The sequence below is a fragment of the Vidua chalybeata genome, chromosome 1 (genome assembly GCF_026979565.1).
Source record: "Vidua chalybeata isolate OUT-0048 chromosome 1, bVidCha1 merged haplotype, whole genome shotgun sequence".
Taxonomy (NCBI): Eukaryota; Metazoa; Chordata; class Aves; order Passeriformes; family Viduidae; genus Vidua; species Vidua chalybeata.
In genome coordinates, this window is record NC_071530.1 from 8,588,236 (window position 1) to 8,710,131 (window position 121,896).

The 121,896-nt window shown below is 38.2% G+C and overlaps 2 protein-coding genes across 4 annotated transcripts; one reads left to right on the forward strand and one right to left on the reverse strand.

Moving 5' to 3' along the window:
• The first annotated feature begins 36,762 nt into the window (after window positions 1-36,762).
• RNF32 (ring finger protein 32) lies at window positions 36,763-44,569 on the forward strand. Its single transcript, XM_053956171.1, is given in 10 exon segments — window positions 36,763-36,772; window positions 36,775-36,785; window positions 37,316-37,462; window positions 37,465-37,510; window positions 37,513-37,574; window positions 41,756-41,902; window positions 43,567-43,595; window positions 44,054-44,095; window positions 44,097-44,160; window positions 44,390-44,569. Coding segments are annotated over 10 exon segments (738 nt in total).
• Window positions 44,570-49,525: 4,956 nt separating this feature from the next.
• On the reverse strand, window positions 49,526-121,403 carry LMBR1 (limb development membrane protein 1). 3 transcript variants are annotated; one of them, XM_053955615.1, is made up of 17 exons: window positions 121,152-121,403; window positions 106,123-106,195; window positions 103,866-103,905; window positions 101,890-102,029; window positions 96,817-96,920; window positions 76,548-76,674; window positions 76,266-76,334; window positions 73,816-73,880; window positions 71,872-71,944; window positions 66,280-66,360; window positions 65,398-65,474; window positions 65,090-65,167; window positions 64,554-64,627; window positions 64,234-64,324; window positions 62,722-62,788; window positions 58,376-58,537; window positions 49,526-56,319 (listed from the first exon to the last, which is right to left on the reverse strand). In XM_053955615.1, exons 1-17 carry the CDS (start codon window positions 121,212-121,214, stop codon window positions 56,237-56,239), a joined length of 1,467 nt encoding a protein of 488 aa, XP_053811590.1. In that variant the 5' UTR covers window positions 121,215-121,403; the 3' UTR covers window positions 49,526-56,236. The 3 variants fall into 3 exon arrangements, with proteins under 3 accessions (XP_053811590.1, XP_053811669.1, XP_053811751.1); XM_053955694.1 differs by lacking the exons at window positions 101,890-102,029; window positions 103,866-103,905; XM_053955776.1 differs by lacking the exons at window positions 96,817-96,920; window positions 101,890-102,029; window positions 103,866-103,905; window positions 106,123-106,195.
• Between the last annotated feature and the right edge of the window lie 493 nt (window positions 121,404-121,896).

Here is a 121,896-nt window from a genome sequence, read left to right on the forward strand (position 1 = left end):
CACAGGACTCACGGCGTTTGTAGTGAATATCTTAATGTATTATTATTATATTAAACATCTCAGGCACTTACCTTTCAGAATTAAAGATTAATCAATTCCACGACTCTGGACATCTAAACAAAATGTATTGATCGCATTCATTTTTAAAAGCAAGACACTCTGTTGTATTTCAATATGTCATATTTTAAGGCAACCTTATTGATCACATTTTGAGAACTCTTGATATTCCATTGGAATTTAAGATACAGAGTAAGCGTAAGATTTTCATTATGATGATGTGCCCACGGAAACCACACTCTTTTGTATTGACATGCTTTTGTTTGCTTTGGGATCCACCCACTTCTCTTACTGTAAGCAGAGGCTCAACCATTATCCATTTTAGTGTTCCTGCTGTTTTCCCTGGGACCACACATACACGTTGAAAATACTCCTACATGCAAGGAGACAATCCTAAAGACTGGGAGTAGACTTGTATGAGTTTCACATCTCACACAGTCTTATATTACAAGCCTGCAGAAACCGGGTACATTTCTGGGAGCCATTTTACTAAATTCATTTACAACCTTTCACCTTTATAGCAGTTAAGTTCCTCAGAGCAAGACCAGAACCTTTGTTTCCCTCTTTGGTACTTAATGTTGATCTAGTTGGCTAATAGAGGATAAATTCCATGGAGCACCAACAGCTTATGTATTCTAGATATGACAGTGGGGGTCTCATAACACAGAAAGGTTAAGCAAGAAGGGGCACTGATCACATCTACCTGATCAAACCAGCAGCCTGGAGGCATCAAGCAATGAATCAACAATCATTGGTTTGATTTTCAGGATTTACAGCTCTAAATGCTCAGCCTTGGAATGTTTACAAAGCAGCAAACAGAAAGTGAGTCTGTTCACAAACACCAGACACACTCCTACATGGTTCCATTTTTTTGGGTGGGTATTTCTGGGTGCATGCACTGAAGTTGAGCCATAGTCCTATTGGTGTCCACAGAAGTCCAAACAAGGCATACACACAGAGAAGGCATGCTGGAAACATGCTATTCATGTTCCCACATGAAACATGTCCACTGAAACAGGAATACACTGGAAAAGAAGAAAGGAATGAATCATTTCTGGATGCCACTCAGAACTGCCAGCTTCACAAGAGGATCTCAAAGAAGATGGCACATACCTTAAAACTGCTTATCTCTGCATGCAATCCATGTGTTACTCTTCAGCATTACCACTAGAACCTCTTCCATAAGTAATAAATGTGTTATGTAAATAAAAACACAAATAAATTCTAGTGCTCCAGGCAAAAAAGAGCTTATATTATAATATCATAAATTCTGAAGACTGTAATTGCTACAGCCAATAACTTTTCAAAACAGAACTGTGCTGATAAATATGTGCGATAAGGCTGAGTAAGGCTTACTTAGTTTCAGAGTGGAGTAAATCAGTTAATTTAAGTCAATGTAATTATAGAAAGCAGGCAATACAGTGAAGTCCTCAAAAAGTCTTCAGCTTTCTCCCAACACTTTTTTTAATCCTTAGAAAAAAAAATGTAAATGAAACCTGTACAAGAGGCAAAAAAAAAAAAAAAAAAATTACTCTGTGAGTTAGAATCAAAGAATCATGGAATATACTGAGTTGGAAGAGACCCCTCAGGATCTTTGAGCCCAAATCCTGGCTGTGTACAGGACACCCCAAGAAAAAGATACCAAACACCAATCCTTCTTTAAGCATCTTTACTCTAGCTACTTTTAAGACATCAATACATTCTTTTCACAAGAAATCACTCATATTTATACAATCATTCATATTTATACAATACAGAGAAGAATAGAAATTATGGGCTTTACACTAGATCACTTCCTGAAATGTGGTGGTTTAAGAGACTAATTGAACATATCCACCACAAACAAACACACACACTTTGTAAAACAAAACAAAAAACAGCCCTGTCTGCCTAGCTATGAGAGTTTCTCAAAATGCATGCTGGTACAAAATAGAGTTGAGGCAAAATCAGAGGGTTTTTTTCCAAAATCCTAGAGTGTTGATAAAATGATATTAGGATTCAATTTATTTCTGTTTTAATGGAAGATGCAAACTAATAGAATCCATTTTTAAAAACAAAATGAAAACTGCAGATTATCACCCATTTTTCTCAAGCAATTTTGCTTGTTCTGAACACCAGTCTTTCTGTTCCTGTATCTGTGTTCCACCAGTAGCAACTGCTTGGTGCAATAAATGTCTTTTATAAATCTTTAGGAGAGGTAGAACTGATAAAAAACAGTGACATTTCTCAGGTTGCATTCTGAAGCTTTTAATTTGATTTTTCTCTCAGACAATTTCCTCCATTCTAATTACCTCTCTCAGTCTCTTAGGTGACCTCCTCTGCCATACCCTGAAAATTTGTCTCCCCACGTTCTACAGATCCTGTATTTTCTAAATTCTGATCCTAAAATGTCTATATTTTTATGATATCATTAATCCTCAAGATTATTCCATAGTGTACCTGCTAGGTAAACTCACTCTGGTGAAGTCCATTTAGCTCACAGATAATATGACCCAACATTAATATTATTTTTATAATATTTATTTTCCCTATTATTGTTTGATAACATCAGCCTTTTTATTGATGTAATCCCCATTGTTTTCCCTTGCAGAGCCCTCATACCCAGACCCTGAAGTTTCTCCACTTTCTACATCTCCATTTGTGTTCTCTGTTGTCATCCTCATTGCTATGACTCAATTTCCTATTTTCCATAGTGCATTCTCACTCTCCCTTCCAGCTCAGCTGCACTTGAAACTCATCTCTCTATAGCCCCTCTCTTTCAGTGTATCTCCTCCAAGCTCCCACATCCATGTTTCTTCCTTCTTTCAAAGCTTTCTTTCAAAGTCACATCTCTACTTTCATCTCCTCCTACACTCCTTAGCTCTGGCAAATCCATCCCCTTCACCACCTTTCATGTATATTCCTTACCTTGCGCCACCCAATTTGTTTGGACCAAACTCAATTATTTATCAAATTCTCTCACTCTCCTTCTTCATCTGTGGAATAAAAACTTCACCTTTACTAGACATATAAGCCACTCAGGTTGGCATGAATGCATAAATTAATGGACATCACATCTTATAACATGCAATTGATGTTTGGGAAAATATCCATGGCTGATGTGGCCTTAAAGAAGGTAAATCACAAAGTCCTGGTTCAAGAAATCTTGATTTTCATAATAAAGCCATATCTAAGAAGTAATCAATCCTACCTCTGAGCACATGAATGGAGTCACTCATAATCCCTGCAACATTTAAAACCAGATACATTTAAAATTTGTTTCCATAGATAATCCTTATCAGATAATCTTTATCAGAGCCAAGCATTTTACCAAGTCATATTTTTAAAAATGGACATCTAATTCTCCCCAGAAGTTTACTCCAGGGATCCAAAAAAAATGGTTTTGGCATGTCAAACTCATTGAACACACAATACTTGCTAGATTTCTTTAGCTTTCTGCAAGCATCCTGCTATGTGGTAATACCAAAGGTTGTCCTAAGGGTTTGACACTGGTTCAGATCTCAGGGCTTTGATTGCCATCCAGATTAAAAGCATTTTGTAAGTATGCCAAATTAATAAAAAAGCCTTCTGGCCTTGCATTACCTGTCTATACCCATCTACACCAGGAGAACAATGTAATTTCAATTCTGAGATTCCAGAGAAAGTTCAAAAGATCTTTCACTCCACTTAAGAAGACTTATTTATCTCTAGTACATAAACTCCATAAAATCATGGTAAGAAACAAGTCCTCTGCTGTAACCTAAGCCTGTCTATGCAGGCAGTGCTTTGTTTTCTACTAATCCTAATTGTAATCACATTGTAGGTTCAATCTCTCTGCAAAATATAGGTCCAAACTGGCTTTTCCTACTGTTATGCTTTAACATTTCATGATTACTCAGCCCAGACTAAACTGTGGATTTTACATAAGAGAACTTATATTTTTTTAATTAAATCAAGCATGTATTCTAGAAGGTAAGTACTTGAATTACAATCTTTGTCTCTTAAGACACATCCCAGTATTTATTCTAAGAAAGGAAAATGAGTATATGAAAGTGTAAATACATCAAAACACATTAGAATGCTCTAACTACAAAAGGAAACAAAGGAGACTGCAAGTTAAGGAATAATAGGGTAACACCACTCAATCCTAAAAGATATCTTCAGAGGAAATAAGTCTAAAGCCAATGTGGTTTATTGGTTTATTTTAAAGGGGGGAAGGAGGAGGGGAATGAAACAGATTTCAAAGGCACAGAAAATTCCACACCATAAAATCAGTCAAGATGAAAAGGTTAGCTGAATCTGGATGTGCCATGAAAAATCTAAATTATCTTTCATTTATGAGTGGATTAAATATATAGGTCACTAATGTAGACTGAGATTTGCAAAGCTGTAAACCCCGTAATTCTACAATGGCCTCACCCCTGAATCTCCACAGAATTAATTGAAGCAACAGTAAAGCATTGGCAGAACTGACAGCAAATCTCTTCCAAAAACAAAAGTTCTTATCTTATAGGGTACATCATCTGTATCTCAAACACATTCTTGAAATATCATAGGTAGACATCATCATGCCATCCAGTCAAATTCTTTCTCCTTTTCCAGGTGTAGCTTACAAATGGAATTACCTGAATTGTGGCCCCATAATTTCCACAGAAAATCTTATCTAGAATCAAGCAACTTCCTTCTATTCAGCAAAAATCCTCTTTAAAATATATAGCCAAAGATAATGCTAGCAACCTTGAGTGCTGGTATTCTGGTATAAATCTCAGTCCATATAATGGAGAAACAGTGGCATGTTATCAGGATACTGCTCACGATTGTAGATACAAATCTACTTCAACTTCCAGCTTATTCCAAACACTCATTACCATACGAAATTGCAAATGTTATGTAGCTCCATGTGCACAGCAGATAATCTAATAATATTGTTAATGTGTTGCTATTAATAATATTGGCGTATGGTCAGAAACACCTGGTGGAAGAAATCACATGCTTTCCTTCTGATGGCAGCAGATAAAAGTCTGCTTTTGAACGGGGAGTATGACAACTTGAATGGAATGCTGATCTCCTTTTGTAGAGTGCCAAACTTATCTACCATCAGCTCCAGAGTTTCACTAAATATTAGCCAGTCCCACTTCTAAGAGCACCTCTACCTCTCCTTGGAGAATTTGCTCTGGTTATGTTGCAGTCAACAGAAATCTATTAATTCTATTTTCATATGCATAGCTTTTTCTAAGTCTCAGCAAATCAATATAATATTAAACTGATTTTGTTCAATCAGTAGGCTGTAGAGTCACTCTATATTTTATTGACTTTTGGGCAAATTCACTGGTACCAAAGATCTAAAATAGGCTTATATCCTAAATAATTACTGTCACAAATGACATATAATGACATCTCAGGAAGTTGACACTTATAAGTTAGATTGAAGATGTCACTGTTTACTCATCAATTTAAAATGAGGGAGAACACTGGTTACTGAAGAAAGAGTCGCAGAAGACAAGGGAACAATACAGACTCCAGACAGTGATAAACATGTTTGTGTTGTGTAGAATCATCCATTGGCTGCTCCTAAATTATCCTCTACAGCATAGTTTGGTAGTCAGCAGCAATAGATATTTCTTTCATAACTCATAAACTATACTTCATATAGTTTTAATTCCTTCATTTCAAACGAGTTCATAAAAAATCCCTTAAACACATATCAAAGCTAATGATGGAGGAGCACAATACATCAGCATTATGTGCTCAAGTTTCACCAGCTCTACAAGCCAGAGCTCAGCACAGCTGAGCTTAACTTTCCCAACTTCTCCTCTATTGACTGTCAGGGCTTGACTCAGCTGCCCAGACACAAGGATCTAATGCCACTGGAGATCCTTCAGGGATGCTGCAGCATCAGATGTGACACAGGAGTGGCGCCTGAAGGACAGCCAGGACATCCTAAGGTATCTCAAAAGGCACTGGATATCTATGGCTGGGCAACTGAATGCCCCCTTGTGATTTTAGCAGTATGATGACTAGAAGAAAGCTCTTGGGTCACAGTGTGAGCTGGCACAATCTACATTGCAGTCTTTTATAGACTGAGCAAACTCCCCTCTTATTTCCTCACAGTTTCTAATGGGAGGTGGCTCCAGAACTTTACCTGTTCTTTCTGGTACAAATATTGTTCATGTTGCCAGCCTTACTCATGGAAGGTTAAGCCCATTTTTAATGCCAACATCTTCACCAGCACCTGTGTTTTTCCTCCCTCGCTGAGTGTACAGAGAAGATATATCCACTTACACTGCAGTGTTTGCTAGGCTAAACAACCCTAGGCTTTAACAGTGCTTTTTGGGATGACATTAATAGTCTATATCATTACTGGAAATACTGGGTCTGAGACTCTCTATTTGCCTTTTCTGCAGTCACTTGGGTGAATCACAGCCATCCTGTTGTTAGCTACCAGACTCCAGACTTTCTACCCTCTTTGTCATTTTGTGTGGGTGAGTTTCCAGATTACAGCAATTTTTTTTTGTTAACTGTTTTCATATCATAAAGTTTTATTTAATTTTTTTTCTCTTCCTTCTTATATACCCAGCTAAGATACCTATATCACAATCCAGTATATCCTTTCTTTTATAAGACATGAGCTTTCACCTTCACTCTTAATCACTTGAAACTCTCCATTCTTTGGCATAACTGAGGAAGTTCATTATTAGTTCAGAATTTACATCCTGGGCCAAAAATGAAACAGGATTTCTTGCTGCTGAAAGAGAGAAACAGGAAAAAGCATATGAAAAAGCTGATTATCTTCAGACAGACAACCTAATCCTTGTATCTAGAGAAAGCTACTGTGTACAGCATATTTATTGGGCAGGAAAGAATGCCCAAAGCAATGATAAGACTCAAAATTTACTGTGGCCTTGTATGTACTACTGCTGAGACAGTGTGCACAAGGCAGTTCCAGACTCTTCTCAGTGGTATCCAAGAAAACAGGGAACACAAGCAAGGAATTACATTTATACATAAGAAAAATCTTTTACCTTATAGGGGTGACTGAACACTCCAATAGGTTGCCCAGAGAGGGTGTGGAGCCTCCATCCTTGGATGGATTCAAAATTCAACTTGACATAGTCCTGACCCTACTTTGAGCAGGAGGGGCTGGACCAGACAAATTCCAGAGGTGCCTTCCAACCTCAATCATTCTCTGATTCTCTATAATTGGGAAAATAAATTGAAAGCTACACAGGACTAAATTTTTGGCCAAATTTTGCTACGCAATAGAAATTTCATGGCCAGAGTTCCTTGATCTAGTGAAATCCCTACTTCTCAAAAGTCTGCATCTTTCACTTCCCCATTCTGAAAAACCTGTCTTTGGAAGGATCAAACCCATCTTGTTCCTTAAGTGCCCTTTTATTCATATATCATAAACTCTGAAATGCAGATCCCAGGGACTATGACATGTAGCTGCAGCATGGACACATACAGCTCACTCCTGAGCTGGGATTAGCTCTCACTGTCAGCTTGGAGGTGACCCTTCCTCAGTGAATCCCCAATGATTTCCAGAGCTGCTCACTCCTGCCCTGTATAATGCCACTCTAAGCAGTGTTTGATCAAAGTCACCTTTCCTTCACAGGAAGCATTTAATTTCCTTCCTTTCCACAGGGCCCAGTCCAAAACCCACTGGAGAAGAGTCCAGATAAATCAAATGGCCACTTAAGTCTCTCACTCATTGCAATCAAGAGAAGAGACAAGTCACACCTATAGGAAAGCACCAATTTGGTATTCACCTCCTCTAGTTTCACATGAGGCTTCTAGTCCAAGATGGGGCTGTAGGCTCCATCTGTGGTAAATGGGGCAGAGCAGGACTTCACAAGAGCATCCAGTTCTCTAGGACAGGAGGCACAAGTCACCACCTAAAGAAGCTTCACCTTCCCCCTTCACTCCATTACATCTAAGCAAGAATTTCAGGCAGCAAGCCAGGTGTGCTGAACCCCGTGGCATTCCCTCCACACCACCCTTGTCCACTTCCACATTCACATAACCACTATTCCCCTCTCCTCAGTCAAATGCAAGTCCATTTGAATTTGCTTCCACTATGTCTCCCGACTTAGTAAATCAAACCCATTGTAAGGCACAAAAGCAAAGGCTTTCTTCAAATCCAAATAAATTATGTTCAATGTTTCAGGATTGCCTCCCAATCTGCTGGTGTATATAATGCATTTAAATGAAACGTATGCATATGAATGGTGATTGCTCCTTATTGAAACGCACATCTCTAAACACCCTGTAATCTTGTTTCTTACCAGTGTCTCCCAGAAATTATTCCAGCATAAAAGGCTTTCTTCTACGTCCTCACACCAGCTTTAAAGCCATAAAACATAAACTGTTACTCAAGCTTTTATATTGTCATTGTATTTATTATTTATTCCCTTTCCTCACACACACATTTATAAGTGTTTTGCAAATATATAAAGGAAATTCTCGTGACTGGAATTTGGACAAAGACTAGGAAAACAAGCAATATGTGAAAGACAGAAAAAAAAGTCTCTAATATTCTTGTCAAAAATTGGTAAATATTTAGAGACCTCATCTGATGCTTATTGCCAAGAGTAGGAGACTTTTTCTTTCTGCAGTAACATTTTTGCAGCCTGAATTCCTTTCCCATCAGTCAGTCCCCCAGAACCATCTGATCTCTTAAATGAGCAAAGTAAATGAGTTCTCTTTTCTCTGCCTGTGTCTTATGTGTTCTGAATGACTCAAAGAGGCATTAAAATCTGGACACATTGTCTCAAAAAATATATGTAAAATCTTCCCAAGAAGATTTCTAACATACCTGGGGATATATTTTTACTCATTCTCAACTACTGTCAAATTGCATTTCTTGCAATTTGCCTACTAAGAAGTAAATTTCACAATGAAAATTACTTTAAAAATCTAAACTTCATTTTCCAGATGACTGAGGTACTTCAGATTCAAATCACATTGAAAACCTCCTACCTGCCTAAATCCCTTCTGAAAACTGATTGCTTCAACTGATTGCCCTTTCCCAAAGAAACCTACACTCTCCCTGTTAATTTATAGATCTGACTATTTATTTTCTTTCAAGTAACAAGGTGACATTTTTTTCAGAAGACAGAGATTTCATCACCAGGAAAATAAAATCATTTTCTAGAATGACAATATTTAAAATACACCAGTTGCAGTATGATTCGTGCGTGAACGGGTGATGAAAGAAATGCATTTCTTCCTGCCAAAACTAACAGCTGTATTATTAAAAATATTGATAGGATGCTGCAAAAAATCCAGTCAGATTACTATTGTGAAAAAGTACCTCATCTGCTGCTTCTTTTTAATACAGTAGCAAATATACTGCCTGGTTGGCTTCATGCCAAGATTAATTTTAAATTGGACCTCATGAAATATTTATGAGGTCCAATTTAATGGGATTGCTTTCTCTGGCATTAAGCCTGTGTGGATAGCATCTTAAACACTGATGTTTTTAACAGAACCTCAAGACACCCAAACAAAAAAATCCTTGGGTATTAATAGGTTTATTAATAAATTGTTTAAGGCTGTGACAGTCTATGTTAGAAGTATTTTGACAGGCCCTTTGTAGTGAATCCCTACCTGCTTTTCTCTGAGCCCTCACTTTGCACTCTGTCAAACAAATGCTGCTTAGCATTTAGCTAAATGGTAAATCATCATTAGTTAGAAACAAGCTGAAGTAAGCCTGGGTAAAGAGCTAATCACCCTTAGGTAGGCTTCCTGGGGAACTGACAATGCTCAGAAAGCTACAGACACCACTCAGCTCCTCTGTGGCTTTCTTGACTCACTGAGACACCATTTACCTTTGGTTTCTAATTACATTTAATAGTTCAATAAAAACACTATATTGAGACACACATACTTACAAAAACCCTCAGTGTTTCGTACAAAGAAAACATGCTGAATAATTGATAAATCATTTTCCTTTCCTTTTTCAATTAAGAGCATGGGCCTAATCTCTAGAGCAAATTATTTCAACTGCATTTGAACCCATTTCTGAATAGCTGCTTCACTGCTTCTCCTCAGTGTTCACAGTGGACCTTCAGCAATCAAAGACCACGAATGGAGTGTAGTGGTAAAGCCAATACAGACCACAGCCAAATTTGACCTCAGCGTGCTACTACTACACAGCACCATGGATGTGTGACCCCTGTTAAATGTGAAAACAATGCTGCTGAAACCAAATGACCCCCTAAGTCTGTGGATCAGCTCTGCAAGCTGCAATATGGGTCCTTGAGTAGAGAACCAAGTGGGTAACAGAGCACAGAACCTCTCTCTTTCCTCCAGAGAGCTTTGAGAGGCCTGACCAAACAGGGGCTTGTCTGGAGTGGAGGGAAGTCGTGTTCTGCACCACAAAACAGAAAATCTATTCCTGTGTTTCCCAGGTTGACCCCTTTAGAAGGGCCACAGACAGCTCACATGTCTTGGGAAAAAAACAACTAACATGAGACAGTCAGAAAAAAAGATTGTCCATCTGACCTGCTTGGTTTAACAAACCTTTCCAAGAAAATAAAGGCTGCCCTCCAGAAAGGTAGAAAGTATCAGGTAAGCAGGAGTGAGTAGCACACAATTGGAAAATTAAAGACTGGGGGGAGAAATCACATCAAATTATGGGTTTGGGTAACTAGAGGTCAGTAGCTAAAAGATACTCCTTTCCATAAGGTGCCCTCTGATTTTAGAACAGCAATTGACAGCCACAGAGTGGGAGATGATATTGTAATACATGTCTCAGTTCCTTTGTACTGGAGCTAGATATATCCCCATTTAAATCCCTTATCCATACCACCAATACTGCTCTCAAGGAGCAGAAATTTGGCTTCACCATTTGCCTTCCCAGGACCCAATATGCTCAAGAGTGAGAGCCCTTTAACAAAAACAGAGCTGTGCTACCAGGAGTTTGGAACTAAATATAAAAAGATAATGATCTAAATAATGAAACTACAAGGGAGTTTTAGGAAGGCAGATTGTAATTAGCCAACTGGAATTTAGCCAGGACACCACAGCTAACACCTCTGTGACCTTCAATCAACACTCTTTTAATATGCATGAAGTTGAGTTTATTTATCATTAATAAACTGAATGAAAATCCAATTGGAGCAGATAGTCTGTTGGTTGATTTTCATCATTACAGAGCTGCTGGGATGATGAAATTCTTGGGGGGAATATTGGTGAATAGTCAGTTTTAAATGCATAGCAAGCTAGCATTCTGTCCCCTCTCCAATACTTCTGATGCTTGACAGCTGTTGGATGTGCACAGAAAATATTTTCACACTCATATCTGGGGTGTATAAGCAAAATACTTCAGGTGTCTTCCTAGCAGAAACCCAACCACTCAAATTCCCACTGAAGTCAGTGGGATGGAAGAAGAATCTGTAGAAGGATACTTTGAATTCTCTTGCACACTCCTGTGAGATCACCTTAGGACTTGGTATATTTTCTGCACCCTCCCACTTTATTAAGGCATAAAAGTGCCAGGTCAGAACAGCACAAAACCTGCTCATTTTGTTGTTCCTACACAGATCAACACCCCCAGCATTAAAGAAAAGCTAATCACAGAAAAGCCACGATTCACAGGCAGACCTTTCAAATGAAGGAATCCCACCCCACACAAAGCAGCTCTATGGAATAAAAACTTTGAACCAACTACCCCTGTTTAGAAGTGTTGATAGCAAGATTAATTATACTTCTGTTGAGAGGCAGAAGCTGCCACAATGATGTGTCACCAGCACTTACCGAGCAAGGATGTATTCATCACAAGTGACAAGACTGCAGAGAAGTGAAATTCTTGTTTAATATGTGTCTGTATGTTAATGCAGTTTGAAAACAAAGTTCTCAAAAGCTGGATGAGAAGAAAAAAGAGAAGAAAAAAGAAAAGGAAGAAAAAAAATGCTTTAGTCAAAGTAAATGACAGGAAGAAGTAAAGCAATTTAATTTTTTTACTCATTTTACAGACCTTTTGAGATTTAATCTGCACAGCCATTAGGGATTTAAAGAGGACTGATGTTTAACTTGTTTGCCCATTTGACTTAAGACAAATCCATCTGACAACAACAAAGCACTTTCTTTGTCTTCACCACCACTTAATTTAAAGGGGACATGTTTACTAACAGCTTAATCTGTTTAATACAAATAGTCTTTTACATTCTTTAATCTTGTCAAAAAAATAAGAAAAAAACCAAAACAAACTTTCAGAAACCATTTGGTCCCTTCCAAAGCCCAAAGCTGAGCATTGTGGAACGTGATGGTAATAAAATATCTTAGCTGTACAAACACACTGAACAATTTAAATCTTCTTTATAAAAGCAGGAAAAATATGTTATTTTAAAAGTGTCTGTTGAACACTATATGCTTTTTTTGTGAAAAATGCTGTTGATCTGTAGGAATTCTATGGCAAATGCACATATTTATTTCACAGAGCTGCATGCACAAAACTTTAGTTAGCATTCATGAGGATTAATGTCAAAAAGCATAATCACCACAACATCTCTCAATGTCACACTATTTCTAAAAACTACTCAGGAGAGTTCAATGGTCTTTTTTCAATGCACATATAGGTTTTTGAACTGCATATGGAATGCCTCTTTTTCTAGCATATTCTCTTCCATCACCACTGGTGTCACTTGGTTGTTTAATGCTAATAAAGATGGAAAATGTCTTATTCTGTAAAAGTGTTAACCACCTGCTGGTCAGGTTTATTCTTTTCTGATTGCATTTTCTCATCTTTGCTGTTGATGTTAATCACAACCCAGTGGAAAAAAAAAAAAAAAAAAAAAGAGTAATGAGAATCTACAGATGCCAATAGTCTCAGTTCTGGGGCTGTCTGCTGTACCACCTCAAATAAACAATTCAGCCCCAAGCCAGCATAACATGTGGGCATATATTTAAGAAAAATCACTCATTATAAAGATGCACTTTATTGTCTCATTGCATTGAAGCCTTGCCTTTCCTCTGCATTTCAATTTCTCCATCTGCAAAATGCACTAAGAGCAATTCCAGCAAAAAGGTATTGCAAACACAAAGTAATATTCTTGTCACTTTGCCTGGGAACTTTGTTCAGGTAGTGTGAAACTATCCTCTAAGGTGCCAAAGATTAAATTTTGTAGTTTGCATTTAAAATTATTAGTCCACAGGGTTCAGAGCCTTGCAGAACACTGTAGGTGTACTATGTACCACCAGCTCTCTTCGTATTTCAAAAATTCTAGCAGCATCTATCTTTCCTCTTCTATATATATGAAAGAGAAAATATATATTTGTAAAATGCATTCAGTGCTTAGCATTTTTTTAAAGGCAGTATAAAAATTGTGTACTGTCTTTTTAATACATCAGTGTTGCTTCAGGAATTAGACAGTTATTAAAATAAAGCCTTTTATCTTCAGATTCAAAAAGGAATGTAACATAAAGACACCTCTGTCAAAATACTCATAGTGACTACACTCATGAGTAAATGCAGCCATACAAAAGCTAAGTGATTATTAGTCCAGGTTAAACAAGGAGCTCATGCAAGAAATGGGAACAATCCAATAGTAAGCATTTACATAGGCCTTTTCACACAAGAATTTAAAATATTTTGAAAAGAAAACAAAAAAAAAAAAAAAAACAAAAAAAAAAAAAAAAGCAGCACTTGATTCCTGAATCTGTCTTCTGCTGTATCTACTACACATCAATCTTCTCCAGAAAATGCTGGGTTTAAAATTTGCTTTGTTACACATATTTTCACTCTGCCTTTGTATCAGGTATGCTGAGTAGACTGCAATTTTATTTTATTTTATAAATTTATGCATGCTTTTGAAATCAGACAAATATTTGAATTTCACTGTGGAGGCTTCTATAAAACCCAATACACCCCAACCTGTAAAAACAATCTTTGATAGCAATAATAAAATCATATGACAATAATTGTATTTTCACATTAATGGCAAAATAAAGAGCTGATAGAAGGTAGTCTTTATCAGCCTAACAATTATGCTATATTTTTAAAATACCATGGCCACAGAATAGGTTATATTTTCAGAGGTTTATCTGAAAATTTCCCCTTAAATTATTATTTAAGATTTTATGTGGTTTTGGAAGAAGGCTATCTTTTTATTTCATGTTTTTATAGCACTGTATGCCATCTGTCAAAATCCTAGAAATAATGAAAAAAAAAAGTCCTGGCAATATTTTCATTAATATTGTGCTCATTGATTGATGGACACCTCTAGCTTGGTCTCAGCAGTCTTACAATTTTAATCAGAGACATAACATCTTTAAAAAACAAACCAAAACCTGCTGCCTCAAGGCATTTGTGAGAGCAGAACTGAGGGATCCACTTGGCTATAGGTGTAAAATGTGCATCCCAGCTTTACAGACCTCTTTTTGAAAGCCTCACTGGGCTGTTTTTGAAAGCATGAAGATACTAACTGAGAGGTTGTCTTTCTCTTTAGCTGCAAAAGTATACACAGGGAGTAATTAAATTGCAATTAACTTCTAACCACCTTGTCTCTCAACAAAGTGATTCTCTCCTGTGGGAAAGGAGAAAGTAAACGGGATTTGGAGGTGTGGTGTGCTTCCCTCCCTGCTTTCCCAGAGCTGATGAATGCCTACTCCAGCTGGAAAAATATCAACAGCTCTGGTGAATCACAGAAGTTTGGACATCTTGCTTGGCTACTCGATGCCAGATATCTGATAATGCAGACACTCACTAATCCCCCACGTACATGGCATTTTTGGAGTAAGACAGAGTATGAATAGTCTGTTGGTGAAGACAGGGACTTTAATTAACCTTACTTTGTGGGGATTTACAGTTTTAGACTATGCAAGTGGTAGCATTTAAATTTGCTGCCTTATCTGTCTTCACACTTTCATGCATATAAACAGAAAGAAAATCCTTGAGTGTCCTTCTTTTTCAGAGGAAGGCAAAAAAAGTTCCTTGGATGCAAACTCAGTTAAGGAAAATAGATGTAATAAAATAAAGAAAAAAATGAGGTTAAACATGGAGAATTCTACAGTATGTAACTATCCCAAAGGCACAGGAGCAACCAGGCATTTTCCAAACATGACCTCTCCCAAAGACAGTGAAGTGCTGGACGTCACACTGAGAAATGGGACATGTTTTATTGGGTTTTAATTAAGAATAATCACTTCAGCTGTGCAGGCAAAAAAATATACCAGAAGCAAGTGCAGGTGAAATAAAACCCCTTTCTGCTACAAATTTTTAGTGCAAGAATCTTCTATGCCTGCATTCTCACTGTAATGTCTCACCATTACCCAAAATCAGTTGAAATTGGACAGGTTTCTGCATGGCAGGAATAAGGGTGGAATAATGGATAATAAGGAATAATGTCACCAGAAGGAAAATCCCCTTTACAGCCAGGGTCCCCAAATCTGTGATGCGTTTTGCTGTGTGCTCCTCCAGTTTCATTTGAAATGATACAACCTGCAAGACACCCAGTAAATTCATTGTGGGAATGAAAAACTCTGCTTCTTTGAGAACAGCTCATCTTCTTCAGCTGTTATAGCACCTGGAAGTTTTATGGATGCATTTTTCATTGCCTTTAAACTTTATATTATTTCTTTATTTATCATTGAGAGTGAATATGTACAATTTATGGATCAAAGACTCTCAATTTCTCTCTAATGTGTCCATGCAAGAAAAATTAACCAACCCAACCCTGTGACATGTAAAAAGGATTAGGCATTTGGTGGGATTGTCTGGGTTGGAATTTGAAAATTTCCACTTTCAGTGCATATCTTCTTGTGTCTAAATCCATTTCACATTCAAAATATCCTTACAAAATGTGTCTCACACATTCTTCTTATTTTTAAGAAGCTTTTCATTATTTTCAAAAGCCTTGTCAGTGTAGTCAGAAATTATCAGTATCAAAAGTTAGGGTAAAGATTATTCATTTATTCATGCCCTTTGCATCAAGAACCAGGTATCCCCTATGAGGCAAATGCTGTATGCTTAATTTACAGCAGCTGGCCTGAGCACCACAGTAGAACCAGGCAATGTAAGAACAAAATTTCTTCACTGAAAAACAATGGAAAGTCAAAAATGCAGCTTGTTATTAAAGCAAATAAAAGACAAATTACTTAAGACTTTTTCTTGTACACTTCTCTTTTTGCTAAAGGATTCTGTCAGGCCATAGGAGAGTATTTGCAAGTGCATTGAACAGAGATCATAAAAATGGGTGACAAAATAAACTTTGAATGCATCAGGGCTCACAGTCAGACATTCACCATGAATGTGGTGGGCAAGCCCAAAACAGCCACAAGGACACTGAGGCCTTTCAGCTCCTGATTCTGTCTCAAAGGGAATGGTTGGTTGAAGATGTGTGCAGGAGAACACTTTAGTTAATTGTGCTCACTGTAACTATCTATTGATGCCAGACAGAACTCCACTTTCACATGCCTATTGAAGAATGTGATGCTGAGGCATCCAGAATAAGGTATGGAATCCTTTTACAATTTTATAAGTAATTAAACATTGATTTATGGTAAGTTTTGTCCAATTGCAGTAAGAGCTGAGAAGGCATTGCAGAAAAGGTAAATTATTCATGTGAGTTCCTGGTTTTATTTTAAAAATGCAGAAGAGGATCTGTAGAATCTAGACATGCAGAATCTTATTTCATTATCTCATGATCTTTTATTCATGTGAGGAGCTAATCTTATTTTGATGCAACTCTGTAAATCTGGCACAGGAAAAAATCCATTCAACTGTTTTGGTTGCCACTTGTACCCTTCTTACTCTGTTTCATAGCTCAATTTCTCCATCCAGCATGGTTCCATCTTACCTTACCCTGGACAATTCATGGCTCAGGGAAGATTAACTGGAGAGTTGTTCTCACGGAGGAAACTGGGAGGAAGATATGCAAAGATTGCAATCACTAAAGGCTGCATAAGCATCTATTTACTTTTAAAAATCACAGTTCCTTCTAGCTGAGGAGAGAATTTTAATAGGTTATATTAGTGACAAAATATGAGTGTTTGATAAAATGCTGAAGTGAAATGCAAACACCTATAATCGAAAAGGTATTTCTTTTATCGAATGTGTACAGGATAACAACTGTCAGCAGATAACATTAGTAGCTAATATTTAATTAATGTCCAATTAAGCCAGGTCGTGGCACTCAATGTTTAGGGTCAAATAATGTTATAAATTATCAGAGGTGATGAAGAGATAGACACACATTAAAAGACAAAAATGGTAGGATATGAGGTACAAGAAGAATACTGAAAAGAGGCACAGACATTAGGAATATGAAAATACACCACTGGCCTGATTCTAATTTGTATTATGGAGTCTTTATGCCTCTCTATTCATTTAATGTGGCCTTGAATGAAAGAAAATTAAAAATCCATAACCCCACTGGACTTACTAGCATGACTTCATCTGCTTAGTGCTGACGAGAATTTAAATCTTATTATTCAATAAAATTAAATTTTTAACACTAGAACTGGTAAAACACAGAAAAGGGAAATAAAAAAGTAATATTCATATTCCAAAATCTATTCAGAATAACTAGATTTCTAATTTTTCATTCTTCATTCATGCATATTTACCTGAACTCATTTTCAGTTGCACAAATAGAGAATATTTCAAAGAGTCATTCTTGATGTGAACACCCTGGGATGTGCATCAACAATTCAATGTAGTCTATTCAGAGAGCAAAACCATCAGGTAACCAATCCTGTAGTACCAATATATACTACAAATATAATAAACTACTTGTTGGACAAGTTCAGGTCAGGTTTTAGTTTGAGCTGTTTCAAATTGGAGTGATTTCAATTTCTCCCAGAGAATTGCACTGGTTCTGTCAAAGGTGTGTTTCAAAACAGCTTTTAGAAACCTAAACCCAGTTGAAATAATAACCCTGTCACTTAATTGGAAATATCAGGTGCAGACAAACCAGACTCATATCTTGCAGCAATAAATCTGAATACCAGATGTGTTAATATCTAAGTCAGAGAGCAGAAGTTCCTTACACACTCTACCCTAACCAAGCCTCTCTCAGAAAGGAGGGAAATGGAAAACTGCTTTCATCCCAGCTTCCTCATACGAATCTCACTGTCAACAGAGTATCAACTGCTAATGAAAGGTCCCTTCAGACTGCCTTGTACTTTACTCTGAATCAAAGTATCATGACTGCTTTCACCTGCTCCTGCCAGGATAATCATCTGAAAGTTGATCAAACATATCTGAGCCCGTACAAGAGCACTAACGGACGGAGACGGATGCTGTCAGGTAGGAAGATGTCTTCACGGGCTGTTTGCTCAGCACTTGTCACCTCTGGATCACAGAACCTCTGGGTGCACCTTTCTTTCTTATTATGACAACACTGCAGTCCAGCAGCTTTCTTTCCTGAAAGCTTGATGAAAATATGTGATGATTTTTTGAAATATGAGAAGAAGCTGCCTATCTTTGGAAAGATGTTTTCTTTGATGCTGGTGTAAAAATGCGTGGAATGCATCTAAACTCAATTAAGGAATATTTGTAGTATCACTTAACCTCTTGCAAATGCTTCCTGGCCAATTGTAAAGAGAGCTGACGTTTTCTTTGAACAGAAGAAAAAAAGGATCAGGGAGATACATATTAAAACTTACTTCTTGTGGGAATATGGTCTGGGAAGTTTCTTCCCAGAACAGAAAAGTTTTAGGGCTGCCAATAAAATGTAATATTATGTAACATCATGTCATTGCTTAAAGGTTGGATATAGAAAATATTTATTACCCAAAAAAAAAAAAAAAATCTAAAGGTGCTGGGCAGGTTGCAAAAACTTTTTTTTTTTTATTTTGGTATTTCATTAAAGAATGTAACTACTGTACATGAAACACTGTACCCTAGTTCTTCTACTGCACAGATTTTTACCACTTCCTAGTGACAACATAAAAAAGCATTTTCCCATCCATGGAGTCTGAGATTTGGATACTCAAGGAAAATTGGTATGTTATTCAGAGGTGGCTTCCAGTTCATTCAATTCATTTGAGAGTTTCAAGACAGCAGATAAACAGGAACACAGTGGCACAAAGATCTGATAAAGAGCAGATTGTGTTAGCAGGATATACTTGTAACATCCCCAAGTCTGAAGGAGTACAGAGCTTTTCTTCTAAGGTGGCCATTCCAATCTAAAGTCACAAGATGATGTCAAGTGCTTTACTATCTTACTATTCAAGTATTTTAAATGCCTCAAGTTATTAACCAAAAAAAAAAAAAAAAAAAAAAAAAGAAAAAAAACAGCCTCTCTACTCCTGACTATTCATACCAACATCTCTAGGAAACACTCTGGTGGTCATTCTTCAGCTCCTAAGGTCCCATGGTCCAGATTCTTACAGCCTGAAGTCCATCTGAAGTTGAACTGCAACTCTTTGAGCTTTCAAGAAATCTAAAGCAACAGAAAGCATCAGATAAGTGGAGATTAGACTGTGTGAAACAAGGTTCTCCATGCCCAGATCCATACTATGCCTCTCCAGGGCTTTTTTAACATAAAGCTTTGGAGAAGAGGGAAGGGATAGTGCAGTGCAGCACACAGCATTTTCCTCCCCAACTCCTTCAGCTGAGACTGACACCCCCAGGAAAGTAATTCCCAACGGGTCTACAAACATAAATAAAAACTAACAGAAACTGAACTGGTTTGGGGTTTTAGATAAAGTAAGAACAAGGAAAAGTGAGCATAAAACCATTCCATACTTCTCAACATCAAATCTCAGCTGTGTTCTTTCACTTATGTGGATGATACCACCATGACATCAACAGGCTCTTTAAAGAATGATAGTGGGCAAATAAAAATGGGAAATGAGAAAATTCTTTGACTGCTCCAAAAATGCTTCCTAAGGGAGGGTGTGTATTTATTCTGCCAGCAGTAGGATAAGGCTGAAGGTGACAGATGAGGAATTAAGCAGCCACCTGATAACATCAGCATTATGAAATTCTATTCACAAAGAGAGGGTGTCAGCTGTCCTTGATTACCATTCAAGAATAGCGATGGAATTGCTAATGTACCATGGAAAATCTTCTCCACCACACTTCTGCACACTAGAGAAATGTGGTCAGTAACCAAAATGAGTGGAGTTTATGCTGGTGAACTAATGGAGTTTGCTGCTCAAAATAATGTGCATTGCCACAGTATCTACACACAGTCACTGCCATGCACAAAGCCATCCACAACCTGGTCTGAATGGAGTTTGCTGGGATGCTCTTCATGCCAAATACCCAAGTATTTGCCAGACCTCCTGGAAGGGATTTACAGCCCATACTCCCAGGACAATATCATTAGTATTGGCCATTATCTACTTTTTGCACAAAGGGTACAAGCTGTTGACCAAAGGCTATTGTACCATGAGATAAATGACTTCCTGGAATTCCCTGGATAAAGGCACTGAGAGATAATGCAATACAGAATGACCTCAGGTGGTCTTTAGACCAAGACTAAGCTTCCATAAGCAGGAGAAACTGGAATTTCCTAGACTATTTACTGAATGGGGCATATTTTAGTAGCTCCCAATCAGTCTGCCTTTAGCATCAAAGGAACAGCAAATCAGTGAAATTTGGAATTTTAAGTCCTGGTTCTTATGTAGGGCCTTATTGCAAATAAGGAACAATCACACTTGCATATGTCTCCTGGTTCCTCCTGACTGAACATGGCAAGGTAACTAATGAACACACTAAACCACACGAAGAAACACAAGATTTTCCAATTTGTTTTCTCCAAAATATTTTCCCATTGGTTTTGTTCTGTTTGCAAAGTGATTCTTCATAAAGATTTATCAGAAGGGGAACGCTCACTTTTGCACTGTTCCATTTCACCCTGTAGGTGCTCTGCCCTCTGAATACCCATGGCTTTTGATTTTCTTGTGTTATCTAAGTGACTCAGACTGAGAAGACTTGCCCTTCTTCAGGTTTTGGATCATCATCAACAAAATATTCTAGGTCACTTTGGTGATTAAGCCTGAATCCAAATGCATTGATACCAGATAAATAAATACTTCACAGGTATACTTTAGATATGGTACTCTGACCTGGAAAAACGGATATTACATTGCATTTACTATGTAATGAAGGACCAAAGACTCCTTCCACATGGAGCTTTAGTTATAAATCATATTTATGTGGGAAATCAATAAAATTTCTGCTTTCTCTTTTCTTCTTTCATTCCTCAGGTTCCTTCTCCCATGTAAGTCTTTCCTTCTGTAATGCCTCCTTTTTCATCCCTCTTGGAAAGAATGCTCAAATGCTTTTAACACAAGAATACCATATAAAAATAATGAAAATCCTTAAAAATAGGGGATCTTCTTTACTGGTGGGCTGAAGAAGAAACAAAATCAGTAGGATGCAATCAGAAATAATTGAGACACAGAATGGAAAAAATAGTATGGATGTGATAAACATCTATAAACATCTATAATAAACATACTTGCATGTAATTTGCCTGAGATTTAAAGTCTTTTGATAGCCAAATCAAAAAGTTAAACATCCCAGGAACTGGGAAGAGCTGTTGATTGAACAGGGAGGATATCAAAGAAAGAAGGCCCTTGCATATGGAGAAGTGTAGGCAAAGTGAAGTGATTGGCAGGTCACCAAAAGGATCAATTCAAGGGCAGTTTCACTCAAACTGGATGTAACATAAAATAAGAGCACACAGCATGGCAGAAGAGCTTAGCAGTAATTAAAATAAAAGTGGAGCCATATTAAGTTTGGCACCAATAATTTTACAAGTGATCTGAACAAACCAGGAAAGCATTTAACTTCCTTATTGTAACCAGCATAAAAGCAGGTTAAAGTGATTTTTACAACAGTAAAAACTAATAAAATAAAACACATTATGTGCTGGAAAACTTGGCAAGAAAGCTCCTCCTGATGAAGGAGGACAGTTTCATCTGTTTAGTCTCTCCTGGCTGCTTAGGTCTCAGTGCTCAGCAACACTCTCTTTAAGAGAGTCAGAGCAGTAGAAAAAACACACACACATCTTAATATTTACACACAAAGAAAAATCTCCAGCCACACTTAACCTTCTCAGTGAGCATAAGAAAAACTTTTTCTGAGCCTGTTTTGTTCTGGTACAGACCACTACTTAAAATACTCTTTCCATGACAGAATTAACAAATCAACAGCAAGTCAAACATTTTCCTTTAGCACTAGGTTTAGGAGTATTATATCACTTTACTTAAACAACCATCTAAATACAAGAATTTTTCTTTTTTTTTACTTAAGAGACATGCCACAGTAAAAATATCCTTAACAATAAAATCCTAATTCCTTAGCAGTTGGAGAGGAAGACCACCTTCTAGAGAACAGTAAGGAAGAACGACATTAATTTGACCTACAAGAAAATTCTATCACTGGAAGTGCTAAGAGCACAACTGTGAATATAAGCAAAATTTCCAGGTAAACACGTTTGGAAGTGAAGCACACTGGTTAGTTACAGTGTCAAACAAGAACAAGAAAAATGGGCAGTCTTCAATTTAGAAATTCAACTTTTGTTTCTATTATTACAACCATTTTCAGGGAACTCATTCTCTAGCAATAGCCTCACAATATAGGCATCACATTTGGATTTAAAACAAAAAAACAAACATAAAAATGCTTTTGATGATGCCAGAGGAAACAGAATTTATCTGTGCAAGGACTGGAGTTAATCAAAATAGGTGTTTCTAAGGTGGTTAGGAGGCACTACAAAAGCAATGAACAAAACTTTCTCACCAGCAGAAGGCTATGGTTTATGGCAGAGGAGATACTATCTACAGTGGGCACTGCTCTTAGACAAGGCTGTCTCAGACTTCCCACTAAAATATCATCTTTACAGGAGTTCACATCTTCCCCAAACTGTAATGATTTGGGCTGAGAGACTTGAAAAGTGCTAAGGCTGAAATCTTTGGGAAATGTTGACCTAGAAGTATTCTGCTCTTTCTCAAGGCTGGGAGGATAAATACATTTCTTTCCCCATTCCCTCCTCCCCCCACCTATTACATTTTAAGTAAAAAATACCTTTTACAGCTGCTTGGTGGAGATGCTACTCCATGAGTCAGATCAAGATTTGGAAACATGGCACAGCAGTTGCCATAGCATCAATATTCTGTTGTTCTTGTGAAAATGTCCACAAATTCAGCCAAGTGATGAGTCTCTGCACATCTGCCCACACAGACTGAGCGGAAAATTTGACTGTAGAGGAAATAAGAAGCACATCTGGACCCACTGAAACCTGTTGGGGCAGAGGGTGTGTGTACCTCATCCTCCTGAATCACAGGACCATCCCCTTGCAGGGCTTGGTGAGCCTTCTGTCTGTTGCACCCACCAGGCCCACTAGCAATGAAAGCTGTACATTTTGTCCTTCTTGTGCCTTTTATTGCTTCTGTCTGCTATCCCCCCTCTCCATGGTCATGGTTAGAAAGGAATACTACAAATTATCCCAGTAGAATGAGAATCAGGCAGGAAAGTTTAAGCATGATTGGATAAAGTTCAGTTACAAAGTTCAGAGTGGAAACTAGGCCATATAATGAAGAACAACAAATGACAGCAGATTGTCCAGTGCATCCAAGGATTTTGTCTTTGCCAGTGTCTCAAGCAATCAACATGTGCAGCTTTACAACCACTTTCCCAACAAATTTGCAGTCTCACTTCCTTCCAGAGGATGACATTATGAAAAACAAGGCTGGAAAAAACCCAACACTCTGGAATCCCTCCACAGCTTTGCCCCAGCACCTCAGTAGTTTTGGACCTTTAGACGTTCATCTACATTAAGCCATTTCATTCCTTGTACCAAGAGGCCAGCAGGCTGGGAACCCACCAAAGCTGGAAATGAGAATGCCATCTTTAGGACCCTCTCTCACTTACAACAGGAGTCGAAAGATGGGCAGTGCATGAGGAAAATTAAAAATGAGGTCATATAATTAAAGAATACAAGTATTGTAGTCATGCCAATTTTGGCCACAACCTATATGACACTGAAAAGATCGCCCCGAACTTTGCACTGTTGAATTCTGTCTGGCCCTAACTTTCTGAAAATCCAAATTGCCTGAAATCACAGGTCTGATTTATGAAAGAGCTGAGAATCCAGAACTGCAGAAGTTGGCCAGACCTGCTCTCCCTACAAGAAGTGTATTCTGAAATTTATGAGATTTAAGGCATCTCAAATTCATAAAATTGATCACTTCTGCCTTGCATTTCACCATTTTTTCTGTCCATGTGCATTAAATAGCAAAAAAATATTTAAACAGTGATTAACCAAAGGATTAATAAGCTACCCTCTTATAGCAGCACTATATAGCAAGATACTCGAGGAAGTTGATAATCCTGCATTCAATTCTGGACAGAATGGTGTGCAGCAAATAACTCAGTGGCATACACTGAGCAATTCAGATAAAAAGAAACATTTCATAAAGCTCCTATTCAGCCATCTCTTTTGTATATGCTAAAGACACAGATATCTCATAGAAAAAAAGTAGCTATGCAACCATGTAATTTAATATCCCTGTCAGGATGATGGTGAACGATTGAAAAATAACCCGGATGAAGATTGTCGAAGTATTTTCTGTTTCCTCTACACTTGACTTTACAACCTTAACACTCTTGTAACAAAGTGTATGATATACTGACTTACCAAAAAACATTTCCCCACTTTTGGGCACTTCCATATCAGAGAATTGTAAACACTGGGTTTTTTGTATTAAAGTCCTACTAACATTTAGAAAAATCAGGAACTTTAAAAAGTCACAGAAATATGAACTACATTCAAAAATATTACTTTATTATACATTTCTAGTAATTTGGAATATTGAACCTGCCTTTCAAAAACACATGCAAATGCTATCATTTATCAAGCAAAGGTGTAAGACCATGTTCAGTGACCCATTTAGGAGGGTATGGGGGTAGAGGCCAGGAATCTGAAAATATCCACTTTAAAATGTCTCCCTTCTTTAACTTGGATCAATTAGGGAAATGGTTTGCCATTAAACTATGGCTCTCCCACACACCATTTAAATACACACTTGACTCCCATTGAAATGGTCAGTTCAACTTAAATTAGATTGAACTGTGCATAAACAAAAGGCTACTGGAGAGCACAAAACTCCCATAGCACCCTCTGCTGATAAAGAGGGAATGGGATTAACATTCATACAGAGCAATTCCACAGAACAGGCAAAGTAACAGAGGAAAGTGAAAATGGGTTTTCATTGCAGTTCAGAATTTAAGCTGCTGCTTTATAAAGGGACCCTTTCAAGACATTACACTCAAAGGTCCAATCCTGCAGTCCTTACTCTGGCAAAATTCCAGCTGAAGTCAATGGGAATATTGCCTGTGTAAGGACTATTCAAAATTAGTCAAACTGTCTGAATATCATTCAATCAGCTCTAATCACTGCATTGAGAATAAAGGCCGTAATTTTAGCAGTTTTTGTCACTTTAAATTCTTCAACAAATACTTGCATTATTCTCTGTAAATCATCTCGCCAAGCAGTATTTGTCAAATAATTGGACAATTTTTTTCCATCAACCATTGAATAAATTATGAATAACAAGCACTGATTTAACCATGTGACTCCCATCAGTCAATTCTTAAGTTTCCTGTGAAGGGCTTAACTGGAGGTTTTATTGGTGGCTTAAACATTAGAGAAAATCTCATTCAACAAGAACTACTCAGCAACCTTTCCATCAGTATTGACAACACTCAACCTGAATGGCAATTTACCTTTTTAATTGTATGGACTACCATAAAAGTTTGCATATTTTTGACAGAATGTCTGATTTTACTCATTCTTCCAAATCTAAAGTATAATTTCAGAAAAAAATGTGCAAAGCTCTACTTAGGAGAGACGATGTATGTAAAGAGATTTAATAATATTTGTCAAGTTAACAGATATACTTGGAATAAATATTTATTTTCTGTCATGCACATAAGCCTCACACAGGCACAATAGCTACATCACATTAGCAACATCATTTGGGTCTCCTATTCAACAAACATTATGCAGGTTCTTTCACCTCTGAGATGAATTCTAATTAGAAATATGAGGGTTATTAGGAAATTTTACTCTCTGTTAATAAAAAATTAAACTAGAAAATACATACACATTTAAACAGGCATTTCACAGGCATTTAAATTAAAAAATGGGGAGAAAAATTCATTTTAAATGAGAAATACTGGGGCATCAACATGCACAAATAGCCCAGTGACCAGTATCTAAAATATTGACTTCTGGTTTAGAAGAAGAAACAGTCCCTTTAAAGATCTATCATTGTGCAATACAGTGTTAGGAAAAAACCTTGGGTTTATCTGAAGTTGGATGGAACTGTAGTCACTATGACACGGAACAAATAATTTTGGATATTAAAGATGTCACCCGAAATTTTTCTTCAGTAACACCTATCCCACAATTATAGAAGGTATTTCTGTTCCATGCAGTGGCTTGCCCTACAGAAGCAGCGGGGATTCCCTCTCTCTCTCCCCCATGTGGATGTAACTATTTGCACGGTTTTTTTGCCTCATTAACTCTCATTAACTTTGTGTTTCCCTCTCATTAATTCACCTTTTATTTCAGGTAGTATCAGGAAGTGCAATTAGCTGCATCAAGCACTTCTTCACTACACAAATTATTTAGCTGGTAACTGTGTTTATAATTAAGTGGTTTAACACCACTTTATTACATATTTTCAGTTGCTCACAACCTTGCCAAACATGAGTTGTTTTCCATGCCAGGTTTCTGTCTCGGGAAGAGACTTTGTTGGAAAATTTCTGTGAAAACCTTCTATGTGAGTGGAAAAACTGTTTTGTCTACATTCAAGACACTTAATCCTTTCTCAGATATTGCTGGTGTGGCAATTGCAGAAAAAGAGATAAAAGTGGGGCATGTCCTTCTACATGTTCTCAAGGGAGTCTTGTTGGAGTTTGCAGATTTAAAGCTTGTCTTTGGCTAATATGTTCCACCTTCCCAAAGCTCTGAGAATGGAATCACTTCAACAATATTTAACCCCAAAAGCTGACCAGCCTCTATTCTTGTCCTAGTAGTCTACACAGAATGTTTTCTGCACCTATGAAAACATAGGCACCGAGGTCAGAAAAACTGTGGCTTTTACACAGCCTGAGATCTGTGGATCCACAGCTTGGTGGTACAACGTGGGCAGTTTATCCACATCACCAAGCCTGCCTTGAGCTCAGTGTGGGCCACCCACACAAGTATCAACTTGGTTTTCCAAAAAGATTTTCTAGCTCCCATCTCTGTGATGCAGAGTTAAAGGCAGAAGGCAAGTCCCCCACCTTGAAGGTAATTTGGGCGGATGGCAGAGGAGCAGAAATGCCCTGACAGCTGTATGGACTTGTGAACTGCCTACTGCACTCTCAGTGCTCCCCTTTTGCTCAGTGGTGCCTACATAGCACAGTTAAAAATCCCTCCCTGATGCCAGAACTGGAACTGGGAAAAGGTAGGAGAAAGGACTAGACTGGAGCAGACAGAAACCTGCATCCTACAGCAAAAATTAGAGAGGAACTTTGCATTGACTGTAAAAACTGATCCTAACCAGCACTCAAAAAAACCCCACACCTCTAAATACACACCCTGTAGCCTTTGCACAGCCCTGCTTTCATAATTATGTCAGACCTTTGCTCTAGGTCTCTGCTATAATCACCTGGTTTTCATATTAAAAACATATTGGGGTAGGTTCTCTGCTGGTGTAAACTGGCAAAGTGCCCTGATTCTCGTGGAACTGTGCCAATTTTCATCAGCTGCAAATCTGGACCATTCTTGCTAATTTACTTGTAAAGAAGCTCCCCACATGCCTCTAATCATTTCCATTTTCCCCCTTGACCCTTCCTGTGTTTGAGGTTGGGTTTTTATCCTAGAAACATGGTGAGAAAATGCTTTATCTTGTTTCATCAGCAAATTGGGATGTCGTTAGTCACCACTTCTAGGCTCTCCTCCAAAATCAGATTCACAACAGGGTGCAGCACAGAAAGGTCTGTGACACCTCCATGGTTTGGGAAGGTGCAGGAATGGACACACACAGTGCAGCTCAGGGAGTTAGACCTGCTGTGTCAGAAAAAGAGGTGGCACATGCTCTGTCCCTGTGGCAGTTTAAACACATCTACAATGATCCTTGGATATCCCACTGATGTATTTTTCTAAGGAAATATTTTGTTTTCTATCATCAACCTAGTTTTCCCCCTCATTGGCTTTATTTTTCTCACCTTAACTATTAAGTTTTTATTTTTATGCTGAACTGTGCTACTAGCTTCTCTAGAAAAACTTTGTCTAGTATTTTTTGTGGAACTCATGTCTTTTTGATAAAACTATATATGTATTTGTAAACTTCTCCATTAAATTGCTAATCTTTGAAATATACTATAAGGCTGGACCAGCAAGATATACTGTTGCAACAATCAGGGTTATTTTTCCTTAGAATTATACTCCATCCAGGCTCTTTGTAGATTTGGGTCTTTTATCTTTAATGACTTTATCAATTAAGTTTCCTGACACCAAAAAAGTTCACCATTGTAATTCCTGGAAGCATTCTCAGAACCACTTATCCCAACAGGGTTTTGTATAAAGCTGGCTAACTCCAGTTTTCCTCTATTGTATCACATTTTCCTAATTAATTACCTAAGTTTTAATAGGAATTCAGTTAGCAATTCTTTAGCTCCTTCAGATTCCTTGGACAAATGCCACAAGTTCTGACTTTCACTGTCATTTAATTCCATGGGTTGTTGCAAACCCTGTATATACATCACTGCTTTTGGCAACACTTGCTCTTTGTAAATAGCAAATTCTAAGGCAAGTGGTTCCTTATGATCTGCTCTGCTGAAGTTCTAAGCCACCAAAACACTTTGTTTCTGCATAAGCTCTTTGTCTTTTCAGTTTGTTCCCTCTGTGCCTTGGTGACTCCTCATGTATTTTCAGCACGTTATCACTATAAACATTCTTCAAATTTCCTCTAAAGTATTTGAGGTTAACTATACTTGTATTACAAGCAAATGGCTCCAAAACAATAATAAACCCCTATTTTTTAACAATACACACCGATCTTGTCATCTTTGCTCATATTTGCCTTAAAAACCCACCAGAGAAGAAAATAGTCTTTGCTTTGTGCTCTTTACTGTCACTCATAACCTATTCAAGGTAGGATTTAGCCCATATATTTTCTCCGGGTGCTATGAACTCTTCAATTTTCTTGTCTAAAAAAAGCCTATGGGATTTATAGAAGAGCCTCCCACTTCCACATCCCAATCTCTTTCCTACACAGCATAGAGAAATGAATTATTGTACCTCATTGATTTTTTAACTTAGCACCATATTTCACAAGTGATAAATTACACCTACATTATCCTGATGCCAGACATTAAACCCTACTCAGAGTTTCCTTTAAGCTCCTTATATAAGTATTTGCAAGTTTTATTATTTTACTGAAATGTTCCTCTTTAGAGGTGTTTTTCCCCCTTGCTGCACCACAGATGCAGTTGTTTATCGTGTCTTCTGTTCTTGGGTGTATTTTGCAAAGATGAGAGGTCTGAGCAGCCTTTTAGAAATGGAACATTTTAATCTGCAAATGTAAGAAGAAAAAAGCAAAATCACAGGAAAATACCCTTTCTTGTAAAGATTGTTTTTGCTGCATACACTTTTGTTCTATGAGGAAATGTGTAACACTAAGCAAGAATAAGAAATATTTTTTCTTTGTATAAGCTGATGAAACAATAAGCTTATTATATTTTTCTAGTGTCTTATTTTTTTTAAGTTGAAAATTCATGTAATGCACAGGGTGAGAAAAAGACAGGAAAATATTCTAGGCCTAGGCAAATGTCTCAAGAGTGGTCTGACAAACCCAATCTATTCAGATTAACAACAGAAATTGAGGGATGACTTGATGACATCGTTAATGTATCTTTTCAAGGAGAAAATAATACCAGTTAATAAAGAGCTCTTCAGCCTCGATGAGAGAGGCATAAAAAGAGCAAATGGTGAGAAGCTGATGCCAGACAAATTCAAATGAGATATAATAAAGAGTAACAGTCAGGATGATTAATCACTTGAACAAACAACCTCCTTCACGTTATGAAATTTTTAGATGAAAACTGGATGGCTTTCTGAAATAAATGATTTAAACAAATGGTTTAAGTTCTAAACAACTGCATAAAATTATTTGCACAATCTTAGAAGGCCAAAATGGGTGATCAAACAGTGCCTCAAACCTGAAAGTTTTAATATGCAGCAGCTTCCAGAACCACACAACCATTCATAACTACTGCTGCTTTTTTATAATTTTCTTTTTTTTTTTTTTTAATTTTCTTAAAATGCTTAGTTTGTGAAAGAGTTTTCTAGCCCTTAGTCTTGTTACACAAAAGGTTAATTTCCCTTCAGACATATCAGGTAAAAAGCAGGTGAAAGTTGTATTTTAAAAAACACTCCTGTTTCAAATAGCATTTAACATAAAGAGAGAGAGGGGGAAGAGGGAGAAAAAGACACAAACACCAGCTCTGGAAGTATTAAAAGCATGCTCTGAAAACCTCTGCGATGACAGTTTGAAGAAAGCAGCTTTTATGTGCTACTGAGCCCATCTCCACAATGTCTTTTAAATGCAACTGTTTACCTAGAAAATATCAGCAAGGGCCAGAATCTGGACTAGATGAGGCACCTTTTGATTGCAGACACTGAACTGAATCCTTAACTAATAAATTGTTCCACACCTTTGTCTGAAACAAGAAAAGCAAAGGTCTTCATTTTCTCACAAGAATGCACAAGCCCCCTCAAAAGCAGTATGGTTTTCTACATCTAAGTCTCAGTATTTGTTGACTTAAAGAGTTTGTATGAATGACAATGCACATCACTGGTTTGTTACTTCTGTCATCTGTGCTACTGAGTGTACCTTGGCTCAGATCAAAGTTGAAAGCTTCTTAAAAGATACACAAACCACAATGTGACAAATAGCATGCTTTGTTTGACACAGCAAACAAGAAATTACTTTCATCAATCCAGGGAAAGAATCCTGTGTTTTCAGTGCTAATTCTGAAGGCTGCAGTGATGGAACCAGAGCTTTACTTCATCCCCAAGGAATGAGGACCTCTCCAAAGACAAACAGAAAGGAAGAAACAATATCAGTGCATTAAATGCTGACAATGGTATGAGTTTGAAGCTTGCACTCTACACATTTGCAGAAAATTCACCCTTTACACAATTAAATTGATATCCCACAAAGTGAAAAATGTCTCCATTAAGCAAATATTAATCTGACTGGAAATTACAGATTAGAACATTCTCAGCACTTCACAAACAGATCTAAAACTAAGCATTCCTATGTCTACCACATTACACAGCCTCCAACCACACATGGTTAATGCACAGGCATCAGAAATATTGCAGACAAGATTGTTTTGGTCTTCTAATAGCAACATTACCTAAGCAATTGCCAATGCATTCTTATAAAATATTTTAACGTTTTCAAAAATATAAAGCACATTAGATCTATTAAATGTGTACTATTGGAGTAAAAAAGATTTTCACTAAGACATATGGTCAATAAAAATCAATGGTCATATGTGAAATCACATTTTGGTTGGAATCTAATTTGATCCAATAATGTATATATACAAATTTACCCTTAAATTAAGCTTTTTCTCCCTGAGGAGGAAGTAATATTTACTTAACAGAGCAGATTTTTAATTCAGCTACAAACAAGTGACAACCTTTTCACTGGCTTGTAAGGGCTTTAAATGAGACCTAATAACATCTCTACTACCCTTACAAACTAAAATTGCTCAGCTTTCCTACTGAGTTGGAAGCACATGCCTGGAAGTTAACAGAAATTCACAGAAAATGCAAGCAGTAAGAAAATAACACAACAATGACAAATACATAGTATGCCCATGTACAAAGAAATATTTAATATATGTGAACAAAGAGCAAATGAGGTAAAACATTTTCAAACTCCTGAGAAGAAAGGGCAGACAGTGTATTTTTGTAATTAAGGATGTCTGACTCGGTTCTCTTAAAACAACCTTTAACAGGGCAACTACAAAGGTCTGTGACACAGTGTTCCTTGCTGAGTCAAAGGCAGGGCTCACATGTGCAGATTTGCCAAAACCTGCCCTCCTCAGCCAGCAGAAGTATTTCAAGCTGGAATTCCTCTTTAATGCGTTCAGACTCGGTTCTCATTGTTTATGACAGCAGTGCACTTGGTTCTCAGAAGAAATACTGGCTTGTAGGCTTTCAGTAGCATAAATGTCCTGATTTCCAGTGGGAGAAAAAAATCTGTATGTTTACACAGGCAAAGGTTTATCCATCCTACTCAATGTCTACACCCTGGAGCCTGTTGGGAGGCAGTGACACAGCCCAGCAACCCTGGGACCACCCCGGTACCATCCTACCTAACAAAACCCTTTGAGGGATAAGCTCAGGGCAGGTAGAGCCCTCACCATGCTCACTGCTTCACTTATTGTGTCAATACACACTTTTATAACACATCCTTGTAGAAACCACCATTCAGCTTGAACCAACCTGCACAATAGTACTGCTTTCCTTCCACTTATATTTTTATCACACCTTTTTTAACACAACTAAGCGTAAAAACACATTACAGGCAGCAAGTTTCATGATCTAAAGACACAATATCAGTGAAGCCCATTACAGTTGCTGTACCAAAAAGTTTGCTTCAGATCTTTGCCCCAGCACTGCTGTTTCTATATCAGATTTATTCAGCCCACACAATTTAATAGCTCTTCCTGAAAAGTTACTCTCCTGCCATTGATAACAGCAGGCCACCTGCCTCTGCTAATTAGCAGTACCATGCCCAGTTGCAGCTCTACAAGAAGAAAATAGATTGGCTCTTTGGCTGATGCATTTTGTTCTAGAAGACCAGAAGGTGGTGAATCTGTGTCTTATGCCTCCAAAAAGATTTTAAATTTACTGCAATGTACAGTACCTCAGCAGAGTGCAGCTAACCTGTGGCTAAAAATCCTCATTTTCCCTAAGTCTTCTTAAAAATGATTCTGTAAAAGTCAGTCATTCGAGACAGAGCTGAGATTTTAGCACTATTTAAACATACAATTAACATTTAAAAATTATACACATGGATAAAACCAGGTATCATTAGTCACTTATTAGTCACCTTCAAAACAGGCAGCGTGTTCATTATGTTAATGTCCTTGGAGTGTTTAAAGCAACCTTTTGCATTTGAAGTGGAGGCTCTTGGTAAAAGGTGGCACTTAATAAGAAATGGCAATTACTAAGGCATGTTACTCTCCAGAAGACTGCAATATGAATTTTAATTTCTTCCTGGCCATGTATCAGCTAAGGCTAACATAGGCATTTTAGTTTAGAAGCAGTAGGAAGTACAGTAAAAGTGAAAACCAAAATGAGAGAAGACACTAATCTTCTCTGAGTTTCAATTAAGGCCCAGCACCTCTGGATTAAAGGCTTATTTTAACGAAAAGCCTTAATTAAGCATACATGTGTATAGGATCACCTTAATGAGGTATGACAGAAATGGAAGAGATTGCAAGCGTTATTTGAAAAGAAGCTTATTAGCAACTTTAGGAAAGTCAGTCATGGATTCTAAAAAAAATTGGAACGCAACACTGAAAAGACACAAAAATGCTGAATCATGTTCAAGCATAAAACCGAAACTGAAATAGGCACAAGAGAGGTAATTTTCAGAATCTTTATATATATAATGATACATGTTAGTGATTTTTCTACACATCAGTAGGTTGGGTTTTGAAAATATTTCAGCATTTACCCTTTCGTTTAAATTTTAGACAGCACAACATCGAGTTTTCTACTTTATTTTCTAATTAAAATTTATTACTGAATATCTTTAAAAGTTTATACTGTAGAATATCCCTTCATCATATTTGGTGTCAGGATAACAGGCAAGTTCACTTTAAAAACCACTATTTTATCTTTTTATCCTGCCTTCAGAAACAATCAGTGATTTAATGTCATTTTAAAGATAGCCACTTCAGCTGCTTTTTACATCTTCCCTGCCGTAGAGAGAGGTATTCTCATTTGCAGATTTGACTTTAAAGTAATTACTTGTAATTACAGAGAAGTGCATCCAGTGGATTAATCACTCCATTTATATGCTGCTCAAAGGATTACTCTCAGGACAGCCTAACTGCTTTTGCTCAGAAAATGTCACTTCCACAGGAAAACAAATCTCTCAAGTCAGCAGCAGCTGAGAAGGACTCTGACAAGTATTTAAACCCAAAAAATCAAAGAAATTACACACCTGGATTTGAGGCACCATCTGTGCCTGTCCTCCTCGTGAAAAATAAAGGGCCACCAAGTGAGAATAACGAGGAAAATGGCCAGAGGAAGCCTACACTCCTATAGAAGGACTTCTGCACAATTCTGCATCTGAAAGAAACACATCAGTGCTAATCAAAGACATGGGCTGTGCTTCTGGCTCAGGAAGCCACACTTTAAAATGTGGGAAGGACCTGAAGGAGCTGATGCTGTACTAAACACATCCTTAGCATGCCCCTGAGCCATTTTCTTTCTTGCCCTGCACACAAATAGGATACTAAGGGGCAGGGATCTTTCTTTGATCCATATGGATACCGTTCTGTCCTCTTTACAAAGATTTCTTTTTTGTTTTTTTTTTTTTTTTTAGTGGTGACTCCATTATAGAGTTGCCAAAGTCACAGGTCACCCAAAATAGCAGTGAGGAAGCTGGTGAAGGCTCTGGAGCACAAGTCCTGTGAGGAGCAGCTGAGGATGGAGAGCCTGGAGAAGAGGAGGCTCAGGGGGCACCTTACTGCTCTCCACAAGTACCTGAAAGGAGGATGTAGCCAGGTGAGGGTCAATCCCCTCTTCCAGGTAACAAGCAGTGTGGATGAGATAAAATGGCCTCAAGCTGGGTCAAGGCAGGTTTGGATTGGAAATTAGGAGAAATGTCTTTACTGAAAGGGTTGTCTAGCACTGAACAGGCTGCCCAGGGAAGTGGTGGAATCACCATCCCTGGAAGTGTTTTTAAAAATGTGTAGGTGTGGCAGTTAGAGACACAGTTTGGTGGTGGATTGGCAGTGCTGGGTTAATGGCTGGACTTTTCAAGTCATTTCAAACCCAAATGATTCTATAAATCTGTGATAATCACAGGGCCTGCCTCCAATCTTACTACCTGCCAGGTTAGAAATGCACATTAACATTAAAAATCGAAAAACACAGCAAAAAAAGTCTTCAAATCCAAATGCACATGGAGGGAAACAAGTAATGCTCACTAACCTCCACATTACCACACAGACATAGAGCAAAAGGGGAAAACACTGCCTAGGGACAGTGGGATACAGGAAGTGGTAGGGAAAACCAGAAAGGAATTATTCCCTATGGACAGTGACTGGAATCAAGCCGGGAGAGGCTCTGTTCCATGCTCTGAAAAGAAGGGAGCAACACCTCCCACTGCCACCCTTCCCTCAGAGCCTGTGCAGGGCTGTGGGGCTGGGGCTGTGTGGGGGGAAAGGGACAAGAGGTTAAAAAGAATCCTCATGGCTGGAAGAGACCTGTAAGACCAATGAGTCCAACCATCAACCCATTAACCACTCTGGGTCCACCACAAAACCATGTCCCCAAGTGCCACATCTACAGCTTCTCTGCAGCACAGACACAGCCCCTCTGGTCATCCCATCCTGAGCTGTGAGTGGAGCAGCTCAGGGTTGCCTTAGCTGGGAAAGGAATAACCACACCCTGAAATGTCCAGATCTGGGGTCCCAAGTGCAGAAGGGACATGGAGCTGGAGGAGTGAGTCCAGAGGATGCCACAGATGATCAGAAGGTTGGAGCATCTCTGCTATGCAGACAGGCTAAGAGCTGGAACTGTTCAGCCTAGAGAAGGGAGACCTTAGAGCAGCTTCAAGTGCCATAAGGGACAGCAGGAGAGGGAATAGAGTGATAGGACAGGAAGGAAAGGCTTTAAACTGAAAAAGAGTAGATTTAGTTTAGATATTAGGAAGAAATTCTTTACTGAGAGGGTGGTGGGGCCCTGGCACAGGTTGCTCAGAAAAGCTGTGGATGCCCCATCCCTGGAAGTGTTCAAGGACAGGTTGGATGGGGCTCTGAGCAACCTGGGATAGTGGAAGGTGTCCCCAGCCACAGCAGGGCAGGTTGAACAAGGTGATCTTTAAGGCCCCTTCCAAACTAAACCTTGCTGTGAGTGTGAATCAAAGCAGCCCTGTGAGCAGTGGCTCCTGTTTGTCACAGCTAAGGGGTCTCACTTCATCCCCTGCTGCCTCCACTCTGGTACCAAGTCACGTCCCCCTGCTGTACCTGTGGGGATGTTGGGATCACAGCAGAGCAGCTCCAGCCCCACAGGGGCTGCCAGCATCATCCCTGCTCTGTGCATCACAGGCTTCCCTGCCTACAACAAGCCAATCCTGCAGAACAGTCCTGTGGGGTTTATTGCTGCAGTTTATTGCTGCAGCCACATCTTTTTGTCAATTCAGCCTGAAATTTGTGATTCCTGCCATTTGCTTTGAATCCATTCCCTGTACACTGCAGGCAGTCCACTGAGGGTGAAATGAGGTTGACAGGAGAGAAACAGACTTGGTGATTTATGGATCCAAAGTTAACTTCTGCGCCTGGAACAGATGTTAAGCTCTTTCCCATGGAATCCTGAGGAGAAAGCAACAGAAACTGTAGGTTTCTCATCTGCTATTGATGATGCTTCTTCTCCTGAGAAATATTACTGAAGTCTTTTAAAATGTCTTATTGTAACGGAACACTGTTCTTGTCAAAACAGCTAGAGATTATCAATGGAACATCATTATTCTACAGGGTACTATTTAACATCTCCTAAAATAAAGCACAAGTCTGGGGAGCAGTGGAGGAACAGGTAGATAAGCCCATTCCCTGTATAAAAAGAATACATTCTTGTTTATATTCAGTGCTCTGGAAGGCAAAATTAGCCTTTGGGATTGTTTTTAATTATATGAAATTAAAATGTGTTTGGGCATGCCAAAGTTTTATAGTTCATAATGAGTTTATTGAATATAATAATTATGAGCTCAGTAATTAAAACTTTAAAATTACTGTTATCTTATTTAATATAAATGATAAACCAAAGATTTCATTTGACTTTTTATAAGTTAAAACTAGGATGTGTCAGAAACATCAATCTTAAATTTCATATTACAGTAATTGCATGTTAGGCTTCAACGACTGGAGTTGTATGTGTATAAAAGCGTTTAACAATTCAAAAATATTGCCTAAGTGCAGAGTTTAATTTAATTTACTATAACATGTATGGTTTTAAATAATTTATAACAATAATTATTCAAGATTGGTTGGGGATTTTTTGCTTTTTAGGGCTGCTCCTCCAAACAAGAGACGAGAGCAGTTTCTGCAGTTGCTCTACAGGATCATATAATACACAGTCATCAGCTGCAGGATCTTTTAACATATTCTTCTGGGTCAAGGACAAGGAATACCAAGAACTTTTACAAATCCCATGAATAAAATAAATAGTCAGAATAATAGTAGATACTGAACGAAGAAAAAAGAGCACAAAAGCAAGGAAGATGCAGAAAACAAGGATCTTCTTGAACCCAGCGCTCCACAGCTGACTTAGGTAAACCATTCTGATTTGTAATTTTTGTTTTTATTTAAAATAAACTAAGATGTGGGAGCTAAACTTTCTGTTCAGAAGATGATTTAATGCAAACAGCATGGTATCTTGTTTTAAAATTTATCAAAATTCAGCAGTTTAAGTCATTAGGTAAAAAATGGGATTGCCATCAGTGGCTTAAATGTGTCTTTTCATATCTGAAATGCATTTAAAACATTATTCTTGTGACAACGAATGTAAAAAGGTGAAATTAGTGCATCTTGATGAAGACATATTCTTTATTAGAAGTAAGAAGTAATTTTAATATCTATTGAATGTCATAACTTTCTTTACATTTTATTTTAAGAAAACATCCATGATTTTCTTACTGTATTTAGTTGGGGAAAGGTTGTAGCATTAAGCTTTTTTTAAGTCTATTTGAAATGGTCTGGTTTATTCCTTATTCTGTAAAGAGACATTTAATAATGCTGCATGAAATGTATTCTTTGTTAATATATACCCAGCTTTGCTCAAAGTTAAAAAGGTTTGTTTTTACAATGGTCCTGGGGCTAAACCAGGGAAGAATTAACACCTGTAGCTAAATACCTTTTTCAAATTTAGAAGCAAACATGCAGCAAGATAAAAGTCACAGATGTGAGGGCTTGGAATGATGCCTGGTGAGAAAACTTTTAAATAGTGTTATAATAATACAGTTGTGGAGCAGCGACAGATGATATTGCTTAGAAAAACAAAGCCATGGAGCATCTCAACAGACCAGGAGATCAAATGTGCTTCTTGCCTCTCTGTATTTCCCTTTCCTAAAGATTTCAACACTATTTTTGCATGAACATCTTCTTGTGTCTGTGTTTTCTGTTGCCTTGATTAGGCACTACTTAAAGAACCTTCTGGCTCCAAAATTTGCAGTTTTGAGTATAACAAACTTTCATCATCATTAATATCTGTTTTATCCATTCTTTTTCATGTAAATGCCTTTTGGCCTCCCTGAAGATCAGGCTGGCTTTGTCACAGGAACTGTCACAGTAGTCCCAGCTCCAGAGGGAACCCATTAAACCAGGGATGCTCCATCCAAGCACATCTGCCTTTGGAATCAGCTGAAGATTCAGAGGGAAACTTCACATAGTGCACAACAAGGGAGTGTAACCAGTGACAGGACAAAGGTAATAAGATGAGGTAATTAGCACTACATTGACATGGTTATAGTTCTAAAGATGGCAGGGTTTTTTCTTTGGTTCATTCTAAAGAGAGGATAGCAGGGTGAAAAACAGAAAAGAGGTATTGGGGTTAAAATGAACATCAATAATGAGTGATTATGGAAGCTAAAGGCTGAGGTGAAAAAATGCAGCCCAGGTGTGAGCATGTTTTCTGCTGTTATTAGAAAGACTAAGTATTTTCTCTTTAAATCACAGCACTGACTGAATTTTCCCACACAAATATTTGTGAAAGGGATTCAAAAGACTGTGCTGAAATACTTTCTGAAATTTCAGTTGTTCCTGGGTTTTACTTTGTAGTATTTTCACCAATATTCTCATATTATTGCAAAATGCATCTGTCAAATTTTCTCTTCCTTAATAAGGATTGTGTGGTTTAAACATTAAAACTGCAAAACAACTTTGAAAATGTAATTTAATGGAACATTTTCTTCTTGAGTTTATGCGTAATCAAAGTTTCACAGGCCTGTGTCATTCATTTCTTTTCAATAGGAGTTTGATTCCTAAAATCCAGCAGTAATAGTTTAAAGGTTATTGCATGTAAACACTTAGATAAGGTTTATTTTAGGATAAATAACTTGGTTGTAAATGGATGTGTCAGTAAATGGGCTGGGATTTTAAACTTGATGCATAAGGATGAAAATTCTTGGATGTCCTGAGCTGTGATAAATGTAGGTTTTCATTGCTTGTATTTTTTCAAAGTGCTGCTTTGAGAATATCTCCACAGAGCCTTTTGCTTTGACCACACATCCCTCCTTGTGTATCCTGCCACCAGTTTTCCCTTAGAAACTCTGCTGTATAAAAGCTTTCCTTCAAAACACCTGTACCACCTGTCTCTCACAAGTATCCCATCTGGTTTGTATTATTTAGAAGTTCAGCTTTGCTGCCAATCTCTTCTTGTTGGCAGTTTAAATAATCCATTTGTGAAGGCTTTAAATAAGAATTTTCTCTTACCCTGGGGATATACAGAAGGCTTTCCATAAAGCCATCTCATTTTCTTCCTTAAAACAGTCTCTGACCACAGTGCTTGGAAAGAAGTCAAGATCAGGCATTTTTTAGGTTGTGATAGTGTCTTTCATGCTGTCACTGCTTTGCTTTCTTGTTCACTCCCCCTGTACCCAGATTTTCTGATCACAGAGGCCATCACTCAATAGACTGGGCTATCCAAATGGGACAACAAAAGTAACAAGGTGGGGTCTAGGTGAACCAAACCACATGCAGGGAAATCACTCCCCACATTGTTCCAAAAACTGACCCAGTTGAAACCTCAAAGCTGTTGCTCTAAAACATGGATTCAAATTGATTTATGTTTGAAGGATGTCATGACCTCACAAGGAAGTGGGTTAGGCAGATAGTTCAACTAAAGGGAAGACAGTATTCCTGATAGATCCTTTAGTACCTCTCAAAAGTTCTTTAAAAAGATCAAAGGCAGTTTGTGCAAATTTTAGATGATTAACGATATACATCTGTAGATGGATGAGCTCAGAAGGAGAATTTTAGCCTCAAAAATTAACAAATCCTGCCCTAGAATAATGAGATACTTGAGCAAGGGGATCACCAAAACCCCGTGACTTGCTAGGAGTCCTTTTTTCTTCATGAGAAATGGGTTTAGATGCATAAGCTGCCTGATGGGGGTTTTGAAAGCTTACACAGAACAAATATGTGCTGCATAGTACTGTCAGATTTATGCAGAGATTCTGGTATGAATGAAAGAGTTTACCCTTTCCTTCCCATCTAGGACTGAGTTCTCATCTAGGTGTCATCAGCTTGCATTGTAATTATTGTAATTATCATAATTATTGTAGTTATTGTATGTCACTCTTCCTTTCTTGTTTTGTCAAACACCATTAAGGCCTCACCATGGACTCAAGTTACTTATCTCCATGGATCCTGGTCAGTCAACACCAGCAGCTTCATCTGGCCTTCAAAGATGATAAGTATCTATGTTCTGCTAGCACATGGTTTTTACTGCTGAGGTACTGGACTTTATCTGGCACTTGTGGGGGCAGGCAGGAACACTGTAAGTATTTTCACTGATTCCTTCTTTAAGAAAGCAGAGAGATTTCACATGTACATGCAGCAAGGCACCTCACATTCATTGCTGGAGATGGACAAGCTCAGCTGTAACACTGACAGTATCACTGGCCTCTTGTGACCATCTCTTTGTCTCTTCATGCTCTTTATTCCTCTTTCTTATGAATGGCCTCATTAAACTTCACAATTTTGCAGCAGCAGCTACAGTTCTTTATTATACTACTTGATTATTTTTTAAGAGTGCATAAATGGAATGCTGAGGAAAACTTCACCATTATGAAATTTTATTTAAACTGATTATGTGAAATTATGTGTTGTTATATTCTTTAGTTAATCCCATTTTAAAGGCTCTGAAAAGTATCAATTTCAAATTACTCAGCAAATAAAAATATGCATTTTAAAAATCCTGTATAAATCCTGTATGTCAAAGAGGTTCTGATAATTACTGAATAGCTAATCCATTAATGGTTTAGGTTGGAAGGGACCTTAAAAATCATCCGGTTCCAACTACCTGAAGTGGGCAAGGACACCTTCCACTACCCCACATTGCCCAGAAACACATCCAGTCTGTTCTTGAACACTTCCAGGGATAGGGCAGCCACAGCTTCTCTGGGCAACCTGTGCCAGGGCCTCACCACCCTCCCAGGGAAGAATTTCTTCCCAATATCTAATCCAAACCTACCCTCTTAGAGTCTGAAGCCATTTCCCCCTTGTCCTATCTCTCCCTGCCCTTGTCAGAAGCCCCTCTCCAGCTCTCTTGTAGCCCCTTTAGCTACTTAAAAGTAAGAAATACCTTGCCTGATGTGCTTTGTCTGATGATAGATTTATATGAAGTATCTGTATAAACTATTTCTAAGCAAATGCATTATTAATGAATTTCATATGAAGAAAATCTATTGTCTGTAAAGGCCAATGGGGTTTATTCAGTGATTTGTTGTTATTGTTGCTCAGAAATCAGGAGTAGTTGAGCACCCTTCTTTGTCATTTCCTGCTGAAGAATGGGTAAAAAAAGAGAGATCCACACAACATGGAAAATCCATATAGTGCTGTCCAATACTCAGGAAGGAATTTGCAATTCAACCCAGGGTACAAAATATAACTGAATAATTGCGTGGACTCACCATTGGATTTACTTATTTTATTTTCCTGAGGTGCTGCTGAAAGTCATCAGCTGGAGGAAGAAATGAAGGAAAGATTCTACTTTTAGACACCATTTAGCTTTTAATAAGTGGAGCAGCTCAGTGGCCAACTCTGATACTATTTTGAACATGACATTGTAGAGGAAGATTGGTAATATTTGTGCACTTCTGACATTATGACAGTAGAGCAGCCTTTTTATCTGTTCTTGCAAAGCAGGTGTAGGCTATTTTCTGCTTCAAATAAACTCCTGTTAGATATGATTCTGGCCCTCATTCATCATGTAAACATTTGCTGTTTGTACAATTCAAGATATTTTTAGTCTTCTTAAAAGCTTTGTTAATTTCAGATGAGAGCAACAGCTATTTCTATTTGGAAAACAAAGTAGGTGTACACCAATGGCAGGCAGTCACTTCCTCAGGTTATTTGATGAAATGCCTGCATTTCACCTTGATGGCCTGCTCAATGTCCATGTGTAGCATGGGCATAAATACATCCTGCTTTATTACATTCTCTAATCTATCATCTTGAAAATATTAAGCAAAAGAGACAAGTGACTGATGGAACAGAGAGCTGCTTCGGAGAGGTGACAAGGGTAATTAGAAGAATTATCCCAATTGCTTAAAAGTTTCTTTCCATGGTGCATTTTAGGGTAGTTTTTCTGCCTGTTCCCCTTTTAAATTTTTTTAGAAAACTTTTCACAGCCAGGTCTGTGTTGTGAATCAAATCTTTGAATAACCTTATTAGATACACGTCTGTTGCTTCTTTTAACATCAACATTAGCTGGAGGTGAGCAACTGTCCACAGACAGGTGGGAGAGGTCTGGAAAAATCTGCCAATTTCTGGCTACCCTGAAAGTCTGAAACTTCACAAGAGGGAGCAAAAACCAGCATAACCTCATTAAAAAGGTTACTTTATATTTGGCACAAAAAGGCAAATGCCTCTGGAATTCTTTTTGTCCTCAGTGTTTCCTTAGCTTTCCTCCCTCAAGGGAAAAAGGCAGTGTATCTGAAAGCTTGCCCTCCAGCTGGCTGCTGGCCATTAATCCTCTTGTGTTTGCCAGCTCAAGGGTGCTCACTGCTTGTCCTGGGCTTCACTCCTTCCCCAGTTTCCCCTTCCTCTAAGAGCCAACTGCTTTTTTTTGTCCAACTCTGTATCTTTTGTCAGGACAGAGATCATCAGCATTTGGTGGGAATCTAGGTCAGATAAAGGTGAAGTTTTCTTGTAGCCTGTCAACTTAACTTTCTCTTTTTGTTTTATTGTATGTGAGAAACGCTGCATTTGATGTGCATCATCTCTTGAAATGTAATGTCTGTGTTGGGAAAGGGAAGAAAAATTAATCAGATTTCATTTTAAATGTTTGGTTTACAATTTTTTCCTCCAGCCAGTAGCAGTTGCCATTTCTTGCTTTCTGCCACCCCATGTGTTGTTAACACAAAATTCACAATTTCACAAACTAATTTTATTTTCACTCAAAAGATTGCAGTAATCACAGAAGGAAACTGATGACCTTTCAGAATTTTTCTTGTCAGCATTTTTTTCCTTTTCAGCTGTTAGAATGCTTTAAAGTCAGGTTTGGTTCTGGGGTTATTTTCTTTCCTTTGAAAAAACAGGTGCTGCATTCATGTTCCCATGTAGTCCATTAAGGGAGTACATTTTTATATAACTATTCAGGCACATAATACATGAGTCTTTTAATTAATCTACCTAAGTGAATATCTTAATGAATTAAATGTAATCATCTTGAAAAGCAATTTTGATTCCAGATTTTTATGGTAAGAAATATAATTTGAAGCTATTTTATGATGAAGCACTTTATTCTTTTTTACAACCTTTTTTAAAAGCATATGGAAAAACATAGTTTGCAACTGAGCTATACAGGAGTATACTAACCTGGAATAATTTAATCCATGAAATTTCATGTGAATATGTGAAGACTTACAAAATTCTCTTAACAATTTAATTTTAAAAATATGCACGTTGCAGAGTGTTCATGGATTGATTAATTAACTGTTTTTTACATTCTGTTAACCTAGCCTGTTTCATCTGTACCAACAAGATTAAATATATTGTATGTAATTGTAATTATAATTATTTTTTTCAGTCATGCCTGAAAACCTTTGAAAAATTTACACGTAAAAAGTTGTCCTATATGTAGAAAAGAGCAGTATCAGACCAGAGTAATACATGATGGGGCATGCTTAGTTAAATTGAATTAATTAGGTAAGCCTTACTTCTGCTACAGGTGTGTCACCAGGCAGTATTTATTTCTTAATAATGTTCCAAATGCATTACACTTTTAGCAAGAAACTACACAGATTGCATGCACTAGAAAAGTTTAAGTTAAAAAAAAAAATGTATTAAGTCATTGTTTCATATAAATAACTCAATTATAAAAATTTGAATTTCCTCTTCTTGAGCAAAATTGTGTCTTAGAGAATTCAAGCTTCCTGGAGGGGATATATTGTTAGAAAAGAGTCTAAAGACTTAAGGGAAGCAGTGCCTTCTAAGGATAGAAAATTAAGAAAGCAACTATTTGATAAAACATTTTGCTGTATTTGCTTCCTTGGTCTTTCTCCTTGGGGCGATTCAGCTTCCTTAAACCAGAACTCCTGATTATCAGCTCCCTCCCTTTTCACTTATCCCTTCTCATTCACACTAAACAGGCAGCACTGGAGCCTCTCAGTTGTTTTGTCAGTCAGTTTATTCCATCCTCTTTAGAACCAACGCAAAATCCTTCCCTGTAGTAGAGAAAAAGAATATGACTGAAAAAACGGTGATATTACACTCAAAAGTGCTCAAACTCTTAAGTTTGGAATGAATTAACCTCTCAGTGGATTGTGACTGTCCTCAAGGAGCATCACTGGAACAGACAGCACTTGGATTTTCCTGCTGTTTGCAAGTCTGGAGAAGCAGATGTAGGCTTCTTTCTCAAGAAGCCTGCCAGGTTCCCATGGGCCCAAGACACCACGCGAAGCCATGAAACAAGGTCTTGGCAACAGGAGGTTGGAGAAGGCTCCGAAATGTGCTGAAAGCTGCAGCTGAATGTCGTTGGTCAAAATTTCTCTGACTGAACTTCAGATGGCTACAGCAGCAACCCTCTAAGCTACCTGCCCTGGGCTAGCTTTAGGGTCCTTGCCTTCGGTACCTGGCTGCCCCCATTTCAAAAGCCACGGGAAGGTCTTCATCCAACAGTGTCCACAGAGAGGCCTCAGCAGTAGGAACTCGTTCTCACATGTAACACACTTCAGGATTTTACAGGGAACAAAATGGGCACTGCTTTTCCACCGTCTATTAAGAATAAATTTATAAAGTGTTCTCATAATGATTAGACAGGTTTGAATAAATTCAGTGCAAGCCATGATTAAAGGACCTGCACTTATTTTTCTTAGTGGCTTTCAAGTGGGAACTGTAGATGAGTTTTCCTGCTGTTCACTCTTACACTTTAAAGTGTTGGTTAATTAAAACATTAGAGAAAGTTTTCACAAGGAGCTATCCATTTCCAGACACTAAAAAGCTCTTCTAAAACAGAATTTGTTTCTCAAAATTGAACTGTGCTTCTAAAATGTCATTCCCTAAACATTAGCATAATCAAATGGCATCACAATAGCCAAAAAAAAACCCACAATTATTTTTTTAATAACCCTGCTGCCTTCTGGAAGGATCACAAAGGTTAAATGTCAAGTTTCATCTGCTTAAATAAATATCACAAAATAAAAAACAAGGTCTGAAATATTAGTACTAGAAAGGACACACACTGCTTGTTTCAGGGTGCTACAGTAGCCCTTATTACACCTGGCATTAAAATTTTTAATAATCTAGATCAAAGGAGATAAGAAAGGTCACTGAAACCAAAGTAGGCTACTTTTTAGCACTCCTATACACAGAGAGCAGGGTGTTGCTTCAGCATGTTAGGTAGTGAATTTCTTTGATCCTACCTATAAATGTCACTCTGTATGTCATTTAATTGTGGTATAGCCTTTTATTGGTGCAATTAAATCTTTTCTAATGCATTACATTATCTCCAGCTCTGCTAAAAATCCTGCCATTGTTTAGGAAGCGAGGTAAGTCATTGTGAAATGATGCAGTTGACTTTAGTTTCTTCCTTCTCCCCTCCACATGATTTCTCCCAACGATTTTAATTTAAATCTCACCAAACAGTATAATGGTCCTGGAATTTGTTTAGTCGTTTGACTTCCTTTATCACACAGAGATGGTAAACATTCTGTTGCTAACCTGAAGTGGCTCCAAGCAGCAAAACTAGGAGGATATTAAACCAGTAAAAGCTTATCAACTGATTCATTGATACGCTGTAAATTCCAGCCTTTTCATTTTACTTTTGAGGGCTGCCATAAGTCAACACATTAGTAAGCAATTTGCTGACATTGGATCACTTAAAAAGGCTTCCCCATGGACAAAGTTCACCTCAGTGCTTTGTTTCATGGTTTCATTTTATCATAGTCCTGTGCTGCTGTACAGATGACTGATGCAGCCTTGCATACCGATGGGGGATTGCAGAGTCACTTTATGCCACTGTCCAAGATTTAGGAAGTCTGAGACATAAAATGTACAGGGTATGGTGTTTTCAGAAATAAATTCACTTGCTCTGTTTCAGTTATTCTAGGATAAAAAAAAGTTATTACACATTAAAATTTCATTTTTACATCCTAGAACGTGACAATAACAAATTATTCAAAATGCTGATTTCCCTTCCCTTCACATTGATAGGTCACACTGATTTACCAGTTTGTGAAAATTCTGGGTTAAATGTCAGTTACACTTCTTTTTCTTCCCAACCTTAGACTTTATTTACTGACTGATGGATATGAGTAGGGTCAAGTCATACTACAGAAAATCCAGGAGCAGCTCAAAGAAGATAGTGTCTTAGCAACAGAGAAACTTCATAGATCCCTGTCTCGTGCAGGAAAAGTTTTCCTCTTTTGTTTATTACAGTTCCAGCTCAAGGATGCTCACTTGCTTACAACGCCAGGTCAGGTCTGGTCAAGTCTGATACCACTATAAATGAAGACCAAGCATAACTCAGGGCCAGAAGTGTTTTCAAATGGATCAGCCTTTACTTGATGGTGAACAGAAACCCCAAATTACATAAGAGTTGGGTGTAATCTCACCTTGTTCTTCCTGAAGACAGATTTTAATACGAAATCAGTAAGAGCAGTTAAAATTGCAATGCAGAGATTCAGTTCTAGAACCCAGCTAACAACAGTCAGGTACAACTTACCAGGGTTGTCATTGATTAAATACATAATCAATTAAAATATTAAAGATATAAGCAGCATTTCACAAGTCCTTCAGAGAGCACACGGTGTCACCAGTTGGGATTGTTCGGAGACCACAGAGTGTAAATATTGGAGGAGGCCTGTGATGGGACTGGTGTTTGTTTGTTTTTGGTTTTACACATACCACTGAAGGTCAGTGTGAATGTCTGCGTGGGAGAGACAGGGATGTTTCTTTCCTGACACTGAGCAGTCGTGAGGGGAAGCACCAGGTTTCCCACCTGCTCTTTGCTACACAGAATTCTCTCACAGAGTACAGGCTGCTGCTTTTCCCATCGCTTTGGGATTTAAATACATCCACAATACAAAGGCTCTCAGGGAACTTCTTTCTTTTATGTTACATTGCTATATCAGCATTTACTAACAAGGAAACGAATCCAATTTCTACTGACAAATGGATACATCCTTTCAATATCCTGTTGTGTTAGGGATCATTTAGGAACACAGTAAGTCATAACAGTTCTCAACAGTGAATCAGAACATAGAATAAAAAGAATACGAGATCATGTTAGCAGAAAATTTAGGAAATTCAAAGTTTATATAAATTCTTAGTGAGTTTTCCACATAATTTCTGAGGGATTTTTGTGAGATTTGGGGTCTTGATTTCTTTGGGTCTAGAAAAGTTAATTTTAAATACTCTGATATCTGCTATGAAGGGTCACTTTCACAGCTGGCAGGGAGCAGATGTGCTGGTAGAGAAAAGCTACCAAAAGAAAAAAAAGTAAAATAAAACAGTAAGAAAGTGTTCAGGTGCCATGAGGCTGTCTGACCTTGAGCTCAACCCTTCTGCCACCTCGCCTCCCACTTCCCAACCCACACTCCCTGAAAAAATGGCTCCTTCTCCTATCAGGTTTTCTCTCACAGGAAATACATGGAGAGAAAGGCTCACATTGCCTGGTCATGATACAGATGTCAAAATGTCCTTTAAAACTGCTGCACACATTTATGGGCAGACACACAGACAAGTCTAAGACTTGTGCGAGTCCCTGCAGAGCTTTCAGATACAGGGGTACATTGGGAGGAAGTGGCCACAGTGAGCTGGGATTGCACTCAAGATGATTAAATTCAAGGAAAGCAATCCTTTTAGGTATTTATTTTGTTGAGCCCCTGTGGGAGCATCTTCAGCTATGAAGATGAGATTGCCCAGGCCTACATGCAATATGCAAAAACATACTCAAGGCAGTAAAAAGGCATAAAAATCTATGCTGAGGACAACACCTGAGATGCCTCTTCTCCCACTGTCTGTCAAAAAAAACAAACCAACCAAGCCCAAAAAATACAAAGAAAGAAGTACTGAAGACATGATGTAGTGCCAGAGCTCAAGCTTGGAGGTTTCTGTGTCCACTTGAGCTCTGCATTTCCAAAAATACATAAGCATCCCCACAGACAGCAAAAAGGATAAGAGGTCTCCATAAAACCCTTGGGTGAATTGGGAGTCACTTCTCATATAGAAAATAAAGGGAAATGTAACCTTTCAGGTGTGGAAAATAAAGGGAAATGTAACCTTTCAGGTGTGGAAAATAAAGGTAAATGTAACCTTTCAGTGTGGAAAAAGCTGGTGCAAGCAAAAAGACTTGTTTTACTATGGATGTTTGAGAACAAAATTAAAGCTTAAAGCAGGGCAAGGACCCTTCACATTTGACATTTATGAAATCTTGGACAATTAAACACTGGAATATACTGCCTAGAGACAGCACAGCAATCCCATCACAGATAGCCCCTGCCAGGCTGGTTAAACACCAGCAATAACACAGCTATGTTTGATCCTGTGCAGCTGGATGGATCAAACATCTCCAGGTCCCTTCCACCACGTGATCCTTGAACTTTAAAAACAGCCTAAACTCTCCTGTGAAATGGAATTTAAAGTCTGAAGCTGTGTAAGTTACAGACAGTTTAGGAAGCATGGTGGTCAGGGGTTTAACATGGAAAAATTGCCCTTCAGTCAAACTATTAAGTGATTGCAAATTACTTACAAATTACATAATGAGCATACTTTGTTATAAACAATCCCCACTGGCCTAAAGCAGAGGGTTCCAATTAATTGCACACCTGTCTTAAAACAGAGGGCTCTGATGCCTCAGTGTAGAGGAATCTCCATCACATTCCCTACCTCAGCTATTTTAGAAATGCAACCATTTGAGAATCTCAAAAGCAGGTTAAACTGGGAGAAGGAAAAAGAGAGAGGAACACAACTATTCATACCAATTACAGACAGGATAATTTAGAATGACACAGATGCTTATTTTTTTTATTGCTTATAACAAAAAAGGCACAAAACTCTGCTATAAATCACACTTAACCTTTATTGAAAACACAGTAAAAAAAAAATCCTACAAAACAATCAGTGTAACATTTCAAACAAAGGAAAAAAACATGACCACTGCTTTCCACAGAAGAAAACAAAATCAGCCTAGCTAAGGCAGCAGATTTTTTTTTTTTTTTTTTTTTTTTTTTTTTTTTTTGGTAACACAATAAAATACCCACAACAGAGAACATTATAAATCATATTTCTGGACGACCTAAAATGAATCAGGAAGGGTTTGATGGGGAGAAGGTATCTACACCAAAAATTGTTGGGATTAAAGCAACACTCAAAGCACAATTTTTCAGCTGTGTTATACCTTGGTCAGATACAACCACGTGAAAGAAAAGTCAGCTGCTCAAGACTATGGAGTTTACAAAACCTAAAGCACAAATCAGACCAAGAGGAGACCACCAGTTCCATTCAGCACCTCTCAGCTTCACGCAGTTTAGAGATTGTGCGTGATTTATAATTTTTTTTGTAAACTGTGATATTAACCAGTAACACTGCAGTGAAAAACCTGAATGTGCACAGTGAAGATACCTGCTGCCATCATCACAGCCCAGCCAGCAGCACCAACAGCCATGGACAGGCCAGCTCAGAATTGTGTATTTATGGTCATGCCACCTAAGCACACAAGAAGCCAATTCCATGCAACAGGGATCGGGGTGCCAGCAGCACCCTGAGAACACCCTCAGTCTCCTCACTGGGAATTTTAAAGACAAAATTTACTGGAGACAAGAGCAACACATGATTTCTATTTAGGTAATGTGGGGTTGGGTCCCAAACCTCACAGGAAAGGAAATACACCCTTTTTTGTGTACACGTGTTTCATACACACACACCAAGATTTCAAATCCCATGACCTAAATAGATCATCTTTTTCTATCCACTTCTCTTTAAAGGAACATAAATCACACCACATAAGGCAAAAATACTTTGAAAGCTACCTTTAAAAAAGTAAAAGTGACTGAAATTTTTTGTTATATAAAGCCAAGGAGGAGAAAGTACTCACAGAGATTTTGTGACTCTTAAGAATTTTGGTCCAAACTGGAAAGAACTCATCCTTTAGGGGGAAATGGGAAATCATACACCAGCTAATTCTCTTCTTAAACATTTAAATACACCCACTAAATCCACTGCACAGGTATCACTATCATGCTACTTCTCTGAATGATCAATTCACATGGGGAGAGAAGGCCCAAAAGGTGCTCATACACGTGAAATACAAAAATCTAGAGAACAGAAGAGCCTCGCCTCAGCACCTCACACCGCCTGACCCTGCTGAGAGCTGACACAAAGTGTGTCCACCTCCCACTGAGGGAGGTCTCTCTGGACATCCCACAGCAGATGAGCTGCACAGCAGGTCCACAACAGGAGCCACCCTGCAGTGACAGCCACCCCAGGGGCTCCCAGTGGCCAAACCAGCTCGTTCCCCTCACTGAGAAATGGGGCTGTACCCTAATACCACTGGAAGCTAAAAGCACAAATATATGCAGTGACTAAACCCTCTCACTCATGATTCATGATTGAGCTCTTGGCAATTTGTTAGAGGAGGCTCTAGTGACAAGATTGCTTAAATGGAATCTAGTGGTAAAAAACAAATTAAGAAATGTGAACATTTTTGTAGTGGAAGAACAGTTCTAACTAGGGAATATCTCTCTACAGGCTATGTGGGAAAAGAAACACATTAAAATCAAAGCAGGTGCCCCAGTACTCCAATAGCTGGTATCTGTGGAAGCAGGGAAAAGAGGAGGAATGCAAAACAAAGCCCTGTTCAGGAAAGAAGCTTCATCCAGTGGTGCCGACTATAAAACTTAATGTAATGGGGGTAGGGAGAAAAGCAACAGCAGCACTTGGGGTTAGTGATCAACAAACATCTAGAAGCAGCATTCCAAAGTGCTCAAGTAGGTACACATCAACATTCAGATACCTAAAAGCCTTTAAGAATTAGGATTTCCTAATTTCTCTTTGATGTAAGGCCTTCACACAGATACAGTTTCTAAACAGCTTGGAATTCAGTATGTCAAGAATATCAGCATTTCCAGGATATTTCTCACACTATCTCTTTGATTGTTTGGAGTCACCTTCTGTATTTCTTCAAACATTTAATGCTATGTATATTTTTAAAAATTCATGAGCAATAAATGAAGCTAAAAAGTTACTGATAAAATATGGTAGTTAACACAAAATTAGCAAGCATCCTAAGGTTTCTCTTGTCAAGACAGAGATACTTTCAGAAGTTCACAGGCTTCTATAAAAGTCCAAGATACTGTTTCACTGTGAATCACAAAGAGATTTTAAGAAGTGATTAATTTTTTTTTTCAGTGTCAGTGAATTACTGGCTTATTTTAGAGAACATACAATTGACATTTGTATACTAATGATACATATTTCTTTCTCTTTGAAAGAAGAGTTCTAGGTGTTTCAATTGTGAAATATTTCAAAAGCCTTCCATTAAAGTTGCCTTCTGATATGTTTTTTTACAGTGCATAAATCAAATCTTTGTGGATTCTTCTGCTATTTCATGTTTTGTCTGTCTGAAGGGGGCAAGGCAGTAAAGGGGGTAGAAGTTGTATCACTGTGTGGTTGGTGGCTGTGGCTTTAGTTGGCTCTTGCTGAATGGGACAATTTCAAAAGTAGCGTTTTTGTAAAAGTTCAAATCTGACAATGTGACTGAAATAATCTGCCAGCTTACAAATAGCAAATTCAGTGTTCATGGGTTGGGGAGGGAAGTCACTGTAGGCAACATTGTCTCAACTCAGCACTAAATAACAACAAAAATCCTAATACTAGGACGTAGGGAATCTTATTTCATTAAAGCAATTAAAGCTTCACAGTTCACATCAACATTTTTTTAAACAAAACTAAGAGCATTTCTTTTTGAAGAGGTTATTTATGTGGCCTTAATGTCCTGTGTCTGTTTAGATTACTTCACCCTGATTTTAAAAAAATGTTATTTTCAAGATCAGAGAATATGTTAAACAGGACTTAGCTGTTTTCCTGTATTTGTTATTTCAAAATTTTAGACGCCAGTCCACTAAGGGTAAGGCTCAGCTGCTGTACATACACCACCACCCCACTTCTGGGAGGGGAAGAAGAGATGGGAAATAACCTAGAGCATGCTGCAAGAACTCAAGGAAAGCCACATGCAGGAAGAGGTCAACTGCTTTCTGTTTCTACTTCATTACTTTCTAATTTAGACTGTATATTCTTTAAGAAAAGGGCCATCATGTCTTCACAGCACTGGGCACATGTGAGCACCTCAAGTAGCATCAGCTGCTGCAGCCTCAGGGGTGAGTGCAGAGACATGGTGGGATGGACAAGGGCTGCAGTCCCTTGGCACTCATCCCTCCTGGTGACACAGGGGAGGATGTGCCACTCCTGGTGACATGTGTCCCCAGGATCTGCTCCCATGTCCCTCCTGCCAAGCAGGAGCTCCTTCCTGCCTGCATGGGCAGCCCAGCCCTCCCTCCACTGGTGCTCCAGGTGGTACTTGGGAACCAAACAAGGAAAACAACTTGTCAAATCTTTTAATTTCTATGACACTAAAACAGCCAACAGGGTCAAAGGTATCAGAGGAACAGGGCCAAAGATAAACAGCACATTACAGACAGTAAACAAAGAATGCAAAACTTACTTGCACAGTAACCAATACTACTATTTTTTAGCTTACAGTGATAAGCATGTGTGCTTTATGCTTAGAAACCCCACAAATATTACAGTTCTGCAATTGCATTTAATATTGTGCTACCAACACAGAAAAAAAGCCAAAAAACAGCTAACTTAAAACACTCCATTTACATCTATTTTTTGGTCTTGTGTGGTATCTAGTTGAAGATGGAAGCATTGATGTGCTTTTTGCCTCGTAAGAAGTGAGGCAGATGTTAATGTTACTAAGATCAGCTGTATATACCTTGAAGGTATAGACCACCTGACTCTACATGAGTCAAAATACTAGGAATGTATTGTCAATATCCATTAATGAATTACCAGTTGCTTGTAATTAAGTGACCATGTGATTCTGTGAATAGTATACAGTGACCTGTATCTTGCATGCAGTGACAAAGCTTTGCATAAGCACGTCATTTTCAAGGCCAAAGGCATATTTTAATGTAGACAGTGTCACAATGTCAGCAGTTGATTTTAAAACAAAACACTGTCAGTAGTTGCACAGGGTAGTTCTGAATTTCTCATCCATCCTGGAAACCACACAGCACCTCAACCATCCCAAAGAGTCCAGTGTAAAGTCTTCCCTAATGTAGCCTTAACCCACACATTTGCCTGCAGAATCCAGCACAAGGGGTGGGGACAGTCAAGGCCCTAACATCTGTTTTGAAAAAGAGTTTTGAAGTCTTGCCTGAAGCTTGGGTGCTTCTCAGCAGGAACTGCCCCTGCTCAGTTGAAGTAATTGCCTAACTCACTTGCAGAAGCCACACACACATTATAATCCACCTTTTCCTGTGTTCTTGGGTCACTGATGCCATGACAAAACATCTCTCCAAAGGCACGAAGAGCAAGACCTATGCTGGGTCATACTCCTAGGTTAATTCCTAATATTCATTTCTTCAGTGTATTAACTGTCTTAGCCCTGTAACAGAAGTACCACCATAAAGCTAACTGGCCTCACACCACAGTTCACCAGCCCCATTAAGACATGAGGACAATTTTGGTCATACAACTTGCATGAAAAAGTGGAACACATTTCACCAGGTTTTAACTATGATGCCAGTACAAAAGGCTACAAGCTCTGAGAATAACTGACTGATGCCCCTAATAATATATCTCCCAGTATTTTAAATATAAACTCATTTTAGAACAACTTGTAATTATAGCTTTCTGTTATTGGTTGCAGAACTTTGACTCAGATAAAGATTTCTCACTAAAGTGTCAGCACTAAACAAGAGAAAAGATGCTTGTAAATCTTAGTGAAATCAAGTAATTTTACTTTTTCTTCCAAGACTTGATACAACATATCAATAGTCAGTTCAATAAACCTTGAATTTATACTAATCACACACACAAAAAAAGTAATTCTCTAGCATCATATTTACTACAGAAATATTTACATTATGCCCCAGTTCAAGTCAGAGAAGGCAGCTGGAAAGAAGATAAATCCTCATGTGTACTGGAGCTTGATTTTTGAAGCACTTTAGGGAAAAAAAAAACAAGCAGACATTCACACACACAGCAATGAAGTCTACAGCCCAGAGCAGTCATCTCAAGAGAACAGCCAAAGAGTTTCTCACACAAGGTTTACCTTATTTTGGAACCACACTGGAAACCAAGTTGTCACCAATTAATATAAGACCTCAAGCTACAGACAGGCAGACTTGTTTGGAAAATGAGTAAGAAAATTTTCTGGCTCCCTACATGAAGGGGCACTCACTGAAGGCATCCCCATTCCAGTCTGTTGTGGCTGAGCAGGACAAAAGTGCAACCAGATTTTGAATACTTACTTGGTATTTTTCTTTACTATAAACTGCTTAAAGGATTCCTAAGGCTGCAAGGAAATGCTACAAGAAAGGACATTATCACCCACTGATGCCATCTTGAATCTAAGGCCTCTGAGCAGTTAAACTGTAACACTTCAGAAATTCAAACTACCAAGACTGAACACACGTGTTTTACTTACCAAACCACCTACTGTCATCTCTATAACCTTGGAATTTAATTTATGATATCTACACATACAGGCCTATATACATGCTCATGTGCACATTAAAAATCAGGCTAGTGACAGATAACTGGGTTATGCCACTGAACAGAAATCCTGGTAACTGAACTATAAATTCAGAGAAATTTACTTCAAATTAAAGATTGTAGAAAACTGCAACTGCAGCCTCCTAGGCCTGTGCTCCTTGCATTGATTCCAGGTACTGCTTACACACAGTAGTTCATCAAGAATTTCATAGGGGGTACTGGGTAGGGGAAGGGACCTCCAGGGCACAACAGCTCACAGAACTGTGAGAGCTGTAACAGTGGGTCTACACAGCTTTTTACAAAGCATACTAGGCTCAGATTTAACACTGAAGTTAATCTTCATCTTGGACTTCCGTAAGACATCGTTTGACCACCAGTAAAGCAAGCTGGCATTTGGAGCTAAGGACAGAGAGCTGAAAACACTGGCCTTCTGAGAAAGCACCGTGACACAGCCTACTGCATCCAGCACTGGGATCTCTCCTGTCCTTTTTTAACTCACTCTCAGTGGAGCTGTTTATCTCCTGTCACAGGTACCTACTCCAGCTACTTTACATTTTCAGTAAGGGTCATATTGGCCTTCAAGTGTATGTTTTCTTCTTTTTCTTTTTTTTTAAATCAAGTCCCAAAGTTATTCTTTATAGCTGTGTTTGTATAACACAGGAGGTACTGTGCATTCAAATGGTAGCAAGTCTAAAAATAAAGATGTGAAACTTTCAACAAATAAAAAGGAATGCATTTTTCTCTTCAGCTTCCAGTCTTCAAGGCACCTCCTGCATTAACTTCCTGGGAAATAAACAAGCAGACCAAAAGTTCACTGGAAAGAGAAGAATCTGACACATCTAACTTCCTCAGAAGCACACAGCATCAAAACGAGACAAGGCTCGACCCAAACTAACAACTAAAAGCAATATAAAAATGCTGATGAGATGACAGGAATGCCATGAGGTTGATGTTTTCAGCTCTGCTGATTGCAGGTGATTGTTATCACAGTGTTTTCTGATGGCCATTTGCAGAAGGCTTTGTCTCCGAGTCTCTTGGATTGTTTGATAGATGAAGTTTATCTAATCCTGCAAAACATTACAGAATAAGGAAAAACTTAGACTCCCCTTGTTTCATGTACACAGGTATTCAAAAGAATACAGACAACCCAAATCCTGCTTTGTGATTGCAGACTTCACATTTGCTGAAGACCAAAACTGATGTTCTACCTCCTGTAAGAATTGCTTCTGGGAAATTCCCTCAGTGTTGATTAAGTGAGAAAATCCATTACAGTGGACAAGCATGGAAGACAGAGAACCCTAACTTTCCACTGCTTAAATAACAGACTCAGATGTTAAGAACCATGAGAGACTTGCAATAATTTACCCTGTTGCCTACAAAGACCTAAATAATGGCCTAAATTTATTTATTAATTTGATAATTAATTATTAATTATTTCTTTTAAACTATAACATCTTTTTGTAAATCACCCACTGCTGATCTTAATGTCATTGGTGATGACCAGATCACTTCTCTAAACTATTTATATGTCTAATTACCTTTTTAGGCCTATACTACTACTGATTTATCTCTGTTTCCAGCCATTTGTTCTTATTGTACAATTCTCTATGGTGAGTGCTAATTCAAGTATCATGTCCTGCCCCAGGCAAGCAGTTAAATTACTCTTTTTGGGGGGTGGGGGAGGGAGATAAGGAAAGATGGCAAATTTAGCCGTATTTTATTCAAAAGAGGCATAATGTCAGTCCTTCCTTGCTTGCTACAGTTTCTCTCTGAAGTCTCCTATCAAGTCTCTAAAGTTAAGGATCAAACCTGGGAAGTTTTTCATTCATTTTGTGTAGACTACACTGAAGTGCCATGATGTACAAAGTTAAATTTCTTGCACTGTTGGAAATGGAATTCCAAAATTGACAGCACTACTAAAAAACCAAAATCTCTTTAATACTGCCTTATTTGTAGCCCTAATACGTGAATTTTTTGGTCATAGGCAAATTTTGGTTCTCTTTCTTTGAATTCCATGGAACAGTTTTTAACAGACACTGTTTGTGATGTACAGCACTGAAAACAAACCCAGTTTGTGCCAGGAACCTGCACATTTCAGGGTTTGTGACTCCCTACTTGTGTCAAATCCACTGACCATTACCCTACTATGCCTGCATTTTTATGTTTCTTAATCTGCCTTCAACATCTATATTTTTTTATTAAACACTTTATTTCTAATTATTTTACAACTATTTTAAGCTAATCTTCCACCAGTACTCTGGGAAGTGCTTGGATTTTGTTTCAGCATCACAACTCTGAAAGCAGTGAAAACTAACATGAGTAACTTCTAGATGATGCAAACTCAGTTACAAAGAAACACTAAAGTTTCACCACTAATCCTCTCAATTTAAGAAAATACTACTTTAGGGATCTAAAGAGAGAGGATCTTTGTTAATTAGTAAAGATAAGATGAGGCAACAACAATAAAAAATAAAAAACATTTTATCCTCTTAGTATCAAATGTGTTTCAATCCTTTCTTCTGTGGTCAAGAAATATCAATGCAAGATTTGATCAAATTTTTGATTATATCAAGTACAGGTTTTACTCAGCCAGTTAATAAGGTTCTGTACATGGTGTACAATTATTTTCAGAATAGATGTTCAAAAAAAAAAAGTATGACAACAAAGTTGAGATCTCTGCTGACTCCCTATAAATACAGGGAACTTATAGTCCTTACATATATAGGACTATAGTCCTATAGACCTATAGTCTTCCTATAAATATAGGGAACTAATAATTTGCTTTAAATGAGAAAGAAGACAATCCATACACAAGCTGAAGTTTTAATGTGGAATAATTGCTCATAGCAATGAGAATGTTTCTGTGCTCTCCAAAGACTGAAAATCCAGCTCAGACCATTAAGTACCACAGACATATCACTGAAATCAACTTTGTACCTTAGCTCTGGACTCTTCAAAACCAACATGTTATTCATCCTCACACCTTAGCTTAGATAAATTTCCACACAAAAAAAAAAAAGTGTTCTGTGAGCTGTGACAGAACTTTACCAGTAGCACATCAAGGTGTCAATGGTGGAGAAAGGGAGTGGTCAAGCACACAGAGGATTTTCAGGGCTGTGTTACCTAATGCCTTCAGGAGCTCTTCTCGCACAGCAGAAGTGAACTTTCTGACCAGACACAACGTTGTCATGATAGCAAAGAGCAAGTTGTAAGATAACACAATATAGAAGTTTCCCAGCCAGTTGAACCTTCCAAAGTCTCCAAGGAGATCGAATCTGGTGATTCCTGTTAAATTGCATGCAAGATTTAGATCAAAATACTCATAACAATTTTTTAGGAAATGCAAAAATGTCCTTCTATTACATTTGAATGCAAAATTCTTACAGAGCACACCAGAAGACACATGGTTAAACAAACAAGACAATGTTTATTGGTTACTATAAAACTGTTGGACACCTTTATTAAAATGTTTTTTAAATTTCATAGTAAAATGCTTGAATAATGGGAGTTGAAATGAATTGTCTATTCTAGGTAAGAACTCTTTTCATAACATTAGTAAATGTAACTAGGAAAAAATCAGCTTTAGTATGAAAACTGGTTGAAACCTCCGTTTCTATAAAATCCTTAATCATTTCAGAAAAGAATGAAATGTACCTTGAGCTTTTAAAAAAAAAAATAGAGGTAGCAAACAACCTTTCTATGAGAGCTACAACATTTTATGGTAAACACTAAGCCTAAAGTGTTCTTCCAGAGCACTGTTTTTGAAATCAAAGTTTAAAGACATCTTTCCAACTGCAGTTTTTCTCCTGGATGCACCCACCACTACAGCATGAAGCATTTGCACAGAAGGAAAGAGGCTGAAAGATGGTGCTGACAGGTTTTTTTCATAGGGCACCTCCAACCCTGACACTTGGGCTTTGTGCTGATCAAAGGCCTGTCAATCACTAATTAAGTGAACAACATTTTTCTGAAACATGGAAACATCTACAAGGTGTAGGGCCCATGGCAGAAGGCAGAAGAGGAAGAGCCACAGGTTGTTCCTTTGTCAGGTGTCATGGAATAGTGCACTGAACACATGGCAGAACATTGAGATGACAGCCACATGATCATTGTCTAGGATTCAAAAGCTGTTGTATTCCCAGAAAACCTTTGGCACAGATGATGTCAGAGGGAAGTGTGCCCTCAGAACAGTGCAAAAGCAGGAAGCTGACCCTGTCCCAGAACTAAAATGGCAGCAGCAAATAAGGCAATCACAAAGTAGCCCTGGCTCTGAAACTCCTGACAGCTCCTGATTTTCTATCATTTTATTTTGAAACTGTTTTGAAGCTTTTAAAAACTGACTTCAAAAGTGGTAATAAATGAAGAGACAGAATTAAGGCTCAGCTGCACTTCTTCCAAGAGTAAACCTGACACTTAGGAATCTCACTGTATCTGCATACCTAAGACTTGCAAGCCAGTTATCACAATGTTAAAAAATATACACACTACTTATACTCAGCATCAGTCATTTAAATTAAAACATGAGAATTGAATTTGATATCTAAGGAAAACATATTGAAATTAAAAGAAGTTTCAAAGGATGAAACAAAACAATCACTGATCAAAACAGCAAAAGAGGCAGGGAGAAATACTAAAAAAGCACAGAAGGTCTTAGCACAGAAAGCAAAAACCAACTGAATTAACTGGTAAAGAGATGAAGGACAACAAACACAGAGCTGCTTTCCCACTTAAGGCAAACAGTGTCCTTATCATTTCCAAAGAAGCAGTGTTTTAGCCAGATTGTGAAGCCACATGAAAATTAAGTAAGTCAGGTTTGAATGTACAGGCTCCCAAAACTTTAGAGGAAAAGGAACAAAACAGGCAGAGCACTGGAATTCTGCGGAAAGGGAATAACATTCCTTGGCACATAGAGGTCCAGGAGAACAATGAGCCATGGATTAGTGTTACAAGGGCAAAGAGAAATGAACCCTGACACTTCTGTTAGAGTAGGTGGGAAAATTATTGTCCATAAATTACAATCATTTTCTTCTTACAAACAGAAAAAGTCACTGCTCATCAGAAAAGTGACACAGTAACAGTATGTAAACTCATAGGAGAAAAAGGTTAAAAAGGTTTTGATGTCTTTCTTACAGAAGCAGTATCTACTCAGCCCACAAAGAAAAAAAACAAGACTTTTAATAACTCTTCAGTAATTGAACAAAAACTTGCATATCTAGTGGCACAAATATATACACACAAAAGCTGATGAAATTTTACCAAATAAACTATTAAACAAAAAACAAATAGTAGGTTTTAGCACACACAAATAAATTTTAAATCCCCATTTACTTGCACATAATACTCAAGTGTAGAATTCTAGGAAAGCTTCCATATACTAGAAAGTTCAATTTTCTCTGGAACTCTTTGTTTTTGTATTCTTGACTTTAAGTGCCTTGCTCCTAATTTGTTTCTCTGCAATTAGCAATATGGTGCTGGTGGGAAATATTTCTGAAGGGCTACTAAAAGGCTGAAAAGTTCTGGGAAAATAGGAGTTAACTTATTTTAGTTTAAAACTTTCCTGGAGTTCTAGAAGAATGACAGATTAGACACATCCACCACCTACATATCTAATTAGAATGCTATGAAACATGTAAGAAACTATTTCCATTTTGAAAAGTTGAAAAAGGTCAGTGCATGTATTAGATAACTTTTGCTTTTTCACCTTTCCCATAAGGATAAAGTCTAGTTTTTTCTGTATAGTCTAGAATCTCGCTTTTTTAATAAAGTGAAAAGACTATGAATCTGCTTAACATATTTATTTCTTTTCATCTATTCAGTACCACAGGGCAGTGGCATGTAGTGCAACACACATTGATATTTCTGCAAAAGCACCACATGACTCACTGTACTCTAATACACTCTATTAATCCTGTTTGGACAGCTGTGACTGTGCATTTGTTAGCTGTGTGTTAATTGTTCCATCTTTTTTCTTCTTTTATTTATCTCTATGGCAAACTATTCAGGAATTTCACTTGTTAGTCTGGTTTTTAAGTGAGTTTTACCATTAATCTGTTTCCTATGAGACAACAATAGACTCAGCGTGTACACTTACTGCCACAAAATCTGGTTATTATCAACTGGTAATCTCATGGTTCATTAACAATTAATTTTATTTTCTTTTAAACAAGCCTTGAATGCAGTAACTTAGTGGACACAAACTTATGTTACAATTCTATTCTAAAACAGTGATTTTTCTATGTAACATCTGGCTCCACATGCTAGAACCATTTCACTTCTTAGACCTTTATCATACTGGTTATATTTTAAAACTGCACTGCTTTAAGTACTTGAATTACTCTTTTGCATTTTTGTGGAGTTTTACTACAGATTTTTTTAAGTAAGTTCTAGAATGCTTATTTTAAGATTCAACACTCCAAAATGCATTACAGAGGGCTTTTCATTTAGAAATAGAAATTATTTATAATTTATTATAACATCCCCTCTGTAGATACACATAGCATGAGAATAAACAGTATAATACTGGAAAACCATGAACTACTCTTGACTCCAGAGTATTCTCCCTGAAAGGAAAACCAGCTAGAGAACTACTGAGCACACACTGCTGGTCTGTGGGCCTGAGCTCAAACTTCTAAGCTTGTACTTAAGACTTGTACAGCCCGAGGTGAAGATTTTTGTTTTGTTCTATTTAATGTTCCCAATGAAATTCACATTAGTTACAAGGATTCTGCACTACTTAAAACATGTAATAGCCTTGCAATTTAACTTCAAGAATTCAAGCTGAAGATTACCTAATTAAAGTGAAGGTACAACACGTCTTTCCAACTGGTTAAAACAGCTTAACTACTTCAAATGCTACTGCCAAGCCTCAGCAATAAAATCAGGAGTTCTTCAGTTCTGCTATGGCAGACTCAAATTGTTAAATTTGAAAAATGAAGTTAACAAAAATACAGGCATAATGAAAATGAAAGTAGCCTGGTAAAAAACTTAATAAATGAAGAGTCATTAACTGCGCTTAAAAAGCCATTTGCACTCAGTGTTACCTCTAATTTCAGACACCAACTCCCAAAAGTATTTCTTTACCGGAACTAAGCTCTAATTTCACAGTCAACATGAAACTATTTCAGACCACTTTGGACAATCAGTTTTCCTATCTTTCAATCTCACAATCCATCTCACAAGTTTTAAGAAGTCTCAAATCTGACCTTCTTAAAATAATATATTCTCTAAAAAAATGCTTAGCATCTTTTTCTTTTTAGAAAGTAAGTTCTGCAGTTCATGTACATAGATGTATGTTCAACAGTCCATGTTTGTGTAGAAATGAAGACCACAGATACATGCTCTTTCATCTGAAAGTGATGGCAAATTACATACTATGGAAAATACAGCTACAGGCTCTCCTTTTTTCTTGTTTTTTTTTTTTTAATTTAATTAAACACCCTTTATTATGATGTTACTTCCATTTCACTTACCCAGTGTCCTTGACATCACTGGCAAAGCAGAGCTCAGCACCAAGATTGAGACACAGTTTCCAATTATCTGTTTGAAAATGACAAACAGCATTTAAATGATAAATTAGATTGCTGAAGGGAACACAAAGAAAAACAGCAGTCAAGATGAAAAAGAATAATTCTTAAAAGGCACATTCTTCAAATTGAACCTAAAGCAATTTACAGTAACACATTGTTAGTCTTGCTGACTTCTCTAGTCACTCCTCTCCACATGGTGTTACATAAGACAAAGATGATCCCAGAAAAAAATCAAATATGTGTTCATATGCTTTTAATCAAAGTATTATGTATGCTCAGATTCAAAATTATTCAAAACAACTATGTTGCAAAGCATCAACTGTTTACTTACTTCCTGTGAATGTTTTATAAAAGAACAATTCCATGGGCTTAGAATGGATGACTGATACATCAGCTTAAGCCTTGGATGTAACTGCTTGCAGGATTAGCACTATTTAAAAATTACAACAAAGAGCTTCCTTTCAATTCAATGCCTGTTGTCTACTTTAAATAATACGAAAAAATTCACAGCTGTTAGATTTTACTCTTGTTCTTGTAAAGCCTTTAAAAAGAGTAATTGAAACTTTCTTTCACAAGGGATCATTTTCTTCAGGTCTAGTTCTAACAGAAGCCAAAAGGAAAAAAAAAAGTAAACTTGAAAGTAGGTAGACATTTGTATGTTCACTATTTATTTCCACACAATTCCTGGTGTACTGTAAACAATCAATAGGAAGTATTAAGAACATTCCAACTCTCTTCTACGTATTACTCGAATCATTCTGTGTGCATACCCACTTTCTCACTTCCAACAATTTGTAGTAAAAGTATCTGAATCCATTACTTAAAAAAAAAAAACCACAATGAAACATCTTGAAAAAAAAATTAAATTCAACATCTGTTCCTTGGTTACTGATCACTTCTCCATGTCAGCTGTGAGAATACTTGGCCAAAAACCTAGGCATGTTCCTCCCAATTAGGTAACATCGTTGGTTACTCTAAAGCCAGTGCTAAATTGTAGAAAGTCAAATTAGCTTCAGATTGCAAAATGTTGCTAAATAGCGGTCCTCAGTCTTCGTTTCATTATTCAAATTTGAATTACTTTGTATTACTTCTAGTAACCACGTTGTACAGATCTCAAACAAGCTACTGAAGTACAGTTAACACAATCAAAGTTACTCATTAGCAGTAAGTTCCCTTTGAAGGAAGTTCTTTCACTTGCTTTTCTATAGCCAGTTAACAAGCTCTGCCATTCCTGGCTTTTTACAAGTGAATGGATGCCATCCAAACTAAACAGAGCACATCCTTTTTCCCACTCATTCAGCATTTTGACAATCTTCCAGTTTGTGTTTACGCAGCTTACAAACAAATACTGATCACTGCAAATGAGCCATTCAGGGCAATTACTAAGAGAGTCAGTTTGTCTTGGGTGGCAAGAAAGACAGGAGGGGGCCATGCCCATCCCAGATTGTACCTTACCTTTGTCATAGTTGTGTCATCCTTCCTGGGAGTGAAATTCTCAAAAAAACGAAGACTGTAGAAGCCGACGACAGAAGATACCATAAGATAGCTGTGAGAATCAAGGAAAAAAGGAACCTCCAAGGAATGCAAGTTTCACTCAAGTTCTCAGCAGTCTCCTAAAAGTCTTAAGAACTAAAGAAAAAAGAAACAAAAACAAGTGTTTGAGAAGGACTGATCCATCTTTCTTCTTTCCAGGCTAGTGTCTTAGTGTATTACCAGTGTCCCAGAAAACTAGACAGAATACTTGTTAACAGACAGAATTCTTTCAGAAAGGATACAAAATCAAAATGATTTCAAGTGCTGCTCCCACGAAGCCAAAGGTGGATAAGGAGGCATTTCCTATTCCAGGTCCCTACAAGGAAAAAGATACTTTGCATAATTAAATAGGACAGATGCAACAGTTCATAAGGTTAACTTCTACCAAGAACAAAACATGTAACATCTTATATGCAATGCAGCCTTTTCTCAGTTCAGTGTTTCAGGGGCATTCTGATGTCCCACTCCATGCAATGGCACCAGCAGCTTTCAAACTGCAGTGAAATGCATTGCAAAGACACAACTGCAAACTCCAGATTACTGATCTGCTTTAGTGCAGCACTGTACTGTAAAGCTTCTGCACTATTTTAGTAAGAACTCACTACAACATGACATGTGATAAATGTTTGTATGGGCACAGGAATGAAACCTAGAAGTAAAGTCAATGTAAAGGCTCATCAGTTTCCACGCTATTAAAGCAAAAGCTCTCACTTGCACTTCTGCAAGGCCTCCAAAGCTTTACTAAAATTATAAAAATTGTAAGAGAAGATTACTTTACCCCTGATCCCTTTGGCATTGCAGTCTCGTCAACCAACAGGTAAAGAATGTTGAAAGCGACTAAAAGAACTGAAAAGGACTATAAAAAAGTAGAAACAGTCTTGTTATTGAAAAGTATTCCACATTTTTAAAATCTACACATTCATTCTCACCAGACTCCATAATGTCAAGTTTTTGCTAAATAGTCAAGAAAAGAATACCAAGATTGCTGCTTAAACAATCTTCACTCAAAAAATTTAAAACTATTCCCTGAAATAACCAAAGAGCTCTTCATACTTTTTGCTGGGGGAAAAAAAAGAAAATTCTTACTGTCTCAGTCAGGAGCAATATCATGACAGCTGGATAAACTAAATTCCTTTCCCAAGCAGAAGCTTTTTTCCTCCGTTCTGTTCAGAAGAGAAAAAACATAAGCCTAATACCATAGATCACCTTAGAATAAAACAAGTAAGAATCAGTCAGCTATCCATAAGCTCACTATAAATATAAGTAACAACAGTATCTTGATCTGGAACAAACATCATTCAGTTCACAAGAACATCCACCCTGTACAGATCTACAAAGTAATGGCAAAAATATGAAACCTCTATAGAGAAAGGCTGGGGAGACAGAGAGAGACAAGCAGGTTTTTCCAAGAGGCATGTTTCCCCTTAACCTTTTTCTTCCCCTAGCATACAGCAGTTCCACAAAGCTTAAAATCTGCTGAATTTACAAATACACTGTTTACATGTATATTTTAGCATGACCTAAAGGGATAGAACAGAATTTCAGATACTTAAATAGTATTTTCCTCTTGTAAGGCAAGAAAGACAGAACTAACTTCACTGGACATTATTCGCACGTGCAAGAAAAGAAAACACTGTTTGAATTTTACAGAAATAATTCAAACACAAAAAGGAAAGTAATGTCCTAAATTAGCCTAAATATTCATAAGCATATTATACATTAAAAGCTCCATGCAAGGAAGTGTTACAATTTTTCTAAAATAATGTTAAAAATAAGGTCCAAATCAGACTCTTTACTTAATTTTTTTTGTTGGAGGGGTGCAATAATTTGATGTATTGTTTTTTGCAAATGCACAAATTTAGTTAAGAACAAACTGGAATTAATCAAGCAACTGCTCCAAACTAAACACAGCACCTTAAGGTCATTTAGTAAACTACAATCTCCATGAAACACTAGAAAGTTCATTACCTAGATTTGTTTTCTTGCTTCTCACTTTTTCAAGCTCACGTTCCAACTCTACTGTCTGGTATTCCACTGTGGAAGATACACCTTTTAAAACAAAAGACATGATTTTGTTTTGGATGTGACTGCAAGGCACACAGTGACAATTTGGATTTACAAAGCATCACATTAAGTACTTGTGACTTTAAACAGCAGGTGTTTCTTTGAGACTCTTCAAATACTTTTCACAAACAGCAGAGTCTTCCCAGAAGGGTTCAGCACAGCAGTTTCAGCACCATCTCCTGTGATCCCAGCCTGTTTGCTGATGCTGAACTTTCATGCAAGTCCAATGACCAGCCATAGTGTGACAGACAGGATGTCTCAAATGCCTTGTTCTTAAATCTCTATATGATTCTTATACCAAGATGTACAGACTCCCCAGATGCCTTTCAGGAGCATTATTATTTAGCAAAAGTCGACCTTTGCCTTTAAAGTGGCCAGAGCTCCAGATCTGGCTTCTGCCCCTCCCTCCCTCCCTTTCCTCAGCAAGCTGTTTCCACACTGCTGACCTGCTTGCTGATGGATGTTCTGCTCATACCAGTTTGCCTGCTCAATCCCACAATCAGATATTCCCACAACCACCCATGAGACCAACCTCTTCCACTTTCCAGTTCACAACATACATGTGACACTGTTGTCACACTTTTTCCTGTACATCAGCTTAGCCCTAACAATCCTAATATTAATTCCCTTCTTCCTACTAATTTTCTGCCTAAATGTTGCTAATCAACTTTTCTTCCTATCCTTATGCAGTCTTAAGGAAACCCAGCCCACTTTCTCTCGCCATCCTTTTTCTCTTCCATTCTCTTCCAACCACTCCTCCTTCCCAGTGCAAGCACAATGGGGTTTCCCTCCTTGATGTCAGTTCCTCTACAAACCCTGCACAGTGTTCAGGCACTGACACAGCTCTGCAATGCTGACTAGACATCTGTTGTTTCAGTTCCCATCCCATTATTTCTGCTTTGGCTTTTACTCTCTGCAATCACAACCTGAATATAGTCTGCCTGGGATGAGTTAGAAGTAAAAGGGATGAAAGTGAAACTTATTTTCTCACCTGAAAATAAGGGCTCATCTTTTCCCTATCTATTCCAGGCCAATTTCACTCTGCAATAACACACCATGGCAGTGACAGTTCAAAGTCTTAAACCCAAAGTCCTCTCTGTTGTTGTTTTGCTGATTTACATGCACACCTTTCACTTGCTGGCCATTCCCTGCCCTCGGCCCCACCTTTGGCCATGGGCTAACCTGTAAGAGCACCATGCTCCATAGACTTTTTAAAACAGTGTCTAATAAATTTATATGAGATTAATATTCTTGTCCAGGCTTTTATCTCATATCTTGATCACTTGCCTACAAAATCTAAACAGCACTCGGGCAGCTGGCACAGCAATAGTCTTTGTCTCATCATTTCCTTATTTTCTGTTGTCTCCTCATCCATCCAGCAACCTCAATACAAGAAAATAGGTGGCTCTTTTTATTGCAGACTATTAAATACTGATTTGTTCAATGTAGTCAAATCATCAATGAAACATCCAACTTTAAAATTTTAAATTTTAATGAAATTAACTGAATGTTTATTTCACACACATTTTTGCATATAACATGTAACTTCTGTGCTTTGTCTAAACATTTATCTTGGATATCAGTGACATAATGAGTATGGGATAATATTTAGAAGGCTTCTAATATATAAATATCTCTAATCCCAGGACTATCCAGTAAGACCTACAGACACTGTTCCATTACAACATCTTACTGCTTGAAGTGCCTGAAATACAAATGTCAGTTTCATTTCTCAGTGTTTTTTTAAAAATTAATCATAATACACAAGTTTTCAGAAAAAGTTTTTTAAAAACCCAAGCTAATTATCACGATAAAAATAAGCTTTTGTGATGATGCTTTTCCCCCCAGAAAAGACTAAAACATCTGTTTTATGGAATGACTAATTACTCTTAGGTGGGAAAAAGGATAGCAATAGAGCTCAATGGGAAAAGAACTTTCATGGAAGCAGCTGAACAAGAAGGAAAACTCAAGTCAGCATCTGATGTTGTCTTCTTTTCTGTAAGTGATTTAGGAGTCTCTGAGGAAAAGCTCAGTTCAATATATATCTATGGTTTTTTCTCCCCTCAACATAAAAATCTAGAGCTCAAAACACTGATTTCATGGGAGCCTATCCAACAAATCAGCATCATCACAGAAGGTCCCTAAGACATAGGTCAGTAGAAATTCTGAATCATATCTAAGTGCTGTTGTAGTTCCTCCTTAAAAATAGTTGCAAACAACAGGTTGCTATACAAAAGGTTATTTTATGAGAGAGGCAAGATTTCAGATCAGTCAAAAGAGTATTTGGAAAGGATGCAGCTAAATTCTTAAAAGCTCTCTTACATTAGCTTTATTTCAAACACGCACAAAGTTCAATGTCAGCGCTGTCTAGCCAATAAATCAAATTGGTAGACGAGACTTGTTTGGACTAGCAATGAAAAGTTAGAAGGGATTCTCCAAGAAAGCCACAAAGCAGCTCATTTAAGGTCAATTTAACGGTATTATTCTGTTTTTCTTCCAGCCCCGACATAAGATTTCAGTACCTCAAAGGAAATTGTAAGAGTATCTATTTGCATTCCCCCAAGGTGATTGGCATTTCACCACCAATTAGTTCAAAATTACACTGTTACTAGTGTGCAATAAAAACAACACCTTTCATCTTTCTTACATAGGTAAGGATACCTTCAGAGCCAATAACTTTGATCAAGTAAGTATTTTTGATCCTACCCCACCCGTCTCTTTGGATTCAGGAAAACTAATAGCTGAAGGCAACTTTTTTCTTTTAATATAAAAAAGTCCCAGCTTTATTTTTCAACTGTAGGAGTGATGTGGGTACTGAAATATAATACACTGGAAACAAACATTTTCCCAAAGCCCAGTATCTCTTCAATAGATAAAAATACTAGTGTAGATAACACAATCAAACTTTCCCCTCCCTCCTCCTCCGATTTTCAGTTAGACACTGCAGACACCTGAGGAGGAAGAAAATTAGTTCCGACAAAGAAGATCTACAGTTTCACAAATAGATTTATTTTCAAATATGAAAAGCTTTACAATCATCAAGTATCACTTAAGCCTCTGCTCTGGTCTTCTTCATTTTAATCAAAATTCAACTCTTTAGTTATACATATAAATAAAGTACATATTTCAGAGCACTTTACTGGAAACCTGCCCAGCAGGGTTACTTGAGCACTATGGATTCCCACCACCAACATGGTGGAAGAGTTGCAACAGCCAAGGCAGAGGACATGTGTAGCTGAATATATCCACTGTGATATAGCCACAAAGTGACAATCTGTGTGCTAAAACACAGACTATGGCCTCTAACATCACAGCACGACACTTACTGATGTAATTAGCAACACCCCCATTTATATACACTTTTTAAAATGCAATAAACATGGTAAATATGACCCTTCATAGTTCTGGCAATAATGTCAATGCTTCTGGTGTAATTCGTATGTATTAGAAAGATTTCTGGAAGAGGAAATGGTTTCCATGCTCGCCTAATAAGAACTGAGCTTAAATTTACTGAAGTAACTACTACAAAAATCCTGCAAAGTATCTTCTTGCACATATAACATTTTGCCCCAACTACATGCTATATGCAAGTTCATATTTTCATTTACTTTTCAGCTCATGTCTATTACTTTTCCCTGTACACCAACCTAGGGGTTTTCAAGCATTCCTTTTGGGGTGTCAATGCCATTCCCTCAGCATTGGAAACAGTGGGAATCCAGTTCCTCTCCTGTCTCAGGACATTTAAGCCCCATGTCTTTCATTGCTCAAGAGCAGGCTGGTGAGTGCTCCATGGAATATGGCTGGGCTGCAGTTCCACCTTTCACTGAATACCAAGCCATGTGCTGAAAGCAAATCCAGTCTCTTGGCTGGTGTTAGGGGAGTTCCCAGAAAACATCCTAAATCCATACCCAGTTAGTAGGCACCTACAAACAGCCTAGGTTGATGTTTAGGGGTGCTCCCAGCACACATCCTAAACATATACCCAGTTAGGAGGCACCTACAAACAGCCTAGGTCCACTCCACAAGTGATATTAAACTGCATTATAAGCAACTGTTGAGAGACTTCTGCAAGAAAAAAGGGCAGCCAAGCATCACCTAAATAATCACATTCCCCAGCTGAACCCTACTTCCAGTAGATTCCTGAATAACTACTGGGTCATTGCTCTGTGTTGTACACAAGCAGAATCACCATGACAACATAAAATATTCAGTAACAAATATTTTACAGTTCCCAGCTAACATCAAACACACAGAATGATTATCATTACCCACCACAGCTTCAAAGACACTCACTGCTGCACCTTTTTGTGTGCCTGTGTGTAAATGCACATACATACAAACGTGTCACTATGAAGATCTGAAAAGGTGAATGTTACTTTTAAACTGAAGCGATGGCTGATTTCAGCACAAAGTCACTACTCCTCCACAAATTTTAAGCACTGGAATAAAGATGACCACCATGATCTCTGCTATCAAAGGTACTTCCCCTGACCAAGCAACTTTGAAAGGAGACTCAATGAGACCTCAGAGAAGGAAAGCTTAAGATATATGACAGAAGACTGAAAAGCAGGAGAGGAAAAAGATAAAATTTTTAAAATTAAGGCTAAAATAAGTCATCATGACACACACATTGTTGTGCTATCATACATGAAAATTCCTTGTTTTCAAAACTGCAGTAATTGCATAAATTATGGATGGATGGCTTATCCATGCAGTTAAAAGCAAGTCAGAAGATTTGTACAACATGATTTCCAGGTTTACAGAACCAATACATTTTCCATAACTGGTGCCTGCCTGTTGCAACACTTCTTTCTATTCTAAGTCAAAACTTCATACTTTACTTCATACTTCATGTTTTTTTAAACACTTCATAACAGAAACACCTTATCAAGAAATGCAAGATTTTAAGACTAAATACAGGAAGTCTAAAAACATTCTTGTAATTATTATTTTTCATTACTTATTAATAGAATGTTTTTATTTATTAAATTCACCAAATAACTCCTAGAATATAAAGGAGTGCTCTGATTTTTAATGGATTACTATTAAAGATTTTGAATAACAATCAACTGAAACACAAAAAATCCTCCAAATTAAGAACAAAAACTCATATTGCAGAAGTCAAGCCTCTTGCTAATATAAGTTAATTGTCCTTCAAACGAGGCTGAAATAGAGTAATTTACCAATCCAAGTTATTTTGCAGTAAGGCTTGTGGGTCTGGACAACTACTCAATTGCTCTCTCAGGCTCAGAACATTCCCACATTAGAGAGCTGATGAACAATTCAAAAACAAAACCAAAGCAAACCACACATACAAGAGCCAATCTTGGAAAACCTGGTGAGGAAACGTACACCTGTAACATTTGTTACAGGCTAAGATGTTGAAATTTTCTGTTTTGAGAGAAGAGGTTGACCAACAGTGAGACTCCTGACCAGAACCACTCTACTCTAAATACTGTATCTGAAGCAGTACCATTACAGGTATAGCATACATACCATTAAGCTTCCTCTGAATTGCTTCTTCCTCTAAAGTGATGATATACATCTGCTCATCTAGGTCTTCCAGGATCTGTATTTAGAACCAGAAACATGAACTGAGTATCAGGGACACTTGTCTTCCTGACTGAACTTACATAATTAGATTGACTTTGCTCCTGTTACCTGTACTGTAAATATACACTCTACAACTTTACAAAAGTGACACAAATAAGAACTTCACAGATTATACAGTTCTGTTACACAATTGTATCTTTACTGTAAGCAAAGTTTTTATTTCAAGTTAAGGCTTTTATGTTCAGTTTCAATCTAAAGAGACAGAACTGTGTGTCTGACCTACATTCAAATCATATCAACCTTCACACCCAATTTAAACAAAAATAACTAAAGATTTTGAAAAATTGTATTAAAAAGCAACTTTCCACATGACCCAGTATTTCATGAGAATATAAATTGCTATTGGAAGCTAAAACCAAATAAATGAAGTTGATCTACCTCAGCTACCAGGTGCTTTGAGACTAAAGATAAAAATAGTAGGTATTTTCTTTGTATTTTCAGGGTTGAACTGACTAATGAACAGGAAAACAAGATCTAACTGCACCCAAATATTAGTAAATACAAACCAGGACATGTGACACCCAAGTCACGAGAGCATTTGTATGTGGTACAAACTTCTCCCTTCCTTCACAGCATTCAGAACATGAACCAAGGAGCATCTGTGTGTAACAAGCTCTTAAAGATGACAACTACCCACATTTCACCCACCTGTGTGTACCCCAGGTACCCTTTTTGTTATTCAGACTTTGTTTGCTCTTGTGTTCTTTGCTACTGAACTCAGAATATGCCCACACTTTTCAGGCACTGATAAAACACACCAGGAAATATTGGTAATAAATAATATTAGTAGCATTGAGATAAATTGAAAAATCAGAGGAAGTCTGTATTATCATAAGAAAAACTTTGTAACGAAACATGTGGAGTTCTAACTTTTTTTTTTTGGTCAGGGTTGGGATTAAATGCATGAGACTGTATTTGTTTGGATTCAGATGTTTATTAGTTCTTATCTATATTACATTTCACAAACTTTGAGTTCTACAGTACTTCACTTTAACAAACTAGAAACGGAGTTGTATCTCTCTCTATAAGGTTTTTTATGGATAAATTGTCTAATTAAGAAATTACACAAATTATTTTTACTTTTAACTTAATAACTCGTGGCCTGCAATATGGATTTTTTTATCTAATTACACAATACTAGTTAAACTTATGAAGAAGAAGGACTAGCTTCTGTCTTAAAACTTTCATTTTCTTTTATATATATTACTATATTTTAAAAGTTTAAACTAAGTTTTCTATTATGTGATATTACACACTTTTATTCAAACTACACACTCAATCTTAGTTCTATCATTCAATTTTGGATGCCTTCTCTATGGTCTCAGGTCAAATGTAGTGCTCTCTTGGGGGTCAGTGCCTGTCAGCACAGAAAGTCTAAAATTCTCAGTAACCAGAGTCCCAACAGAAACAGGCTTTTGTGCCTGGAACGTGAAATAAGTACATAAATATTGGTTATAGAAACTCTGATGAACTGAAGAGTTCTGTCGACATGTAAGCATTCTAGAAGAAAGTACCCAAATACCATTCCACCTTCTCACAGGTAGCACAGGAGGACAAAACTGGGCAGCACAGGAGGACAAAACCGGGCAGCACAGGAGGACAAAACCGGGCAGCACAGGAGGACAGAACCGGGCAGCACAGGAGGACAAAACCGGGCAGCACAGGAGGACAGAACCGGGCAGCACAGGAGGACAGAACCGGGCAGCACAGGAGGACAGAACCGGGCAGCACAGGAGGACAAAACCGGGCAGCACAGGAGGACAAAACCGGGCAGCACAGGAGGACAAAACCGGGCAGCACAGGAGGACAAAACCAGGCAGCACTTACTGTCGGCTTCACCAGCAACTGACCCATTACTGTAAACATCCGCGAGAGCCCCACTGGTGTGCACACTGCAGGGGAAGGAAGAGCATGCAAAACAGTCATTAGTAAGTCAAAGACTAGGTATTTTTATTTGGATGCTAAGTGTGCTATTCCACATATAAGCAATTTTTGGTTTTGAAAAGAACTGCAAGAGCTTAAAGCTTCGACGTGAACGTTTAAGCACATTTCAATCATACAGATTTTGAACAAGACAAGCATCTCTCCCCTCCCAAGACCTTAACTGTGGCTTTTTTTGTCAACAAGGACCACCATATGATCAGAGATCTTGAACTTGCTCAACTAATTATTTATTTATTCAAAGCATGTGGCACCAGAGGCTATGTCTTCACTAGTAAACTCAGAAGTGCCAGGATGCATTCCTGGGCTTTAAGATTGGATTGCCTATACCAGTAAATTGTTAGAACTATTCCTGGCATTACTTGCCCTGGGCCAGTTAACACTTCCCCAAATGATTCTCAGTGTAGCTCTGGAATTGAGGCAGCCCAGGGACCATGACCACGAGCCACAGCTGCACAGACACCTGCCAACTGCAATATCCTGGATGGAGTGACACTGGTTGGCCACAGCACTAGAGAACATCCTGGGCATGGTTCATCTTTTAGCACAGGTGTAGCTGCAAGGCCAAGAGATCTGAAGCTGCTTTGCTCTGCTGAAAGTTATCCTTGAACTTCCATTGATAGTAGGCTCAGCTACCAAACTTTAGATTATTTTCTGTGAAATAACAACGGGCCCTTTCTGATCCTAGCCTGTGACGGTTTTCAGGGATGATGCGTATGTGCTTCTTGAGAGAAAGGCTCAACCATGATAATAGAAAATTATTAGTAGAAAACAACAGTTTAGGGAAAACTGCCTTCAAATACTGAAATGTGTCAGAGATGAAACAATTCATAACAATATGGATGATATGAACATCTATAGTTTCCATCATAATAAAGCGTTGTTGCCAAAAAAAAAAAAAACAAGACAAGATTTTATTGTGAGGATTGCATTTATTTTTATTAATTAGTGTTTCACTGTAGCTACTGAGTGTTAGAATAAAAAACCAAGAGTATTCAAAAATCTGACTTAAGTTAGTCTGCCTTTACTGCAGAAGAATCCTGCAGGAAAAGGAGAAAAGATAAAGTAATGCTCCAAATCACCACTGCAATAGGCTTTACTCAAACACTGCTTCAGCAATTAAACCAGCTGAAGATCTAAAGTTCTGTCCCAGCAGCTGCCCCACTGCTGTATACTGCCCTTTCAGCTACACAGGACTAACAGATTGGAGGGCCTTCACCTCAGTGATTTGCTTAAGTTACACATTTCCAAAATATGGCATTTAATCGCAATGATTTCAGTGAACTGGTTTACAACAGCCCCAGCACAGAGGCTGAGTTTTCAGCTCTGCTGAAGCAAACTGCAGGGCAGATTTTAAGTTTTGCAAACCAACTTCCTATTAAAGTGTTCAGCACCTCTGTGAATGCCGCTCTGGAAGAGCCTGCGCAAGATGTTGAGAAGCCCATTGTTTAATCCTCCCACCTTCCTCCAAAGTGGGTTTGAGAATCTGCACATACAGAGAACCTAAGGAGACTCACCGAGGTCTCTTTCATAGATCTGTTTATAGGATATCACAAATTATCATTCCCCACCCTTTCTCCACCGTGACAGCCCCATGTAAGCTTTGAACCTGTCAAGCTTGGAGAATAGATGAAACCATAGTAATCTAAAAAGGGAGATCTTCTGTCCCTCTCAGTAAGTTTCTAGAAATTATTCAAGGAGGGGGCTGAGACTATAAGTGGGATTTTGAGCCTTCCATCGTGTTTCTTATCCCACTAAACTTGGATGACTGAACTCTGGTTAGGAGCAGTGTAAGGTTGGGTTTTTACTGCATTTGTTTCGGATGCAGTTGTGTAACTGACCTGCAGACTGGCCAGAGACCAGCTGTGTGATTATGAAAGCTGGCTGCACTGTCTTCCAACTCCTGCCTATACAGCAACATTTTCAATTACAAAAGGAAGAATGGTAGTTTACTGAATATAGGACAAAATGTTCCAAAATCATTTTCTCACCATACTACCAGCCTCCTGCAGACATTTCATTTAAAATTTGTGCTTTTCTTTGCAGAATGGAGTCCCTATTTTCCAACTACCTGTTTTAACAAGTTATTAGCCAAAATTGGGTGAGTTGTGAAGTTTCTCAAAAATTGAAAATCTAAGGTACCATTTATTTAAACTTCAGAACCCAAACCTAACAAATTCACACCTAAATGTAAATTTAATCAGAACAAGAAAATCCCACTCTACTTTCACAACCAAAAAGTTTCCTTTAACCATAAAAAAAGTTGAACACAATACACAAAAAAATCCCCCACCATAATAACATTCATCTTTTGGAATAATGAGGAAAATACTCACACAGCAGTAACAAGCATCCCATCAGTGATATACAGGAATATAAATACGGGAGGTAGAATTCCCAGAGGTCTGTAAAGAAAACATTGAGCACAGCTTTAGCTAATTACCAAGAGGCTACTTATGTCACAGAATTTAACATCAAAATGGTGCTAACTGAATTAAGACACCTTCTTCACAACCTGTGGAATACTCACATAGCATGTACTAGAAATACATTTAACTGGAAACACGCATTTCTGTATTTACAATGGAACTGGGTGAAGGTTCTTTTACATTCCATACCATATAAAGACTCCATACTGGCAGCATCATTGTCTATGAGTGCTGAAGCCACCCATACAATTCCAAGGATAAGCAGTGCAAGAAGAATGAGCATTACAAGGGTTTCCAAAATCCTTGCTCTGATGCCCTGTGGGCAGAAGAGGGGAGAGGGAGGAAAAAAACACAGCCAAGAAGTTTGAATCAGGTATTTTCAAACGCTTTTAAAACTACAAGTAAACAGCAGATCTTTCTTCCTAAATACATACTCACATTTTATCATGTAGACAAAAGCATAACATGTAATGTACATTTAAAAGGTAGTGCATAAAAAAGGAAGTACTTATGGCTTTATAGTGCCCAGATTGCATTTTTCCCCTTAAACCCATAGAAAAACGTTTTAAATTGCATATGACTTACAGTTCTCATTAATCTCATTATTCCATAAAGTACTCTTTATACCATATGATTTTGTTCGAGCATTTTTAAAAGATGGATTACTTTTCTAATACTTTCAGCAAAGAAAGTGGATTAGCAAATTTTTATCTATGATTCCAATCAAGGGAATGGAAAGCCAATTATGGCAAATAGCCAAATGGCCCGGCAAGCATTAAACCCTGCGCAGGTACAATGCAGCAATTCCCTGAAAATCGCTGGGCAGCCGTCAGTCTGCGGAGCCCTCCAGCGCTCGGCTGCGGAACTGCCGCTCCCCGCTCCCGCCCGGCCGCGGCTCCCAGCCCGTGCCCGGCGCGCAGCTCCGCAAGGCCACGGACCGCCGCGCCTGCTCGAGTGGAACAACTGCTCCGCCAGCTGATTCGCAAATATGTATACACCAAATAACACACACAAAAAATTCAGATTTACTTCTTACTGGTATCACTCATTTAACTAATTTGGACTAATAGAGTGATTGGGATCCTTTCTTCAAGCATCCGGGTCATTAAGGAACCATCAGACTGATATTTAAATAATAATTTTACTTTTTTTTTTTTCTTTGTTTGCCAGTATACATCTCCACAAGCAAATCCAACTTCTTTTTCATACAGGTTCACCCCAGCTTGGGGATATTTCATTACAAAAACTACTTGATAGTTAAAAGCAGAAAATTTGTTTTACTTTATTATTTTTTCTATTTTTATCACATCTTCCCTTGCTGCTTAAGTAGGGGTTTACTTAAGGGTAATTTTTATATGACATTTACCCTGAAAATTATGTTCTCTACATAATCATGGCATCCAACCATGAACGAGGACCCCAAGCATCCTAACCATGAGCACTGATCTCTTGTTCCTCTCCTCCACCAATCCTCTGCAGAACAGGAAGATTACCACTGACAACTCACTCCATTCTGCTCAGGGCAGAAAAATTTTTATATTGCACAGCACACACACACTAGGATTCACACTCATTTAAATATAGTGAAATCTTAATACTTTAAAGAACTTCAGTCAAGTGATAAATAGAAATATTCTGTCATAGACACTAATGAATACTTGGTAATGGTCCAGGATAAAAAAGAAATTAAGACACTTAAAGCACATAGGTAAATACTTAATCTCAATTAGGCACCCATAAGATTGTGCCCTATGAAAACATTAATGTTCCAGGCACATTAGTTCATACTTACATTAGAGTACCTGCCAAATAGCTGCTATTTGAAAAGACTGAAAGGTACAGAATTTTCCCCCCTGTGCACATGGAGAAAACCTCTGGAGAATCACAGAATAATTGAGGTTGGCAAGGACCTCCAGAGGTCACCTGGTCCACCCCCCCTGCTCAAGCAGAGACACCTAAAGCTGGTTGCTCAGGAATCTTTTGAGTACCTCCAAGCTTGGAGACTCCAAAACCTCTCTGGACAACCTCTGGCTTCATTTTCAGTAAGACAAGCTGCCCCCTGGAGTACTTCTATTTTAAGGCAGTCAAATTTTCATTTGACATTTACTTTTCATTGGCCAAATAATGCTGGGATCCGGATTAAGTTGGAGAAGTAAAAAAAAAAAAAAAAAAAAAGTCGCAATATACACAAAATTAAGCTCGAAATTATAAAATTAAGTGGACAATGGAAATGCATATTAAGGTGGTGGGCTTTCATGCACTCACTGCTGTACTGCTGTACACTATGAATACTGCTACAACTTCAGGTTACATTTCTGTGCATGAGGGGAAAAGGGTGGGAAAAAAATAAGGGAAGCAAGAAGACCTGGAAAAATATATTCCTTTTCAAAAAATCTTGTCTAACACAAAGCCTACTATTAGAAAGACTATTTGCCACTCTTAAGATTAGAAAATTTGAATCTGTAACCAGGACACATTTTCATCAATGGAAACAGATGAAGTTATACAAAGCATGGCTGGTTCTTCAAACAGTCCCTGAAGATATATAAAAAAAAAAAAAAAAAAAGGAGTGACATGAACAGAGAGAAGGGGCTCAGAAAGCACCCTCACTTTTGTATTCACTAGGGTTATTCCTACTCTCCAGGGACATGCAGAGAAGAGGGCAGGCTTCCCTCCAGAGAAGAGGGAAGGCTGTGTACACCAAGAGGGAGAAAGAGATGAACTGGACCATGAAGAGCAAAATTATAAAACTAATTCATGCTTAAAAGAAAGGCAGAAGTGTCAAAAAGAGTCTGATCTTTGGTCTTCAATTCATACCTAAACTTCTCTGCATGTCAGTAAAGGAGAGGGACACGTTTCCAAAATGGACTAAGGATCAGTGTTTAGGAAGCATGAACACCTGCCAGTTTGAAGGAAGACAGTACTTCTCTTTCTCAAGTGATTTTTGTTTTAGTAGCTCTCCTCTTTGAAGTCTTTTTCCATGAAGGTATCTAGAATAAAGTACCAGCTGTCATTGCACTATAAGCCCATAACAACATCTCTGGTAACTGCTGAGCAGGAAAACAAAACACACCCAACACCTTACAAATTCTTCCAGCCGAGTTTCAGATTATTCATAAAGCAAAAGCCACTCCTGAAAGTCAATGCCCTGCATGGTTCCCTACTGTTCCTAAGCAGAAGTCTGACACCTTACAGACTGACTGACACATTAAAGGAGTCTCTTGTGGAAGAGGAAAAAAATATGATAAACAAAATTTTGGAAGCAAATTACTATAATCTAATAGAAACTAATTTAACTGTTTATCAAGAGAATTGGGTAAAATAACTGACAGATTATACCCTCAAACCCCCCACCTCTTTTTTTTTTTAACTTCAAAGTTTCACAGCTTATAAGTCCACAGATCACCTACACTTTCACTCACAGCATATTTTCAAAATCCACCTAGTTCTTTAACATGAGCACTTAACCAAGTGAAGTATTTTATTAAAGGAAAGATATTTAACACATCAATCCCAGCAGACTGCAACTTGCCAGGAGCTCAGTGATATCTGTCATCTTCTCTCTGCACTAATGGGGGGAGTGGAAAAAAAAAAAGAGCATTTGAAGCTCTCAATGCCTACAAATAAAAGCTGTCCTACAAACACATTCTAAGGATCTTGTGGTTTGTACAGCCTTAGCGATATCTGACTCTCAGACTTCTAATTCTTTAAAATTCAATTGTCAAGACAATCAGAAGTTTTTATAGCTTAATCCTGAGCTACTTATACTGCCTGGAGCACCAGGCCTATGGGTTAATGTTTCCAGAAAAGCCTAATTTTATCAGGAAAGGTTTTAATTATTTTTCAAGTGTTCGGACAAATTTTTAATTGCTACTCCGTATCATCAAAATGTTACCATGTTTCTTTGCTATTATGATTAACACAGATAAGTCATCCTAGATGACAAATAGCCAAAAGATATTAAAAAACAACACATTGCCAAAAAAGGTAATTCTTCATCTGAAAAACCCAATGAAGTACAAATGGCAATAACAGTCCTGAAGGAATAACAGATGTCATACAAGCAACTCAGCATAATTACCAAGGAAACCACCTCTCCCCTGCAGTATATTTGTGTTGAGGGATGACTATTATGCCATGTATAGCAGGAAAAGTCTTAATGTGTTGTATGTGTCAACACATAACACCTAGAGACTGTTTTTACTTTAGAAGATAACATGTCTGGTGATAGGTCCTTACAGCTTTTCAATAAGGAAAAGGGAATTTTCTTGATAATGGAGACAAAAGTGTTGGGTGTTTTTTTTTTTTTCCCATTTAAAATTCTGTAACTACTTTGAATTATACAAATGTAACAACACAACATTCTTTGCCATTAATCTGGTACCAGTAACAAGTGAAGACCTTGCTTTGTACACTGGCTGTCCACCAGGTTTCAGGCCTCTGACATAACCAGCAGCTGGCACAGGGATCTCTCCTGACTCACAAGGAGAATGCAGAGGCAAGAAACCTCCTGCCTGCTCCTCTCTCCATTAAGAGCCTCATGGAAACTCTGGAAAGTTTAAAAGGAAATCTCTGACAACTGCCATTCTAAGGTAAGACATGCACCATATTCCAGGAAAGACACTGTGGAAGATAATGTGGCACAACCTGGGCCAGAAAATCACAAGTTGCTATTTTTTGGGAAAGAATTAATAAATGAAAGCAATCAAGCAATTTCTTGCCAATTTTTTGCTCTGCCAGTTGTGAGAAGAAACACATTTGGAGGAAAACATTCTTCAGAAATTTAAGCATAGTTTTTAATGCTGTGTAATGCTATATGGATTTTAATATATATATATATAGAGATATTTACCAAGAGTTCTTTTGTTTAAATGACAATGAATGATTAGAAAACCTTTCAGTATGCTATCATCTCTTTTTGCAAGAGGCAAAATTCCTGGTAAAGTGAAAGAACTACAGCCCCATCCTTACTTTAAAAAAAAAGCATTTCTTTGTTGGAATATTACCAGACTATAGAGATTTTGATGAACATATTATTAGCTCCTATAAAATTGACATTTTTGGATCTACATTGCTCATGCAGGGCATGGAATGGCTTTTACTAATTCAACATTTTAATCTGGTTGCAAATTGTGCTGGAAAAAAATAATAAAACTCCCTATCATCAATGAAATAAAAATTATATGTTACACACAAAACCAGAGAGTACTAACTAAGTTTCTATGGTGCTGAATATGTCAACACAGTTCTTCTTGGACATCTTGACCTCTTGCAAAGTAGGTAAACACCACTTTTTACACTATGCCCTGACCCATGGGGAAAGCCTGGGAAACATTTCTGCAATCATGGCACATTTAAAGTACACACGACACCCATTGTTCTCACGTGACAGAAAGGAGTCTTAGTAACCTCAAGATTTGTTCAGTGAGGGGCTGATGGCAACAAACACACATGATAACATCTGCAGGAGAAGTGGAGGCACTAAAAAAGGGAGAATTACACTGGGTATGAGGTTGGGGATGTTATATATTAACCCCAATTACATTTTTAGCATGTGACACCCCCTCTTTCTCAATTTGTTAGCATTAGTGAAGAGATGAGTGTCAAGCATTTCACCCCTTTCTATGGTTTGACATCAGACTTGGAGCAATCTTTGCTGTGACCTATTCAAGGCAGTCCACAAACAAGTTTTTAATAAGTAAAGGAGAACACTTTTGCATCAGGCAACATTAAACACATTCTACATTTAGCACACTGATATTTAGTCAAGGGGTCATTACCTCACGAGACTACACAAATTACTAAGTCAAAAACAGATGCTGCAGTTTTAGGAAAACTCAGCTCATTTTAAAAATGTAGCTGATAATAATTCAGAACCTTCATGAAGCAAGCTAAGAAAATTTAAATCAAAAATTAATATATTCAGGCATCAGATTCAAGAAGTAGGGGAAAAAGAAAACCAACATTTCCTTGCCCATACAAGAATCAAATACTTCACACTATAACTAGCACTATCTTCTCCTACACCACCTCTTCCCTCACAGAACCTTCACAGCCTATAGGGATTTTAAGATTAAAATGAGCACTTTTCACCACAAGTATAGTTTAAAGCTTATATTTATTTTCCATGCAATACAAACATCAAAAAATCAGTCATAAAACATTCCCAGCAACTTTCAGCTGATTTTTCTGTTAGTATCTTTTCTCAAATGGTTTCACAGTTGTTACCATGCTGTCAATGGAGCAAGAATAGGCAGCCAAAATACTGAACCCTATCAAACCTAACAGCCACACAGGTTAAGTAATAAAATGCAGAAAATTCTGAAAAATTGGAAAAAATAAAGTTTTCTTTGAAAAAAAAAAACCAAAATTATTTCTTTGGGTACTGGCTAAAGACATGTAACAATAGGCATTAGAGTTATGCCTGCTAAGTTGGAAGTGAAGGACCAAAAATCCCCCAAGTAGAGCTCAAGTAAAAGATGTCTTTACTTAATAGCTTGGGGAGGAGGCCATCTATTCAGGATCCAGTACACTCACTGCAGTGACTCCTCTGCCAAAGAAAACTTATGCTCCCTTCTTCAGTGTCCCAGAGGAGCATCCAAACCACAATGCTATAGCATGGTTTGGGGCCCATACCCATCAAACATTCCTGTTGACACCACTGCATACAAATAATTCAGTGAAATAACCTAAGCACCAAGATGGACTCCTTGCAGACTTGGGTCCTTGGGACCAGAATAAAAAACAGTTTTTTCTCCCTTTTTCCCTAGGATCTATCTAATTATCCAGTGCAAGATGGAATCCAGTGAGAATGATAAGGTGGGATTCATTTATTGCCTAGCAGTTAAGGTGCTGTTTCAAATACATGGATTGAAATAACTCAAGCAAGCAGCTGGCTCTTCCATATTAGGCATCACTCTTGTAAGTTTAACAGAGAAATAGTACATATGAAGTATTATTGCTTACAAATTTTTTATCAGAATACCAAATACATACCAATTTCTTAAAATGAGGAAAAGCTAGACAGTATAGCAGCCAAAATGCAAGCGGACACTAACTGGAATAAAATCATCACAACCTACAGCTGTCAGATGCACACGAATACCCTGCTGCAGCTCGCCCTAAAAGGGATGGATGCAGATCTGTGGACATCCAACCCAAACCTTCTGGGGAGAACGGAAATGAGAAATGAAAGGATAATCACAGTAAAATGGTCACTGTTCCAGTTCCCTTTCCCCTACAAGTTTGCTCTGTTGTTCCATTCACTAGCCCAGCTCTCACTATTAGCTCTCAGATGATCCACTCCCTCCACCTACCAAGTTTCCCAGACTTTCCAATGCCACCTGCAACAACACCATGGGAGCTGTGGGATTTCTGACACTATGAATCTCCCTCTAATCATTTACTTTTGGATCAGAAAGAATCTTTCCTGCTAGACTAGCCTGATAGGAAGATAAATAGATGTTTTCCAACTTCTTTGTAGCTTGGCAGAGCATTAAGATAAGTAACGTTAAGTATAAAGAAAGATTTGGAATTTGTGATTGTGCTTCTGGCAGAATGAAACCCTGAAGACAGTTACCAAAAGCAAATGACATGTACAAGCACAAAGGTCACTTTTAAAGTTCTAAAATAAGTAAAGAAAACAAAAGTAAATCCCCTGAAGTCATGTCTATTACTAATGCCCTGATAGGGTGAATAAGCTCAAGAAGAAAGCACACTTCTAGGAACTGGTCAAAGCACCAGAATGCTGGGAGTTCCTATTAATAAGCTGGGAAACTCTTGAAAAAGGCAGCAAAAAAAAAAAAAAAAACAGGGATGGGAAAAAGTCTTTGGTTCTCCCTCCTCCCCCTCCTTTGTAAATAAAATTGTTGTCTGTCTCACAAATTTTCACTACAGATGTGTAAGCTCCTTCCTTGTAAGTTCAGAATAAGCGATTACAAATATAGAGCAATTCATAATGTAAAGTAATTTCAATAATACTAAGTAATACAGACGACAGGTCTAAACATCACATGGTTATCAGTATCAAAAACCCACTGCTTTCAGAGAAGGAATGAAAAGATGTTTTCCTAAACATTAGGAAAATGTTTATTGCCTTTCTATGATTAAGACAATTATATTAAACCTTTCAACTATTAAGACAAAATACCCTGGAAATTTTCTTCTGTGAATTGAAATTGCAATTATAGTAAATCTGTAAATTATTTTTAAATTTTATTATAAAGCAACACAAGTGTTTAAATAGATTTAAAATAGAGACAAAGTTTTGCTTGTTCTGAACAGTCACTATTTGATGTCAATGGAGACTCAAATGAAGACACTAACGTGGAAATAGTTAAATATTCAAATCTTAGTAAGATAGTCCTCATGCATAAACAAGCTACTTTTATACAACAAATCACATCCTCCAACTAAAACTAACAGCAAATCTATTTAATGTTTCTGATCATTTATTGAAATAAATCCAAACGCACTGAGATGGGAAGATGCTCACATTGCCTCTTGAAGGCTCTAACTCAGATATGCCAAATTCTTAGAGGCAGCTGCCTGTTTCCATTGACTAAGAAAGGGGTCTGAATCACAGCCATTTCAGGGATCTTGCATGTGTGAATACTTCCTTCCCAAAGGATGGCAAATTTTTCCATGAAACACTTCAGTTTTAAATTAAATTGTTACATGAATTCTATTATAAACTAACAAGTAAAAGAAAAAAAAAAGAAATACATCTCTGGGTTTTTAGATACACAGCTGTCCTTCACCACAAACAGACGGGCCTACAGAGGGCATTAAGAATGCTCTATCCAAACAAAATTTAAAAGCTACTTATTTCTGCCTAAAAATAAGTGCCTTAGGAAGAAAAAAATATTTTAAAAGCCAGTGCTTCAGTTTATATCAGTGATAAACTAAGAGATTCAACCTTAGCATTGGTAACTGTACCATCTGTACACTTTACAAGCAGTAGAATTATTCAACATGTTCAAACATGTTTTAGCATTTTTGCTCATGCAGAACTCTGTAAGCTATTCTAAAACCAAATAAAAACTGTAAAAAAAAAAACCTCAATTTATCCACTAAGAGAGCAGCAAAGGAAAATACTCTCCTCTTATTCCATTTGCAGGCTTCCAGCTACGTGTTAAGGCTCTTAGCTGAAACGGTGGAAATTCTACAAAGCATAAGCATGCAACATTTACAGCACAAACGTGCAAGTTCAGGGCAACGTAGGCGTGGGGAAAGCACAAAAGTTCAGCAATGCAGCCCATTCCTGGCTGGGGTGAGGTGGAATAACTAATGCTCCAGTGCTAGCTTCCAAAAGTGAGTAGTTTTACAGATGCCTCTACCTACTCATAATGTGTCACCTAATGCAGTTTCTCACAGCATGCCAGAGAAGTCAGTCAGAAAACCAGATTTCAAAATAATAACATTTTCTTTGTACAGTATTTTTACCCGAGTATTACTAACAACACTCGGTTCATCTTGTTGTTACTAATATCGGGGTAAAAATACATCATCGGTTCAACTATGAATTTCCATAGCTCAAACACATTAAAACACTGCCAGAACACAAACTAACCTGACACATTTTGATTTTCTATCTACATTACAGAATTGGTCACAGAAAGTAATTATAATCTCAACTCCATTCACAGCTGCAGAAAGGGTGAACCCCTGCCCAGATAACGAAGTGGCAGTGAGGCAGCCAGTGCAGAAAAGCTGTACCAAATAAACTTTACCATCAGCTTATCTCCTGGTAGCCTACTTTTTTGTACCTTACACTGAGGCCTCTTTAAACGAAGTACCATCTAATTTATGGAAGCAACCAACTGACATTTAACTACTTCAATGAAATGGAGCACAGATCACATCTCATCACATCTTGATCCAATGTGTGCAACAACCAAACATCCCCTTATTTCCCCCTCAGCTGTCCCCAGATACAGAACTGTTACTTATATTCAACAAACCACTGATCTCCTATGCTAATATAAAAACAGCAGATTTTTGCATATAATGTCCCCAACTGACTTAAGCAAGAAGTCTTATAAAAACCTGATAAAATATTTTATATAGCTACAAAACCAAATTCACATTAAGCCATTATTCCTCATCTAGCAAGTTTCTCTCTCCTGGCCACTGATTCTTGAATTTCTTTTTACCTCACTCTCAGTGAAACATGGTATGGCCTTAAGCTGAGAGATACATGGATGTTATTTACCTGTCCTGTACAGCCGTTGATCCTAAATGTCTAAATTCAGACATTTAGGGAAAAAAAAAATATGTGTTTTCAAGTCAAGATTTTGAAAAACAAAAAATAACACAACCAGGATTGCCAACCTCTTTTGACTTACTTGTAGTAATTTTCATGCTCTTACAGTCATTGTGAAAGGACAGCAGACATCACTGCAAACAGACGTGACTTTTACAAAGGTATTTTCATTTCACACTAATCTACTGCAGAGTTACAGATTCCAGTCACAGATTCACAAAAGCAAGCCAAACACTCACCAAACTCTAATTTGCTAATACATATACCTGTAAGGCAAGAATATTTTTTTCCTCTTCAGAAGTGCAAGTGAAGGACTTGGTAGTGTAAAGCTGTAATTTGAACATGTTTTCAGAGTTTAGGGCAACACTTGTCAATATTACAAGCCAACAAGTTATACTGAACCTTCTCATCTTCCCTTCCCAGCTGTTCTATAAACTCTTCTCATAGTTAATATTAGATGGGGCTATCCTCTACATGGCAAATTACAAACACATTCTACATTTAGCCATGCACAAGCTGTTTCTGAGACTTTAGTGGAAGCAGCAGCCACAGAAAGGTTCAGGATAGGCACCATCCTTAATGCAAGATTTACATTTAAATAGAGTCCTTAACTCTGCACTTTATATCCTACAGATTATGTTATGGGTTTGTACAACTGTCAGCTAAGTATACTTTTATTTTAATCAGAAGAAGGATAAACCATAATCAAGCTACTTGCCAAATCAAATTCCAGAATCATCAGGATCTGCTTCTAAACAACAACAAACTCTAATAAATTTTAGGTGGTGTCATTTTAAAGGACTCCAGTTTAAAAACTGGACTTCATATCTGAACTTAACATGTTCGTTTATGTTAAAATACAAACCCAAACAGCTGCCTTTGATGTGACTGATTAAACAATTTTTGTCTCTGGTATTACTAATGGAATGAGTAAATGGGTTGTAATATAATCTACAATCATTCAGTTGCACACTGGTAAACATTTCATAGAGATCAGAGCATTAAAGTCTCAGTTCATGCTAAATGACTTTATAGACAAATAAATATGAGCTTAAATGCCAAATAAACATCCACTGTCAACAGGGCACCTCAAGACTATTTGGTGAGCCATACACACAGTGGCCTGTGGGTATTGCAGTCAGGCGTAGAAGTAAGCATAAAGCACAGTCAAATACTGTTTGCAAACAATGTTCAAGAATCTTGAACTCTCCAAATCCATTTTACAGAAAAATCAAGGCAAATTTTAAAAACTAATCTTAATTAGAGGATTTCATATTGGAAAATACTTCCAAGCCACTTATTTTCCAGTTCTTTGCAATATAGGAACAATTTCTTTACAAAGAAATCTGTTTCACATAAGTGAAAAAGTTTCTAAATGTAAATACTTCAAAGCTAACTTTGAACATACTTCCTACATTGTCATGACACACTGTAAAATGTCTTTTACAGTAGTCTACACCTATAGTTGTACCAAAGTTGTACTGGTACAAACAACTAAGTTAGGAGTACAGATTTTCTGTAAGGAAGAATACAGAAATTAGAATTTTCATACCCACCAAGAAATTCACTTTTCACTGTATTTATTCCTTTGTTTAGTTACTTGGAATTTGTACATACAATGCACTGCAACACAATACATCAGAAACTTAAGCTTAGTTCAGTCCTATTTCAAAGTGCAATGAAATAGGAAAAGTCATTGCTATTAATAAAGTGGATCAGACAAAATACTGAGGAGATGGAAGACATACACACTATGGTTGTTCAGCAAGCTAGCAACAGTACAGCCAAAAAAAACAGTTTCAAAATTGTTAATAACAGTATTTTTGCAAAGCTTCATCTTTCACCCTCTCCCCAGAAAAGTAATTTTACTTACAAAACATATTTTTAAAAGAGATGAAGGGAAGAAATCTGCCTTTAAAAGCAGAAACTCCTGCATTTCACTATTTTGTGAGGAACCTGCACTCCCATGTTTTACTTGCAGGGGTTAAAGCTGCAGCTGCTAACACAGGCAGGGCTTTGCAGCCACAACAGCCAAATCTTTCTACAGTAGCAAGCACAACACAATAAATGTTCTGACCACTGGTCCAGCTCACCTGCCTTCAGCATATGAACAAACTGCTACATTTTTAAGTGGTGTTTTTATTAAAATAAACTGAGAATTTGGGAAGAGCCATCAAGGAAAGGCAAGCAGATGGAGAGACTAGCTGACACATAACAATAGCTGGTGAAATATTACTCTTATTTTCTGTAATAAACACCAAGATCAAAACATTACGCAAGTTAAATTTCCTTGAAAGGTTCCCAGCAGGAGTTTTCCTTTTTGTTTGTGCAGTACACGATTTCCTCTCACCCACAAAAAACATACCAAGAATGTGCATGTGCCACTAACACTAAGCAGCACTTCCTTAATCACTCATTTCCAACAATTTATGGATGATCAGTGGCAAAAACGAGCAAAAATAATGAAAGCATGCAATGAAAGCTCATTGAGACAAACCGGCGTGGACTTCCTACTCATTTCTGTGTCTCTTTAAGATGGGGGTCTGATACAAATTAGCCACTGGGAAAAAAGTCATCTGGTCATAAAATACAGTACAGGGTCACTTTTATGTAAGTTTGCCAAAAGGGACATAAACCAGGACAATTTCAAACTGTGACACAGGATAGAAGTATATTAAAAAAATCTTTGTTCCTCCTCCATTGTGCTGTCATGTTGCTCAGCTTTATAGACATTCTGAGCACCAGCTCTGGCCTCTTCGCTTCCACCTGGTCTACCTAATTAATTAAGCAAGGAAGTTACCTCAAATTTTTGTACTATTTGTTTTTATTATCATGCACTTCTTTTGATGTTCCAGGAGTTAACCTCTTAATCCAAAGACTCTGTGTGTTGTGTTCTGAACATTTTGGGATGTCTGGATAATTTGGATAATTGGTCAGGATGTTGCTGTCGCTTATGTTAAACTTTATGCTATGACTACAAGTTCAAAGATCAGTATTAAGGTAATATACTTCATAAAGCCTTTTAAAAACTACATTTGTGATTATGTAATACCTAGTTTTTCCAGTTTCTCACAGTAGTAAATTGCATTATTTGTATTTTCTTAAAAGGAAATTACTCCAAAACATCCTTCTCTTTGTCAGCTTCAAATAAATACAAATTTCCATTGAAGTTACATCAAGAGAAAGGCCATATTTTAAAGGTCAATAAAAGATATGGCAATTATCTCCTCAAAAATGTTTGCCTCCTTCACACAGCAAAACACATGTAATTTTCTATGCAGTCTGTTACCACACTTGGAAACATCAGCACTGTGACCTACTCAACTGTAAATAGCACAATTTTTCTTTTTTTGGAGGGAATGATAAAGAATGAGGTTAATTCTGACATTAAGAAACACTGTTGACAAGTTTGTTTCATAACTACAATCTGAGCACATCAGTGACAAAGAATTAAAATATCATCTAAACAGAAACATAACTTTATGCACAGTCTCTACAAAAGAAGAAAATAACAGAGAAAGATGTAAAACAGTTTTTAATACTGATGCAGGAAATTAAAGTGATATCAGGTACACAAACAGCTCAGTTAACAGCATTGGCTAAGTTGCCAATTATGATTCAAAGTCTTGAAAAATCCAATCCACATGTGCACACAAATGTGTGTGCATGCATACACACGTGGCAGATACACAGACACATACATACATATATATATACACATAAATATATTACACACCTCCAGTACTGGATGGATTATTATTATTGTCCTGACATCAGAACTGTTCAAGTGCCATTCAATGGAAACTAACAAGAGCAAAGAGCAGCATTTAAACTCTTTAGAAGGGCATGCTCAGCCCCCTCAGGCCCAAAATGCCCTTTCTGAATTCACACAGTGGATTTCATGAAAAACTAGCAGAGACTTGGTTTGAACTCCAGTGCAGCACCGCATCCATCCATGGGCAGTGACTCACTTCCCTATTTCTCTCTTCTGCACAATATGCAAGCCCTTGGTTGTTTTAAACTGCTGCCCTGGGGAAGCCAAGGGAACCTCTAAAAGGGGCCATGTGCCACTTAGAAAGGATACCAGCAGCCAGGGAAAATGGCCATAGGAAATTAGAAGATGGTTAATCAAGCCCATTCTGTTTCAGGACAGTTAAAGGAGCAATGTTACCACTCAGGAACATGGAATGAGAAGTTATGCAAAATTCACAACAGTAATTTATGAGCTATCTGAAATATCAGAGCTTGCAAAAAAAAAAAATCAACTTTTATAGCACAGTCTGTGATAAACAGATGGCTAAAATCTTCAGGAGTCAGACCCACACGTGATAATTACTAAAATTACTGTTGCTATTTAATCTTAACAAAGGCAGCCATTAAAAATGAAAAAAAAATCAATTTCAGGAATGAACCTCTTTTAATTATGCATTTTCAAAACTTTTATGGAAGTCCAACAAGTAATTGATATATTAAGACCTTCAAATAGGCATCTTCAGTGCACACACCTATATCCCAAGTGACCTATTTAATCATTATGATGAAGGCAATTCAATGACAAAATGACCTGCATAAAAGCTTCCACTGGAACAGTCTTTTTATCCAAATTTTTATCTGAGCTGGATATCTAGAACCAACTGCTTTCCCAACTCCCAACTGAAAGATTAAAGATTCATGCCAAACCTTTTTACTGAATGTCTTCACATTTACAGTAGATCATTCTTCTCTTAAATGCTATAAGTTTTGCCAAATGTATAAAATGTTTTTTTTAAATTGAGATCACTAAAATCTGATTTTTACAGTGAACAGTAATAGCATTTGAACAATGTTTTATGTCTCTGGTCCATTACTTTGTGATGAATGACAAAATATGACTTCTTTTTAAATGCACACAAAATAGTTTTTTCAAATACAAAAAATTCTATAAAGCAATCATGGTCTCAAAATCTTCTTGGAAAAGAGGTAACAAACATAACAAAAATCTACTGAAAATAAATCTGGATGGGAAATACTCTTCCTTTGTAGATGCTAGAACTGAAAACCTTTCATGTAATCATGAGTTTGATTAATCATGAATTTTCCCAGATTCTAATCACCTAATTATGTTATGTAATCCTTTAAAACATATCTAGCAATTATTACAAGTAGAATCCTTTATCTACATCAGCATCTGAAAAGAACAGCACATTTAATTTTAACTAACACCTTAGTCCAGAAGTGCCATCTGCTACTTCCTTTCCAAGAAAAGCAATCAAATACAAGGTATGTTCATATTACAACATCTAACAATTCCTGAATCTTGACCAGCAGCTTTAAGGCTCACTCCAAACCAGCAAAACAATGCCATCCATTTTGGATAATTTTAAACAGAGCAGTGAGATAGAACAGACATTGCATAAAGGCCTGGAGTATTTGTACCAGGAATCATACTTGGCTTCTGGGATGTTCCAAAGACATCCAGAACTCAAAGTAAAAAAAAAAAAAAAAAAAAAAAAGAATTTCCTCCCCTCCAACAGGTGGATTTTGATACTAAAATCTGGTCTGCCCCCATGAAGAAGCAAACTTCAAAGCATCAAAAATCATTTTTTCCCCTGGCATCTGCAGAAGATTATGGTTCTACCTTATCCATCTCATCTCACAAATGCTTTCAAGCATAAATATGCAATAGTGATCTGATTGATCTTGAATGGGATTTATTGATAGCCACTACCATAAGAAAGTTACACATGAACTACTAAAAGTTTCCTGTAAAGTGCAAGTTTCATGTAGCTGGGATACACAAAGCATCTGTTGGAACCAAAAGAACTCCACCAGCAGAAGGACCTTACCCAGTATATTAATGGAGAGAATCCTTGGTTTTGTTGGATTGCAGGAAACACAAACCCCATGAAATCAGTTAATATATTTTTAAGAAGAAAAGATAAATATTAGCTGTGGCTAGATACTTAAGTGTCAAAAGGAAAATGGAGTGGCCTCCACATGAAAACTGGAAGGACAAACGGAATTGCTAAAAGCTCTCAGCCCTGTAGACCTGAAGTGAATGAAGAAGAATGGAAAGTGTTTTCCAGCCAAGATGGACAAGTATAACACAGCAGCCCATCACCAAACTCCTTGGAAGCTGAATGCATTAGTCTGGTCACCCAAGCTCGTAACTGAAGTGACCTGGCTACTTCTGCAGTTTGAGCAATGCACAGCAATGCTGCAGCAGCATCAACTCAGCCCAGGTGACACCAGACAACATTTACACACCACCTGGGCCAGGCCCTGCAGGTGTTTTCTAACATTGCTGCGTGGCCAGTACCTTCTGTCGTAGTTTGACATAGAAGTGAATTTTTTCTAAGAAGTTAAGTTAAACCAATCAGTGGTCAGGTTTAGATATTAGCACCTGGAGTGACCACTGAAAATATGGACACGCTTCTGAGAATACAGGGGGTTAAAAGCAAGAACTCCTAGGAGAACTCTCTTTTTTAGTTCCAGTCGTCAGAGAGTGCAGACTCCCCCCCTGCCCAGCCTTAGGCTGGGTGGGGGAGGGGAAGCCACGCGGCCTTGTCCAGGTAGGCCGAGGGGGCTGAGGGTCTAGAACCCAGCCAGCTCTTGTAAACAAAAAAATAAAAAAAAACAAAAATACCTTTGCCCCCCCTATGTGGGAAAAAGAGACGGAGAGCCTGGCGGCACCTAGAAATCTACCAGCAGAAGAAAAAGAGAAGGGGGGGGAAATGCCCAACGTGGGAGGCGGAATACCAGACTGAGATATCGGCCGTCCAGAGAATCTAAACTTTTAACCCTTTCGAGGGAATGAGGGCTTTTTAAAAGTATTACTCTTCCTTAATTTATAGTAGAAGAGAGATAGTCCGGGACCTGAGATGTTAGAAGAAAAAATATTTAAGTGGGAGGAGATAATAAAGTAGCTTTTTAGCTAGACTTTTCTTGTTAGCCATAAACTGAACCAAAATCTCCTGCAATAAAAACTGCATTTTAGAGGGATGCAGTGGTGACCCAGGGAGACCTGTTTCAGCTTCGAACAGCACAAGAATAGCGAAAAACAAAAAGAACTGAAGAAAGAATAGTGATACCCTCTGTCTTCAGGAAGAAGATAAGTCCTGTTTTTAGACCCCTCGGCCCCAGGAGAAAATAGGGAGGACTGTAGTCCCAAAATGAGAAACTAAACTGTTATATCTTTGAGTCCGTAGCAAAGCATCCTTAAAAGAGCCCTATAAGCAGTCTGTCCATGCACGGTGGTGAGAGCACTGTGACATGAAAAAGAGAGTGTCACACTAGCAGATTTTTCTTCCGGGCGGTTGCCATGTGTGACAAGGAAACACAGAAGAGCAGCTGTGTTTCCTGGGGGGCCTGTGGTGCAAGAGAGACTTCTCTCTCCCTTAATAATTTAAGCATAAATTACCTGAAAGGTAGTAATTTGATCAAGAATCCCGAGTGATGTTTCATAGCTGAGTGTGTTTAGAATTGAGAGGAGGAGGGGTGGTTTTAAAAAGTCTTCATCCTAGATTTAGTTTATGTGTTTTCTGTATTAATAGTAGTTTAATAAAGTTTTTTCCCTCTGTTATTAAGCTTGTGCCTGCTCTGCTCTATCCCTAATAACATCTCACAGCATTTATTTAAAAAAAGTACATTTTCATAGGGGTGCTAGCATTGCGCCAGTGTCAAACCATGACATTTTTTGGTTCCCTGACCGGGAAACCAAATTCTAGGCAAGATGAGATAAAGATAAGATGAGAGCTGTGAGATGGGATCAAAAAGAATAAGAGCAAAGCATGTATTAGGTTATAGTGCCAATATAGAGGTAAAGGGTTAGTATAAGTTATTGTTTTATGTATAAGTGTGTTGAATGTAATTTTGATAATAATTTTAGAAATGTGTGTTCTCAGAGGCGAAGGGTGGAGTGTCGTAGTTTGACATAGAAGTGAATTTTTTCCAAGAAGTTAAGTCAAACCAATCAGTGGTCAGGTTTAGATATTAGCACCTGGAGTGACCACTGAAAATATGGACACGCCTCTGAGAACACAGGGGGTTAAAAGCAAGAACTCCCAGGAGAACTCTCTCTTTTAGTTCCAGTCGTCAGAGAGTGCAGACTCCCCCCCTGCCCAGCCTTAGGCTGGGTGGGGGAGGGGAAGCCACGCGGCCTTGTCCAGGTAGGCCGAGGGGGCTGAGGGTCTAGAACCCAGCCAGCTCCTGTAAACAAAAAAATAAAAAAAAAACCAAAAATACCTTTGCCCCCCCCATGTGGGAAAAAGAGACGGAGAGCCTGGCAGCACCTAGAAATCTACCAGCAGAAGAAAAAGAGAAAGGGGGGGAAATGCCCAACGTGGGAGGCGGAATACCAGACTGAGATATCGGCCGTCCAGAGAATCTAAACTTTTAACCCTTTCGAGGGAATGAGGGCTTTTTAAAAGTATTACTCCTCCTTAATTTATAGTAGAAGAGAGATAGTCCGGGACCTGAGATGTTAGAAGAAAAAATATTTAAGTGGGAGGAGATAATAAAGTAGCTTTTTAGCTAGACTTTTCTTGTTAGCCATAAACTGAACCAAAATCTCCTGCAATAAAAACTGCATTTTAGAGGGATGCAGTGGTGACCCAGGGAGACCTGTTTCAGCTTCGAACAGCACAAGAATAGCGAAAAACAAAAAGAACTGAAGAAAGAATAGTGATACCCTCTGTCTTCAGGAAGAAGATAAGTCCTGTTTTTAGACCCCTCGGCCCCAGGAGAAATTTGATCAAGAATCCCGAGTGATGTTTCATAGCTGAGTGTGTTTAGAATTGGGGGAGGAAAGGTGGTTTTAAAATGTCTTCATCCTAGATTTAGTTTATGTGTTTTCTGTATTAATAGTAGTTTAATAAAGTTTTTTCCCTCTGTTATTAAGCTTGTGCCTGCTCTGCTCTATCCCTAATAACATCTCACAGCATTTATTTAATAAAAGGTACATTTTCATAGGAGTGCTAGCATTGCGCCAGTGTCAAACCATAACACCTTCTGATGCAGAATAAAGTCTCTGTTTCTCCACATTACTCTCTCTGAATTAAAATTTTCCTTCACACAGTAGTTCCTAAGTTGTTTTTAGTTTGTTTTGCTGTCCTCTGCTTCTTCTCAAGTGAGCCCAAAAACCCCAACTTGAATGCATCACTTCAGCTGAGTTTTCCCCAATCCCACCAAGAACCAAAATGGCAACTTCACTGCCTTCATGCCAGTTCCTGTCAATGCAACCAGCAATGATGTTTTCCTTCCAAACACAATTATCCCCTTGTGGCTTTATGTTACATGCCATGCTTCAGTGACTCATAGTCTTTTGCATCCATCTTTAATTCATTTTAACTCTCCAGATTTCAAGATCACTTTCCAAGACCCTTTGCTTTCTGACAATTGTCATCCAAAGGGAGCAGAATTCCCTCAAGTGTAGTATCATTAAAAACAAAAGTGTAATCATTTGGATGATAAAGATTAATGGAAAAGTGCTACAATTAGTCCCCAGACAGTCATTTCAGTTTAATCTATTTGATATTTATGATTTGAAATTAATTTTGATGTGACTCCTGTTATAGTAATTTTTCACTGTATTTCTTTAGTTCACGTATTATTACAATAGTATCATCTTATGGTTCAAAAATTGCTTTGTCAAGTTCCCTGCTTCACTGAAATACTCAGCCCTCTCAACCTGAATATATTCAACTCAGTTGAATATTTTAAGACATGTTTTTTAACATATTCTTGTTAATCTTGACCATATTTGAACCTTTTTTTGGGATATCCATAATCTTTAAAATTCACAAATCAAGCTTGTAATCTCAGGGTCATCTCTTATTTAACCACTCTTCCCACTAGCAAGAAATCTGTCCTTTTCCGTATTATTTTATTTCTAGTGCATTTCTTGAACCTTCTCTCCTTTTAACATCCCAACAGAATCATCTTCCAAAAGATAAAATCTTAATTGAATCATTAAAAAAAAAAAGTAATTTTCTTTATTTTAGTACACATGGCTTTTAAGGGGTCTTTTTTCCCTCTGTATACCTGGCCTGTGCCACAGTGTGCAGTGTATATGACCTTCACATAAATACACACATGCATCAAATCCTCCCCACGAGCATCAAATCCTCCCCAATCTGTAATTTCAATTTCATCAGAAACAAGGTTGAAAATGAAGTGTACACTGCAATTACTCTGTATTTAATAGTGTTTTCCTACCTTTTTTAAGCCAGCAAATCCTTCTGATTCCAGGAAGAAAAATGCAAAGGGCATCAACACAAATAAACACAGATTTGAAAAAAGAGAGGCAAGATTCCACAAACCTGCAACAAACAAGAAGTTCACATTATAAGTTTCACAGTTAAATATATTACATTTTCCTCCCTTGCATATAACAATGTAATATATGTACAAGTGCCAGGGGGTTATGGATATAGTTATTTACAGGTCATTGCTGAAAAATATCCATTTCTCTGTATAATGATCTTCAAACAAAACCTGGATACAACTTACCTTTCAATAGCAAATGTCTGAAACCTTGGGAGACACACTGCAAGCTCAGGTGTACCACTTGCACAATCTCATTGAAGCTTCTTTAGAGAACCACTGCAGAAGTTCTCAGGACGAAAGTATTTTACTACTCTCGGTGAATCTCACAAAATCCAGTTCTGTATACTCCCTTTCTCCCATATTTTTCCAAGCAAACCATGGATTTCAACATGAGCAGTACACAAATGCCATCATCACCTCCAAATCAGAAGAAGACATCATGGTAACAGCAGCCTTCCACAATGGGATGACTGGCTCAGTAGGCAAAAGAGCAGCAGATCTTTTTATTTCAAATTTATAAGGCTTTCAACATCATTTCCCATGAATCCCCTCACTGCTTAATTAATGAGGGCTAGGCAAGGTAAGTGGACTCTGAGGTGAACTGAACAGTGGCTGAGCTTCTGGGCTCCCAGGGTTGTGTGAGCAGTGGTATGGACACCCTAGGGCTGATGGTGGGTCAAACACCTTTGTTATGGACCTGGGTGGTGGGAGAGGGCACATCCCCAGCAAATCTGCTCAAGAGACAAAATGGGGAGCAGCAGTGTCCTGCAACTCTGATGAACCTCAACAGGCAAATGGACAGAGAGCAGAGAAGAGAGGACTTAGGGAGATTTTATCCACATATATAAACATCTGATGAGAGAGGAACAAAGGAAAGCAGAGTCAGATCTTCACAGTGGTATCCACTGAACTGAGGAGAGGCAATGAGCATGAACTGAGAAACTGGAAAATCTACTTACTCATAAAAGGAAAGAAAAAAACAAACAAACTAAAAATCCCAAACATTTTCTACCGCCACTGTACTCAAGCAGTGTAATAGGCTGCCCACAGGTTTTGTAATCTCCATCCTTCAAGATACTCAAACCTAAAAGTGGGGGGCCTTGAGCAGCCTTCTCTGACTGACCCTGCCTGGAACAGGTTATTTCCAGAGGTCTTTCCAACCTCAACCATTCTGTGATCTATGTGAAAAATCAACACTGACTACAACAAGGACATCTGTAAGACACATGTGACATCTGCAGGAAGAGAAAGGGTTTAGAAAACAAGCTGAAGTGATAGCTAATCTCTGTTAGGGTATCTGCACTATTAAGATTTTCAAAGATGAACATTTTCTGAACAGGCAGTTTCTTGTGCCTAAACATGAATCCATCATCAATCATCCTATCAAAAGTTGTGCAGGATGCAGTGTTTCTTCTTTATAAAAGCAGAAGCTTATCTGCAATTTAGTAGCTAACAGGTCTAACCACTGTCACATGTTCTGCATCCTAAAAAAAAAAAGACTGTAGAGAAAAACAGGTTTCATTCCCCACCTTCCCCAAACCACACACATGTCCACAATTCTGCAGGACTATGTTCTATAACCTGAATATTACTCAAAAAAGAATATTGCTCCATGATAAAAAAATTTGAACTTTTTGTTTGTTTCCTTTTTCCCAAGTACAGGCTTGTTCCTTTTCCTCTTTGAAACTGGCCATTTTGTAAAGAATAGGGAAGGAAAAAGACATTTTACCTTGGATGTCCAAGGTATTCATTATCAAGAGAAATTTCTGAATTAGATTCAAATGTAAAAATGTTAGCAATGATTTTTGCCTACCCCCTCTAAAAAAATGCTTCTACCATATACTTCATTTTTCCTTAAATTACAGCATTCAAATTTAAAGGAGAAAAAAAAAGCTAGAGGGGAGGAGGGGGAGAGGGGACCAAGTGAACTTCAGCAATTGACAGCAGCAGGACACCAGCAACCAAACTCAGCCAAACAGACTACAGAAAACAAACCAAGAAAATTCCAAAAGATGCGTGAAATATAACACTCATTTGCTAAAGAAAACAGAGTGCCTAAAGGTAGCTAAACTCCAGTTAACAAAGAGAGGGATTTTTCCTTTTGAATTTGCTTTGCCAGGAAGCTCCTGTTACCATTCGAGAAACATTCAGGCATAGCAACATCAGCAGGAATGTCATTAACAGCCCTTACAAGGGGACATTAACTCCAGCAGTCTGCACTTTTTTTTCTTTCCCTCCTAAAAAAGACACCAGAGGAAGAGTAGAAACACAACTTGATGGGGGTAGGAGTCTTATTTCAGCAGTTTTCTCTAACTGAAGACAGAGTGCATTCAGTTACCTCATGCAAAGCTGAATACCTGCAAATCCTAATTTCAGCAGCTCTATTACATGAGTATCTTACAACAGAAAACAGTGCTTAGGAGCTCCAGAGAACACTGAGCATTTTAAGGGAGGGGAGACTGGTGCACATCCAGGGTGATTTTTAAAAAGTTAAAATGCAGAAATTTACTTATTAGTAGCTTACAGGAAACACATTTACAGAATATGAAACTACAGAGCTACAACAGGCACATAAAGTTAGGAAAGACAAGGGCAGTGCTGTTCTGCTGCTGACAGACCTATGCACTTTCCTCAAAGGATCTTCTCTATTTCTTAATTTGATAGTTCAGAAATCAAATTAAAATAGACACAGAAAAATAATTCTTTTCTACTATACTGACTGCATCATAAAATTGCATAAGACACTTGACATCAACATATAGAAAATCTTTAAGCAATCAATTAGACTTTTTTTCATTTGCATTTGTAGTGACCTAAGACTGTCCCCCATAAAACAAGTTAATAAAACATAAAAATTAAAAATTTCTCAGTCTTTGGAAAACAGATTAGACCCTAAGCAATTTTCCATTTTTCTTATTCATGGCAGTTTCATTACGTTTTACCCCCACCTGGTGGTCGTAGCCAAAAGCAGCACAAGGAAACACCACTGTCAGAACCAGTTCTGGATTCGTTCAGCACATATTAATTAGCTAAGTGTGTTTATACTGGATCCAGGTTTGGCCTTTCTGCCTAGCTTCAGAAGTTTCAGGCATGTACTTTCTGATGGTTTACTTGCCAGACGTAATGCAACAATCTACAGCATAAAACGCCTCAGTGTCAGGTTCAAGTACATCAGATGACGGCTGTAAACCATAAATCTAGAAAAAATAAAGTGTTTTAAAGCAACACAAGTGCTCCGATTTGGCAACATTTTCAAGGCAGTACCCAAACCATAGGTGACGGCTGTGCAGGCAGTCTTAGGGGGTTGTGAGCATTTCTGAGCTCGGGCGCTGCAGCTCTCACAGCCGCGCAGGTTTCCCCGCACGGGAGTCCCCGAGCGCGGCGATCCCGGCGAGGGCCACGCGGGGGAGCCCGAGCCCAGGGAACGGCCCGGGCCAGCTCCGAGCCGAAGGCGCCGGAGCCGCCCGAAGCTCATTGACCGCGAGCGCAGCGTCCCCTCCGCAACGCGCTCGCCTGCAAACACCACGATGCTCGATCCCCATCCTTGCTAGCCGCTGCTGCTGGACTCGCGAAATAGGAATTATACTCTGTATCCATAAAGTGGTATTTCCAAACATCATCCCACTAAAGATGGTCGCTGGCAAATTCAAAGGTTTTCCTATTTAACAGCAACTATAGCAGCTTTCTTACTAACCCAAATTTTCTGGAGCAACAAGTGACAGTAAAAAATTCTGAAATGGTTATTACGTAATTTTTAGTCTCTGATGGATTTTACTGCCCTTTATCCAAAGATGATTCAGACACAGAAGGAAGGATTATCTTCCAATATTTTTTTCTTTCATGTTTGGGAATAAAGAATATAAATGTCTGAGCAGCTAAATCCATGTAAAAACATTTCTTTAGCTTAGGTTTTTTCCTCCCATGTAGGAGACATAACAAATTAGCAATTCCCCATGACATGTCACAAAACACATCATAAAATAACTGAACTAGAAAGAGTCTGTAAAGTCACCTAGTCTGACCTGCCCTTAAAGAGCCATACTGCAGGTGCCATCAGGCTGCTCAGGGCTTTGGCCACCTGAGTTTTGGAAAACTTTCAAGATCTCCCAGTGCCTTTTTCACTGTTCAACCATCCCTGCTGTGAAGATTTATTCCATTATGTCCTACAAACATCACTTCTCACCTCTCACTTCACAAAAAAACCAAACAAAAAAAACCCAAACTAAAAAATAAAAAATCCTTGCAAGTCAGGGATCCAGAAATTCATGAATTTGCTACGTGTGAATATTATTAGACATTTAGCAAAAAGTATGCACTTTTTAGAGAAAAATCCTCCAAAGCCAAATTGCTCTCTCTTCACAAAACTAAAGAGAACACCAGTTAACCTGTAAATTATTTGTACCACATTAAATAGTTTTATAGTGAACATACTTTCTGCAGACAAACCTAGAAAAGAATGTCCTGTTTTCACCAGTTATTTTATTGCACATCTTTATCACAATACTTATATTCCACAATTTTCCTTGTTTGCACATAAATCACCAACAGCTGAATGTAACTATCTAGTCTGAGCTGCCCACAGCTAGCAAGTTTCTTAAAACACGTTTTTGAGAATAAATTGATATGTATCATCATAAAGAGAAAGGCATATGAATCTTGCATTAACATAAAGAAGTGTGAACAGCATGTTTCAAGTTAGCTTCTAGTAGCTCTTATTTACATTAATATTTGAAGCAGTGAATTTGGTTTAATTCCATCAAGCCTGCATAATTCTTTAAAAAAAGAACAGAACAGTTAAGACAGACTTTTGTGATATATCACACAGCAGCAAAACCAACTAGACAACAGCACATTAAAAATTAGCATATTAAATGAAAATGAGTTATCAGTTTGAAAATCAGAACATATCTGTGCACATACAATGAAGACATTAATTTTCATTACATTATGCTGAGTACTAACCATGAATTAGTGAGCCATTTAACCACTGAATATAGTAGTTTTGTGGAAAAGAAAGCAGGATCTCATTGCTGATTATTGAGAAAGGTAGAAGCAGGACTGCACCAGCTGAAACTGCTAGAGTGAAGGTGCTCAAGAACAGCCTGAAATTTAAAGAAATGTACCACTGTTACCACCAACATGCTCTGAACAGCAGGGGAAAAAGTAATTAAACTACCTGGTAATCAGTGTCTAAAGGCAATACATTCTTACATTGTAAGTGGGCAGGACAAACTGGGATTTCCAAAACATTTGACTTTCAAAAGGCAAATTTAAAATAGTTTACAGAACCCAATATAAATAATTGTTTTTTACCAACTACCATGATTACTCTCTTGGCACATGCAGGCATTCAATTCCATTGTAATGCAAAGGTTAAACTACTGAAGTTCATTAAATATATTTTCTCAAGTCTCCTCTGTCAGTTTTAATTTCCCACATAGACACATACACAAAAAAATATTCAGTTTCTACATTCTTAGTACATTTTTTAAAGCAGAGCAACGTTCTAACTAAAGAGTGAGTACAATTATACATAAATATTTGAACAGCAAACTAAAAAAAAGAAGTTGGATTTTTTTCACAAAGGAGTTATTCAAGTTCTCATCTCATAGATGTAAAGTCAATATACAGAAATTGTCAGAAATGTTTCAAATATTTAAGCTTATTCTTTTTAGATCCCAAATACAACTTACACCAAATGCCATCTTGTGGCATTAAAAAGAACTGTGTCCTTAAAAAAAATAAAATCAACAAAACTTTCTTACAGAAGTAATCTAATGCTATAATAAAACTAGAAATAATTCTCAATGCAAAATTGTATGACAAAATAAATATGACATCCCTACAACAGCAGCATCAGTAACCTGCTTCCAGAAATCTTACTTTTCTTTAATAGTCTACAAATCCATTTTTCATTCATACCATACTTAGGAAAGAAAGCATGAGTAAGTAATTTTAACTTTAAAAATATTCTTATGTTGTTGTTGTTGGCTTCTGAGAATTCTTCTTTTATTTAAGGATGCTTAAGTATTTGAAGCCAGAACTGGGAAACCTAACAAACTACAGCAAAGTGCTGCAGCCCCCTTTGGCTTTGTTTTCTCATCCCTCCACACCTCAAGTCCTGACAATTATGTCATGTGAAGAGAAATCTATTTACATATGTTTGACAGTTATTGCTTTTAGGAAAATAACAGGCACACTTAAAGAAGCTTAGTCTGAAAGAAAAAATAACATTTTCTATTTACAACAACACTTTTCTCCAAGCTCCCCTTCCAAGGGGATGACAGCAGCGCCAGGGAAGAGCCAAGAACACTGTAACACAACAGGAGCCAATTTGCATGGCCCAGCCAATGATGGAATTGAGAGGGCAACAGCCACGGCAGCTCTGCACATCCTGAGGCACACTCGGATAGGAGATATCCATACCCAACTTCACACAGCAAGAGGATAAGGAGGGAGCTGCTGGCAGACCAGTAGGTCTGGCAAGTGCTTGTCTTCCACTTGTCACCTTTCTGCAGCTTTTTTACACTGGTCAAAGATATCTTCTTCAGAGAGAGCTAACTTTCCTCACAGGATCCACTGCCTCCCTTCCACTGACTGCTGTGGCAACACCTCCCATCCAAACATCTACATCTCAGAGACCTAAATGCAGGTCTTGCACTCAGTTCCACCTCTTGCATCAGGTCCTCATGCAATGTTCTGGCCAACTTTATACCTACCAGCAGAACTACAGGTGAAAAAAGGCCTAGACCAAACTTTCACATCACTTCATAATTCATGGTGCCACTACACCAAATCTTTTTCCCTGACCTCTAGCAATCTATTTAAGACACATTTAAATATTTCAAATAGATTATTATTTATTTGGAAGCACAGAAGATTCCTATCATAACAATATATTCAGGTAAAGAAGTTCTGCCAAGAAGAGCTATACATACGATATTCTGTTAACAATGGCATCTTCATCCTCTTGTTCATCTGAAAATTAAATTACATCAGGTTACATTCAATAATCACTTGTCTTTCTTCAGGGTAAAGTGTATATAGATAGGAATAATTTTAATTTACAATTAAAATTCAGATGTACTGATACAATTCATGAGCATCAATATCTTAAGAAGGTTCCTTCCAAAAATGCATACTCTCACCCTGTTTTTCGCTAGTCAAACTCTTTACAATCAATGTAACAAAGTTATTTCACTTTACTTAAAAATGCAGATTAAAACCTCTTAGAGCCCTCTGTAAGAGGTCTCCATGGCAAACATGCTTTCAGACTACTACAGCCACAGCTACTGCTAGAAACTGCCCCTTTGGGCATCTCTCGAACCACAGAGAGCAGGCAAGCTACAGGAAGTCTAAGAATCCATACTAACTACTGCTAGGAATCATTTGCAATCTTTCATAAACAAGAAAGCATACCCAGAACAATAGTGATGACTACTCAGTTGCTTCTCTTTACTTACCCCTCTTCCCAGCTCCTGGGGATTTGGGGGAGGGGAGGAAGTAGAGGTGGTTATATTCTTGTTATTTGTTTTGCATTTAAGATACCATGACTTCCTTCTGATACTTCACATTTTAGACCATTTTTATTCACCTACTCCTCAATTAATACTTCACTAAAACAATCTTTTTCAAACAATATCAACATTTAACTCAGATGAATCACTAACACATCCTTCATTTATTTGTTACACCCTTCTTTATGCACATCAGTACACAAATGTAAGCATTTCTAAATTTGAAATAATGTAGGCATTTTGAAATAAAAATTTCTGAATTTGAAATAATTTTACACTCAGCATTCTAAAGTTTCTCCTATTTTCTGTACGAGATAGAACAACTTTATTTATTCTTAAATTTTAAAATAAATGTAAGTTTTTGAGAGGCATGCACACAGTTGAAATAAACACATAGCAAATAACCTCATGCTATTTTGAAATTCTTCTGTGACAGAACCTGGAGTTGTTGGTTTTTTGATGGATATCTCATGGTGTTTTGAAAGACTAAGTAAAGGTCTCTTATGAATCATTTTGGCTAAAAAGCTTCTTGGAAAAGCAGCGAACAATTTGTCCTGAAAGAGTTGCAGCTGTGTTAACTCTTCAAACATTTCTCATCAGGAAGATCATAGCAGGCTACAAAGTGTGCCTAAGTACATGCTCACAAAGCTTTCATAAAGTCAGAACAGCTGCAGAGCAGTTCCTCTTCCCAGCTGAGGAGATAACTGCCAACAAAAGGTAATAAAAGTGTCTTGTCCAACAGTGTTTGCCAAACCAGTTTCCCTTTCCTGTTCTTCTCCATCTCCAAATGGCAGCAGCTTTGTAATGTCCAAAATACACATCTAGATCAACAGATAGTATCTACCTTACTTCCTATGTTTACAGAGATATACCTTTTTTTCAAGGAATTAAATTCCACAAAAAGTTTACTTTTAAAAACATGAATCCATCCATGACAGCAGCTCTATCATAACACAGCTCACTCAATAAACAGTTTCCAATAAAGTTCAAAGCACCAAGATCACAATACACAAGAATGTTTCTAAAGCCTGACTATTATCAAGCACCAAGGTCCCAGATAAGCTGTCAAAAGTCAAAGATTCTGTGATTTTATACTGATTTTTAGGCTATTTGTCTTTAGAAAAAATATTGAAGGAAATGACAGGGCTTCCTACAGACTAATTTTAGAATGGAAACTAGACAGTGTTTCCAAAGGGAAAAAAAATAGTGTTATCTCAAGGTATTTTCCAAACTTAAGTGGTGAAGTCATAAACAGGTTAAGATAATTGAAATAACAACTGTACCTGATCAGAGCAGGACTTTTTGAGGAAATAATGCTACTTCCCCTCTGTAGCACTGGCAACCTTTCACTTTACTAGCAAAAGCTCAGAACGTGATTTTGCTGCTAAAACACAGCTGAAGATACTTATCCTGGAAAAGCTGATGTGAAAGGAGAGCAGCAGGATCTCAAGGCAAGGGAGGCAGAAGCATCTACTTTGACATTAACCCCTTTCTTCCATCTCAAAACAATTACATGTAGGCTGCCATACACAACCAGGTCAATCCAGGCTGCCATAGACCAGGAGCCTAACAAACAGTTCTGGTTTCTCCACTTTCCTTGTGGAGATGGACAGGAAAAGAATCATCTATTTATTTGAAAAACAATTTTTTCTTGACATATTAAAAATGCTATGCTTACCTGCTTTCCTTTTGTATCTTGTGATTATAAAGTAGGAAACTATGTAGAGAACAGCAAACAGGAGAAAACAGATCTGGAAAAAAAAATTGTATTTATTAGGTCATGAAGAAATGCCTTATAATAAGCAGTAAATCTAGTCTAAATAATTTAAAATTGAATTCAGATCAACATAAGCATATTTTATGTAAATTTCACTACTCTTATGCTTTATATCTTAACAGAAAGTTAAACCCATTTAAACAGCTTGATTAGAGTAACAGGTAATGCATCAATTATATGGTCAGCAAGTATTACTCTAAAATTAAAGAAAAGACTTATTCACAGTGTGATTTTTTTGTTTGAAGGAGGAGTGAGTAGAGTGGAGAGGGGTGGGATAGGCTGTTTTTTGAAGTTTGAATCTACTTGATTTGTAGAAGTTATCAGGCTTTGTATCCCCTTCAAACATACCCTAAGGGTAATTGTATTTTATATAAGGAGCTCTTGAGGATCTATTTCGGGCTATGCTGTCAGCACATGTGGAAAGAAACAAACATGTTTACTATTTGCATCCTGCCTTGAATCAAACAAATTCCAGGTGACAACACACACAGAAAGACTTGTGCCTACAGTGGATGTCCAAGCATGAGCTCATCAAACACAATGTTTCCTTCACAGTCAGAAGCCAAGGGCACAATTTCCCTTCTCATAAGGTTGGTGGTTTATTTAGGTGAGATGCACCTTCAGCCCACAGTGCCTTGGACTAAGTTGTTTATAAGTTTTAGCACTACAATTACAATACAGTAAGATAAGACCAGAACACCTAAAAAATGCTGGAAATACTATAGGAAAGGAATTGAACAGCAGGAAAGTTTGAACCCTCCAAGCCTTTGTGGGGTGTTAAAAAAAAAAAAAAAAAAAAAAAGCAAGCCCACACATTTTATTTGCTCCTGAATGAGGCATCAGTGGCTCAACACTGCTTCCTTAATCCTGGATGCCTATGCCTATTAAAAACATGAGTCAGTCAGAAATGCAGCAAGAAGCAAGCATGCCATTCTGCTTTGGAAATTTACTTCACTGGACAATAGTTGATCTATTTCTTTAAGCTATCATTTGTAGATTTGTTGCCTTTAAGACTCACTATCTTAAAAAAAACATCAAGAGCAGAAAGGCTACCCTAAGAGAAAGGGAAAAGTTAAAGTGAAGGTAGTGATCATAGCCCTGATAGATCTGCATCTAAATAACAATACTGCATCCAAAACAGCAAATCACAGTGGAGAATAATGTATTATTCACGAAAGATAGACTTTGTAAGAAATACTGATAAATATAAACTGAAAAGGTTATTTTTCTGGTGTAGTCAGTCATTTTAGATTTAAAAAAAAAAAGTATAACCAAGAGTCTGAGTATGGCATTTGGGTGACTTCCAGGTGCCTCCCAGAAGTACAACAGTGCTGTCTGAAAGTGGCAACCCAGTTCATTCTCTGTGCAGGAAACACACAGCACCAACACCCAAAATAAAGGCACTGAAAATGAGATTTCATAACTAGATCTCTGAATTCCAATCTTTAATCTGAATAGAGCTTACCACTCCAACCTTCTCAAGGATGCCTCAAAGAAGAAGAGAAGAATAAAGAATTCAGTCCTTTAAATAAGTAATTCTGAAGAATGTTATTAAGATTAAAAAAAAAAGTTGGTATATTTTTGAAAAAGGAAGAACAAAACAAACTGAGAACAGCCTTGGTTTTTCAGAGTACTCTGACACAGCTCGTCCTGTCAGTACTGGAAAACACATTACCAGTGCTGAAAGAGAATCCTTCTCTAAGCTTCCAGTTCCCCTGAAAACTAGACCAAGGCTACAGCTAGAGACATCTAATTTTAGGCACCAACTTTTGAAAATCAGGTATCACATATACAGGATAAGTGAATTCTTTAAAAATCTGTCAGATGCAAATAACACAGTGTAACCTGTGTAAAAGAAAAATATAGTTAAGCTCATTTTTTAGTTTTATTTAAAACAAGAATAAAAATTACTGCAGTCTTGTTTACACCTTCAAATAGAACAGCTGACCTTTATTCTATCTGTGATAGCAAGGTTACACTGAAAATGTGGGTCTGTACTTACAAGGTACCACTGAGATAACTGAGGCATTTTGAGAGCAGAGCAGACGAAAGCTGTCCAGTAACATGAACTGTCAAATGCTGGATTTCTGCAACCCAGCAAGAAGGGGTAACTCTCCATCCTGGTGTAACTCTCCCTTTACTTCTGTGAGATTTGAGAACTTTGTAAATGTTTGATAAAGCTGTTTATTACTGAAAATTCTGAAAATTTTGAAATTATTGGCAAGAAAATAAATTCTATTAAGTGAGAGCTTTATGATTTTAAAAAAGAACTCAGATTAAAAGTCTTTCATTACTGACCAAAACAAGTTAAACAGCAAACTCAGAAACATTACTGCAGTCTCAATTTACACTCAGTGAAACCTCTGATCCTGAATTGTTTCTAACCATGCATTCTGAATAGCTTTCTAAAGGAAACAGCTCAAGTCAGCATCCCAACTATTTTTAGAGTAGAACTCAGTTAAGCTGGGGAAAAGGAATGTGTTGCCTATGATAGCTGAAGAATAGGCTCCACTGTCCTGTCAGCACTGCAACCCTGGGCTCCTATTCCTCATACTGCTGTTTGTTTTGGATATTTTTATATTAGGAAAAGAAACTATCCAGCCTTGTTTGTATTTGCTACAGTTTCAGTTCATGTTTCTCAATTATGAGTGGCTGGGCTTGTATGCAGCACTCCAGGTAAGATTTTACAGCTGTAGGTAACAGCACTAAGTCCTTCTTTGCTGCACTGAAAATGCTTCTCTACGTTCACCTTGATACCTCAGGTTTTAGCTTTTTATTTTTCCTCTTTTTCCAATTTTGTGCTGCTTTGGTGTGTGGGTCTGGGTTTCATATAAGGGATAGTAAGGTATGGGCCTGGGTTTCATATTTAGGGATAGTAAGGTGTGGGCCTGGGTTTCATATTAGGGCACAGTAAGCTCTCTTCACAAAGTAGGTAGACACAATAAATCCTCCTCTAGCTGAGGACCCAAGGACAGCCAATCTGGATCTCAGGCCCAAGAGTATAAACAATGTGGACCGAAGAGAGAAAAACTAGAAGGATGGGACTTCATGGGCTGGGGCTGTAATTGGACAATTAGCTCCAATATGCTAATGGACTAAAACTTACAAAAATGTGAGCTCTTGTGGCCAAGCCCTCTTTTGCTCCCATCTTGGAGCCATCTTGACAGAGCCACGGCTGTGGCTCTGGTACTGCCAGGGTGTGGCCTTTGAAGGCTCTTCAGTAAATATTTTCTTTATTCCCCTTAACTCTGTCTAGTCTCTGTTCCAGCTGCTTAAGGCATCAACCTGAGAACCACACCAGTAACTCAGCATTAACCTCCTGTCACTGGATTCATCAGCACTGTCCTCCCCAATTGCTTACAGCAGAGCAGCTCTTGATTTTCAGTAGAAACTTGGTTTTAGGGCTAAAGTTCATCATGTCTTTTTTTTTTTTTTTTTAAACCACACCTTAACGTCACACTACATACAATCATCTATCAATTCCATTTCTAATCACTTACTAAAAAGTACGGGTAGTCCTACTGAAATAGAGCACTATTCAGAAAAGAACACCATGCACAAAACTACATTGATACCTTCAGTAAAAACAAAAATTCAAAATTATTTGTTAATTCCATCTTTCCTTCAGAAACTACTGGGTGTGTCAGTATTGGAGGCAGCATTGGAATACAATGTTAAATCCAAATTATATTGCAAGTTGTTTACAACCAAAAAGCAGTGATTAATGCCATCACCCATCTCTACAATAGCAGCTGACAAAAGGATGCTGCAAATACAGCAAATGAAGGACAAGCTGTATTCCTCAGATCCCAAATTTCTCTGCAAGGAGTTTTTTCACTGGAGCTCAAATGAAGCTTTTCCAGGTTTTACTTGGGGAGACAGTCAAGACACTGTGCAGACAATGTACCCAGCTGTGAAGAATAAGGATTTCTGACATCCCCTACTTCACAACAAGGAATACATTTCAATCTTAAGAGTTTATTTCCTTATATTCCTTCCAAATTTGAGGGACAAAGTAGTTGTAGATCTAATTAGTTGTTGCCATAATTAGACTGGGAAGCTATTTTAAACACAACTAGGGTACATTCTGACCTTACAGGCGAAATACACAGTCCATGTTTGACCAGGTGGATCAAAATCTAAAGGAAATTACAAGGAGACCAAGAGTTGTCTATGGTTATAGCCAAACAGATCTATTTTGGCAATTCTTAATAATTTGTAATATCTTTGTGTGCATGTCCCCTCCACACCACTCTGTAATTGAAAACAAGACACATGGATTCTGTGCCACATCCTGGGGCTCCTTTTTAACAGATGGCACGTTAAGAAATCTTCAAACCTCAAGTATATAATTTATTTACATCTCTTCCCACAGACTAACTACAACTTCTGGTAGGACAAGCAAAAAGAAACATGTCTTCCCCTGAAGTCCTTAATCTTTATTCAGGAAAGGAAATGCCTTCTGCTCCTGCTTAGATTACACACCAGGAGAGGCTGCTTCTGGAGACACACTGCACTACATTCTTGTCTCTTGTAACCAACTCTTCCACAGTGTCATACCCTTGCATCTCTCATCCAAAGTCATCCAAGTATGATCCACATCATACTTTTGGATCTGTACCACACATCTCCCAGCTCCTGTGAGAATGGAGCTGGAGATTACCTGCATACCATGTGCCTCTTAGGGGCCAGCACTGAAGGTTACATGAGCAATAACAGTCTGAACCAGGTCAAATCACACTGTAGTTATGCCACTGACAATTACTGAAGATCAGCTGACACTCATTTGTCCACGTGGATGATCTTTAAAACTGTGGTACTGAAATTCATGCCTCAGATTGGGAAAGAATCATCTTCTGTTGCAAGTGTAAAAGCTACACTTTCATGCTAAGAAAAACTATGCTCAAAACATGTAAGATTCTCTTTTTTTCCCCCTCTTACAAACAAGATTCAACCATCTTTTACAACTGCAATTTGTGTGTGAGCACATTAAAAGCTGCATTTCTATGGACAGGATTCTATTTATATAGCATGGAATTATGCCCAACTGTGAGGCATAGTTGTGAGGGAGCTGTATTTTACACTAGAAAAAAAGCATATAGGTGCCTTGTCCAGTAACTGTTCATTACCTCTCAGTCAGTGCGCCCTGCTAGCACACACCTTAAAGAGCATCCCTGGCTGTATTACCTGAAGCAAAGCCAATAATCATGGGAAGCAATTCTCTCTCTCCAAGCAGCATTCACCCTGTCACATGTAGTTGCTGTGTCTAGTTTTGAGCCACCAGTACAGGAGTTGGCAATTACAGAAAGGATGATCACCAATGGTCAGGAGGCTGGAACACTGGCCTGGTGCAGACAGGCTGAAGGACCTCAGCATGTTCAGCCTGAGGACAGCAAGGCTTCAGGAGGACCTGACAGCAGCTTGCCAGTTCCTATGAGGAGGTCATTAAAAAGAGCTCTTGACCGTGGTGTCAGTGGGAGGATGAGACTGGAGTTAAGAAATCCCCTCCATGAGGAGAGCCAAGCAGTGGAACCAGTTGCCCAGCAAAGCTGCACAATCTCCATTCCTGGAGCTTTTTAAGCCCCAAGTAATCTGATACCATAGCTAATCCTCCCCTGAGCAGGAGCCTGCAGTCCACTCAGCCTTATATTCTACTTTCCTGACTAAAAAAGCACCATTACAAACTTAGTCACTTCATAATTTATACCCTTCTCCAGGTCATTTATGAATGTGTTTATTAAGTGTAGGTTCCTGTAGGACTGTGTCAGGGATCTCCTCCCACTGTGAAAGAGCCTGACATCTTGCAAAACAACAACTTTTAGCAGCAAGGAACCACCACAGAACTCCTTCACAGGGAGAAGTCCCACACCTTAGCAATGCTCCTTAACCTAACACACTTCCAAGCATAAAACAAATTCAACACAGGTTCATTTCTACTTGAAAAGCATCAAAGCAAATAAGTGATTGTTTCCTCCAACTTGATTGCATACCAGCATGTAGAACAGGGAAAATGTGAAGGAGCAAAAGACAAGCTGCAAACAACATTTTACTATGCCATGTATGAAATGAAAGATCAAGAAGCTCCAAAGAGTAAGGGAAGAAAGGAAATAACTTTAAAATGAAGTGGCTGTGTCAGTATTAAAATAAAGTTACTGCTATTACATCCAGAAGCATTTCTATGCAAATGATACACAAAACAAGGCTACAGAGGTAACAAAGAACATCTCCACTTCTGGCTGTTACTTTACAGAATGTGTCCTTTACCCTGAACAGAACAGAAAAAAACAGCACAGATAAAAGAAAAGGCAGAGATCACTCTGGGTAATATCATCATGTAGAATAAGTCTATTTACATGTTTAAGTGTTGAAAATGAAACAGTCAGTATTTTGCCTGTGATTACTATCTACAGAAAATAATAGTGTTGCCCTTCTGGGTTTTAATTTCTGTAATAGAGAACAACAAACACACCATTATACACCCATCTCTTACTGCTCTAATGCTGCTGAAGTATTTTAATGTGCATTACCATACCACAAGGCAACTAAAAAGCTTCCTCCTACTGTCCCACTTGGCAACTGCTTGTATTTACTCATAGAAAAAATGGCAGGAATAAACAGCAAGAAAATAGAGGTGGAGACAAGCAGCTCTGCTTGGTCTATTTCTAATAACTCAATTATCCCACTGATACCTAAAAAGCAAATAAGGCGTTCCACCTGTTCTGGATGTGTCAAGAGTAAGTGACAAACCAACAAAGCACACTAAAGAAAACTGAAAATTTTATCTATGGTCTCAGTTTGACCTTGGCATCCATTGAATCATCTGCTCTGGAAATCTCATTTTTCTCAAATGAGACATTAACTCTGCTGTGGTTAGATTAAGTTCACTCTAAACCAGCCAGCCTTATACACTTGGCATGACACACTAAATTTAATCTTATCAGAAAATATCAACTATATTCTATGACTGTCTATGACTATAGATTAATTTTGCCCATTAACACTGCCCATTATCATACCTATGATTCCCCTCCACGTATGGTCTCTTCTCAGGACTCCTCCCTGCCTTAAAACATTTGCAAGAGGTTGACCCACTTTTTTTGATTCCCAAGTCATGAAGAAATTATAAATGGTTCAGACGCAGGTGCCTAGACTTGCTCATCTAGAATAAACAACCAAGATCCAACAGAAAGTAAGAAATACTCAAAAATATATTATATTTTATAAATATAGATAAATATATTATAAATATATTATAAATATATTTCTGTGTACTGGAAATTCTGCTGAAGATAAAAACCAGCTTCTACAGCCCTTCAGTCAAGAATGTTTTTCAGCATAGGTGCAAGATTTAAAAACACTCTCTAGAATTAACACATAGCACCAACCAAGATCATTCTAATATTCTGTCCCTGAATGAGGGACACTGGAAAGTCAGGCTGTAATAATTGGTTATATTAAAACTCCAGAGTCATACCATTAAAAATTAATTTCTGAAAAAAATCACCCCAAAAGCCTCATTAATACAGATTTGGTAAACAATTTATTTAAGACAGCTTCTTTGATAATATTAATTTTGAGGGAAAGATGCAGAAGATCTTAGAAGACAGAGCTAATAAACTTTCTCATCCTAACACATAAAAATACTCGTCCTTGTCTTCTCACACATCTATCCTGGAGCATTTTTAAGTGGCACCCCCCTCCCAAAACACAAGCATACTTAAACTGCAATAGCTGTATGTTTTCATAATTCTCACCAATTATGCAGACTCTCTACTGGATACAAGTTACCATAGTCTGAAACTCAGCAAATATTTCCGATATGTTCCTATTGTCAAATTCAACTAAAACTCATCAGCATCAAATTTTCCCATAAATACATTAAAAACAGAAATTACAGTTAGATAATGGAAAAATTTGGATAATCAAGGCCTAAGCAGGCACTTAAAATCAATGGTAGAACTGAAGCACCATGTTTTGATGACAATTATGAAACCAATCCTGGAAACCACACAAGAATGTAAGGGGGGAAAAATATCACACACATACACTGCTTCTATCCTCTGTACATTAACCCAGCCATATGCAAACTTCAGTGCCATCAATACACATACTACCTGCTGCAAGAGCACACATGATTTGGAAACAGAAAAACTGAACATAGTTCTGTATTTTCCAGTTAATCAAAATTTTCAAAAATTATTCAAATTTCAAAAAATATTCAAGTGTTCAAATATTAGAACATTACAAAGCAGAGGGCTCTCTCTTGAAATCACATTGATGGTAGTTAGAAACAACTTTTAACATATCCAGCTAATCAAAAAACTAGAGACCTCTGTGCGGGGAGAACACTATTATACATGAATGTTCAACACCCAGCTGATAAAACAGCAACATAAGTTGTGAAACCATCTTTCTGAGAGTCAGCTGGGTCCCAGAGAGCACAGGTCAAAGCTGCTGAAAGCATGAAGCAATCTCACCTGTCACACCTCATCAGGGGGTTAGAGCAGCAGCTTGTTCCAGGTCACCTCTACCTGGCTCTATGCTCACCCTCCAGTGACACAACAACGAAGGCTGTTTGTCACTGGATGCATAAAAACAAACTCCAGTCACGACTTTCAAAGTCTCTCCTCTTCCTGTGTTAGAAGTTGTTTAAATTCTTGAGCATGGTTGTTCCTAAATAGGCAGGGCCCCAAGTAATTTGACAGCACACATGAAAGAGTCAGTGGTTTTCAAGGTAAGAGGGAGAACACAGGAGTAGAGAGTGATGCAGAAGTTAAGACCTTCTCAACAAAAGTTATCACTGCCCTCATAAATGAGGATAAATACCAAATTAAATAGGAAAGGCTGAAAGACAGGAAAGGAGAAAGTACTTCAGTTTAGAAGAAAGGAAAGAAAAAAACACTTGAATAATCTCCAAATACAACCAATAAACTTATACTGAATGGAATGTTTTTCTTTAGTGTTCCTCAACCCAAAATTCTATCTATATCTACAGAACTGAGCTCTGAATTTATCATAATGTCACTGGCAACATGCTTCAGATTCTCTCTCCACTCTGACTTTACCACCATCTCCTCTGCTACTCTGGTCACCTAGTCACTCATCTCTCAACTCTCTTTAACCTCTCTGAAAACACCTATTTCCAGGTGTTTTGTATTTCCAGGTATTTCCAGAGGGTCTTGTGCTATGAATTCAGGAACACTCAGCAACCTTCTCACAGCAAAGACTGAGCTGTTATTACAACCCTCCCATCTTACCCAGTCCCTCCACTCCGTGCCCGGCCACTCAAACAAAACCCAAGATGGATATGCTTGGTTTAGGTCACATTATGAAAAGCTGGTTTTGTTTGCTGCCAGTTCTTCCTCTTTTCATTGGATTTTCTCAAGTCTAATTACACCTTAATACAAAATTTTCTTAAACAAATGCCTGTACCCTCCATGAAGTGTGTTGCCCTTTTGGTCAACTGCTCCTCCAAAGAAACACACCAGTAACTCAAAAGGAATTATTTTGAACTGTAACTATTTGCAAATTTTTACACTTCATCCCTTCATGCTTATGATACGTAAACAGAAATAGTGGAACTCTCCAAAAGCTATTTCTGTTTTGGGAATAAGTATCTCTCTGCACTTGTCCATGCCAAGTATTTTGAGATGCCTATTGATTCCAGATGGATCCACAGTGCTGATCCCCAGGACCAACAGCCAGATGATGATTCATCACTTATTAAAGTTCAGTACAGCACCCATGTTTACAAATAAAGGTATACTTTTAAGACGACAGAATTATGCCAACATTTTATATATTTAATTATGTTAAATGTGCACTAATCTTTCAGCTTTGTCTCACATCACTGTTACAAATACTTCTTCAAATTTTCCCCAAAATATTTAAGGGAAAAAAGAAAAAGGAAGCAAAACTGAGAAATCTAGGCAAAGTTATTTTCTGAAATACAAGAAGCCACTTAAGATATTAAGGAGTCCTCTAATTTTCAGTGTTCAGGAAAAAGAAATTGAAATACATTATTTTTGTAAATAAAAAATAAACTTGCATAAGCATTCAAACAAAAACATTTCAGTATTTGTAGTAAGTTCGTTCTTACAAATCACCCACACTCTAATCAGAATATCATCACTGCTGGCAGAAAGAAGAGTCTGAGAAAATCTCAGGTTTTTAAGAATGCACAACTGGTCACGGACTGGAGTCCACTACCAACAGACATCAAGTGCTCAAACCAACTCCTTCATTTTACAGCCTTACAAAGGACAAATGCCAGCAGTAGCCACACTGAATTAAGAGAAGAAATAAAGAAACTAAGTTTCTCAGAATATTTAGCATCTGAAGCCTGCACCCCTGAAAACATTTAGTCCTTCAAATGGAAGCATATCACATTTAACATAAAACTCCATATTACACCAGTTTCAATATCTGCCTGAACTCACATGAAACACTTGAAAGTTACAACAGCACTTTTGTATTTGAACTTATTCTACCAGGACTAATTTTTTTTATTACATATTTAATATAATAAACTTATTTTCAAATATACTATGTTTATGCCTAACTGATGGTTCTATGGTGCTAATAATAGAACCTAGTAGTTGTGTTGTGTTCTTCCAACAATTTTCCCCACACTACAAATGCAAGTACAGTGTATTTATTTTGCCAAGGAACCCTCATAATCAGGTGTACGTGCATGTTTTTACATGCTCAAAATCCTACATTTTTAAAGTGGAAAAAGAACAAAAAAAATTAGCTTGTGTTTTTAAAAATACAAGCTAATACTGCAGAATAGAAGACTCAAACTAGAAAAAAAAGGAAGTTAATATTGTAAAAAGTAAACCCAGGGGACCACAGAGAGGCTCAACCCCTGCACTTGCTCCATTTACATTTGAAATAAACAGTTCACAACAATACCAGCGGAACATGGAACACTTTATAAACAGGCATAATAACAGGACCCAAGGGAAAAGCAGTTCCCCAGAAGTTCAAATATTTTCCATGGATGTGCAAGATCTCAGCAAATTCTAAATGAATCTAAAGGACCAAGAAGGGTAAACTAACAGAATATTGTCCTGCCTTTACAGCTCTTTCATATCAATACTGACCAAGTGCAGAACACAAACCCTTTTCTGTACTTTGCAATCACCTAAAGCTGCTTTTCAGAAAGATGCCTCCTTTAGCCAGAACTGAGGATGACTCTGCTTGGTTGAAGTCAAGGCTCTCACTGACTTCCAAGAAAACTCCTGGCTGTGCCACATCTCTTACACTGGGTCACCAGTTCACAGTCTCCACATTCACTTGATTGCATCTGAATGTTAAAGTTCAGACTCAGACCAAGTCTTGGTGTTTTTAACAACTGTTCAAAACAACAGATCTGCTATAGAGCAGATGCATGTTTGAAGAGCCATGCCAAATCTAGAGCCATGCCTGACTAGCGAGTTAACCACCTTCTAGTAGCACAGATCATCCTCATGAAGCAACAAAATCCAAGGCAGATGATTTTGTTGCAAACTGGCACCCTCTTGAAAAAAAAGTGCCATATAGACACTCCAAATGAGGTCAGGAGCAAACAGGCCTGACTTAAATTAAGCATTAAACCACTGAGTCACCTCAAAAGCAGATGAAGGATGTATTTTTTAAAAAAATAATATTTTACTACCCTTCTCAGTCTATAAACATGTGTCAGAAATATTTGGTTTTTGAAGGCGGAATTAGCAGAAGTTGGCACCTGCAGTAAGAGACAGGCACCACCAGCAGAAGGATAACAAGCTTTGAATTTTTTTTATGTTACACAACTTTATGGAAAACTTTGTAGCTTGCCAGTTCAGAGAATACATGAAACAGAAATAAAACATTACACTGAAGCTAAACTCAGTGTGCCCTTAGGACTCCATCAGAAAGCACAATATAGAAATTCTGTATGTATTCAAAGAAAATTCGTAAGAGAAAAGTGAAAAGGATTTTCTTTTCAACTACATCAGCTTACTTTGATTTCTCTTATGAACGCATCATTTTAGCTTCCAGTAAAGACTGTGCCACACAACTAGTTCTTCAAAGATACTTCTAACAGACAACATATATTTCTCTTGTTCCCAATAGGCATAGAGAGCCTCCTCTGCTGTAATATTCCACAACAAACTGGAATGGAATGGTTTGGGTCAGAAGTGACCTTAAATAACATCTGTTTGCAACCCCCAACCATGGGCAGGGACACTTTCCACTAGACCAGGTACCTCAAAGCCCCATTCAAACTGGCCTGGAACACTGCCAGGGAATGGGGCACCCACAACTTCTCTGGGCAACCTGTGCCAGGGCCTCACCACCCTCACCTTAGAGAATTTCTTCCTAATATCTAATCTAAACCTACCCTGTCCCAATTTAAAGCCACTACATCTTGTAATGTCAAATGCTTCTTTTAAACTGCTCTGCTGCCCCCAGCCCACCTGCAGCTGGAATCAAGGTTTAATGTATGTGTCAGAGTGCAATATGTTCCCTGCTCCAGCTGAGGGGTTGATGATTACACCCACTACCCACACAACAACTGTCTATTTGCATATTTTAAGAATTTCTATTCACCATATAACATCATGAGCAGCAAGGGCAGGACTGGTAAGGAGAGGATGTTAACATAATTGCACATGTAAGCAACATATTCTGTGTGCTCCAGCATGCTCAGACTAACCACAAATGCACTCATATCTGCAATATTCTCCTGCAGCCATGTGGGAGCCACAGGAGGCTGCACACTCAGATGGGGGTGGCAGCACTTTATGCACTTATAAAACCTTATGGTGTTCCAACATAAATTAAAGACAAGATCACAACTGTACCAACATATGATTTAGAAGGCAACATTGTTATTATTATTCCTCTTGATTAAACAATAACAAAGCTGGCCTGTGATCAGTATTAAGATCAAAGTGAAGTTTCAAGAGCAAGAATATTCTGAGTCCACTGTCCAAACAAAACAACACTGCACCTCTAAAATACGAGTTATTGATGTCCTGTGCGATTTCTCACATGACTACACCAGTAGGAAGATTACCAATTGCTCTGGAGGGGCTGAAAAAGTCCCTCTAACTTTGGAGGAGTACATGCAGTACAGATGAACTAGTTCTTTAAGAATTTAATAGACTTCAGTATTTGTAACGGTACCCAGAGAGGCTGCACACAGCCATTCCTTCAGACTGAAAAATCTGTTTCCTACTGAATGAAACCACAATATGTAGCACCCAATTTATCAGAACAAGACTCTGGTGAAAGTAAGCAGGAGATAATTAGCACACAATGGAATACAAATGGAAAAACAGACATGAGGGAAAAGAAAGAAAATTTGTACATACATTCATGTTTTCGTACCACAAAGGTAATTAAGATAAAACTTAGAGCCTTCTTTACAAAGAGGTATTTTACTTTTAGTGCCCCACCACTAGTCATGGCTTCCAGGACATACACTGCATCCATGCCCAAAGAAGAGACATTCCAAAAAAACCCATAAAGTAGCTGTTCTCCTCATACAGACTTGTTTTGCATTCTTCATTAAAAAAAATTGAATATTTCACAATAAAGGTCTTACCATTAATTCATATACTATAGAAGAGTAATCAACATATTCCAAGCAAGTCTGCTATCAAATGACCTAGCCATAGTGCTACATAAATCAGTTAATGATGGTATTTTAGAGCCTCCCAACAAGGCTGAAAAACACTTAAAGCTAAATTGTGAAATCTTATTTTAATTCAAGAAATCCATTTTTTCCCCCAGACAACAGGGATGGCAAGGAAAACACGATTCCCTTGCTGAGCCAGGAGAGCACGTTCACAGGACACCACACTGCATGGCTTCCTTGTGCAGCCTGTATTTCCTTCCTGGAATTGAAGTAGGAGAGACATGAGCCCCATCAAAACACCTCTATCAGATTTGAATAGTCCTGAGAACAATTACGAGGCTGTCAGAGAGGAAACTGCAACTGCTCTGTCTGCACACAGGGTGCAGTGCTGTACGTGCCTACAGAGGGCTGGGGGAGATGGGACAGCACAGGCACTGCCATGTGCTCCACTGGGAGAGCACGGGGCATGAGGGGTCAGGAAAAACACCAACGTTACACACAGCACTGCAAACAGCCCAGCAAGGCAGGAGATTCCCAGTACGACAAGCAATACCATGAATCCCATGCACACCTGATAGGAACAAGGCTGCACCTGAGGACTGAGGTGTTCACAGAATCCCAGAATGGGTCACAGTTGGAAGGGACCACATCTGATCCAACCTCCCTGATCAAACAGGGTCATCACAAAGCACACGGCACAGGATTGAATTCAGACGTTCTTGAATACCTCCAGGAAGGAAGACTCCACAGCTCCTCTGGGCAGGCTATTCCAGTGCACGGTCACCTGCACAGCAAAGAAGTTCTTCCTCGTGTCCAGGTGGAGTTTCCTGTGCATCAGTTTCTGCCCACTGCCTCATCTCGAGGTGGTTGGCACCACCGAGAAGAGCCTGATCCATCTTCTTGGCACCTCACCTTTAGATACTTGTACACATGAATGATGTCCGCTCGCAGTCATCTCTTACCGAGGCTGAGCACTGCTCACGAGGTTGTTGCACCGGTACCTGTCCGAGAGCACTCCTGTGGAGCGCACCGGTGCCCTGCGTGCATACACAGCATCTCCACCTTTCGCTGAAGGCACGAGGAGAGTAAAACCCTCCAGGGGGTCAGCGCTGGGATCCTCCAGCTCTCGTGGCACCTCAGAGAAGGTGCACTCACCTCTCTGCCCACCCGAGACAGGCCCCCGAGTCCCTCCGGACACTGGGGCGACGGGCAGGCAAGGACAGCGGGAGAGAGCGGGACAACCCGCCCGTGCCCGGGGACAGGCCTGGGGCAGAGAGCAGTGACAGGTCAGGGAGGGTCCGCGGGGCACGGCGGCACCTACCGTGTACTCCCGCACTTGGCTGTGGAAGTTCTGCTCCCGGATCGTCACCTCGTCCGCTTCCATCCTTCATAGTACCGCGGCCCCCGCGAGCAATGGCGGCCGCCGCCGCCGCGCCTGCTCCTGCCCCGCCGGCAACGAGCGGGCCACCATGGCCGGAGGCAGCCCGGCTGCTCCCCCGGGCCCCGGCAGCGGCTGAGGAGCCCTGGCTCCGCCGCTCTGTCCCGGTCCGGCGGGCGCGGAGGAGGAGGAGGAGGAGGAGGAGGAGGAGGAGGAGGAGGAGGAGGAGGAGGAGGAGGAAGGGCGGGAAGCACCGCCTCAGCTCCTCCTGCTGCGTCACCGCGCAGCGACCCCGGCAGGGGCGGGGCCAGAGCAGCGGGCGCGGCTTAGGCTTAAGCCAAGGGCTAACGGAGTCACGCCCGTGGGGTGGGGCTAAAGGGACAAGGAGGCGGGGCCCTGATGGGGCGGGGCCAGGGGGACGGGGCGCGAAAGGGGCGGGGCATACGGGGCGGGGCTTGGGGAGAGGGGCGGGGCTCGTTTTGCCGGCGGGGCGGGGTCACAGCATCTCGGAATTGTTCAGGCAGGAAAGCCCCCCGGGATCAGGGAGTCCAGATTGTGACCCAGCATCGCCGCGTCAACTAGACCGTGGCGCTAAGTACCACGTCGTCTTTCCGTAATCACTCCCAGGAACGGTGACTCCCCCAGCTCCCCGGGCAGCTCATTCCAATGTCGAATCGCTCTTTTCCGT

Bases quoted from the DNA above. Each gene is read 5' to 3' on its own strand.
- LMBR1 (XM_053955615.1), bottom strand. From the start codon at position 121,214: ATGGAAGCGGACGAGGTGACGATCCGGGAGCAGAACTTCCACAGCCAA. The intron at 64,628-65,089 runs GTAAAGTAATCT...TTTTCCTTGTAG, and splicing joins CAATGCCAAAGGGATCAGGG to GGACCTGGAATAGGAAATGC. The intron at 56,320-58,375 runs GTAACACAGCCC...AATGTTTTGCAG, and splicing joins AGAGCTCCTGAAGGCATTAG to GATTAGATAAACTTCATCTA.